General features: G+C 33.4%; 7 protein-coding genes and 1 long non-coding RNA gene across 13 annotated transcripts; 4 read left to right on the top strand and 4 right to left on the bottom strand.

Moving 5' to 3' along the window:
- Nucleotides 1-1,185: 1,185 nt before the first annotated feature.
- Nucleotides 1,186-4,270, bottom strand: LOC108192685 (isovalerate--CoA ligase AAE2). Its single transcript, XM_017373198.2, has 2 exons — nucleotides 3,824-4,270; nucleotides 1,186-2,668 (listed from the first exon to the last, which is right to left on the bottom strand). Exons 1-2 carry the CDS (start codon nucleotides 4,130-4,132, stop codon nucleotides 1,244-1,246), a joined length of 1,734 nt encoding a protein of 577 aa, XP_017228687.1. The 5' UTR covers nucleotides 4,133-4,270; the 3' UTR covers nucleotides 1,186-1,243.
- Nucleotides 4,271-7,212: 2,942 nt separating this feature from the next.
- On the top strand, nucleotides 7,213-29,354 carry LOC108205671 (S-adenosylmethionine carrier 1, chloroplastic/mitochondrial). 5 transcript variants are annotated; one of them, XM_064092467.1, is made up of 12 exons: nucleotides 7,213-7,353; nucleotides 8,554-8,660; nucleotides 18,319-18,405; nucleotides 18,945-19,017; nucleotides 19,429-19,519; nucleotides 19,604-19,657; nucleotides 19,723-19,818; nucleotides 20,029-20,118; nucleotides 20,747-20,798; nucleotides 24,885-24,946; nucleotides 25,016-25,089; nucleotides 28,721-28,828. In XM_064092467.1, exons 2-11 carry the CDS (start codon nucleotides 8,570-8,572, stop codon nucleotides 25,046-25,048), a joined length of 729 nt encoding a protein of 242 aa, XP_063948537.1. In that variant the 5' UTR covers nucleotides 7,213-7,353; nucleotides 8,554-8,569; the 3' UTR covers nucleotides 25,049-25,089; nucleotides 28,721-28,828. The 5 variants fall into 5 exon arrangements, with proteins under 5 accessions (XP_063948537.1, XP_017231169.1, XP_063948540.1 ...); XM_017375680.2 differs by having other exon boundaries at nucleotides 7,214-7,353; nucleotides 25,009-25,089; nucleotides 28,721-29,354; XM_064092470.1 differs by having other exon boundaries at nucleotides 7,214-7,353; nucleotides 25,049-25,089; nucleotides 28,721-28,803.
- Nucleotides 29,355-34,503: 5,149 nt separating this feature from the next.
- Nucleotides 34,504-37,597, top strand: LOC108213603 (tryptophan aminotransferase-related protein 3). The gene is made up of 5 exons (XM_017385413.2): nucleotides 34,504-34,836; nucleotides 35,618-35,912; nucleotides 36,011-36,303; nucleotides 36,473-36,753; nucleotides 37,277-37,597. The coding sequence occupies exons 1-5, from the start codon at nucleotides 34,550-34,552 to the stop codon at nucleotides 37,492-37,494; spliced, it is 1,374 nt and encodes a 457-aa protein (XP_017240902.1). The 5' UTR covers nucleotides 34,504-34,549; the 3' UTR covers nucleotides 37,495-37,597.
- A 2,620-nt stretch (nucleotides 37,598-40,217) lies between these two features.
- Nucleotides 40,218-43,473, top strand: LOC108196162 (tryptophan aminotransferase-related protein 3-like). Its single transcript, XM_017363354.2, has 5 exons — nucleotides 40,218-40,693; nucleotides 41,620-41,914; nucleotides 42,003-42,295; nucleotides 42,416-42,696; nucleotides 43,039-43,473. The coding sequence occupies exons 1-5, from the start codon at nucleotides 40,389-40,391 to the stop codon at nucleotides 43,254-43,256; spliced, it is 1,392 nt and encodes a 463-aa protein (XP_017218843.1). The 5' UTR covers nucleotides 40,218-40,388; the 3' UTR covers nucleotides 43,257-43,473.
- A 5,418-nt stretch (nucleotides 43,474-48,891) lies between these two features.
- On the top strand, nucleotides 48,892-52,247 carry LOC108212857 (tryptophan aminotransferase-related protein 4-like). The gene is made up of 5 exons (XM_017384580.2): nucleotides 48,892-49,387; nucleotides 50,308-50,602; nucleotides 50,687-50,979; nucleotides 51,340-51,620; nucleotides 51,835-52,247. Exons 1-5 carry the CDS (start codon nucleotides 49,083-49,085, stop codon nucleotides 52,050-52,052), a joined length of 1,392 nt encoding a protein of 463 aa, XP_017240069.1. The 5' UTR covers nucleotides 48,892-49,082; the 3' UTR covers nucleotides 52,053-52,247.
- A 2,431-nt stretch (nucleotides 52,248-54,678) lies between these two features.
- On the bottom strand, nucleotides 54,679-57,109 carry LOC108208312 (uncharacterized). Of its 2 annotated transcripts, none has more exons than XR_001804290.2 (4): nucleotides 56,771-57,109; nucleotides 55,989-56,362; nucleotides 55,588-55,862; nucleotides 54,679-55,131 (listed from the first exon to the last, which is right to left on the bottom strand). It is a non-coding gene; the product is annotated as an uncharacterized LOC108208312 (long non-coding RNA). The 2 variants fall into 2 exon arrangements; XR_001804291.2 differs by having other exon boundaries at nucleotides 55,640-55,862.
- Nucleotides 57,110-59,726: 2,617 nt separating this feature from the next.
- On the bottom strand, nucleotides 59,727-72,471 carry LOC108218697 (carboxypeptidase SOL1). Its single transcript, XM_064092451.1, has 15 exons — nucleotides 72,290-72,471; nucleotides 71,557-71,623; nucleotides 71,353-71,448; nucleotides 70,815-70,845; nucleotides 70,655-70,711; nucleotides 69,774-69,869; nucleotides 69,162-69,284; nucleotides 67,626-67,730; nucleotides 67,277-67,323; nucleotides 65,264-65,389; nucleotides 65,020-65,122; nucleotides 64,250-64,312; nucleotides 61,772-61,855; nucleotides 60,886-60,949; nucleotides 59,727-60,164 (listed from the first exon to the last, which is right to left on the bottom strand). Exons 1-15 carry the CDS (start codon nucleotides 72,405-72,407, stop codon nucleotides 59,842-59,844), a joined length of 1,503 nt encoding a protein of 500 aa, XP_063948521.1. The 5' UTR covers nucleotides 72,408-72,471; the 3' UTR covers nucleotides 59,727-59,841.
- Nucleotides 72,472-88,386: 15,915 nt separating this feature from the next.
- Nucleotides 88,387-90,909, bottom strand: LOC108218691 (replication protein A 70 kDa DNA-binding subunit D). Its single transcript, XM_017391760.1, has 11 exons — nucleotides 90,754-90,909; nucleotides 90,351-90,642; nucleotides 90,165-90,264; nucleotides 89,907-90,028; nucleotides 89,731-89,812; nucleotides 89,531-89,639; nucleotides 89,289-89,443; nucleotides 89,056-89,176; nucleotides 88,763-88,963; nucleotides 88,476-88,673; nucleotides 88,387-88,392 (listed from the first exon to the last, which is right to left on the bottom strand). Exons 1-11 carry the CDS (start codon nucleotides 90,907-90,909, stop codon nucleotides 88,387-88,389), a joined length of 1,542 nt encoding a protein of 513 aa, XP_017247249.1.
- Between the last annotated feature and the right edge of the window lie 19,331 nt (nucleotides 90,910-110,240).

The raw sequence follows: 110,240 nt of genomic DNA, 5'->3' as shown, positions 1-110,240 counted from the left end.
GATAAATAGGGACAAATTTTTACTTCTAAAGTGGACAGATAAATAGGGACGGAGGGAGTAACATATACTCCCTCCGTCCCCAGAGTAATATATAATGGGGGATGGGGACGCGGCATGGGCTTTAATATTCCGGTAAAGTATAGTTTTATAATTTATTTTTGAGATTTTTTTTTTATAAAAGTTTGAATGTTATATTTTTATTTAGAAAAATAAAATTTGAAAAATAAGTTACAGAACTATATTGTATAAGATGATTGAAATGTGTGTCGAACAGTGAAAAAAAATGTATAAAATTAAATAAGACATAAAATTAAATGGGATAGAAGGAGTATCATCTTTATGTGATAACTTTATAATAATAATATGAGACCCGGCACTGCGCTCGCAAGTTAAATTAGACATCAGTCAATGTAATATTATTTGAAAAAGTCTAACTTTTTTTAATTATAATTTATAAGAAATGTTAGTAGAATATAAAACAAATGAATGTATGTCACGGCAAGGTGGAACGTACATAAAAGTCCTTATCGATATTTAAAAAAAGGGTCCTTATCGATGACTCGGCAAAGAAAAAGTCATTTCTAACGAAGCTTAGAAAATAAATTGTAACCGTAATATTTAAATTTTTAATTAGGAAAATATGAATAACTTTTTTATTTGTGCCGTCAAAATAGAAATAATTGTTTAGATAAGAATATTTTGTTAGACGCAAATATCTGGGAGAAATTATGGTGGTGTAATTTTGAAAAGTTTAATGTAATGGGAGCCATAATTGTAGCAAATTAAATAAAATTGTACGTAAATAACTCAAAATGACTGAGATTTGGTACTCAGAGTTGGATTTGGTATTTAAAGTTGGAATCTCGTCAAAGAAGTTTTTTATTTTTATTTTTTAAAATGGTGTCCAGGCCAGCTTGCGCGCGCCTCGACTAATCGGGTTAGGCATACTAGCACACTCGTACCCTGGTACGAGCATGGTGTGAGAAGACTTGACTGATATATGATGGTGCAGAAGTGCGTTTAGTCATTGAAAAAATACTCAATATGATTAGCAGCAGTGACTGAATGATGTTTTTTGTTGGATTTTAGAGGCCAAACAAAGAGTTAGCTTATCTATGGCATTCTGAGCACATTCTTTAGTGTTTTATACTAAGCATAGAGTTGTAAATTGTTTTCTACAGCAAGTCAAGTATTGGATTGTCGTGTAAATATAAAAAGTATTCAACATGGAACTCTTTCATGGTCATGAAAGACTACCCATAACCTTTGCCTTATCCCTTAGCACAAACTTCTGAACTTTCCCAGTTGAGGTTCTTGGCAGGTCTTCGAAAACAACTGTCCTAGGTGCCATGTAATGAGGTAGTTTATCTCTACAGAATTTGATGATACTCTCCGCGTCAATCTCATATCCCTCCTTAAGTTTCACAAATGCGCAAGGCGTCTGACCCCAGTGATTATCCGGTCTTGCAACCACTGCAGCCTCAAGGATTGCAGGATGGCTGTACAACACGGTTTCTAACTCCACAGAGCTGATATTCTCACCACCTGAAATGATAACATCCTTTAATCGATCCTTGACTTCAAGATAGCCATCCGCGTGCTTTACAGCAAGATCACCACTTCTAAACCAGCCACCTCTGAAAGCTTCTTGTGTTGCACTTTCATCTTTAAAATATCCACTCATCACAGTGTTACCTCTAAACATGATCTCTCCAAAAGTTTTTCCATCTTCTGGAACACTCTTCATTGTATTAGGATCTTTGACGTCGATGTCTTCCAAACAGAAGTGATGCATCCCCTGTCTTGCTTTGAGCTTAACTTGCTCTTCTTTAGGCAGAGAATCCCATTCAGGCCGCCATATGCAATATGTTCCTGGACCATAAGTCTCCGTGAGTCCATACAAATGGGACACGCGAAATCCAAGCTCCTCCATCTTGAAAAGGATATTTTGAGGTGGTGGTGAGCCACCTGTCATTATGTCAACCTTGTGAGGAAGTGTTTTTCTGTCACAAGATGGGGAATTCACAATCATATTTAAGACAGTTGGTGCACCACTCATGTGCGTAACCTTGTGTTGATCAATACTTTCGTAGATGTCCTTTGGACAGACTCGTCTAAGACACACATTTGTGCCTCCCAATGCCGCTAACCCCCAAGTCAGGCACCAGCCATTACAGTGAAACATTGGGACAGTCCAAAGATAAACGGGCATCGGTCCCATTCCATGAAGGAAAGTTGTGGCAAGCGAATTAAGATATGCACCTCTGTGACTATAAACAACTCCTTTAGGCCGTGATGTTGTGCCTGACGTATAGTTTATGCTGATAGGGTCCCATTCTGATTTTGGTCGTCTTATGGCCTCTGTTCTTCCATCCTGCACAAGACTCTCATAGTCATAGATACCAGAATTACCATTAAGAGAGGAAGAGTCATCTTGTTCGCGGAATAAAACCAAAGTAGGTGGTTTCTCAAGAAGATTAAGTGCTCCTTCAGCAACATTAAGTAATTCTTGATCCACGAACAAGATCTTTGCTTCTGAATGCCTAAGTATGACCGATATCATATTCGAATCAAGGCGGGTATTGAGTGTACAAAGCACAGCACCTGCCATTGGAACTGCGAAATGCAGCTCATTCATTGCTGGAACATTAGGCATCAAAGTAGCAACCTGCTCAAACATTGAGGCTCCAAAATATCACTATACAGACTTTCGACTCAATACAGGTGGTAATCTGTCTTACACTTAACAGTTCACATGTAGGAAACACCAACTTTTCCTTTTCATATGATGATTGTTCCTAGGACCTTCACAGAAGAATATAACTTTCGAGTATATTTTAATTTTCACCATATAGTTTTAATTTTCCATTGATAACAAGACTGCTAGACATCAAATTCAAGATTTACATAGTATTCCTGTAACCAACAGCGCTGAATGGCGTAGTTCCACCATTTAAGCTAATTTTTTCTAGTTAACTTCCCATTTCTCAGGATTCAGAGTGTGAAGATATTTCAGTCATAAGAACCCAAAAGTAAACAATCACACAGGATCCAGTAAGTTCACTGGTTCAATCAACATGGCCTACTCCAGGGCCATGCTTCTTGCTAATTGTTATACATTTGTTTTATTTTTGCTAAACTCATATACTCCGTCGTAAGGTTTTATAATCAGAATTCAGACCGAAGAAATTAAAAAATGAAGAAAATCTGGAAAAACTTCTGAATTAAACAAACAATGTGAGTCTACTTACTCATCTGAACCGAGTATTCCCATTATGACCCAAAAATTGATCTGGATACTAAGGTTGAATATGAAGGGCGCCTACAGCCTCTGACCATAAAAAAGGGCTTTCTATCAAGGAAACTGTTAATAAAACATATATCATCCAATCAAACAGCTCAACTATCATCTTAATACTTTGCCATATTCATCACCCTGGAAACCCTTTAAACTGTTTATTAGAATCACAACATAAAACACTGGTCTAATCAGAACGCCACACAATCACAGTGCTAACAGAAAGTCAACTCATCGAACTCCTAGATGAAACATATATATGCAAGACAAGCTTGTAAAATTCGTTGACCACATAGTTATAAGGGTTTGTGTAGGGTGTGCCCAAAACACTAAAATCTGTGAATTTGGATGGTTTTGATTGGTATGATTATTGTAAATGCAGGGGTCCATTATTATTAAAGAGCGTAAGCTAGTCAAAACAAGATAAATTTATCAAATTTTGTGCTTATACAGAAAAACCGTAATTATAATTATCAAACGACTTATATTACAATACAGAGAGAAAGCAGGAAGAAAGAGACGTACAACATCTTGATGGGAAATACCCAGTTGGGTAAGAGCAGAAGCAAGTTTAAGACACCTAACATAAGTATGTTCCCAGGTATAACTAACTGAACCATAAACAATCGATGTTCTGTCTCTGAAAACCTTAGCTGATCTCTCCAAGAAACTGATAGGTGTCAGAGCCACATCATTTGCATCACATTTGACTAGACCCCTCCATTTGTTTCCGTGTGATTCCCCTTGTTCACTAAACATTCTTTGATTGTATGTTGTGATGCTACTGATCCAGCTCAACCCTTTAAGTCTGCAACTCTTAATTAGCCTGTTCATGATGTATCTGTTGTTATTAGAGAAAGGTGAGCAAGTGAAGAGATATGGGGTGGTGTGGTATGAAATATGATATGGAGCTATTAGTGTATCGGCTGTGTTTGGGTGAGCTCGTAAAAATTAGTTAAAAAATGACATACATCCTAGGATTATAAAACTACTTATAAGCCTGCTTAAGTGGACACCTAGCTTAAAAAAATTCCTTTTTGAAAAAATTATATATATTTTAAAGTGAAAAATACAAACTAAAATAAAATAAAATTTTCATATCGAAATATAGTATATGCTATATAAATTGGTGATTTGAGATGATGAAAAATACTCTTAATCTATGATCAAAAAGAAAAAAAATAATCTTAGTCAGATTAAAAATGAAAATACCCGCAGATTGATGAAAAAATCTAATTAAAAATGGAGGTAATCTTGTCGAATCATATGTGACTATTTTAATTGTGACTGACGTCTAAAAATTTACCAGATTAAATTCGTCCGATAACTTAGACTAGTTTATAATTTCCATTCTAATTTTAATTTTTATTTGGGTTGATTATCAAACTCTTCATCGAAGTCGTTTAATTATACCAAGTACGTCACTAATCTGGTCACACTCGACTCACATCATGAATGATATCAAGTAGTTCATAATCATTAAATTCATTCAAATATTTGATAGAAAACATAAGGTATTGGTCATCACATTGACATGGTTGTGCGATGCGGTGCTGAGGGAGATAAAATTAGTACACAAGATTTTTTTAAATATATACAAACGACAAACACATTAATTAAATGACTTTTTATCATAACGTTTTTATTTTTACTAACAGAGTATTTTTATTTTATGTATTTATTTATTTAATATCTAACTCAGCACTATGTCAACATCGTGACTCATCCGTTACATTGTTTATAAAAAATTTGGATAAAATTAATGATGATGACCTACTTGATATCATTAATTCACTACAGTGAAGATTGATGACTCACCAAACGACTTCAATGATGAGTTGATGATTAACTCGTTTCTATTCAATTACTTGATACTCCCTCCGTCCCACCAGGTTCTTTACAGTTACCTCTTTTGGACGTCCCATCCATTTCTTTACATTACAAAACTTTCCCAAAATAGTTAATGGGTCCCACCACTTTATCACTTTTCCTTCCTTTTCACACTACTTTTACTCCACTATCTCTCTTTTATATATTAAAAATCGATGGATCCCACCACTTCACCCACTTTTCTTCCTCTTTTTCACTACTTTATACATATTTCTTAACCTCCGTGCCCAAACCCAATGTAAACAATTGGGTGGGACGGAGGGAGTATGTGATACGAATTAAATACAAATCATTACAAATAAAGAGGATAGAAAGGGTTGTGTCGTCCAAGAATGAATCTCAAGGTGGTCTTAGATGTATCTTGGTGCGTTTCAGTAGGGTTAGGTGGTATTTAATGGGATCGGGGATGGGGTTCTAGTTGGAGCTTGTCCAAAGCTCTAGTAGTTTTTAGTTGGATTGAGTGGGAGAAGAGTGATGTAGGGATGTGCATTAATCCCGACCCACCCGATCCCGACCCGATCCCCGCACCGAATGGTGCGGAGATTCGGGGATTTTTTCGGGTACGGGCCGGGGAACGGGGATGACTTTGAAAAAAAATCGGGGATCGGGTCGGGTACGGTTTTTCACATTCCCCCGGCCCGATCCCCGAACCCGACCCGATTTTCCCCGATTGTCGACCCGGTTATTATATTATATATTATATATTATATAAATATAAATATATACATATATATTATAATCATTTATTAACATGTTTATATACCTCTTTAGGTCAACTTCAGTCATGGATTTTCACATGTTTATAATCATTTATTAACATGTTTATATATCTCTTTAATATAATTAAATTTATTAAAATAAATTTTAATATTTATTTCTATTAATATAAGTCTTAAAACTAAAAAGGTCATAATTAAATCATTGAAGATATGTTTATTAAAATGATTAGGTATTAATTAGACATATTAGAAACTAATCGTAATTATAAATTTAAATATTTAAATAGAAATTTTAACTTAAATTAAAAACCCCGAATCACCGCGGGCAACCCCGAATCCCGATCGGGCCGGGGATGGGGATCGGGGCCGGGTATAGCAATCCCCGACCCGAAAGGGCCCGATGCCCATCCCTAGAGTGATGATCTCTACAAGGGATGAGTTATAGGGGGTGGGTTATGGGTGATATTATCTAGAGATGGTCTCTCCATGTTTGTATTTGAGGAATTGCCCATGTATATATACGGTATGTTTGGTGTGTGTCTGTCTGAATGACCGTGGACTATTCTCGATAGTCATTATAATTTTCATATAAACACGAACTAATGATCAACCGATAGTCTTACTCTGCTACGAACTCTAAAACCTATTTTTACTCTATGTCTGGCACTTGAGATATTGTAACGGGCTGTACTTCTTACTTACGTCTTTGACTTGATCACTTATCCCGGTAAATATATGTGGACATCTCATAAGAACAATTTAGTTTCGACACCCGAGACCAATCAGGAGTACAAAATTCGCCTCTCGTTTTATTGAAATGTTTGAAATAGAAAATTTTATTTTATTTATATAATATTATAATTTCCAAATTTTTTTTAATACAGTAATATAATTTTAAGACATGTCATAAAACGTGGTTTACCTATAGTCATCAGTGTTACAGAAATCGGAAATTGGACCTAATTGGCCGAGTTACCGATTCAGGATTAACTAAAAATCAGGAATTAATCTGAGTGAAAATCGGATGTATTTTAATAATAAAAAATTATTTAATATTTATTTATTATTATATTACTTATTTATTAACAAATATATATTTACTATATCACAAGTTCTTTAATTGTTCATAATTAAAATAATATAGTATTTTAATTATAATAAATTATTATATAAACTTTAATAAAAAATATTATAAAAATTAATCGGATTTCAAAAATCAAATCGGCCGTTCACATTATTAGGGATTAATCAGAGAAATTAATTGATTAAAACGGAGATTTTTGGAACACCGAGACTTATTATTTTAAAAAATTGTTAATAAACTTGTTCCACCGAAGCAAGAAAAATATAATAACATAAATAAAAGGTAAAAAAAATAAAACCCTTGAAAACCCTTTTCCCCTCTTCAAACTTTTCGGTCCCTGTTGGAAGAGTACCAACCCTCAGGTATTACTTTGCTGGCTTACTGTGCTTCTCTCTGTATAGTGTACACCTATGTCTGTATCTATATATGCATATGTATGTATATATAATTTTGTGTGACACCCAGTTTTGGCTGAAGTTAAATCTTTATGAAAATGTACTCACTCAATAATATACTGACTGTGAATTTGCTCCTGCTTGTAATATTATAAAAATTGCTAATTTACATGAAAATAATGTTAGTAATAAATTGTGTTTGTCATAAGATAGAATATATGGGTCTAATTTAAACCCATGTTACCATGTATGCCTTTCTTTTGTTATTGAACTGGGTTTATGTGGTTTTGTAAAAATTGTGATATATGAGGGAGCGTCGAGAAGGTTTGTACAAATTATTGAGTTGAAACCCTGATTGTGTTTGATTGAGTTTCGGGTATGACCCGTGTCTTATTGGATAAATGTAGATTTTTCCGGGTTATTGCACCTTGATTTTACAGGGAAAAGGGGAAGTGCTTGTACCATATGTTATTATTACAGGATTGATACTTGATATTTAAGTTTTCTATAATAGAAAACACATACTCCTTCTGTCCCCTTTTACACGTCCTTTTTGGGAAATAAATTTGTTTTAAAATATTTGTCCATTTCTCTTTTCAAAACAACTTTTTGTATGTTTTTCCAAAGAATAGCCTTGGAAAACAATTTCCAATATTTGACTGATATATATATACAAACAACTCAGTTTAATTCATTGCAATTATCAGCAGTAGACAAGTAAACAAAAAACTCAACTAATTTTCTTAAAATGTGTAATTTTTTCGAAAGGGTCACACAACTCAGTTTAATTCATTGCAATTCTTAGGAGTAAACAAGTAAACAAAAAACTTAACTAATTTTTTTAAAATGCGTAATTTTTTTAAAAAGGACATGTAAAAGGGGACGGAGGGATTATATTTATTTGTGTAGGATGAGTGCATTATCGAGAACTTGTCTTTGTCTTCTTGGTATGCGCTGGCTGTGACGCCTTAGAGTTCTATATATAAGACTTGAGCCATGATTTTACTTATCACAAAGAAAAATAAGGAAGAAGGAAAAAAGCAGGAGAAATCTGATAGTTTGCTAATGCCACTCCTGGCTGACTATTTTATATCCTTGTTTATACTTCTGCCCCAGATTATTACATGTTTCCGGTACTCTGTTAACTAGTGAATGGAATCATGACAGATAACTGAAGATTAAGATGTCAACTTCCATAGATGAACGGAGGAAGATTTCTGCTTTAGTTAGTATAAAACAAGAGCATCCATTGGATTTTCTTCGTATAATATACGGTATGTTTTATATGTATTTAGTTCAAAGAGAATTAAAATAATTTGTCTGTAGTCTGATAGCCAAATTATCATACTACAGGCACCAACTTATAAAAGTACCACTAGATACCCAAAATTTCTAGTTTTTTTATAAGTTGGTGCCTGTAGTCTGATAGCATCACAACCTGTCCCCAAGGAGCATTAAGTGGTTGGATTATATCGAGTTTATCCTTCCATAATATTTTGCACCTCCTTTGTCAGTTTTTGGAGTATTTTGCACCTCAGGCGTTATTTAAGGAAAACAGAAAATTTTATTTTTCTTCGTTCCAGTTCAGTCTTTTATGGTTCTTCCTATCTACAAAACTTGTGGTCTAGTTAACAAGTGGAGAATGATGAGGAACGGAAGTGCAGAATTGTTATATTTTGTATTGGTTAGTTTATATGTATTTAGTTTAAAGAGAATTAAAATTATATGTCTATATGTTTTATATGTAGGATACTAAATATGTAGTCGGTTATAGAATAAGCCCAATTGTTAGTAAGCCTTAGTCCATCAGGTTGATTATTTAGGTTTTCCTGATATAAGCATCATAATTCATAATATAATCCCATGGTCAGATTTGATGTTTGAGCATTAAATTGGATCTGCTTGTGCGGGTTGCGATCCATATTTATGATCCATAGCTTTTTCTGAGGAACTCTGTGGTAGTGGGTGGTGTTCAACAGACCAAAGTTTTTGTTTTTGTTATCATTTTAAGTCGATACATCCATTGTTTTATATCTTGTCATGGAGATGTAGGATCTTATTATTGGAAGATTTTGATTGATGATTGAATTGATAACTATCTGTTTCTTGTTATGGGTTGTGATCCTAACAAATTATCCCTTTTGAGACATCCCAAAGGTAGTGGGGTAGTAATTCCGCTGCAGTTGGATCACCTAAGTCTACTGAAAATTTTGCAATTAAATAGTATAGTATCTACCTTTTCCTTGTTTTAATTCTTGTCTTGCATCAATTAAGATATAGAGCTTACATTATTTTCTTAATTGTCGGAAGATATAGGATCTCGCCAAGAAAACCATTCATCCTCGTAATTTTAGAGTCAATTGACATCATTCACAATTATGCTCATATTTAAAAACCAAGTTACCCAGACTCGGGTACGAGTGTCAGACACGGGCGCGGATTCGAGGGTCGGGGGCTTCATTTTCAAAATTTTGAGATCATTGGATGTGGATCTGAATTTGGACACGGGTGCGGGGCTTCGTCCTTATTTGGACATGGGTATGGGGACTCGATATATAAAACATAGTAAATACTACAATATATCATATATTTACCCAAAAAAATGTCTACCATGTTAATAAATCACCAGTAAGATCAAATGTTAAATTGAATAAACCAAACTTAAAAACAGAAAAATCCTTCAAATCAAATTTCAGAACTTGGAATTATAGTTCTCAAAATTTACAACTTAAACGTAATAGTTCTCTGGCCGTAAATAACTTGAACATATTTGTTGCTAATAAGAAGAAAACTAACAAGAGACAACTCATTGGCTTAGTCTTCAAATTAACTAGATATTTCCCTCCTCGTCCTCGTGTATCATTACTTCAAACTCCGGTTCATCTTGCGAGAGTTGAGCAAATTCACAAACATGTCCATCAGGATCAAAGTTATCTCCACCTACAAACAGTGTTGTAAAAAGCGGGAATCGGAATTAATCGGTGAAGTCACGGAACCAGGATTAATCGGGGATTAATTGAATTGATCGGAGATTAATCGGATTGATCGGTGATTAATCAGAGAATTAATCAGTTCGGTGAGCTATGGAATAAGGATTAATCGGTGACTAATCGTGATTAATCACATCACATACTTTTAGAACAGATCCTACAAATAATAATAACAAAATAAATAATAAATTCTAAAGATAAGACACAAGAGTTTATATTATATAATTATATTTTAGTTTGAAAGAAACTTACAAGCGTCCCAGAATTTTGAAGGGCCCTTGACATATTCCTCATCCTTGCGTGATATAACACGGAGATTGTTATGCACAAATACTAAATCTTCAGTCCTTGAAGTTGTCAATCCGTTTCTCTTCATTGTCTTAATAAGTGAATATTTGCTCTAGTTTCGCTCAGTACATGATGAAGAAGCTGGTTGTTCGAGTAATTTAAAAGCTAAACCTTGTAACAATGGTGTGCTTGTTCCATAATTAGCCCACCAAGAAACAGATCTTTATGTCATCCTCCCTTCAATGACATGGGCTTGGTTAAAGTACCCACTTCCTGTTGAGAAAGCTCTAAACTCAGCAAAAACTTTCTGCAAATCAGTTGGGTTTGTGAACAGCCTTCTAAAACATTCATCCCTGTTAACAGATACTTCTTCATCCTCGTGCGTAGATATTCGCATGATACCATTGTTTCCCCCTCGAAGCTATGTTAACAGATACTTCTTCATCCTCGTGCGGAGATATTCGCATGATACCATTGTTTCCCCCTCGAAGCTAAGCTTCGAAGTAATATTTTGGTACCAAGGAATGGGCTAGGCAATGTGAAGCTGTGTTGCTCTTATTCCACCTACTCACAAGTATATCGTGAATAACTTCAAAAAAAATCAGAACTTCCAGTTAGCAGATCCTTTCCTTCATGTGCATAAATAACCTTTTTTACATCCTCAATCATGGTATACCACATGTCATATATAAGATGTAAAACAACAGTGTCTTTATCACCTTTGCTCAGCATTCCCACAACTGGTTCAGTAAAAGCCAAAATGTAATCCAACTGATCCCCCCAAAAGTCATCCACAATGCATCTTTTTACTTCTCTCGCTTTGTTGGCAATGACATTATTTCTTTCTTCTCTATAAACCTGCCGTTTATCATCCATAACCTTTTTTTTTTACAGTGCGTACCTTTCTAAGTCGACCAACCATAATAAGGTGTGATGCAAAATGTGTTTCGGCAACTCTCAAGAGTGTTAAATCAGAATGGCTACTGAATATGCTTAATGCCATGTTGTGATTAACAACAAAATTTCTAATATCTTGAACGTCGTTAAGAATATCTAGTATCCACTTACAGTGCTCGTAGTGGCTTGATCTCTCTGATGGCTCGCAAATGCTCTTTAACGCCAAATTGATGCTGTGAACCACACAAGGAGTCCAAAAGATGTGTGGATGTTTGCTTTCAATAATCTCTCCAGCAGCCTTATAATTAGCAGCATTGTCAGTAACATCTGAACCAAATTCACCACCCCAATTTCTTCCATTGCATCCAAGAAAATTGATGCAACAAATTCTGCTTCTTTTCGGATACCATTTGTATCTATTGATTTAAAAAACATAGCACTTCTAGAAGAAGTAGCCATGATATTGATCAGAGTTTTTTTTTGAAGGTCAGTCCAACCATCCGAACAAATAGAAACAACTTTTTTCCTCAACGTGTCTTTAATAGGTTGTAGGAGTTGAGAGATGTGATTTTTTTCTTGTGCTAATAATGTGGTGCGCAATCTATCATATCTCGAAAGGATATATCCGGGGACATTACTATTAGAAAACATCAACAAAGCCTTTTTTAAAACAAGGACATCTACTCAAATTAAATGATAAAGCACTTGCATAAAATGCTCGAGCAAAAGCGTTGTCTAGTGCATCCCTTTCAACTTCAGCAATAGGATCACCTTTCCGTTTTTTATGGTGTGCCAAATCTGATCCTTGAGAAAGAGATAAATATGCATTTTTTTGCTTCATTTGTACCGCCTCTTGTTGTCTCCTAGTTTCCGCAGCTTCGTCTTCTCGCTTGATTGCAGCATGCATATCTGGTGTTATGTTAGGACAAGCTTTAACACCACAATTTGGAAGTTTCAACAGATAAGCTTTAACCTTTGAATAGCTTCCAACAACACCTTTCTTTGACAATAATTGCAAGTCCAGGTCCAGTTGCCTCCACCTCCAGGTGTTTTTTGAAGTACAGTAACATGGTTACACAAAGGTCTTTCATTATAGGTTGAAGATTTTTGATTTCCCGGTCTCTGTGAATTATTCTGTGAAGCCATGAGAAAGACTGTAAAAAGTTGTGTTCAACTATAAGATGCACTCTGTTTGTATATATAAGACTAATTCTTGAAGAAGCAAAGAGTGACTTTTCAATTTCGCTACAACTTTTTGAGAAGTGCAGCTATTTTAATTTTTGATAAATGAAAAGTACAATTGTTGCTATTTACTGTTGAGTATTTTTCTTGCTTGTCGTTTCACTTGATCATATTATATGTACTTTGAAAAGTAATGAATATATAAGCTAATTTATATTTAATTAATTATAAAAACTCAAATTGTATAAAATAAGTAATGTATATAATATAATAGTTATTTAATAGTTATTGCTCTTATAGTAATGATGAATTTTTTTGATTATAATGGTTAGATGATATGACCTTTTAATGACTAATCGATATTTTTGTTTTTGAATAATGTTATAAATTGTAATATGAAAAAACATATTATAATGAGCTTGCCTGAATTTTTTATTGATGAACTAATTTTTAAGCACGACTTACATGTGTTATTTTGGCACAGAAAAATTCATGTAGGATACAAAATATATATAATATGATATTATATTAATATTTATTGCTCTTATCACTATGATGAAATTTTGTGATTGCAATTGTTAAATGATATGACCTTTTAAGGACTAATCGATATTTTTGTTTCTGAACAGAGTTATAAATTGTAATATGGAAAAACATATTATGAGCATGTGTGAATTTTAATAGTTACTGCTCCATGATGAAAATTGGTAATTATAATTGTTAGGTTATACAACCTTTTAACGACTAATCGATATTTTATTTTGCTAAGTATAATTTATATTTTTATTTTGCTAAGTATAATCAATATTTTTATTTTGCTAAGCATAATTGATATTTTTTCCCGCTCAATATAATCAATACTTTTTTTCTTAATAGTGTCATAAATTATAAATTGTGATATAGAAAAACATATTCGAATGGGCTTGTCTCAATTCTTTTAGATTAAATAACTATATTTGTACGATTGACATGTATTATTTCTGATAAAGAAAAATAAAATTCTTATTGAACCAAGAATGTATACAATATAATATTGCAATTAAGAGTTACCGATCTTCATTACCATGATATAAATCGTTAACTATAATTGTTATATGATATGATCTTTTAACGACTAATGGATATGGACAAAATTTTATAATAAGATAAATATATTAAATTTATAAAATTTATTAACTTTCTTTAAAGAAAATGTTAGGTGAATTTTAGAATAGAATAAAGTTCATGAGGAAATTTTATTTTAGATCTATTTTGTATTAGGAAATTTAGGTTAGATAATTTTAGAAACATTACTAATACCCTCATGTATTTATATGAGTTTCTTTTACCTCATAAAATTTAGGTGATGTAATCTCAAAAATATTATTAACACCCTCATGTATTTTTTATGAGATATATATTTTTTTTAAACCTCAGAAAACTTAGGTGGGATAATCTTAAAAATATTATTCTCATTTTAAAATTCGAATTCCAAATTATTTTTTTATTTGATTGATTTTCATATTTACTTAACTAAAAAAATGTGATTTTATATTATTTGTATTGCATAATAAAATATTTCAAAAGTATTTTTCATTCGATAATAATTAATAAATATTTTGCATATGAAAATGTGAAAAGTTCAAATGAAAATACAATTCTAATTTTCAAATAACTCGAAACTTTATATATCCCATCTTTTCTTGTAAATTGTACCGTCTCCTCTCTTTATTCATCTGCTTCCTTGTAATCTTGGATCGACTTTCCTCCTTTTTGCACTTCACCATCATCGTTGTTGCTTAGCACATATATCATCAAAAACTTCTGCAAAGCGATTTGTTTTAAACAAGTCAGAGACCATCAAGCAAACAAACAAGATGACGTGCAGGTATATCGACCATCCCCTCATCTGATCCATCATCTTCCTTCCCTCAAGCTCTTATTTGGTTTTTGATTTTGGTTAAATTGGGCTTTGCCGGACTAAGTTGGGCTGGGCTTGATTTTGGTTCTGGGCTAAAGTGTCCGCTTTCAAATCAGCGGATCAGACACAGATCCTGTACGAGCGTCGGTGTCATGTGACTCATGTCGTGTCGAACACTGGTATATGACAAAATATGAAAGGTCCGGGTAACTTAAGTCTAAAACACTTCCATGGCTAGAATTATCAAGCTTAAATTTCTGTATGATATGACGGTAACTGACGCCAACATTAACGAGGATTATAAGAGTATACTTGGTATGGTTGATGGTTTGGTAGTAAAATGAAGAGGAGAAAAATTGCGAAGCTAACTTTTTAGGCACTATGAGGAAAATAAAGCAAATATTAAGCATATTTTGATTGTTGAAGAAAATGAAATTGTTAAAGTTTCTAAATTCCAGTGTATTAATATCGAAGAAGAAGAAACATATGAGGCGTGTAAGATTAAAGTTGTGACGAAGCAGGCCGATATTATCATGGTTGAGCATTTAGACTTTTTAGGCTTTGACAGCATGTTAGAAACTTTTACAACGTCAAAGTAATTAAATCCTTCCATATTGCTTCCAGAGATCTTGTTTATGAGTTTGAGTTGAGATCGTCAAGTTCTGCGACAAATCATCTTCTTGCATGCTATTAAGTTTTATAACACTTGTGGAAGAGGTTTTATGAAAGGGGAACCAACCTAGACTAGAAAATGGTGTAAATAGGGTGAGTGATATCATAAAGAGGGTGTGTGACGTCATGATGATGTGGGTCCGGGGGTGGGGCCCGTGTGGGAGATGTATGATGATGACATGGTGATGTCATATAGGAATAATGTTACTGTGATGTCATGGAGAGTGAGAATGTGTGAAATAGAGGGTGGTGATAGTGGTTTCCAGTTTCAGTTTCTAGGCTAAAGGTTTTTATTTGATCAATTGCCTATGCATATAACATATATACATATATAGATGTATAGGGGATAGTTCAACGAGGAACTCAGTTGTACGGGTAACTTAGTAACTTTTTATCTCAGCCGTGCATCTGCATGTGTTGAATCCTAGTTTAACTGCTTAGACAAACCTAGTCACGTGGGTGTAAACTGCTCAGACACCTGATCACATGTGTTGGCACATATAGTCTTCTTTTTTTGATTTTATATTTTATATTATAATATTATTTATTTTTTCATATTTAAGAAAATATAGAGCATAAATTTTTTTTAAGAAAAAGAATATACAATAAAAAATAAACTATATAATAAATAAACTACAAAACATGCGGAGAAAATATAAAATCCAATATAGACAAGAAAATGCAGAACATAAAAAATGTTATAAAGAAAAAAAAGATACAACATCGTGAGAAAAAAATATATATAATAAAAAAATTATATTATATAACCAAAATTACAGAACATGTGGAGAAAATATAAAATTCAATATAGACAAAAAGTACAGAACATAGAAAATGTTATGATAAAATAGGTACAACAATGTGACAATATATAACATATAACAAAAAAAGTAAATAATATAATAAATAAACTACAGAACATGTGGAGAAAAAATAAATTCAATATAGACAACAAAATACAGAACATAAAAAATTTTATGGAAAAAAAAGGTACAACACAAAAAAAACATGCAACAAAAAATTAAATTACATAACAAATAAACTACAGAACATGTGGAAAAAGAATAAAATTTAATATAGACAAGAAAATACAGAACATAAAAAATGTTATATAAAAAAAGGACAACAATGTGATTAAAAAACATACAACAAATAATTAAATTATATTACAAAGAAAATACAGAACATGTGAAGAAAATATTAAATTCAATATAGACAAGAAAATATATCTCATAAAGAAATTATATAAATAAAAAAGGATATAACAATTTGACGACAAAAAGAACAATTACAGAACGTACAGTACTTAGGGTTGCACGTGTCTTCTAGGTGTATCTCTGTTGTTGCGCCGTGTCGGTTTTTTAGGTTAAATAGTTCCTAAGTTACTAGATTAGTGGTTCCTCATAGAGAAGGCCCCTAGATGTGTATATATATATATATATATGTATGTATATATATGCAAATGATCGAATAGAAACAACTTAAATAGAAACTAAGAGAAATCCCCTATATTACATCACCTATCTGGGGTCTACCCCACCCCCCCTCAATCCACCTCAGGCCCACTAGAGCCTCATCGAGGCTCTAAACAAGCCACAAGCATGATCACCTTAGGCCTTGTGGGTTCTTATTTTCCGTGGTTAATACTTAATCCACATAATCCTTTCTTTTCCTTAATCTTGTCCTGCATCAAGCTTGACAATAATTTTAGCTTTCACCAAGAAATGTTAAATTTTTATAGGATTCTGATATTTTAATTATACTTATTCTTTTGATTCATCTTCCAATGTCTGTAATTTTGCTTTGACATGGGAATTCATCATTATAATTCGTTCATGATTGTATAAACATTTACTAAAGAACATATTTGTAGTTCATTGTACTAAAAGTAAAAACTTTAACTAATAGAATGTGGTCTGGTTATATCTGGTGGTTCCCAGTGTGTTACAAAAACTAACAACTAATAAGCAGCTAAAAGAAGAGGAAGTTCTTAACTTTTTTTTTTTGGTTAGAGACAAGAAGATAACTAAAAATCGTGAAAGCAGTCGATACTTTACTACCACTAGTTATCTTAATGGCAATTATCACTGATGCATGGTAATAGGAGCAGGTACCCGGAAACTTGATCCTAAATACATGTTCGATAAGTAATTTAAGGTTGGAACGGCAAATATTCTGACTAGTAATTTCACAATGAGTCGAAATACGTTTTTTTTCCCCTAAATGTTCTTGCATTCGTATTAAAGCACTGGAAAAAATATATGATATAGGTGTCTAATTTTTAACTTGTAATTCCTAATCATTGAAGTTTCATGCATAGACAAAGCCTTTTGCATGTATCTTTCTGTCTTTCTAGTTCATAATCAGTTTGCTGCATGGACAAAACTACTTGCATGTATCTTATTGTGTACAATCAGCTGATAAACCTTGAATCACATTTGGGTTAGCTTAAAATATTGATTTATGACTTAATGTGATACGTTGGAAATGAAAATTATAAGTTGGCAATTTGGCATCTATTTGGGTAATTTTATATTATGAGTAATTTATGATTTATTAAAAACGTAATAATAAATGAATTTAATAGGTCGTCCATTTGAATGATGATATAAACTTCTATCATTCAAAATCAGTAAAATAAAATAAGTTCTTCAAAAAAGTACCTCTAATTTTTTGACTTTTAAGTCACTTTTTGGCTTATGACACAAACATACATTTTTCAACTCTTAAGTCATAATAATTTTAAGCCCGTGGCTTAGAGTCTTCCCAAACATGCTTAAATATCGAAAGTCATTTGAAGATAAGAATAAATTTTCGAATTGCAAATTGGGAAAAAGGTTATCTTCACCGGAGATAGACATCTATAAAATAACTTCTGCAGACTTCTTTTTTTTAAAGAAATAATATACTTTGGCAGCCACATCTAGTTAGCTGTGGCAAAAAAACCAAATGATGATTATAAAGAGGATATATCTGTTTGACTTCTCTTAATGGACTTTGCAGAGGGTGCTGTTGCTGGAGCTGCTGCTGGCGTTGTGGTTGAAACAGCTCTTTACCCAATTGATACTATAAAAACTCGTCTACAAGCAGGTCTTAACTGTGAAAGATACTTGTATTGCACGTAAATATTATTTACTGTATACTTTATGTTGTTTCCAAAATCTTGTTCTTTTCATATGTTGTAGACTTTAGGTGGTAAATATTTTGTTTATCATTTTATCTTCTTAGATTTCAGTATTACATCAGTTACGTTATTACGCATTTCAACTATTACTAAACGATTTATTTAATTGAAAAGCCTTTACCGGGTTTGGTGGGGAAGCATAGCTCTTGTCTGTGCAAGATTGAAAATTTCCTTCGTGTATATATACTTGGCATCATCTTCATTTTTATGTAACTATTTGATCTGGCAAGAGGTCAAAGACATAAGACTGGAGGTTACATCATACACTTTACAAGTTTAAATGTCAAGTTGAAAGTTTTTCGTTGTATTCCTTTATACCACAGTGCAGCATAGTATGTTGTCTTGTTTGCATGATATAGACACAGCATGACACTAAAATAATTCTCCTGCTTCCGCATTATGGATATATGAAAAACAATTCCAACTATTTGATGGTTACATGTAGTTCGAGGTGGGGGAAAAATCATTCTGAAGGGCCTGTACTCGGGGTTAGCTGGAAATATTGCTGGTGTCTTACCGTAAGTTATATGAAAGGGCTTGTTATAACTTTTTGTTACTGCTGGAGATAGCTGACTATTGCTTTGAAACTATATGAAGGGATGGTTGATAACTATTTTTTTTTTGGTGATCTGAACAACATAATGGTATGAGATGACACTCGACAAGTATTAAATCACTAATCAGTAATATGATAGTGACTAATGATGTTTATAGTCGATCTGTTCTAGGCCTCTGTACTCTGAGTTAGCTAGGCTAGTGTAGAGATACCAGCTATCTATAAGCTGTAGTTCCTTTACCTCATAAGTTTTCATTTGTCCTGAAGTTCTTTTACTAGGAATATTTTCTGTAATAGAAAATATTTTGATAGATATTATCCATGTTATTTGTGGAATTGTTGGATCTATACTGGTGGATTTTGTTGTTTCCAGGGCATCTGCCATATTTGTTGGAGTGTATGAACCAGCAAAGCAAAAACTGCTCAAGAGTTTACCTGAAAATCTTAGTGCCCTGGCACATCTAGTAAGTTTCCAGCCTGTTGAACTGCTTTATGCTTTAGGATTGTTAGAAGCCAGAAGGTATTTCTTTCATCCGGGCTGCGTTTAGACTGCAGGTGCTCTTGGAGGAGCTGCTTCTTCTATAGTTCGTGTGCCAACAGAGGTAGTGTATTACATGTGTCCAATCACTGTATATTAAAACCCAGGCTTACACTTGCCAGTTTCTAGGTTGTAAAGCAAAGGATGCAAACCGGTCAATTTATTTCAGCTCCCAACGCTGTGCGTGCTATTGTTGCTAAGGAGGGCTTCAGAGGCTTGTATGCGGTGTGTGATGATTTTGTTCTGCTTTTGCGATGCAATGGTAGCTTTATTTTGAGTTGCAAGTAAAACCATTATTTTCACGGTGGCGGTATTCTTTTGCAAGACTAAATTATGGTGTTTCTGCACCAAAAATATAAGTTCCCTGTTTTCCTCTTTAGCTTTCTAAACGACCACTTTAGTTTTAAGTGTTTACCTTTGTCTAAATTATTGCAGGGGTATGGGTCCTTTTTGTTGCGAGATTTGCCCTTTGATGCGATCCAGTTTTGCATATATGAGCAGCTTCGTATGGGATACAAGATTGCAGTAAGTCGTCTCATGTTCTTTAATTCCATGAAGATTTATTTTGCATTCATATTATATTCTATTAATAAGGATTGTTCATATATATTTCCTTGCAACTGTATAAATATTTCATATATATATATATATATATGTGTGTGTGTGTGTGTGTGTGTGTGTGTGTATTAATAGTCACGATGAAGTACATTCATGCTCTTCTGTATAATATTTCAAATTGTAAATACTCAGTGCTTAAAAGATATAATGAATTCTCTTTGTTTGGTTTGTCTTGTTATTACAAATCCAGCAAATGGACCTTGGGGTTGGGTGACTTTTCGGTGACTGTAGATTCGTAAAACAAGACATGCTTTCAAGAAGATTGTAATTATCTGTCACAAAAGTAATATTTTTATAAAACTTCATTATGTATTGAGTGTTAAAGTCCTTGCACATAATTGATGTTCTTTCTTCCTGTTTCACTTCCAATTTGTGAATTGATATGCAGTTTACTTGTGATGTTATTGCTATATACTACTCATGCATAGGAAATATCTGTGTATATATAATGTTATAGCATAAGAAGTGTAGCATTTTTTTATCAGTGTTGCATTTGAAATAGTAAGGCGGTGATTATGATTTACCATTCCTACAGGCAAAGAGGGAACTTAATGATCCTGAGAATGCTATCATTGGTGCTTTTGCAGGTAACATTGTAGTGAAAATAATTTCCAAACCAAGTTATTTATGGTTTACTTCTATAGCAATTTGTTAAATAGGAGCTAGGAAGGGATGTAAGCAAGATGATGTCAGTATAAATGACATCATAATTACGGTAGATGAGTAGCCACCTTGTAAACTTTAGGAGAAAGCTGAGTGTTTCTATATAAAGAGGCTTAGTCTTCCTTCTTATAAAAACACAACATAACAAAAAACAGCAGCAGTAGTAGTATAATAAATATACACACAGTTCACTGCACCAGTCTCTTGTGTTCAAACATATTAATCTTGACCCAATTTTATTGGTATAATATTAATAATTGCAAGACATATTATTACTCGAAATATTTTTCCCCGTTACTAGCTTTATATTGGTTTGATCCAAATAACTGATGAACATTTATAGTTTTCATTGTTACTATATTAGTAAGGACTAATATATGGAATTATGGTGGTAAAGGAAATATCTAGATATAATTATCATGCCCCATGCATTATAAAAAGTTCATAATAACACCCCAACCTATGGATACTTCAATTATAACTACATTCCTAATTTATATTAATGCAAGCAGCCAAATTTATGTCAAACTAATATAATCAATCATTTATGATAAGTAATCAATCATTTTTATTACCGTCTGTAAGAAGATTGAATCAAAGCTTGTTTGTATAACTAACATTACAGTTCATACATTTCCATATATCAGTTATCTTATTATCATTTCTTGTTTATTACGTTGCATTTGAAATGATTTGATTGATTTTTAAACCATAACACACAGTTCTAGTTTTACAAACTAAACATTATTCTAATCATATTTCAGAAAACATGTAAAGATGTTGAATACAGAATCATGTTATAAGTATTAGGATGTTCTATGTATTATATTTTTATGCAATTTGGTTATACATTTTTTATTTTTGACATCTTGTGTTGTTTTGGGAGTGAGATACTCTGTAAATTGTTCAGTGTTTAATGTAACGTTTAACAAATTCTCATGTATGTACTATGTGTAAATACTGTTGTGTTCTCCAAGCAATACTAGTTGCTAGTCTCTGTTATGTTCTTGAAATATATACTTCAATGTCTTATTCAATATACATATGTAACGTGTTGTATTTTTGTGTTTTAATAACACGACTATTTTTCAAGCTTTTTTGATGTTTTTCAAACAATTTATAAGTTATTACACAGTTACAAATATTTCACAGTGGTTATTCATTATATACATTATCTTGTTGCAGCTTTAGTTACCAATATTATTGCTGAAACTTATGATTCTTAGATATTGATGGTTCAAATGCTGGCGCAGATGTCCTACCTTTGACGTCTGACGGTAAGATTGGAATCCTGAATATCACCTGTATAAATTGCCATATTTTAAGCAAAGTTTTGCTTAGATTCTGGTTTTCATTCTATGAAAAATATGGCCGCATACGTGGTTTTGATATTCGTCGGTCATCAGAGAGAATACTAATAAAGTTGGTGTTTTAATTACAAAATAGTTCGTGTGCTCGAGAATTGGTCCCAAGTATTACAAAAGTCATAATTACAGTGGTAAGAATTTTCAAAGATGGAGAATTGTTTGGAAAGAAGGTTATTTTGATGAAACACCACCAACCAATTTTGCATGATAATTACATTTTGATGAAACAATTTCCAATTTTCCATCTTTTAAAGTTCTTACCAGTAGTCATGACCGTTATATCATTGGTACCATACAAAGTATTCTGTAATTAAAACACAGACTTTATTAGTCTTTTCAGATGATTGACGAATATCAAAACCCCATGTGCGACCATATTCTTTATATAATGAAATTGTAGAATCTAAGCAATGCTTAAAATATGGCCTTTTATACGAGTGACATTCAAGATTCCAATCCTCCCCTGTAATGCAGGTAGAACATTTGTGCCAAGATTTAAATCATAAGTGTCTAACCTTTCGATTAAAATCAGAAGTTTCAGCTACAATATTGGTAGCTATAGCTGCAACAAACCAATATGCATAGTGAAATCACGTGAAATATTTATAACTGTGATGATAACTTACACTCCCCTCTGTCCCCCTTGGTTCCTTACATTTGGGACAGAGGGCTGGACACATTTTAAGGCTCATGTAAAGTATAGTTTCTAAAATTATTTTAATTTTTTCCTTCTGAATAAATATATAATGTTTAAATTTTTATTCAAAAAATAAAATTTTGAAATAAGTTATGAAACCATACTTTATACACCTTAAAATCCGTGCCAAGTAGTGAAAAAAACCTGCGAAGAAATGAGTGGAACGGATGTTGCCTGTTTGGCAACTGGAAGTTGAGGCTTCTTTTCCTTAGAATTTGGCTTTTGCTTTTCTTGACTAGTATGTCTAAAGAAGTAGAAACACTTTAAGAAGCTTCGGGGAGAGAAGTAGGAAGTTGAAATAACTAGCTTTTTTCCTCATAACTTTTACTTCTATTCTATCTTCTTTTATAATAAAACTCTATTTTCTTTAAATTACCAAACCCTTTAAGTAAAATTATCCAAACACGTAAATAACTTATAATTCACATTATCCAAACACTTTAATAACTTAAAAATCCTAACCTACTTATTACTTATAATTCACTTCCTTATTTTAAGCAATAAGTAACATTTCTTAAGCTTAGCCAATCGGTCCCTAAATAGTTACATCCAAAAAGCTTGAAAATAAGTTAATGTAATCAAAACGCAAAATTACAATAGGTTATATCTGTTTAGAACATTAAAGTGAATTTCTCAAGAACATAACAGAGACTAGCAATTAGTATTGTGTACTCTATTAGAACACAACACTATACACATTACTACTAATGTGATAATTTGTTTAATGTTCGTGGTAAACACTAAACGCAACCTATTTACCGAGGATCTTACTGGCTCTTTTAACTAAAAAATTGCACATGATCTTAATAATAAATAGTGTACAACCAGAGTAATATGGTTGTATTTGATATAGAGAACATCATATTAGTTATAACCAGAGTCTGTATTCTCCAAATTTATGTCCTTGTATTGTATTCAGAATATGATTGGAATAATGTTTGGTTTGTTAATTAAACTATATGTGAGGGTTTAAAAGAATCAATCTAATAAACAATTTCTTTTTAAAGATACCTGACACAATGAAATGTATAAACTGTGATTTTAATTATGCAGACAAATTTTAATTCAATCTTACTACAAATGGTAATACAATTGATTGAAAACTTATCAAACACGTATATTAAAATTGTATTTTTCTTTTACAAGTACTAATACGATTGTATTTGTTGATAATACCAAAAATGAATGGTTAAGATTGGAAGTCTCAAGTTCTCTCACATAACTAGGATGTCTCTGACGCTCAATCATATATATAATGCACATTTTTCAATATATGTATTTTGTTAAAAAATTTCACCCCTGAGAGTTTACCATCCTGGCTCCATTTCTTTTCTTTTTACTTTTATCAGGATCAACTTTCACATAAATATATTGTACCGATAAACAATACCCGGAATATCCCGGAAAAATAGGTTTAATTTCTTTCACACAAGAAAGTTTATCGTCTAATCAAAAAGCATGCAGAGCCTGAAATTTCAAAAATAAAACACAATTAGAAAAAGGGAAAGCATGTTACAAAAGATTTGAAAATAAATTAGCCATTGATATTAACTCTAAGATTATTCATGGTGTCCTTTCAGACGCAAGTTGACAGCTCACAATATATTGCCTACAATATGGTATTTCTAGCTCCATTCTGGAGCTGCTTTTAGTTTAGTTTCTAACATTTCTGCTGTTAAGTACATCAAGTGTATTTTGTGTTTTTTGTGTCATTTATATCATTATGTACTCAGGTATGCACTTTTGTTTGATTTACTATGAAAAATAAAGTAACTAAGAGATCGAGTCTGTATAAAATTGAGTATAACTCTTACAAGACTTAGTAATCAAGTGTGTGCTTGTGGTATCTCTTTAGTTTAACCAAGCCACACTATGTAAGTTGAAATGTTGCACCTTATCAGAGTCTGAACCATAACCTTATTCCATTAAACCATGTCTTCTTACAGGTGCATTTACGGGAGCTATAACAACTCCACTCGATGTGATAAAGACTAGATTGATGGTTCAGGTAAATTTGATGCAGTGTAGCCAATTGTTGCTTAATCCCTTTTCTCACCATAAATTTTGCAGGGACCAGCTAACCAATACAAAGGTATCTATGACTGCGTAGGGACTATAATGAAAGAAGAGGGACCTTCTGCATTTTTGAAGGTGTGACCTCTAGTTGAAACCTTATTTGTGTGTGTGTGTGTTTGCAGAATGTCTATCAGAAGAAATTAATATACTTGAGCACACATTTGTTATAGTAAGACTTGAATCCTCAACCTCTTGTTACCAAGGGCGAAGGATAACCACTATCTACAATTTTTGTGATTTTAGCTTAATGTTGAGATCTGTGTAAATGTACTTCAGTTAAATAAAGTATTAATATAATCCTTCCTATTCTCCTGATTTCTTTTAATTCGTTGTAAGGTGTTTTGATAACTCGTTTTATATTTGTCTAGTTCTCATGGTTTCCACATCTATGAAAAATGGTTATATTTCATCAGAATAAATATCCTTCTTGAAATTTGCTTTGTCAGTTGTTGCATTGTGTCAATTAACTCGTTGTTTTAGGCTCATCTTTCTTACAAACAGTTATACCAACGCATGCAAAATTGACATAAAATGGCCGTGGACATCTTTTCCCAAATTTACATATACACTTGTATAACAAATTTATATCTGACTAATAAAATATACATATTGTTAGTGCCATGCCGAGGCTTGATTGCCAGCATTGTATTCTTCCATTAAACATGCATAAGGAGAGATTCTAATTAGAATGTTGAAAAGATCTATTGCATAATTTTTACAAGCTATATACAACATAAATTTTGTTTATTGCTTAATCATTGCTTAACAAACCATGAGATTTAAACTGTGGCTTGCTGCTAGCTTCCTCAAGGGCTACATCTGGCCTGAAGTATATTGTTTATTGCTTAATCATTGCTTAACAAACCATAAGATTTAAACTGTGGCTTGCTGCTAGCTTCCCCAAGGGCTACATCTGGCCTGAAGTATTCGGAAAAGGTAAAAGATTATGTATCTGTAAATCAGGGCCGTCTCATGAAATTCAGAGGCACTGTTCTAAACAAAAAAAATGTTGCCCTGATTTCTGTTTGATATACCCTGGCTAATTCTTCAGAATAAGTTGGTAAATTCTATGTTTTTACTATATAATTTGTGAAATAATAGTAACATTCCTAGTTAGAATACATATCCCATAAATATTTAATAACTAGAATAATAAAATTAAGTGATATTCTCGACAGTATCCTTCTACTCTTGACTTTTTTGAAAGGTGTCTTTTTTATTTGTGACTTATGAGTGGTACCCTTGTATTCTAAGTTTCACGTATAGCATGCCATTTCCGTTGACTAAATGTTAAAATTTAAGCAACTTAGCCATTTAAATCTCAATTTTTTCGTACTTTCAACTCCCATAACAATCTACCATGTTTAAAAATATAATCATTAAATTATATAAACTAAACGTAGTTTAAAATTTTAGAAAGTGTTTTAGAGAATATTCTTTATTATACTCTTGTGCTATCAACTCTTCCAACAAATACCATTATTTTTTTGACTTCTACATGTGGTACCCTTATAATCAAATGTTTGACTAACTTTTGGGAACCGAAGGTGTATTATATGTACGAAACTTAAAATATAAGGATACCACGTTTAAGTCGGAAATATGAAATGACACCACTTGAGAATTCAAAAGCAGAAGGGTATCATTGAGAATTTCCCTAAAATTAAAAAAAATTCAAAATATTTATAATCATAAAGCTGATAATTGTTAAGATTAAGTTATATTTATATGCTTATATGTATTTCTTATATACATTCTTATATGATTTGATCTGCTTTATGCTGGTAATTTCTTGACAACTGTTAATGTAAAATGCAAATAAAAATAGAAATAATGTAGATGCAATAAAAAATGTTAAGATTAAAAACAGTAGCATCTTTTAAAAATTATAAAGATCATTTAAAAAAATGTAGCGTGATAATAAAAATGTTAGGACTAGAATAATGGGAATACAATATAATTTACATAACACGCTAAAATTATACATAAATAAATGTACATATTTATTGTTATTTTGGGCCCTTGGGAAAGTGAGGCCTTGCGCAAGTGCTCACTTTGCACATGCTAATTGCCGGCCGTAAATTGGCATTTTACCAGAACATGGATCTATTGCTATACCACAGATAGTATAAGGTACTAAACTGGGGAGAAGTTTACAACACGTATAAATGTTTCAAATTGTCATAGTATTGACGACAGTAATTCAAGTGACCAAAGCCCCCGGTTTTTGCATGTCAATATCTCAGGAAAGGATCTTCATAGCTATTCACTGAAGAGTATCTTGTAATAGAAGCTTTACATATTTCAAGTAGTTCTTCAGTAAAATCAAAAATGTTCCTAGAGCTTATGAAAGATTCTTATGGTCCCGTACCATAGGACTCTATAGGTTTTTACTCATCTCGAGTACAGTAGAGACTCAAAAGCAAGTAGGATCGTGTCATAGCATCCCATAACAGCTAAAACCTAAGTGCTGTTAAAATTTAAACACTGTTGGAGTGATGGTGTCCTACAATATTATTATCTCTGAGAAGTCATAAATTGGAAGAAACATGGTAATGAATATGTATTATAGTTTAATATATGTATTAAATTATAAATAGATGCACTGGCCACTGGCATCACTAGAAAGTTTCGCTGTCACATCTCCTTCCTCGGATGCCACCTACAGTCAATTACCATTTCAGGAGTAAAGAGTTGTCCAACACTTTTACTTGGTGATTTCTTCTCCATTCATTGTAGTGACTGGCGATCATTAAATGAAAGAGGCATATTAAAGAAAGCAACTAGTTTTTTGAAGTCCTTTACAAAATCATATAATTTGAGTTTATTGTTAATTCTGGTATGAATATATACCATACTTGTTTTAATTAACAAATTATGCCATGTCCATGTACTTGTATTCCAAATTAGGACATGGCTCCGTGATACCGAACTTGAAACGTTTCGAGTTAGACAGCCGGATATGTGTTGTGTGTGACACTCTGTGCTCGCGTTAAGAGTATCATAGTTCTATCATGAAGAATAAAGTATTTTTTTGTGAACATTTAGACTTCTAAATTTGACTGGCCCAACAAATGAGGTATCCAACAAAGTTGTTTTTCCAAGGTTCTTCCTAGTTTATTTTTTTCTGCTGATGTAACAATGTGATTATGCCTGTTCCCCTATTGCTAACAAATTATGCTTGTGCTCATAATACACACAAGTAAACTAGTTAAAGATATGTGCAAAATTTCATTTTGTAATTTATTTGGCAGTTTACAGCTTTACATGTTTTGTAAGTATAAGGGGATGGGGAGTGAGGTCATGGGTGGAAGGGATGGAGAATGAGGCTTTGTGAGAGGCTATCCCTGAACTGTCACCACTTGTTTCTTTAAATGCTACTTGGTTGATTATATTAACTATTCATTCACCTCCATTTGTACTTGGTCAATAATTTGGCAGGGATTGATACATCCATCTTTGGTTACATATCTAAATATGATGTATGCAACTTTGCATTCAAGTATGGCATGCATTGGAGCGGTCATTTTATGCATTTTGTACCGTATCATAGCTATAGAACTAAAGGTAGAATTGCATCGGAGTTGCTCGTATAATGAAGCTGTTAGTGAAGAAATTTTGTGCTTTATTCTGATTAAGTAGTCAGGTAGTCACTATTGATCCCAGTTAGTAAGGTGACATATGAATGTGTGCTATTGTATTGCAGGGCATTGGGCCAAGAGTACTGTGGATAAGCGTTGGAGGTTCCATTTTCTTTGGTGTGCTTGAGAAGACAAAACAGCTGCTAGCACAGAGACGCCTTCCTCATCAAAACTCAAATTCTGTAAAGTCGGACTAGCAGCATATGTAGTTATCTTATTCTTCCCCGTGCTCACGTCATTTTTCTTCAATAAACAGGAAATGAAATTTTTAACAGAAGTACTGTCAAATGTGTGTTGTATATTTCAGCCTTAGTTAACATTATATAACATGAAAGCGTCAGAGAAAAATATTCTTCTGTAGAATGTAGATTTTGAACAAATGCTTACGTTAGAAGGCGGCAGTATGAAGCATGATGGTATTTAGTACTCTTAACAAATCAAGATCCAAATTGTAACTGCTGGTGTTTTATGTCTTTACTCTTTACGTTAGCTGTCAAGTTCAGGAACAATCGGAATATAAGGTTGTTATGTTGTAGTGGTAGTGGTACAAGGTCATGACTGGATTAGTTGATGTAGTCGGGGTTGCAAACGGATTGAATGTTTGGCTTCTAGTTGCAGAAGTTTGTTATAGTACGAGGAGCAGGTATGATAATGGGGTATGCGTTCTAATTGGAATGAATGTTAAAGCAAGTCGAGTTATATCTTGTTCTGTAACTATATTACATGGAAAAAACTGATAATTATAACTATAATGATGTTGATGATCTATATTTTGTGTTAAAATAGAACAAAGATATAATATTTTGTGTTAAAATAGAACGATGATTAGATAATATGGTTTTTGGTGTAAAATTAGGGTGAAAAGTTGAATTTATAATTGAAAAAAAGTGTGATTACTAAAAAGTAAGTTAAAATTAAAACATGATAAAACATCGATAGGAGTCATGTTATTTTAATATCAAAAATTACCTTCTGATATTAAATTATAGCAATAATTTCATCTATTTTAACATAACATTATGTTTGCTCTTTTAGATAGCATGGTATATAGGACTGTACCTAATTGTGTAGTGGGGTGACTAAAGTAATATGTAAAAGTAAAAAATTATTCTAAAGTATATCATAAGAAACATGAAAGTAGAATCACCTAAATTAGTAGATCTAAGTATTTCTTATATAATCGAATGTTAATCTCTTGTCAACATATGCTATAAAATTGAAAGGGTTGAGGGACATGTGAGTCGAAAATAGCATGGGGGTCAAAATTGTTCAAAGTCCTAAGTACAACACATGCACATGCTAGTTTTTTGTGTTCCATACTGGTGAATTTATTCTTGTCATACCATCTCTTTGTGAGTAAGAACTGGAGTTTGAGTTGGAGTAGAAATGCAGAAGCAGAAGCTGTGGCATCGATTTCGTGTTCGGGCCACGGAAGAGCTTACTTGGATGGCAGTCCAGTTTGTGAGTGTAATAGTTGTTATGCTGGCCCTGATTGCTCCACTTTCATCCCTGATTGTTTTTGGAACCATTTTAGATGCAAAATGCAGCTAGTAGTGCACTAGTAGTGACAGGCTGACCCAAAAGATTTGGGTGCACTAGACGAATTTTAAAAATGGTATCTCTACTTTTCAAAATCGTAAAAAAAATTACATACAAATCAATATACAATGACATAATCAAAAACATTGTTTTAAGTTTAACAACACAATCAATTCAAATGCCTGTAAATATATAAATGCATAAATTTATCATTATATACCACACATGCATAGGTTTTTTGGTGCCCTGGAATAATGATGCCCTAGGCGTTGGTCTTGGTCGCCTTATCCAAGGGTTGGCCCTGAGTAGTAACAGGATGGAATAGAATGAGCTATAAATTCGATGACCTCACGACTCTACAGCTGGAAATGCTGTTACAGAAAGAAGATATATTGTTTTTGGGACCGGCTCTACCCAAGTCCCAACTCCTCAATGCAGCAGTCCATGCCATCCTTGTAAAGAAACATCCCTAAAAATTCTTAGAAAAGAAACATGAAGTTGAAAAATTAGTTTTTTTTTCTTGTAACTTCTACTTATATTTAAACTTTTTTTTTTTGGTCGGATCTACATACTCGTAGATGAGTTGTATCATAGATGCAATAGCCGTATCAGGGATTACCTTCATCCGATAAAGTTTATCATCTAACCGAAAGATTCGCAAGGAAATCTTCGGAAAAAGTCTGATAAGAAAAGCCGTAAGATCTCGTTCCATGATCCTGAAAATCAAAGCAAACAAAAAGAAACATAAAAATAATAAATTGAGAAGAAAATGTATATGAGGGGAAATTAAATCAATTATGACATAATTCCTGACAAAAATATAATAACATAACATCTTATTCAATAATAAGAATATTAAAGCTTATAAAAATACGACACAATTATATAAAGTTAGAGCATCTCCAACGGTGTTGGCTATAATCGTTGGCTAAATTAGACCTGCAAGACATTATATAAAATTTGCTGAACCTGTAAGACATTTTGCTTCAATGGTATTGGCTATATTGGTTGGCTATAATTTAAAAATAGTATGTTATTAATATTTTAAATTGTTAAAATAGAATATATCAGTTCAATATGGTAATAAATGATGTACAATCTTCCTACAGATTTTCTTACAGACCTGTAGAGGTTCGACAAATTTAGCCATCCATAGGAGGTTGGCTAAATTTATAGACAACATCTGAGTATGGTTGGAGTTGAGTTTTTGGAACTGTTGGCTAAATTTTTTTATTTTAAGTATGCCAACTCACCTTTTACCCAAGGGTTTTAGATGGTTGGAGATGCTCTTATAATGTCTAACGAAAGTAAGAACTTTGGTTAGACACACAATACTAGAAAAATCGTAACACATACTAATTTTTTCTTATGAGAACAAATATACATAAATAAAAAAATTAAAATATTTTCTTGTTAGGAAAAGAATTAATCCTTCTCTTTAAGAATTATTTATTAAAATATTAAATAATATTTATATCACAATCAACATAGTTTATTTTAAATAATCCAATTAATTAACAAAAAGTTATCTTAGCATCATAAAATATAAGATATTTAAACTTTCTTTATAATAATACTTTACTTCTTTAAATTACCAAATATTCCAACTAATAATACAAACACTTAAATAATTTATAAATTACATTATACAAATGTTATAATAATATATAAATACTAACATATTTATCACGCGTAATTTTTACTTTGCAATAGAAAACTTTTTGTCCTTGGTCAAACTGCATGCTCTCGTTGGAAGAGAGCTGTCCTGACAGACGAGTTTAAACTTTAAAGTAAGCCAAAAGAATTTTCAATACGAACTTAATTAAGTCGTATTCATTTAATGGAGGGAGGTATAATTTTATTCTTTCTATCATTTCATTATTATATGCTCATTTCAAGTCTATTTCAGGCTTTTTTACGATTTTCATGAATAACAAATTTAGACCAATTCATATTTAGTCATTATAGTCTCATAATTTCTTCTTGCTGCATTCTCCTCTCGTTCCATTTTCATGGGAGTGAACACAATTTTAAACTTTAAATTAAGCCTGTTTTGAATAGTCAGACAGCAGCCTCCTTAATTCAATCAGAAGGTTACAATTTTCTCCGGCGTGCTCCAGAACTTCGTGCACGACAGCACGACATTACCTTGCTGGTCAAATCTTTACCGTTTGCAAGAGGCTCTTTCATAATATTTTTTTAATTATTTTTTTAAGAAATTTAAATATCAAATTTTATTTACGGAAAATAAATTAAAAAATATTATGAAACAATATTTTATAGGAATCTAAAAATACGTGTAAAAAAAAATAATGCAAAGAACCTGTTAGGACAAAAAGAGTATTTCACAATTTTTGATTAGCACCCTATTTTTGTATCATAATCATTTATTATTATCCGGCAGTGTTGTAAAAAGCGGGAATCAGAGTTAATCGGTGAAGTTACGGAACAAGGATTGATCGGGGATTAATCGGATTGATCGGTGATTAATCGGAGATTTAATCAGTTCGGCGAGTTACGGAACAGGGATTAATCGGTGATTAATCACCGATTTTTAGAACAGAGTTATCCGATAATAAAGTCAATTTTCTAAAAACGTGAGGGAGTGGTAGTACTAAATAATACTAGTATAAACTATGGAGAAAATTATGCCTTCTTCAAAACTGGCCTCTTCATTTCTGTTTGAGGCTTAGAGCTGTATTTTAAGTTTGAGCTTCCTTTCGTTTAGAATTTCTAGAAGCGATAATCGTATTTTTGAAATTATTATTAACTTTTTTGGTGATAAAAAATCAATTTTTATTACTAGTATAGGATGCAATTTTTTCCTTTTTCATCTTTTTATAAAAAAAAATTGTGCGCGTATATATTATTACCGGAATACTTCTTTTATCGAACTAGTTCAGAAGACCCGCCAGACAAAAAAAGGTTAAAAGGATTATAGCCAGCTCAGGCCTTAATATTCTATGTCGGTCGCAATCTGACGTGTGGTAGAAACATTGAGAACGTGGGAATATATAAAGATATTTTTCATTTCACACACTTGGATATCCTCTTGTATTTCGCTAAATTCAAAATTTTAACTTTCTTTCAATATATATAAAATTAAAAATATTAATTTATATCTTTCATATTTATATTTTAAAATTTTACAGAAAAATAAAAAAATATAATAAAACTATCTTAGAGACGCCAGCTTTGATAAATTGGTATTAATACTATGTCGGGAGTTCTTTTATACTATACAAAACGTGTCTTCTTCTTGCATACCCACTTAGGGGTCGTTTGGTTCGAGATTTCTTGGTATCAGGTATGGGTTTTGTTCATTCCAAACCCATACTTTATGTTTGGTTAAAAAAATTCTTTCATTAAACCCATTCCTCAAACCCACAAGGCATGAAATTTTCATACCCAAGGGGGGAGGTGGGTATGAAACATGGGTTTTAGGAATCAAATTTTTTTCTTTTATTTTCATTACTATTTATATCATTTCATGTAAATCATTAATACAAAATGAAATCAATGACTCAAAGATATATATAAATATTAATTTAATGATATTTTTAATTAATTACAATTAATAACTCATAAATATTATAATTCAATCATATTTATTCCACCACTCAACCAAACACCTGATATCAGAAATGATACCTCAAACCCATACCACCTTAACCCGATTCCTCATTTCAACCCCATACTCCCTCTCCAACCAAACGACCCCTTAGTGTTTATAATATTCAAACTCTGACTTTCTATTTTCAAAGGCAAGACGTGTTTTATACTCAAAATATAGTTTCATGAGGGTTTTTTTATAAAAAAAAATTCTGATTAAAAATTTGATATTTGAATTTTTATTCAGATTCAAAATAAATTAAAAAAACATTATAGAACTATACTTTATAAGAGTAATGATTTGTTAAAATAGATATCTGATTAAATTTTATAAAAATATTTTATTAATCATGAATTGCACTTAATTTTTTTTTGACAGAATCATCAATTGCACCTAAGTTTAACTAGAAACTCTTGATTTATTTGAAAAAATTCAATAAACCATGATACCAAAGCCAAATATATAATTCCAATTGCCAATTTCTATCATTACACATATACAATCCAAAAACGTGCATAGATATTTAAGTATTATTTTGGAGACTTGCAGAAATAGAGAAAAATGAGCAGCCCACCATGCAGTCCATACATTACAAAGAAAAATCAAAACGAAAATTAAACAAGCATGCCAAATTGACAATGACCTGTGTCATCTAAACTCTTTCCATTGTCCAATCAATACCTTGTAATTGCTTTAAATATTAAAGGGTGAGTTCCGTCATCATATTTTACTATGTTTAGACATGGGTGTAAAAAATAACTACTTTGCATATGCCTGTTTTTGGTGTTCTCTACTTGTGAATATATTCTTGTCATACAATCTTCTTGTGGGTAATAAATGGAGCTTGAGTTGGAGCACTAATGCTGCAGCAGAAGCAGAAGCCGTGGCCTCGATTTCGTGTTCGGGCCACGGAAGAGCTTACTTGGATGGTGTAGTTGTTGATGGTAAACAAATCTGCGAGTGCAATACTTGTTATGATGGCCCTGATTGCTCCAATCATGTTCTTGACTGTCCTGCCGATGTTAACAGGTAATTTCTAGTTGATCATGCTTTCTGTTTCCTGGTATATTATGTTATGTTGAGATATTATTATACCCAGTGGAAAGCAAGCGAGCAACAAGCTGCGTCGTTAGCCTTGTCCATTGAAATGATTGTGTATCAGCAAAGGCCTTGGCTTTTCGTATTTGATGCTCAAATTATGAATACACAAAGTTTGAGGAGACCCGGAGGAGATTAAAAGAATCATGAATTATCTTCTCAGCTTCCTTTAGAGCTGTAATTCGAGTCGGGCGGTTCGTGAGCTTGCCCGGCTCGAACTCATTTGACTGGGCTCGGTTCGGCTCGACTCGTTAAACGAGTCAAGTTCGGGCAAAAGTCCGGCTCGTCTAATTAAACGAGTCGGCTCGACTCGATTCGTGAAATTAAACGAGCGGAGTTCGGGTAGAGATTTAGGCTCGATTAAGTGTAAAATTATACGAGCTGGCCCGCTCGACTTATTAAAACTGACTAGTTTAGCTAAACGAGCCGGCTCTACTCGACTCGTGAAATTAAACGAGTCAAGTTCGGACAGACTCGATTAGCTAAACGAACCGGCTTGAAACTCGACTTGCTCGACTCGAATTACAGCCTAGCTTCCTTTTTTGTATCTGAAGCTCAAATTCACCAATTTTAGTTTAATAAAAAGAGCAGCTTAATTCAAAGAGCGGCTAGAGTATTTTCAAGTTTTTTGTTTCTAATTGAGGTCTGACAAAGTTGTTCGAAATTCACAAATTTTACTATAAGAAAACATAATATCAGTATTATCTTGCAGTGGGGATCCCTTGTTTTTGGAGCCGTTTTGGATGCAAAATGCAGCTAGTAGTGCACTAGTGGTGTCAGGATGGCATCGAATGAGCTATTCATTTGGTGACCAGACAGCTACCTCTAAAGAACTCGAGAAAAGCATCCGTAAACTACATTCTGTAATTGGAAATGCTGTCACAGAAGGCAGATATATTGTTTTTGGTACCGGTTCTACCCAACTACTCAATGCAGCAGTCCATGCCCTCTCCCAAGATAACTCATCTACGCCTTCAAAAGTCGTCGTTTCAGTCCCTTTCTACCCGGTATTCATCCGTTCAGATCGCTGAAATTAACTTCTTTATATATTCTGTAATGTTTTGTAATTTTTTTTATAGTATTAAATGATTACCCGTTTTTTTAGGCTTATGAAGAGCAGACTGAATTCTTTGCCACTGAGGATTATGAATTTTATGGAGATACATCACTGTACAGAAACAATTCTGATGACACTATGGATATGATTGAGTTTGTAACTTCACCTAACAATCCTGATGGAAAGTTAAAACGAGCTGTTCTTAATGGTCCATCTGCCAAGGCAATTCATGATCATGCCTACAACTGGCCACATTATACTGCGATAACATCTCCCTCAGACGAAGATCTTATGATCTTTACACTTTCCAAGCTTACTGGTCATGCGGGTGTTCGATTTGGGTAAGAAATGATCACTCTATTGTGGAAATAATTGACATTTTTTTTCCATGTATATGATTTTAGGAGTCTTCCGTAAATTTTGATGCAGCTAATTGTCACTATTAATGAATACTAATTGTGAATTTGGAATGAACAGTTTGTAACATTGCTAGTGATTGAATATTTTCAGGTGGGCTTTGGTTAAAGATAAGACTGTGTATGAGAAAATGCTAATCTATACAGGCGAAAATACTTTTGGAGTCTCCAAGGACACTCAGCTGAGAGCCTTAAAGCTATTAAATGTAGTTCTTGAGGGAGATGGGAGATCTATATTTAATTATGCCTATGAAAAGATGAGAACCCGATGGGAAAGCTTGAGCCAAACTGTATCGTTGTCCAAACGCTTCACTCTCCAAGAAATTCCACCCCGCTTCTGTACTTTCTTTAAGAATGTCAGAGGACCTTCTCCAGGTGATCCATCACTATGCTTATGTAATTATATGTTCAGTTCTTGAAACAAAATGATATGTCCTTGCATTCCTCCATGTTAATTTATTAATTCTTCTTAAACCTTATGCACCCAAAACGAACTAGAAAGCTGCTATAAACTAGCTCGTTCATGGGGTTAAATATAATATTTTTTTTGGCATAAATCATGAATAGCAAAGAGGTTGTAGTCATTGCAAACAAACACAGTGTTCGAGGAGTGCTTAATATGTACTCCTTTATATTTTGCTTAAGTTAAAATACTGGGATTCCGAGGATTTGAACTAGAGTTGTCAAACGAACTTTTATAACATCATCTTAAGTTAGCAAATCTTCTGGAATCCTCAATTGTTCTGCTAAAGGGCTTAATATTTACATTATCCTCATGTTAATACTTCATAAGCATGCTATGCTATCTTCGTCTTTTATACATTTATTTCACATTTGTTGCAATAAAAAAGCTTTACATGATCAAATTAATTGTTAATTAATAAACTTGCTACAACAGCTTACGGATGGCTGAAATGTGAGAGGGAAGAAGATGAACTATGTTACAAAGTCCTCGAAGATGGTGGCATACTTGGTCGTGTTGGTACTAGATTTGGTGCCAGCAGTCGATATGTTCGCCTTAGTCTCATCAAATCACAAGATGATTTTGATCAATTGCTGCAGCATTTAAAAGTATTAGTTCTCCAAGAAGCTGGTGGTACCAGGGCAGACATCTAACCATTTTTCCATATGTAAGGAGATCTGTATTCTCATTTTTTATTTATACATGTATGTAAAAATGTATCAAAGGGAGAGAGAATCAAAAAAAAAAGTTACATTACTTGCAACTGTTCTTTACAAGGATCTGAAATTCGATAAGCACAATAAACTTAACTGTTTAATAAATGAGTCTGTCTCAATTACTAATGAGTCTGTCTTTTTTGTATACCGTGCTGTCTCAATTAACTTGCATTGTAGAAATAACATAAAAGTAAAGACATAATGTAAATGCAAGAACACGGGGAATTTTTCACTTGGTTCGGCCTCTATTCCTAATCTATGACCTACATTCAAGTCCCTATGCCAACTAGAACAGAGATTATATTATTATCAATGTAATAGATTTACAATTTCACCGATCACAGGTGTAAACCTCTGAAAGTTTGCTTTCCTCGACACAAATGTCACCTAGCAACTCACTACCTAGCCCATTGACTACCTTGACTTATACTTTTGTAATCCTAACTATCGCCACAATCCGACATAAGCAATTATAAAATATGACTTAAAACTTGAAGAGTGCATCTTCTATACTTGAACATATATGATCTTTGTAAAGCTGTCTGAAGAAGATGTACTTGTGTGTGATTGCCAAGTTGTTTGAAATACTGAATCAGATTATATACGACCTGTAAAATATAGTTGTTGCAGATTTAAACACAATGGTTAGAATAAAACTACTACTCCCTCCGTCCCAAAAAGAGTGAGTTGGTTTGACTTTCACGGAGATTAAGAAAAATGTAGTAAGTTTAGTTGAAAAGTGGGTAAAGTGGTGGGACCTACCAATATTTAATAATAGATTTGGGATAGTGGAGGAAGATAGTGGGTGTAATAGTGTTTATATTATTATAGAATGGAGATAGTGGAAGAAAGTAGTGGGTGTAATAGTGAAAAGTAGTGTTCAAAAATAGTAAGTATTGTAAGTTCATTCTTTCTGGGACGTCCCAAAAAGGAATAAGGGTCACATAAAATGGGACGGAGGGAGTATTATTTGAATTTGTTTAACAGACTTAGAAATAAAAGTTAAACATAAGAAGTCTGTTACAAGAATAAGTCATAAACGAGATCTTGTTAGAAAATAATGAATAGTTAAGTGTGTGAATACTCTATAACGTTAAGATAATAACACCGAAAATGAGGTTGAGAAATATCCCTTGCATTCTTTTTTCTTAGGTTTGAGATTGCTCAATATTTTCTCCGTTAGAGCATCTCCAACCATCTAAAACCCTTTGACTAAAAAGTGAGTTGGCATACTTAAAATAAAAAAATTTAGCCAACAGCTCCAAAAACACAACTCCAACCATGTTCAGCTGTTGTCTATAAATTTAGCCAACCTCCTATGGATGGCTAAATTTGTCGAACCTCTACAGGTCTGTAAGAAAATCTGTAGGAAGATTGTACATCATTTATTACCATATTGAAATGATATATTCTATTTTAACAATTTAAAATATTAATAACATACTATTTTTAAATTATAGCCAACCAATATAGCCAATACCATTGAAACAAAATGTCTTACAGGTTCAACAAATTTTACATAATGTCTTACAGGTCCAATTTAGCCAACGATTATACCCAACGCCGTTGGAGATGCTCTTAGCAGAGGGCGCAAATTTATTCTAAGAAAAACGCGTTATGTGTCTTAACTTTCTCCGTCAATAATGTTAATAAATATATCAATATTTTGTTATTTAATTATATTAAAATTAATTATTAGTTGTCCGTCTTCTTTATGCTAGGCCACAAACAATCACATCAAGCCTCGGGATGACTCCGTTAAACTTATATTAATATTTTTCAGAAATAAGTTATTTATTTAAACATTATATAGACATATTATAAATAGAAAATGTTAAAACACTTATAAAATATTTACGTAAATAAATACACGAAAAAGAAATTTATAAGAGGCTGAAGCAGCTTTTGTTCTAGCGTGTTTCAAAAAAAAAAAAAAGAACTTTTGTTGTAGCGAGTTAACCATAAAAGTTTGTATGAGGTGTTTTTATGTCACTGCTTACTGCAGAAAGCATCTTTGGATCTGTGAGGGCTGGACAGATCGTATTTCTATTGACTTTCAGCAATCAAGATGGAGTAGAGTATGATTTACAACCACAAACACTAGTATTAATTACATTGACTAATACAAGTCTTTGTCTTTCATTAGGATTTAATCTACTTGCTTACACAGGTGTATCAGACTTTTCTAATCTAAAACGTAATTAGTATCTTTTATCTTTGCATATATTTGTGGTAAAGAATAATTTGGTACTATTAAATGGATCTTTCTGGCTAACAACCACTTTTTATCAAGTTGGGATGTTTTGATTGATGTAAATTTTTATGCACGTAGGGGTCAATCATTTATTAGTGGGAAGTGGTTGTTAAAATCCGCTATTAAATTAATTCTCAAGAAAAAAGGGAAATATGATACGGAATCTTCGATACTTGTAGGTCCAAAATTTAGTGCATGATATCGACATGCCACTAGTAGTACTGTTTCTGTGGTGCAGGCCAGGCTGAAGAATGGCTCTAATCAAAAGAACGAGAAGGACAATTAAATAATTCAGACAGTGACGTAAAACAATGAACATTTTGGAATCCAGGAGCATCTCGACCTCATGTCGCAAAAATCCTTAGCTAAAATTTAATAAAAATATCGTAATTGTTAAATATAACCCACCGTCATTATAGTTATTTTCATCGAAACACAGAGACCCGTAGGTACAACAAATTTTAACACAGAGATGCTATAATTAACTTGTCACTTTCAAGTTTTCAGATGCGTGGTGCATTGTGTTTTACATATTTAAATAAAGATCAAGTCTTCAGACAAGGTTACAAGTTTAGACATGGGTGCAAAGACTGATCAAAGTTCAAGATACAACAAATATGCATATGCTTGTCTCTTGTGTTCTATCCTGGTGAACATATTCTTTTCTTATGATCACTTGGTGAGTAACAAGTGGAGTTTGAGTTGGAGCACAAGTGCAGCAGCAGAAGCAGAAGCTGTGGCATCGATTTCGTGTTCGGGCCACGGGAGAGCTTACTTGGATGGTTTAGTGGTTGATGGTAGGCCAATTTGTGAGTGTAATACTTGTTATGATGGCCCTGACTGCTCAAATTATATCCCTGATTGTCCTGCTGATGTAAACAGGTAATTCTTTTCTATTGCTTCTTGAGAAAAGTTTGTTTTTGTTGTTGTAATATTATATGCTAATATTCTGAATCTCCAAAGTTTTGGGGAACAGAGGAAATGAGACTGTAAACAATGTTTTTGGAGCTAATTTCATTGTATTGTCCAGAAGAAAACAAAATTTCTTGTTTTGGCATCTCCTTATACATGTAGACAGGTAGCAGGGATTGATCGGGGATTTAAAATAACACGGGACTGAACTAATTTTAAATCCAGGTTCAAAATAATAAGCAGTTCTGAAATTTCAAAAGATTAAAATGTTAATCTTTACTATTTTTCTGGGGCTGCACGTCAGCCCTGGCCTGGTTCTGCTATAAATAAGAAACGATCCGCTTTTGCCCTTACTTCAGGAGTTGTTTTACTTAGACCATATTTCCGAGTGAGATATACTGGTTTTGTTCTCTTCTTCTGCTCTTGTAGCAAGAGTTGGAGTGTATCATTGGATTGGTATAGTGAAATATGTAGATTCTAGATTCAAAGGCACATTAGTATTGGAGTTTGACCCCGGAAAGGTTTTAAAGAGCAAGTGTTTAACTTGGATAATTTATGCTGGTTAAATACTTACTTTGAATTTGAGAAACTGTCCTCTGTAAAAGAAACTCTATAACTAGTTTCTTTCTAAAAGAAACTAGTGAAATTGCAAGATATTTCCATTTTATCCAAAAATTACCATCCCATGAGTCGTTCAAGACTCCCAGATATTTAAATTCTACAATGATAATGGGATCTAAAATTGGTTGATGCACCCAATATAAAGAGATTATTCCACATAATAAAAATAAATCCTGTGATTGAGAAGTGTGGTCTACTTGCCTTTGTGATCTAACAAATATGTCATATACATCATGTTTACTACAGATCTGAGTATCAATTTATTTCCTTCGCAGTGGGGATCCCTTGTTTTTGGAGCCATTTTGGATGCAAAATGCAGCTAGTAGTGCACTAGTAGTGGCAGGGTGGCATCGAATGAGCTATTCATTCGGTGACCATACATTTACCTCGCAAGAACTGGAGAAAAGCATCCGTAAATTACATTCTATAGCTGGAAATGCAGTTGCAGAAGGAAAATATATTGTTTTTGGAACAGGCTCTACCCAATTACTCAATGCAGCAGTCCATGCCCTCTCCTTGGATAACTCATCTACACCTTCAAAAGTTGTAGTTTCCATCCCATTCTACCCGGTACTAATCTGATTTATAGATGAAATTTCATATACTAATTTGATTAGTAATGTTATAAGTGGTGTTCTTTATATACATTTTTTTTCAGGCTTATGAATTGCAGACTGAATTTTTTGCAACTGAGGACTATGAATTCTATGGCGATACATCGTTGTGCAAAAACAGTTCTGAAGACTCTCTGAATGTGATTGAGTTTGTAACTTCACCTAACAATCCTGATGGAAAATTGAGGAAAGCGGTTCTTAATGGTCCATATGCCAAGTCAATCAATGACCATGCCTATAATTGGCCACATTTCACTGCAATTCCATCTCCATCAGATGAAGACCTTATGATCTTTACACTTTCCAAGCTCACGGGTCATGCAGGCGTTCGATTTGGGTAACAATTACTACATAACTCCCATCTTAAACTAACTTGTACTATGGTGCAGCTAACCATTAGTTTTTTAAAAAAAATTATAAAATTTTATCAAACATTGTTGCTAAATGATACCTTCAGGTGGGCATTGATAAAAGACAAGGATGTATATGAGAGAATGTCAACATATACGGATGACAATACTTTTGGAGTCTCCAGGGACAGTCAGTTACGAGCTTTGAAGCTATTAAAGGTAGTTCTTGAAGGCGATGGAAGATCAATCTTTAAATACGCTTATGAAACCATGAGAAAACGTTGGGAAGGCTTGAGCCAAGCAGTATCATTGTCCACACGCTTCACCATCCAAGAAATCGCGCCCCGCTTCTGTACTTTCTTTCAACATGTCAGAGGACCTTCTCCAGGTGATTCATCAATTGGCTCCTATGCCCTCAAAAACAAAATGCACAACATTTTGATGTTGCATTCTATCATTATGCACAGGGCAATGCTAGGCACCCCAAATTAGTTTTCCAAAATGTTCCCAAACAGTTGATGAGTTAATTTGGGATGATTATATTGGTGAGGTTGGTGTAACTCGGTCCACATCTATTTGATGGCTTGATATCCAATAGAAAGATGACACGTGAAATTTGGGAAATTTTGGGAAAATATTTTGGGGTACCTAGCATTTTCCTTATGGATATTATATTTATTTCCGCAACATATATTTCACACGTGTTGCTTAACAAGAATTGCTGCAACAGCTTATGCATGGCTGAAATGTGAGAGGGAAGAAGATGAACTATGTTACCAAGTCCTCCAAGCTGGTGGCATACTTGGTCGTGATGGCACTCTATTCGGTGCTAGCAGTCGATATGTTCGCCTCAGCCTCATCAAGTCTCAAGATGATTTTGATCAGTTGCTACAACATTTAAACAAATTAGTTCTCCAGGAAGCTGGCAGTACTAAAGCAGATATCTGAAATTCTTTTGCATATCAAGGAGAAATACATATTTAATGATGTACATTTACGCAAGTTTACGAGTCTGCTTATTGGCTCGGTCTATTAGTTCATGTAAATACAATAATAATACATTGTTGCTTCCTTTGCAACTTGTATAAGTGTTTGTGTAGCTGTGTCTGTAATGTCAACTTGAAGTTGACATGTATTTATACATCGATGATGCATTTTCCAGAGAGATCGACTTGAAGGCTATGATTTATATTTAGACTTATCCCCAATCACTTGGAAGTCCAAGAAACAACCCACAGTATCATGATTTTCATCTGAAGCTGAGTATAGGGTCATGGCATCAGCTGCCTTAGAAGTTACTTGGGCAGTTCGGTTTAGAGCTGTAATTTGAGCCGAGCCGGGCGAGTTTCGAGCCAAACTTAATTCGAGCCAAGTTTAATCGAGTCGAGCCGAGCCGGCTCAATTAACTAATCGAGCCTAAATCTTTGTCCGAACTCAACTCAATTAATTTCACTAGTCGAGTCGAGCCGGCTCGTTTAACTAAACGAGCCGGTTTTAACGAGTCGAGCGAGCCAACTCGTATAATTTTATACTTAATCGAGCCCAAACTTCTACCCGAACTCGGGTCGTATAATTTTACAAGTCGAGTCGAGCCGGCTCGTTTAATTAAAATGAGCTGAAACCTTTGCCCAAACTTGGCTCGTTAAATGGGTCGAGTCGAGCCGAGCCCACTTAAACGAGTTCGAGCCCTGCGAGCTCGCGAACCGCCCGACTCGAATTACAGCTCTAGTTCGGGTTTTAGTAAATATAGATGTTACCGATCTTACTCTGGTTACTTTGTATTGTGATAATCAATCAGCTTTATACATTGCAAAGAATTCTATTTTTCACGAAAGAACTAACATATTGAGCTGTCACTTAACATGTGATAAAGTATTGGAAGGGTTCATTAAGATGGGTCATTCACCTCAATTCAATGATTTGTTATCCAAGCTGGGATTGGTTCAACATACTGTCACCACATCAGCGTCTACAAGTTGACAACACAGGCTGACCCATTTGGCGACACCATTTAGGTCAAACATGGACGAAGTTGGGGGCCAAAGGCCCATAGCCCGAGCCCCGCGTTTCCATAATATTATTATTTATATTATATAATTTTTTAAAAAATTATTTTATCTATATATTCATGTAAATATAATATTTGGTTCTTCTAAAAAATATTTAACATTGTAAAATAAACTTTTAATACTTAGATTTTTCTAATTTATATATTAGACCAAATTTAAACAAAATAAATAAAAATATGCATATATAAATTATACTATTTTTAAAGAAAATGTGGAATTTCATATGTGATAAAGGTAAACATTAATATGGTTTTTTTTTAAAAAAAATAAAAATGTCTGGGAAAGGTCTTTCTTATCCCAGAAACTTATCCCTCACTTCTTCATTTTTGTAGAGTAGAGTTAGTCCTCGTACATTATCAGTTTTTTACTCCCTCCGTCCTATTTTAGTTGTCTCATTTCTATTTTTGTTGGTCAAATTAACTAATTTTTGACCAAAAATTATAAATCACTTTGTCATTACTTTAAAAAACTGAAAATTACATCTTAGAGTAGATTAAAAGTTAATTCCGGTGACATATTTTTTTATTTTTTCACTTGATAAAATATTAATAAATTTCAGTCAAACTTTGGTCAATTTGACCGGCACAAACTCAAAGTGACAACTAAAATGGAACGGAGGGAGTGATTAATATTGATCTACCTAACCTTAGTTCAATTTTCATTATTTAGGTAATATTTTTACTTGTTTAAACTATAACTTGTCATCTTCTTAATAAACACAATATTTAGTTTTAAGAGACTTTTGAAATTTTACTTACTCATATTCAAAATACAATTTCATTTAATGGGTGTTACTTGCTGATTAAATATTAAAAGTTAGAATTATTATGATGAGTTTTTTTTAGATAAACAGAGATTTCATTAATATAATAAACCCAGGATCTTTACAAAACCATTAGATCACTATTATTATAATGAGTTTCGTGATCATTATATGCGTATATATATTGAAAACATTTAAGTTGACAAGATTATCTATTTGATTTCGTGATTTAAAAGAATGCAGAGTTCTAGTATAATTTTTTATTAATATTTTTGTATTTATTTTATATTGAATATTTTACTGTGCTAAGGAAATTTTTTTGGGCCCCTATAAATATTTGTTGGCTTTGTCTCTGATGTCAAAATTAGTATTTTATGATAATAAAGCCTTCTCTGATCATCTTTACTCTATGTTTATTGTATCAAACACTTTCCATTGTTATCAAGCTAAGTTTACTGTAAAAGCTTCCTATTATGCTTTTTCATTCTTAATTCCACATGATTTCTGATTCCTAATTTTCTTTATAAATATTTTTTATATTCGTTAATAATTTATTTTCGAATTTTCAATGGTGTGCCCATAGGCACACTAATCACCAACTTCTATGAAAATACTAACTTTCTTATGAGAATACTAACTTTTGATTGATGGATGGATAATAGATGTTAATAACCCCTGCATTCATATCAATTCCACCAAGAAGACAAAATTAGTGTTTATTGTGTGCTCTTGGGCACACATCAGAAGAACCGATTTATTTTCCTAGGAGACTATGGCTTTGCACAAAAACCAATTTGTACTACAAATGATTCTTAACTGCTTTGACGTATATAACCCGTCTTTCATAGTAACTTTTAGATTAATTAATTAAATACAAACTACAGTACTAGTATTTACAAGGGAAAATCAATCTTTTTGTCACTCAACTATTTTTTTCTTTAAAAACCTACCACTGAACTAATGTTTTAATTTTTTTTATCACTAACGTTACTTTTGTATTGGATTGTACCACATTCCGTCAAGTTTGACCTCTGACCGTTAAATAAAGCGCCTACGTGGACTGTCTCGCTGATGTGTTATGCTGATGTGTCATATACATATATTAATAAGGGAAAATCATTTTTTTGTCACTCAACTATTTTTTCTTTAAAAATCTACCATTGAACTAATGTTTTAATTTTTTTATCGCTAGCGTTACTTTATATAGTCGGCAAGTATCTGTGCTATTTCATTGCTCCTGGCCGAGGTACTGATAAGAAACTGAAAGTAAAAGAGACAAATGAACTTCATAATATAACACCAAAAACAATTATAGCAAATGAAATTATATAGTCTCATACTTTCATTTGCAATTTGATAACACAAGTCTCGTACCAAAAGAAATTACATAGTCTCACAGTAAATGAAATTACATAGTCTCACAATAAATGGCTAGTACTTAAAAGGTGCAATCATCATATATTTCGCCACGCAAAATCAGTTCTGTTGAGATGGTTGACTTGAATTCGCTTGTCTTTGTACCTCCTCTGTACCCTGATTTGGAGTGCATGGCTTTGAGCTAGTCAATCTAATTGTAGTTGTTGATGAGGACAAGTATGTATGTCCATCATCTCCAATTAGCACTCCCATACCAGCTGGTCTTCCACTAGTCTGAAGTTGAGTACTTGAGGCCTTCGGAGGTCTTCCCTTCCTTTTCTTTTGAGTTGAATCCTTAGGGGGTTGTTCATTTGATTGTGTGTGATCACCCGCCTTATTTTGAACTGGCCTGCTCCTCTTTTTTGGTTGCGCTTGCTCTGATGAGGATGCTGTTACAGTCTACAAACAAATACTAGAATTAGTTAATCACAAATGACAAATGACAAATGACAAATACATGTAACTTAGCTATCATACCTGTGATTTTTTCTGTTTTCTCAGATTTTGTTTATTTCTTAAGGAATGCCCTGTAGTTCTCTCTGTCTCCTGCCTCTCTTGTCTCTCCTGTTGTTCTTCCACCACTTGCTCCACTGTAACATTGTTAGTACCATTGCTAATATGCATTTCAGTTAGATTACCATCCCTTAAAGGATCAATATTTCCTTCCCTTAACATTCTTTTCTTTTCTCTAATTTCCTCTAATTCTTCATCATAATCTGATTCTACATCATTATCATCACTCGATAAAAGTTCATCATCAGTACTATACTCACTGTCAACATCTTTTTCATGATCAAGATCATCTAATTCATTAACATCACCTACCTCATTCGGATCATGATGAGCACTAACATTGACATCTTTTTTCTTCTCTTCGGCACAATGATCAACATATAGTGAAACAATACCATATTTAATTGCATCTCTTTAATCGATTCAAAATCCCACAACAATCTATAAGCTTCTTGACTAATGGTCAGAGGTTTCTTATAATAAACTTTAAGACCAGTTCCATATCCAACATCATATAAATAACCTAAGAAACGCTCTAACGACAAGTCACTAACATCAACCCCATAGATAGTAGCAGATTTACCTCCTTTGTAGTAATATATTCCTTCTTTAGTTTTGAACTCACCCCCGTGATGTATCTCGAGCTTGACTGTATCCATTCGACCTACATAAAAATTAGTCAGCAATAATTAGAACAAGTGAATATGATTCGATTACATGACATAGTAACGAGATAGTGCAAGTTTTTGTCTTAATCATACCTTGAATGCAAAGTTTAAAATAACCCTGTGATGTATCGTGATGATGGAAACCTCAGAAGCTTTCAGAAGAGGAAGGGTTTTGTTTGATCGGGGATATACGTTTTTGTATTTGTTATGTGTTTTTGGTTTTTCTTCTTACTTAATTACTCAGATTATAAACATAAAACTTACATGTAAGCAGCCACGTGTCAAGAGAATGTCCAGCTGGGATGACTCTTAACGTCCGTTAATTATTTTTAACGGAGTACTTAGTTACTAATTAAATAATTAGTATAGTTCTAATTTTACGCGGTTTTATTGTTCGGTGGTAGGTTTCTAAAGAAAAAAATAGTTGAGTGACAAAAAAATTGATTTTCCCTATTTACAAAACCTTTTCCCAAGATTACTATTAAATAAATCGACAAAAGAGATACTCCCAATAACATTGAGTAACTAGGAGTGAATAAAGTATAAAGTAGTTCACTCTAAGACAAATTATGGCAAGAATTTTTCTTTTTCATCTGTGTTTGAAGCAAAAGCTTATTTTCTTGGAATAAACTTTATGAATTCATCCCCGTTCAAAAGTGAATCTATCACTTACAAGAGATGCTTTAGAGCATTTGTGAGGGACCATGTTTCTTATATGAAAATGTAAAACCACTCAGACAATTCAAGTGTTTTGTATCTCAAATATTCGCATATATAAGGCAAAGAAGTTTTTTATCTGGAGATGGATTTCCGAAAATAGGAAAAGATGAGCCTGTAGAATTTAATTTGCATACACCAAGAACAGTATTCTTTGTTTACATGTTCATTTCGATTTTTGACCGATCAAATTGACTATACTTTAATTGAAATTTACATATATCATGTAATTGAAAAAAAAAAATTATTATATCATTAAAAATATATTTAGTCTATTTTAATATGCAACTTTATATTTTTAATGAATAGATAATTTGTAATATATAGTTGAAAATTGGTCAATTTTTAAGAAACGGTATACATTTTTCAAAAATAAATATTTATTACTCGAACTAAATAAGATGAGTCAAATAGGGTGGATAATGAAAGATTCCATCATTGATAGGTGTCATAGATGTTTCATAGTACTCCCATTATGGTGGCGCAGGGGACTAGTGGAAAAATGAAGGTACAATTATTAGTATCTTGTCACCAAATTTCATCGTTTGATACCTATCACTCCTCTATAAGAATGGAAGGGTGAACCATATGATCATGAGTCATAACCAGGTCTAAGTTATTAATTACCATGAAGGTTAAAAGTGATCAGAGTTGTGAATATAAGAGATATGCATTTGCTTGTCTCTTGTGTTCTTTAGTTGTGAACATAGTCTTGTCATATTTTGTGATTGTTGGTAAGAAATGTAGTTTGAGTTGGAGCCAAAGTGCAGCAGCAGAAGCAGAAGCTGTGGCATTGATTTCGTGTTCCGGGCACGGGAGAGCTTACTTGGATGGTGTGGTTGTTGATGGTAAACAAGTTTGCGAGTGTAATACTTGTTATCATGGTCCTCATTGCTCCACTTATATCCCTCATTGTCCTGCTGATGTTAACAGGTAATTCTCAGCATGCTAATTGTTCGTTGCTTTACTTGTATTTTTACAGTTCAATGTCTTTTGGCTTGAATGTTGTTTGTGTTTTTGTACTTTTATTCCACTTCCTTCCTGCTGTATGCTGTCAGAGCTAACATCTGTGTACATTAGCTTTGCATACTATAATATATTTTAACACTGTTTAGGGTTATAAAATCATAAAAACAGTTTAAATTTATTATTTTTTTATTTTTTTCAATTATATAATATATAGAAATTGCAGTCAAAGTATAGTTAACTTGACTAGTAAAAAATTAAAAGCGACATGTATTATGTGACAGAGGAAGTATCAGTTAAAATTTAGAACGGAGGGAGTACTAATGTAGAAGCTAAAATCCTGCTATACCAGAAAAAAGGACTTGTGCCTTCAAAATCTGCTTATACATGCTATGCTATGCTGGTAGATGCTAGTTTTAATCGTTTAGCTGTTTTCTTTTACCATCTATTTACATACAGAAGTAGCCTTCATTGATAGTTATATATTTATTGTTGTACATTACCACTAGAAATGTGGTATACTGACATTACGAACTAAGTATTGTGTTCGGTTGAGGAGAATGTAATGGAACGGAATAAAACGAAATAATTAAAAATAAATGAAAATAATAGAGGTAGGAGGGAAATTTTGAAAAAGAATGAGGTGCCAAGTTGTTAGGATGAAATTTGAGAAAAATCGAGTATAGAAGAGAATGAAGCAATTCCTCGATTTAGAGGGCGTAATTTCTAGTATATAGTGTGATGAAGGGAACGAAGAAAGCAATGAAATTTATGACAAACTGTCTCTAACGCATAACATATTCAAATTTCATTCCATTCCTTCCAAATGCATTCACTCCAGCCTAACAGAACATAATTTGTCCTTAACATTGCTATAATTTTTGCAGTGGGGATCCCACGTTTTTAGAGCCATATTGGATGAAAAATGCAGCTAGTAGTGCAGTGGTTGTAGCAGGATGGCATCGAATGAGTTATATATTCAGTGACCACTCCTATACCTCACAAGAACTCGAGAAAAGCATCCACAGGCTACATTCTATAGCTGGAAATGCAGTCACGGAAGGAAAGTATGTTGTTTTCGGGACTGGTTCTACCCAACTCCTCAATGCAGCAGTCCATGCCCTCTCCCTGGATAACTCATCCACGCCTTCAAAAGTCGTCGTTTCAATCCCATTCTACCCGGTATGAATATATTCAATGGCCCAAATTTGAATGATTCATTTATTTTGGCAATGATGTAAAAGGCCTTTTTATATACTTTTTTAGGCCTACAAAGTACAGACTGAATTCTTTGCAACAGAGGAATATGAATTTGATGGAGATGTGTCGTCGTACACGAACAATTCTGGTGACTCTGTGAATGCGATAGAGTTTGTAACTTCACCTAACAATCCTGATGGAAAGTTAAAGAAAGCGGTTCTTAAAGGTCCATCTGCCAAGGCAATCCATGATCATGCCTATAATTGGCCACATTATACTGCTATTTCATCTCCCTCCGACGAAGATCTCATGATCTTTACACTTTCCAAGCTTACTGGTCATGCGGGGGTTCGATTTGGGTAACAACCTCTCCATCACTCTAATTTTCTGTGACTTGCACTTTAAATGGTACTCACTCCGTCCCTTTTCAGTTGTCACATTTGGTATTGTGCCAGTCAAATTGACCAAAGTTTGACTGAAATTTATTAATATTTTATCAATTGATAAAATAAAATAAAAATGTGTTACCAGAAATAACTTTTAATCTACTTTAAGATGTAATTTTCAGTTTTTTAAAATAATAGGAGAGTGACTTATAATCTTTGTTCAAAAATTAGTCAATCTGACCAACAAAAAGAAAAATGGGACAACTAAAAAGGGACAGAGGGAGTAACCTCTAATAAATTATTTGTGCGTTGCTAATACTTGAAAAATCTCAGGTGGGCTTTTGTTAAAGATAAGGTTGTGTACGAGCGAATGTCAACATATACAGATGACAATACTTTCGGGGTGTCCAGGGACATTCAGTTGAGGGCATTGAAGCTATTAAACGTGGTTCTTGACGGAGATGGAAGATCTCTGTTTAAATATGCTTATGAAATAATGAAAAATCGGTGGGAGAGCTTGAGCCGGACTGTAGCATTGTCCACACGCTTCACTATCCAGGATATTGCACCCAGCTTCTGTACATTCTTTCAGAATGTCAGAGGACCTTCTCCAGGTGATTCAGTGCTTTTTTCGGTTACTCATATGTGTTGATTAAATGTGGTCCTCTCGTTATAATACCTTAAAGTTTTAGATGGATTTATCAGTTGGTTCCAAACCAAGTATATCTTAATTTGCATATTTGTTTTTTTTTCAAGTTATCCGACATTTGTTGCTTCATGCAAATTTTATATGTTGGTGTTACTTGATTACGAAACTTGCTGCAACAGCTTATGCATGGCTGAAATGTGAGAGGGAAGAAGATGAACAATGTTACCAAGTCCTCCAAGCTGGTGGCATACTTGGTCGTGATGGGACTCTATTTGGTGCTAGTAGTCGATATGTGCGCCTCAGCCTCATCAAGTATCAAGATGATTTTGATCAACTGCTACAGCATTTAAACAAATTAGTTCTCCAGGAAGAGGGTGCTACCAGAGATAATATTTAATAATTCATCCTCTTACAGAAAGATTTGCAAGCAGACTTTGATTATCCATTCTCATTTACTAGTTATTGTTCTTAAATACTACTGGTCTACGCACTCCGTCCCGGTCAATAGTATACATCAGGGATGGAGACGCGTCACGGATTTTAGTTCTTCAATAAAGTATAGTTCTGCAACTAACTGGCCCTTTGCCATCTATTCTGCTAGTTGTTGCTCCGTCAGTCATTTTTGTCATCTGTAGTGCCAGCTATCATTCCGTCTATGATTTCGTTAGCTAAGTTAACGACAGTGATGTTTTTGATACCGTCAAATCAGTTTGGTGAGTCAAGTGATACCGCGTGGAGATCAGTGATGAAGTTGATATCTTTTGTCGACTTGAGTGATGAGTTTAGTAATTAACCCCAAATACAAGTACTCGCTTCATGCATTCTTGATGAATTAATGATATCCTCTTCATGTCCCGATGGGGACATTGTTAGGGATGGGCATTCATCACGCCTCGGACACCGATCCGATCCCCGCCTGATTTGGATGAGGGATTCGGGGAATTTTTCGGGGACGGAGCCGGGAATTTTTCGGGGACGGAGCGGGGAGCGGGGAATTGTATATATGAATAATAATATATTTATATATATATATATATATTGTGCTAAATAAATTATTAAAAATAGATATATTTTATAATATTATTAGAATTAAAAAATAATATTTATTTTTATTAGTCGATTACATTAATATTGTAGTATATTAGATTTTAAAATTTTAAAATTCTCGTTTATTGATATTATAAATCAATTTTAATATGATTTGTTGTTGAAAATATGAGATAATGTCATTTTATTAGTATATTAGAAGTTTGTAGTTTGTTTTTTTATTAAAGAGTATATTATATATTATAAAGTTATTATTTTTTATTAAAAATAAAATTACTCGAATTCCGCGGAATCCCATTCCCTGTTCGAGACAGGGATCGGGGATCGGGGAGGAAAGAAATTTCTGTTTGGAGTTCGAGACGGGGTTGGGTATGGGTATTGAATTTGGGGATCGGGATCGAGGATAGCACTCCCCGATCGGAATTTACCCGCGCCCATCCCTGGACATCGTTTGAGCTATCGACCAGAACTGCGATTCCATACAAAATTTTATCGGTAAATGAAGACTCCCGCTTATGATCAAGAAGTGAAAAACAAACATTCAACAAAGGAAGAGAAAACAACCTGAAAATACAAGCCAAAAACCGAAGTAAAACCTTTATATTTGATAGTCGAAGCCACAAGAAACACGATTAACTCTCGAATCCGATAAGCTACGCTTGAATTGAAGAAAATAGTAAACTGCAATCTCGAATGATTTAGATTAAAAAAACAAATCAAAAGGATAAAAATCCTTCCAAAAGAAGAAGATTATTGAAGAAAACAAATTAACTGAAACATCATGAGATAATAGGCGGCTCCTTCAAGAACAGACAAAATTTTCGTAATTCTTTTTATACTTATTCTAAAAAAATTCAAAAATTAGCAATTTTGTAAAAATGAACAATTGTTTTTAAATAATTATTTAATTTTGAACCTTATTGTTCTAAAAAGATCTTTTTATTCTCTACAACTTTCGTTCTTTAAGTTTTTCCGAAAAATATCGTTTAGATGGTCAGAAAATTTAAATAAAGGTCTGATTTTAATTAAATATAATTAAATTTCCCAAAATGCCCCTGCAAAAGTTAACGGCAACGACAAAAATTAACGGAAAGGGTGCAAAGTGTCTACGGGTTAAAAGTCTGGGGCTGCAAAGTGTATTTTCCAAAACTATTAGGTGCAATGTGCAATATGCTGAAACCAAAAGAGTGTCAATTGTAATTAACTCTTTATATTACCCTACCTTTCTTTCGTCCACCTCTTTCTTTTCTTGCTTGGTAGCTGGGGGGCTTCCACCGGATCTCAACCGGTGGAAAACCCCAAGATCTTTTATTTTTTTTTGTTTGTTCTTCTTTCTTTCAATAAAATTCGTTTCAAAGTTTTTTTTCTTAAATTTTGTTATTAGTTTGTGTTTTCGGATCTAAGGATTCTAAAAGCCTTTTCCGATTTGACCTTCTTTCTCTTAGATCTCAATTCCACGGAGCTACGGATATTTCCCGATGAATTTGTTCTCGACAGTGGTCGGAGTTATCTTGTTTTTGTAGGCTTCACTACACCATATATGGCCTTTCCTAACACCTAATTTTCGTTGCTAAAACCGTCATTTATGTTGCTATTGTGTTTAAGGCGACATTTTTTCCAATTTTGAAGATGTTACGAAAATCCATGTGGGCATAGAGGTTTTGCTAACACTTTTTTCATTTTTTGGTAACATAGTAAATAACGTTGCCTTAGAGATCTATGGCAACATCAATTTGGTTAACAACAACATGTATTTAATTGTTGCTTTAAAGGTTATGGCAACACCTCTTTTAAATAGCAACACCACTTGTATGTTACCATAAAATATAACTAAAGTCGAATTATATGCTTATGCCAACATTTTTGTAAGCTATGACAACAGGTTCAAATAAAATTTTTGCAAGCTTCTGTTTGAATAATAGATCATCCCTTTCATTAATAACAGTATCAATTCTCCAAGAAAATAAACAAGCAAATTCTCAAAAACTAACAATTAATTCCACAACTCCAAACTATATCAGTTTCTTCAAAACACAACTAGATGCTCCAAATTCTCCAAAATACAAATTCATCATAATATGCAACCTAAATAAAAGTTAAGCAATTACAACCTAAATAAAAGTTAATCAGTGACAACAGGAGATCCCCCTCTAGTAGAATATCCATGCATCTCCTGTTGAATGTTGCTTCCGATGATGTATTGATCTTCTTGTTGGCATTTCATGTTCTGCATTGTGAGATTGCTTATGAACATTTCTTGACCTCATTTGTTTTACCCCAGGTTCATTGTCTTCATTTTTATCCCTCATTGAGAAAACTGATACAAGGTTTTGTAGATCCTCCGTTTTAGCTAACCTGGAATCCACCTGTTGTTCTAGCCAGTATCTCCATCTTCCATCTATTTTGTTCTGCTCTAGTTCTGCCGACCTCTGGTTTTTTTTACCATAGGGTTAGACAGTTGATATGATGACTTCAAAATAGAACAACCTTTTTGCATAGCATCTTACTAAAAAAAAATATTATACAGGTATATATGATTATAAGAAAACCGACTATAAGTGTCTGAGAAACTACTCAAAGGTGGAAGTGGTTACTGAAGCTTTCTAAAATGTTGTTATCATCTTAGACACAAAAAATCTGTAGTACTAGATAGTAAGGGAACAAAATGACACTGAGGTTCTTGTATAGTTTTAGAACAGTATCTAATATGCAGTCAGTTGCAAACTATCATGTTATAACAAGAAAATTTGTAAGTTCTTATCATTATCTATAAGTCACCTTTAGTTTTAGAAAATAGAAAGTCCATATTTTATTTCAGAAGTATCAATTAGCAGGAACAATAAACCATCTGGATGAAACGCTTGAGTTAAGAAGTAGAACCATACTCTATTGCTGAAAGTGTACTCTTTGATTCTTTTTCTCTTGAAAACAAGATACCTTAATGTCCTTGCCTTTAAATTCTACTGGCTCTTTGTTTCCTTGAGAATAAGAATTGCTATCTGCCATTAATTTGGCCACGTTTTGCACGTTCCTGTGACTCAATATTTACAACTGATTGCAACTGATTCAGCGTGGTGATAGCCTGGCGCCGAACAAGTACACATCTGATAATAGCTTGAAGCCTAATAATTCCCTTCAATGCCCATAAAGCTTTTCTTTCCTGGATCAACCATAAAAAAAAATTGAGACTAATGATTCCTATGATACATTAATACTTACATCCTAAAATGAGTCCCACTTTTCAAATTTTTTTATTCTAAAAGAACCTCAAAATAGAAAGACTTACAAGACAAACCCAAAAGGCTAACTGGATTTTGGTGGCTGCAAGTTCTTGGATCTCCCTTCCCCACTGAGGTGTTGATGGAGGAGCATTGTATTGAAAATTTATACTTGATAATTCTCGGGTTTCATCTTCACTGTGATAGGTATATCGAGGGGTACTAGAGGGCTGGTCAAAAACATCTTCTGCAGTATTATCAGGTGTGGCATCTGTCAAACTGGCTACATTACAATCTTGCTTGCTCTGCGCTACCTCTGCTTCACCGACCTTTGTTTCTCTTGATGGCGAGGCTGCTGATATAGAGAGTTAATCACTTGATCTTATATTTTTCCAAGAATCCATCTCCTTCTCCTTTGCTTTTGTTAGTGTAGATATATTAGCTATGAGAATATGCAGAAATTAGGTTAGATTAGAAAATCATAATGTACAGCATACACCTTGTATAAGTATCTGAAACGAAGAATTTCTTCACGAGGCTGAACCAGCTCTGTTTTGCCATAGAACCGTCACTTGGCATTAAACTAATGACAATCTCGAAATTATATACACCATTTGTGAAAACAAGTAAACAATAAACGAGTGTTAAGAATGTAGAAATGCATATACAAACATGAAAAATGCAGATAAGCAAATACACACGAAGAAACCCCCAATTAACATGCAAATTGAACCCTAATCGACACCCAATTAAACCCCCAATCAACCCCCAATTAAAGAAAAGCCGAATTAACAATTTAAAATTAGGGTTTTAAAACCCCCAAATTAACAAGATGAATTTAGACAGATACCTCATAATGTTATAGTCAGACCAAATTCAGGCTATGCGGAGAAAGCTACTGAGCCTTGAGACAAGAACTAAAACTCCGAGACAAGCTCCTGCTATAAAATCGTCGGACCCTTTCCTTGTATAAGCACCAAGATAAGCTCCGAGACAAGTTTTGAGAGATGAAAGAGTGAGATGGGAGAGATGAAAGGAATGAAAGAATGAGACGGGAGAGATGAATGAGAGATCTGAAATTTGAGAGATGGGAGATAGAGAGTGAGAGAGAGATGCGAGATAGAGTGAGTGTAGTGAGCCGAGAGAATTAGTTTTAGTTTTAATTTAATTGTTCTGTTTTAATCTCTGTGAGTGATGGAAAGGGCGGTTACCTAATTTATTTTTAAAAAATTTAGAGTTGAAAAGGCGTGTTTTTTCCCTCCTATTCATTTTAACACATCTTTAAGGTAACATCGCACAAGATGTTAGCATTGAGGGTTTGTTTTAGTTATGGCAACATTTTATATTGTTAATGGCAACACCTAAATGTGATGTTGGCATAAACCTGCTTCAATCAAATTTTAAGCTCTAAGGCAACATTTTAGGTGGCAACATCAGTTTGTGATGTTAGGACAGACCAAATATGGTGTAGTGCTTGTTCCTCAGATTTATGGATTGTTTTGGTTTAGCTAGTATTTCATTTACGCATTTGCAAATTTAAGGTTGCTAGGTTGTGTTTTTTATTTTTGTTGTCTCACCGTTTGTGTGAGTTTTGTCATTTTCTCACCATTTGTGTGAAGATGATGTTTAATTTAGTAATAAAAGTTGTTCGGGGATTGCATTCTCAGTCGATAGCTCAAACTAGTTATGGCGGAAGCGAAAGTGACGAAGCATGTGTATATATCATCTTCAACAAATCACGTGAATTTATCTCCAAGAAGAATGGATTGATCGATGATTGTTTCTGCATTTTGTTTGTTCGACGCGACTGTTTATGTAGATGCCGTACGACCTTTTATTATTGAATGAACTCATTTATTCAAAAAACTTATCATTTATATTTAATTATTATTATTATATTTAGATTTTTTATTTCACAATAATTGAAAAAAGTAAAATATTGATGAAGTGAATATATATTCTGTATTGCGCATATAAAATTAAGTAAAATGTTAATATTCATACATATTTCAATATATATACTTTACATTTAACATATAACATATAACATATAACATATATATATATACTATATTATAATAAGCCAACATGAGTATAATTTGTAGTCCTAAATTTTGTTCATGATTTTTGGTTTGCTAATGTTTTTTTTAGTCATTCTTATATTATTATCTTGCTAAAAACAAAAAGAATCACACTAGAAATCTATCTCTTAATAGGTACAAGTCTTGAACAATTATAAGACTAAAAATCTATCCCTTATAAGTACAAGTTTTAAATAAATTATAAGACCGAAAATCTATCTCATAATAAATACAAGTCTTAAACCGATCCAAAACACATATAACTTTCGAGCCTTCTGCTTACGTTATTATTTCATTAAAAAAATTATATGACGTTAAAATAAAATTATAAATATATCATTTTGAATATTATTTTTTTAACAAAAACCTTCATATAACTTTTTTGAATTCTAACATGTCTATTTCAATACAAACACGAATAATTACATAATTTTTTCTAACTCTAATCTGTTACACGATAAATATCTTTTTCTCATACATATGAAGATATACGAAATATGAAAAATATGATTTAAAATTAATTGAATAATAAATTATCCCATATTAATAACAAAAAAATATTTTAAATAGATAATAAATTGTAAAAACTAAATTTTCGTGAGAAAATATAATCCGTTGGTTAATATAATTTAATTAAATTTCAATTCATTAATATTAAAATACTAATAAAATGATGTTAAATTTAAATTATAAAAAATGAACTATGAATTATATAACCGCCCGTATTTCGCCCGGGTTAAAAGCTATATATATAATATTTTGTATCGGGTTTCGGGTTCAGATCGGGTTTAAATCGGGTTTTAAGTTTCGAGTCGAGTCTCGGTTCAGAAGACCTGAAATCCAGATCCAAATCCAAACTTTCTCGAGTCTAAAAATAAGATCCAGATCCAAAAAATCGGGTTCGGGTAGATTTAATCGGGTCGGAATGGGTCGGGTATCCATCGGTTCGGGTAAAACTGCCATCCATAGTCTGACGCTTGGCTCCTGCACACAACATTGCTATGTCAGGCTTAAACTACATGATATAAATTAGGCACGCTCAAAAGAAATCATAAACTACCCATAACTAGTAACTAGGCACGCTCAAAAGAAACCATAAACTACCTATAACTAGGCACTCATAACTAGTAACTAGGCACGCTCAAAAGAAACCATAAACTACCTATAACTAGGCACGCTCAAAAGATTCTTGTATTCAGCTTTGATAAAAAGAATTAAGGGTGTATTCGATTGCGATTTTAATGGATTGTTTTTAGTCTGTGATTTCAATTTTGTGCGGATTTTTGATAAAATGTCGCAGAGTTAATATAAATTCTTTAGGATTTAAGAACAATGTTTCAAAATCTCATAAATTTTGGTGAGATTTTAAAAAACTTAAAATACACCAAAAAAATGTTACAAAATCCTATCATTTTATGAAATCCAAAAAGATCCATCAGCATTTGAATAACATCAAATTTTAATGGATTTTAAACAATCTCAATTGAATACCATCAGATTTTAAAGCATAATTTAAAATCCTAATTGAATACCACCACCTTTTGTAGCATAATTTAAAATCTCAATTGAATGCCCCAAAATTTTAATGGATTTCAAACAATCTCAATCGAATACCCTCGGATTTTATGAATGAAAAAAAATACTTTAAAATCCCAATCGAATACACCCCAGTTAGGCACTCAGGTCTCAGAATGAAAGCGGCGATGATGGTGCAAAAAAAAACAGTTGCAGAAAAGAGTGAAACTGGTCATTTTTCATATACTAGATTCATTTGCATATAGAACAAATACAGAACTGGATACAACAGATAATTCTTGAAAGTTAACACATGAGAACGACATTATGCTATATTAGACCGCTGAGGCAATACTGGTTGTCTATATTTTGGCTGTCTGGACATAACTTTTCTCATAATCAACAAGAAAAGAAAAACCAAACAAATAAATGAAGTTACATATAAAATCTGCAGCTGAGACCCTGGCACAAAATCTAGTAGTGGGAAACCACCCATGCCATCACCATCAGTGGGATAATAACAGCTACTTTTGAATGAACTCCCTTGCCGTAAGATTGTTGGATCGAGTACAAAATCCAATGACATGGCTTCTTCTCCCAACAAAATTTGTGTGCTTTTCTTTTTGTAACCGTGCATTGTTGCCATGACTACAAATAAATTACGCCATTTCAGTTACATGTGGCAATCTCTACACACCCACATTGAACTTAAACCACCAACAACCATATTTCTTAGAAGGAGAAGGGACACTTGGCATTCATGAAAGCATTTCAGCACCAAAAAAAAATTATTTCATGTATTTCCACTAGCACTTATCTTATCAGGGTCTAATGTATAGTGTTTTTTGTAAAGTCCTGCACCTCTCCTTTTCTCTTTCTAAAGTTTTATTTTTGCAGTTATCTTCCTAAAAGTGTTTTTCTCATAAATAGAAGGCTGGCGTGAGAGCTGAAGGGATTAACTACATCAAAAATATGGCAAGTACATTTCGACAGGAAATGCACTTTTAAGGTGACATTATTAGTACATGTTCAGATGACCCTCACACTTGACTGTAAGTGCATCTATTGTGTCAAGAAAAAGATATTAATTTTACAAGACCTCAAAAAAAAAAAGACAGCACTAATTTTACAAACTTCAACTCCTATGAGAATGATAAATTCCTGGAGTAACTATACACACACTCAAGTATTTTTGACTAAAAAACAATTCATAAATATTAAAGAAATGTAGACATCTTATGCTATGTTATTAATTACTCGTGAAACTAGGAACAGCACACATATTTTTTAATATGAAAAGAAACCTCCTGGCAACAATTAGAAGTGTGTTCACTGACACCGTATAAGATTAAACATCAACATATCTTACCTTCATATACCTCTCCAGGAACAAGCAACCGGTGGTAATCAGCTAATGTTTCACTAGCTTTTATCTGCAGTCAACGCAAGAGAATATATCACATACAGCATAGATATATAATAAAAACAGCACCAAGGTCACTCTCCTTGTTCTCAAGTGTGTTCCAAAATATCACTCAATACTCAGAACAGGAACTTCTTCTCAGAGGAACAAAGGCTTGTGTAGACTCAGTTTAGCAGCAACACCAAAATGCCACACCAAAGTCTGTACCTGACGTCCTTTCAGATACTATTAAGCTCAGGTTGACAATGAGCATTAGCATGCAAACCATTCATATATAAATCGTTGAATTAGCTCAAACAAAATTGGGTGGTATTAGGAGTGGTTTGGTTGTTATTTGACCAATCGAAACATCAATGGTGGTTAAACTTCGTTTCACTAATTTATGAAAGCAAAACCAGCTAATTTTACATTGAAAATCATTTCTGATTACATTTGGTTATATAAATTATTCTATTTTACAAATTATATATTTGTATAATATAACATATAACTAAGGATAGTATTCTCCTATTTTCAAAAAAAAAAAAAAAAAAAAAAAGGATAGTATTCTCCTAGATGGCCAACTTTATGATGACTAAACTTTTCGGCAGTGTCCGTAATTAGTCGATTTGTAACTTGCGCTGTAACCGCCAAACCAATTAAACCGCTAAAAATAAGTTTAGTTTGAAACCTCCAAGTCTAAAAACCCAAACCAATTAATATTCTTTTATAACCATACTACAGAGACCAAGGAGCTTGAAACTGTCACCAGACATCACTACAGTAAAACAAATTCTAGCACACCTAACTCACTATTATTGTTTGGACAACTACAGACAGTAAGCCAACATACCGTAGAGTTTATCCCCTTGATCGAAAGAGAGGCAGACAAAGGCCTGCCATAATCAGAAGATAGGACCCTTCCATGCACTCCTGTCTGCAAAGTCAATAATTTACGCTCCTTAAATTACCCTCCAATTAAAACCATATGGCATTCATATAACCAATATATTCACACATAACATGAGAAGCTTATATACTAACCTATATGATAAATTATAGGAAACAATAGTTTATCCTTTTCATGGTTCTGTTGATGTTATATTAAATTACATGTGGCTACTACTAGTAACAACTTGGCTATTATCACTTTAAACAAACTGTCGATGTAGACAGACTTATCAGGAAAGACCTGTGCACTTACCATATACATTAAGTTGCACATTAGAAATGTCATATATGCCGTTTAATTACTGGGTTAAAGATACAGTACTAAGCTCTCAATATTCATTTACCAAATTATACTTTCTGACACTAATTTTTTTACTTCACAATTTAAATACTCAGGTATCGCTTGTTCTAGAAAAGCTTGTTATAGTAAACAGTTTGAAGGCTACACCAAAAGACTGAAAATTATCAGCTTTAAAGTCATGTTGGTGAAGCAGGGTTTGTCAATGAAGCTTAATATAAGAAAATCCCTAGTTTAGTGTAACAAAAAGTTTTCTAGTCTCTGGGAAAAAAAGGTTCTTCTCAATACCATCAGGTTTGACAAAAGAAGACAGACACGAAAAGTTAATTGCCAACTGAAAAGCCTAAACAGCAGGCTTTCTGCAAAAAGATCTTTTTTTATATGAAATTAAATTGCCTACTCAACTGGGAGAACAGAACTCAAAAAATAGAACGTGTCCTGTATATCCAGATAACTGCTGGACTATCTTTCCGCATCAACTAAAAAAATGAATCAAAACCAGCAGTGTTGGACTTGGAAGATGTAATCAGAGGTAGCTGAAAGCTAAACCTGTTTTGACGAGTACTGTATTCAGTAAAATTGTTCAGGACATGAAAAGTAAAGTTTCACAAGATCATTACATAAAATAACAGTTTTTGGATATTGACAAGCAGCACATGGTTTGGATTTACTTTTAGTGAAGCAAGACAAAGATGTAGAAGATGTAAAAACAAATAAAACGATAAATGTGGTGGGTTAACCACTTTGGCAGCTTAAGGGGATCTAAGTGCAGAAGAACAACTACCCCTAGGAATTTTAAACAGCCAAAGTGAAGAATTTGCTGGGATTGCAACATAACAAGAGAGACGATCTTAATTTCAGATAATCCATTCAAGTCTTCCAATAATAAAGATTACAAATCTTTCTCCTCATAAACGGATCCTTTTCTTACTCTCTATCATAATCTAGAATATTCCTAATGAACTATTTAAACGATATAATTAAAACTTTCACTGGATTAAAATTAAATAAATTCCTAAATAATGACAATTTATATATGGGTCGCGCTCAAGAGAGAACCAATGCTTAAAATAGAACCATGGAACCACAAAGGTTCTGCTATATATATATATAGATAGATAGATATATATAAACACACACACAAACACACAAATTCAGACTTATACTTTTCTTTCCGCATCATTTGGCTATCCCTGTTGATGGACTACGACACACACACATCACCTGTGGAATTATTTCCATTTAATGAGGTGTATCAAGGTTGCCACAAAACGTGCTTGGACACATCTGGGTGTCTGAGGAGCATGCAGTTCAATGTATGGAGCTCCCAAGGTTCAAAGTACAGGCTTGGTTTTGCACACCAATGGTTGGTATTTTGTTGGTCGATGGGAAACCATGCATGTGTGGATCTTAGAGGCGGTGTCCTCACTTTTGTTCTTGGAGACCAGGTTTATGACTGTGGGGCACGGCTGGTAGGTGACTAAAAATGAAAAAGCATGCATCGATATCAACACACTTTCGCACGGTTTCATAGCATTGGCATTGGACACTTCTGGTTTTACCAGAGATTGTGGAGCTTCTCGTAGAGTCCAAAACGTCTTGCATAGTAATGTTATGACCCTCAAGTTATGAAGGTAGTATTTACGCGGATTGGTTTTGCTACAAAAGAAAGCCTCCCATCTCGACGTCATCTTTCAATGTTTATCTTAATGACAATTAACCAGTGTCTTACAAAAAAGTAAATATCAAAACTAGTAAATTGCATTTGTCTATTGTACCAACATTTTCCCACAGTATCATTTATACACCAGGCTTCAGAGCAAGTTTATCATGTTATTACAGGAGGCCACTCATCAACCCAGCTTTTTTTTAACTTAAAAACAAAGGTACTAATATGAAACTTGAACAAAATTAAATGCATGTGGTAGCATACAGCCATATGAAGTGCAGAGCATTCTATGTGATACGACTTCGCATACTGCAACAGATAGAACTATCAACAGATGAAGATATACTGCTTGTCAAGATTTTAGTACGTTTTGTGTGTGCAACGAACTAAAAAACAATTAGGCAAGGTTTTACCTTCACAAGGCTTGCAACAAGATTGAGCATACCCATTTTGTTATACTCCCATATTGTAGAAAGCTGCAATATACCAAACACATGTGAAGACAATTGATGAGAAAACCTCCCAGCCTTGAAAACAAACAGACAAACTGAATAGGAAGGACTATAATATGCATATATTTTTTAATGAAAACTCTATAGACCTAAGAGCATCTGCAAGAGAATCTTCATTTAGGCTCTTAACTAGAAATTTGAGGAGGGAGAAGAAAAAATTTGCTCCAAGAGACTCTTAGTGGCTCTTTAAATCACTAAGAGTCTCTTCTCTCTCCTCTCTTATGAAGAGCTCTTAAACACTCTTAACTAATATTATATAATATATTCTTCTTCTCTCACTACTTTGCTTTTGTACTTTCGTGAATATAAATTACTTTTAATAATAAACAAATAAATGAAGAGTGAATATGAGGAGCATTGTTGGAGATGATCACACATTAAACTACTACGAGCCAATATTTTATAATATATATAAGAGTGTGCAAAGAGTCTCTTGGAGATGCTCTAAATACTGTAGTTCAAACTGAAAATTTCTGGTAATACACTAGAAAACTTTCATTTAGGTACAAGACAGGAACAGGGGTGCTACATATCAATATGCAGCAAATCCACATTACATATCACACATTTAATCCGAGAAAATATTCATTAGTCACACAAGTGAGACTTTTTGTGCCCGTTACCAGTACAAACATAAAAAAGTCTGCGTATAGAGCTAGAGGGATTCTCACCTCATTAGCAGGAGGCCATTTATCATCACTAATCTCCAGTGTCAATTCAAAACAGCCAGCGTGTATGTAGTTCCAATCTTGCATGCCACCATATATGGGGTACCTGCAGAGTAATAGAGTAGTATTTAACAAATACAAATTCAGAGAAAATCATTCTACCTCATTAGCGTAGAAACTTGTACAGCACAAAATTATTCTCTATTACATACATATGTACTATAGGAAATCTACCTACATTGCTTACCACTTGGCTCCATTTGTTATCCCTCCTTCAAATTCCGTGCTCCGAGACATATTAGAGTGCGATCGACTGTATAAGCTTGCCATATACCTAAATGTTTTGTCATCAGGACATGCATTGTAGTTTGTCCTAAGATGGGTGAAAGTCAAAAAAAATAACGGAAGGCATTAGTTCAGCTAACCATATTGAGGTAGTGAGGTAGAAAAATCAAACAACAGTTACACATGTAAGCACAACAATTGTCAGTTCCAAGGGAGTTCAAAAAATTAAGAACTGCACTTTTCTACAGAGATTTTACACTTCTTATTATAATTCTACTCTCGTGTCGCTTGCAAGCCATTGGCTGCGACGCCCTACCCCGTGTCCACATGAACATGAGTTCAAAATGTGACAACCTTGCATTTATGACATCGACATATACACTCAAGCAAATGACTTCTACATATAATTTATAGCAGCCCGCAATAACTGCTGTACCAAAAGTTACAAATTATTACAGTATAACCAACAGGTTTTCCCAGCTAAACCCTGATATAAGAGATCTTAAAGCTCGGTTTTACAGACTAGATAGTAGATGCGCAGTGTCTAGCAGAAGGTTATTTACAGAAAAAAGAGTCCATTAGACATCTTTTTAGCAAGACCTAATTTAGAATTGATATCACACAGGTATACCAATAAACACACCGAGAACCCGATATTAAAATAAATACTTCAACTACAGTATAAAGTGCTTAAGAGAGTAATTAATTCATAAAGAATTTAGTGGACATCAAATGCCAAACTTATAAGCATGCAATGTATGAAGCCCTGATTTATTTCCACGCCAGCAATAAAATTCACTCTTCCTTATTGCCCGGTAAAAAATTGCCAACACTGACTAGGAAAACTAGTACCGTCACTCAGTCGATCAGGAGAACACATTAATCATATACAGAGTTTTACAAATATAAGTAACTATAGACAGTTTCAAGGACTTGCCGAAAACATCATCAAGTTGTTTACTCATATGCAGTGACATATACCTACAAGTCCTTATATGTTTCAAAATAAAACAATGCTCAAATTCGATCATGCTTTCGTCTCCTATCGAATACAGCAATGTAAGCTTTGTGAAGTGCTGCTTAAATGTCACTCTTAAGTCACACAGTAAGCGTGATACGAAATACTTATACAACAAATAGTTAAAAAGAATTTTGAAAATAACTGTTGCCAATACTTTTTAGAGGAGTTTTAATGTACAATAGGGTTAACTATCAATTAAGCCACTTGTTTCGCTTCAGTATATCCAGTGGATCACCGAAGAATTTTTTGTCTCATTTGCACCATTCATTTCAAATTAAATTACATCTTGATAATTTTTTGTGAAATTAGGTCCAAATAAACGTTTTTTGTTAAATTATATGACATGAATTTGTTTGGTATTTGACGTGAACTTCTACACAAGGCAATGTGATGATAAATTAAATAAAAAATAGAAAATTTTATCAAAGAAATTTACACAAATAGAGTTTGAATTCAATTGAAAAAGGAATACGAGTACATGTTTGGTTAAAAAAAGTGAAGTAGTAAGAAAGATGTGATATAATTATTCAAAAAAACTTCAAAAATCGACTTTTTACATTTATAAATTTTCTAAAATTAATAGAATGTACCTTCATTTTAAATTAGTGATACAAACGAGACCAAAGGTTTGTCAATGATGCACTTGATATATTCGAATGAAGCAAATGACCTAATTGATAATTAACCCATGTGCAGTATATGCCTACTAAATATAGATAATCACTTGTTAACATTTTCTGAAATCATAATAGATAATATTGGCTGCAAGATATAATTGCATATTTTTAAAGAGATCCAGTTCATTACCAAGCATAATCAGTAGAAGATAAGCTAATTAACTATAAACTTAGGAAGAAGTAGACCTATTATACATATAAGATCTTGACATCGTCTTAATTTGCATATCTCGCTTGCGAGTAGGAAAAATTGCACCAGTAGTTGAAGCTAACTTACTTTTTATCGGCAGTGCCATCCCATGGATAATTTGCAACAAGTGCTCCCTGTAAAACAAAAACAATAATAATAAATAAATAAATAAAAGATACATGTGAAACATGTTAATATCAAACTTATTTACCCTTGTAATGTAGAAGGCATTAAATAAAAGTATATAGTATATACACTGCACAGACAAAAACAGTAGCGGCACCAAGTTTTGTCACCTTAAACAAACCGAAAATAATATCAGAAAGAATGTAATGTGATGCATGTTTCCTTTTACTTCCATATATCAACAACCCAACTTATGAGAAGCACAAAAAGCTCAGATATATAAGGAACAAGAAACAGAGATAAGAGTTACCCCGTGGAGACTGGCAGATGCAGTAAACTGTTGGTCTTTCAGCCAACTCATAATTGCTTTTGATTCAGGTTGTCGTGCATCCATTTCATCATTTATAGAAAAGAACTGCGCCATTTCAATTAAGTAATTGATTTCACCACAAGAAGATTATACATGTGCAAGGATGTAAATTATCATGTTTCATCGCTAATGTATAGGTTCATAAATCAATAAAAGGAAATTGTATATTATGGAGATTTATTTACCAAAATTGAAACAATTTTTATATGTTATTATATACAACACCACCCAAAGTTAGGCAATCACAATCCAAAAGTTGAAGTTTATGTTACCTATATAACCTTGCCCTGTTATATGCATGAAAAAACATCCAGAAAATATTACCTTCACTAAAAATTTAATGTAAAATGTAAACATAATCTGAAAACCAGTACTATCTTAAATAATCAACATTCCAAATTCGTGTACCACTCAAGAGAAAAAATACTGAATTATTTTAGAGCAGTTGAGTTGGAAAGCACACAACTTATTGTTGACATCTATCCTATAATACTAAAGCCGAAACATTAAAAGTTTCGGTTGTAAGTTGGTTGGTCGATCAGTATTTGAGCCGATTGACAGGCCTCTTTATTTTAAATATAGTTTAACAGCCTACTTATTCGAATTAAAACACATTTGAACATTGTAATTTAAACACATCTGTTGGGCCCAATAATTTTAAACTTATTTTAACAGGCATTATTTATTTTTAACTTATTTTAACGGGCTTATTAGAAACATATCGATCCAAACACATCAATATACCTACTTATTTAGATCTATTTCAAAGAGTCACCTCTAAAACAAAATTAAATATTAAAATCCATAGTGTATCGTTAAATTTGAAATATAAAATTTTTAAATAATGATTAGAAGTCACGTGTGCCGCACGGGACATAAGCAAGCGTTATTATAAATGGATTGTCTCAAAAAGAAATTTACTGTAAATGAATTTGGTAGTTGCAACAGTTTGGTCACTTGTGACTTGTGAGTCAATTTAAGCCGATCCAAGTTTGCAGGTATCGACTTTCAAACCTCATTTCTGTAAGAAGCAGAAGAGCTCCTCAGAATCCTTCATGCATATGCAGCACAAAAAGGCATTTTGGTGCAAGGCCTAGCCTAGTGGATATCCTTGTCCTTAGCATTCAAAGGTACAAAGTTCGAGCCTCGAAGGAGGCAAATGTTTACGTGAGTATTTATATATCTTTTAATGGAACTTAACCAAAAAAAGATATGAAGAATACTTGCCAATCATGTAGAAGAAAGTCAACAAACTTTATATCTTGTAATGGACCTTATCCAAAAAAAAAAAAAAAAAATTGGTATTATGAAGAATACTAGATAATTATGTAAGACAAAGTCAACAAACTTGAGCGGTCTCACAAACAAAGGGGCAACTTCAGGACAAGAGACAAAATTTAGGCAGATATACACAATCAAGATGTATAGTTTAGAACTAGAGTATATAATACAGCAGAACAGCACCAGAAGGGATACCTGGTCCGGAAAATCACGATTCAAATCAATTTTGTTTGCATTACCACGCGTCCTTAGTGAATACCCATCAGGATTCATCGATGGGAGTATATGAAGGTGAACATTATCGATAATTAAGGTTGCCTGTAGTGACCAATGCCTGGTTCAGGTTCAGTACAAGTTACACATTTATATGACATAAACATGAATTTATGAAGCATAGCATCTCTGAGATAATAATGCAACTAAAATTTTTGCAGTATCTAATAGATATGCATCTATTACTTCCTAGCTGAGATCAGTTTTGCACAAAGGAGACGAGTTCCACAGATCATGAGAAAAGATTACTATGAATATAAGTATATAACTATGGAAATCTATATAGTATCTACAAGGAAGCTTCAGGCTAAATGCACACTAAAATCACAATCAAGACCGTTAATTGAGTTAAACCATTAGGAATATAGATTTGATGGTAAATGGAAACCACAGTAGATGTAATAACTCTATAAACACTTTGCTAACAAATAACGCCAAAAATAAAAAATGAATGCATAATATTCTACAAGTATAAATAGGATATGTAATTAGGAACAACGGATATGTTAGTGCAAAGCCATAGTTCACGATTACCAAAGGGTCCTTCTTATAATTATCACATAGCCAATTCGCTAGGAGCAAAAGAATTTCTCTGCCTACAGGTTCGTCTCCATGCACGTTCCCAACAAACTGTAACAAATCAAATTCAGAAAATAATCAATAGAAAAATGAAACCATCCGTGAGTCAATCTTGAAACGATTCATCCATGTAGAATTAGAAAGAAACTACATATACTTGCAAGCAGTGGTAGACGCAGAAAGAGAGAGTACAATTGAACTCTTTGCTTGTGAATTTTCTAAAAATGTCCCAAATCTTGATATGATAAAAGTAAATCGCAATATTTCACCAGAAATCAGTACAACCAATTTGCTTCAAAAAGGTATAGTTTCATGGATGCTTAAAGATAAACAAGAACAATCAGATACATGGGAAAATATATGAAGGGAATACGGATTGACAAATATAAAGTACATATAACATTTTTACAAAATTTGTTTAGAAAACAGTCAGATTTTGGAAACATTCACAGTTCTTTGCCTCTTTTTATTGTTGGCATCAATTTTGATTGTTATGGCTTCAGCTTGCTTTTCATAGTTGCCAAATATAATAATAATTATCTATACATACTATGTTAATAAGACACTGAGGGAGCTGTTGAATTATAAATGTATAATCAAAGAGTGAAAATATAATATTCGGTAATATCTCCCAGTAGACATGCAATTTTACAATTTTAGTACCATGATTTTTTGCCTGTACAGCTAATTCCCTAATTAAGAAAAACTCTTGCCTCCAAGATTAATTTCAAAACTAAATCTACGTAATGTGAGCAGCGTCTTATGCTGAACATTTACATTTCGTGTATGAACATATAACAAGGATTCAAGTACAGTTTCGCATGAAAAATAATTACCTTAAAAGCAGGTTCAGCCTCTTCTTCACCTGGCTTGTCAGTAATTTCCATCACCCACTACAATGAATATACCATAAGAATTTATCATAAAATCTTGGTACTATGCTCTGACAACAAAAGATGAAACAGTTGAAGTGAATCAAAACAGCACAAGCATTACCAGCGGAACTCCTAAGACACTCTTTCCGATACTGTTAAAACATTCCAAAATCATTCAAAGAATGAAAAAAAATGTCAGATATTGAATTTGGACGAACACATTTAATTAGTAATATTGGTAAAACTGTGAAGACATAGATTATTAATGCTTGCAAGTCACTTTTTGTATCCTTGTCCAAAGTCGTAGTCGTTTGCCTTATATGGCTACAAGTGCCTGCTTGCCCCTGCTTAGAATCAATCACTCTTACCTTTCTTTTTAATATACATGATGGGAAACAAATGAAAGTACAACCTCAAGCTTCACAGTTTTAAAAGTCTAAGGCTTAAGCTTCATATGTTGTCCAAGAAATGGTCAATTTCATAATAAATTCAAAGGACACTATATTATGAATGAAGGAGTACTATTTATAGTTGCACATAAGATACTTAGACGAGATTAAACATGAAGTCAAAAGGTATTCTCCTAAAAATATGGTTAAAATTGTGTTTCCATAACATTGTTCAAATTCTAAACAATTATGATATTCAGTTTAACTTACGTGTACATCCTGGTTATGCTACTACATCTTTTATTCAGTGTCTTCATGGCATTCTTGAGATCAGTATTCGTCATGTATCCATGAGCTAATTTATCACTGTAACACCAACAAATTAGTCTTGCTAACTCCAAACATAACATAACCATCATCCAGTATCTCTATAATGACAGATATCAAAACAAATAAAACTAAAAGTCAACATACAGCTTTAGAAACCGTTCTTCCTTCAATAAGTTTCGTTTCAAACCTCTGTAACTTGTACCAACAAAACCTATTAAACATTTAGGGGGGGAAAAATTAAAAATCAACAAATCAGAAAATCATTACATGAAACTAATAAATCAGAACTTGAAACATCACTGGTATATGAATAAATTATCATCAGCCTACAGATACTTATCAACCTAAGACTAGTGAATTGAACAAAACCTGATATATTGTTTTCTTTAATCCTCTATATGTTAATTTTGCTTCTAAACACTTACCGTATATACCAAATAAGTTATCAATATATCGCAAAAGAATGCAAATTTATCTGTGGAAAGTGAATCAAATCATTTACCTTCAGAATTGGAAAAAACATTCTCAATCTTCTTTTATGCTAATTTCGATTCTTAAAGGTTACTATTACTATCCGCATTTCACGATACAAATATATACGCAAAATTATTAGCACAATGTGAACCATTTCACTTATCTCTAGATTGCGGTGTATCTACTAGCTCAAATTTCAAAAATGATCATCATTGTTTCGTAATCAATTCATATAGTTACATTTCTATAGAGTAATATAGCTGATCATGGAGTGAGAGGGAGAGAGAGAGAGAGAGAGAGAGAGAGGGGGGGGAGGGAGGGAGGGAGGGAGGGAGAGGGAGAGGGAGAGGGAGAGAGAGAGAGAGAGAGAGAGAGAGAGAGAGAGAGAGAGAGAGAGAGAGACCTGAAGTGTTAGTGGAGGAGCGAGCGCCGCCTCTGGCAGTGATAGGATGTGGAAAGTGAGAAAAGAATTGTAGAGAGAGAAAGAGGAGAGAAAGAGTGAGTTTCTTCTTCTTCGTCATGGACCTATGTGTACAGAAATGGAGATCAGAAGAGAAAGAAGTAGTTTCAGAGTGTATTGTAGCTAACAGGCATTTTCAACGTTGAAGCCGGAGTGAAAAGCGTGATTTGCACGTGACGTGTTTCGATGGGTTGGGCTGGGCCGGGGCACATCATATTTGCCGCGATTCCAAATGCAACCAATATCAGTCTCATTGGATTTGCAATATGATTTCTGTATAACTAGTCTTTTTTGCCCGCGCTCCGCGAGCGGGCTTTACAAATTTTTTTGTTTGACATATAGTATTTTTACATGTGTAAATATAATTAGTACATACTATTAAAAGTAATCATGAACTTTTGAATCATCAAAGCACTTTATTTATATTCAAAAAGGTATAATATTGTCCGCCAAAAATTAATCATTTCTATGAAGTAATTTGAATAAATCTGTAAAGAAAATACAATAACCAGAAAATTGATAAAAATCTTGACAATCAGGAAAAAAAGCATATGATAATATAAGATTAACAAAACTATCAAGCGCATTTTGATTTTACAAATAATGCTTGAATTATTTGTGATTGGCAGAAAAAACAAAACAATTTTTTCAGATGCGTTCTGGCCAAAAACGTCTTTGACCTTATTTTTAGAAAAGACATGCACATAGTCTGTATTACAAAAGCGTTACTCTTACATCCAAAAATATCATCATAAAATATTAATTAAGTAAAAAATAGTTGTAACGGAATATCGTCATACTTGGCACAATTTTGACCAAAGATTATAAGTCAATCAATCTTTCTTTATAAAAATTGTAAACAATAGTTTCAGGTAGAATAAAAGTTATTTCCGTAAACATTTGTTTTTCAGCAAGAGTGATGCGTCTGCTTTGGTAATTTTTAATTACATTAATCTTTTGTAAATCTTACAGATTCTATATTCTATTTAGGAGTAACGGTCTTCCTTCAAACTTTTTGTAAATATAAACTTATTTTTCCTGTCTTATTTTTACTAACATATTTTTAATATAAAGTACATAATCATATTCATTATAATTAAATAAAAATTATATAATCCAAATATAACATACTTACAAAACTACAATTTAGTTTTCACTTAAACCGTCACTACTTTTGAGGATTAATATTATTTACTCGACTATAACAAAAATTTGAAAAAAAAGGTTGCAAAGACAGATTATTCTTAATATCTAACCGTCAAGCCTATATTGAAAAAATGGTTACAAAGGCAGATTATCAAAATTTAGATTAGAATAATTTTAATATAATATTAACAACTTTTTGTGAATAAATGATAAATGTTGAAAGATGTCACATACGTACGAACGATTTTATTGATCATTATTAGGTATTGATATGTATGATGAATTTTTTTTTTAAAAGAAAAAAATTATACGCCCGCTCGCGGAGCGCGGGCAAGAAAAGCTAGTTAATTGATAAAATATTGATAAATTTTATTAAAAATTTAGTCTATTTGACAGGTACAAAATCTAGTGTAATTTTTTGTTTTTGGTGACCAAGAGAGTATATAGTAAATCTATTAGCTCCAGGACAAATATCCCTAATGTTATAAAAACACTGTTTCAATCAAATTCGTTCGTCTGCATAACTCTGAAGTCGTAGCTGATCACGGAGGAGGAATCAAAAAGCATCAAATCCCATCGTTGCTGAGATCGACATCCATCAATGTCTGCCACATCAAAACTTCTTCAAGAATCGAGGGTATGAATTCTCAATTGCTATACTATTTTCCGTCGATGTGTTGATTTGCGAATTGATATTGTGTCTGAATACATGTGGATTGCTTTTGTATATCGTGTTTGATTATGCACTTGTTCTACCATCTACTTGATTGGAGCCTAACTTTGTTTTATCCTGTACAGTATATCAGGGGATTTTAACAATAAAAGTTGTGGTTTTTGGGGCTAAATAGCATTTTGGTTATTCTATTGTGTTTAAGTAATTGATTCATATTTTTAATGCTTCAGAATCAAAGGTTTAATATCGTGTAATACAGTTTGAATTAGACATGTTCTAAACATAATGGTTTATGTTTCTGAGTTATTGATTATGCACCGTATGAATAAATGTCTTGCATTGTACATTATAAGTTGAATATAACCCCAAATTTGAATAGCTTGGATCTTACTTCTCCTAACTATGATTTTATTGGTCCAGTGTTCTTACAAAATAACCACAGGTCTCCCACGCTTCCTGGTAAACCTGTATGGTTCTGGTAGTATGATGACGCTTATAGTAAGGACAGAACATTACTTTGAACTTAGTCAATACATTTATAAATGGAACCAAACGAATACAGCATAACAAACTTTCATCTAATTTCTGCAGAAATTGCCTGATCAGTTTGTTCAGGCAGCAGGCTCTGATATCCCATGTAACGTAATACTTCAGATCCCAAATGGCAGAGAGGTACATGTACACTACAAAAAGCAGATGCAATGTTTGACTTCTTTATATCCGCTGTATACAGAGTTTGGAGTGGAGGAGGATCTTCTCCTCATCTTCACTTATAAGGGAATGGGAGTGTTTCGGGTTGAGGTTATTGATTCGGAACATGCCGAGATTGAATACCGAATAAATTTTAGAATTGCTCGCTCTCCATTGATATTTCAAGGTTTATTACTGCTAAAACTTATTTACTGAGTAATGTGCAATCATGTTTTCTGATACAATTTGGGTATTTCTTTTCAAAATCAGATAAGACCTGGGGTAAAAGGTGGAAATTTATGAGTTATGCTAATGGTTCCATCTTTGATGATGGTTCTCTAGTAAGTATCAAAGTACTTAATCAGTATATTTATAACGTATTGTGGAAATGATGTGTTAATGAATCAAGGCTTAATGACTGCAGCTGATTCCACATGCATTCATGGGTAGATTCAGGGCAGTAATCCCAGGTTCTATCAAGATCAGGCTTGTCAATGGTGAACATTTTGACTGTCAGTTCGACAGGAAAGACCGAAAGCTTTCTGGTCTTCTTCCCATAGTTGAGAAGAAATACATAGAAAACTGGGACATCTTGATCTTTACCTATCGGGGTAATGGTGAGTTTGATTTGTCCTTATATGACAACTCGCGAATGGAAAAACTCCTTCAAATCAATGTTGTTGATATTGGTGAGCCACATCACATTTACCAGTACTGATCACAGTAGTTCTAAGACTGACAAATGTATGCCTAATAATCAAAAATATGTTTCAACAGATTCGGATTCGGACAATGATTCGGTTATTGAGGATGCTGCACACGTCGGTCAGTGAATGCAACAAAATTCACAATTTGTTCTTCTTCTGCACATGTAAAATGCACATTGTGTGTTAATATTTACAACTTGTAGGGCAAAATGAAGAAGTTCAGTTGAACAATAATAACGTATTAATCCCAGATGCAGCCGGTCATGGTGGAATCCAGTTTAGCAAATGTTTGGCTTTGTCAAATGTTGATGGAACGTCTCATGGAGTGGTATTATGATATAATCTGGGTTGAATTTCTATTCATGTATTTCTTATACTTTATCTAATTGATGCTGATCATGTTTCAGCACATTCCGGTACATGTGAAGCCAACAAACCGAGCCTGGATAGCAGGCGAGAAGGTGTCTATACGGTCTGCTGCCGGTGCCTGGAACGTTGGGATTGTACTGAGTGGGAAAAAAGCTAGGTTTTCCAGCGGATGGAATAAATTCAGCTCAGATAACAAATTGGTCGAAAGCCAGACAATTAATTTCAGTCTTATTGAGGGAAATGATGGAATCTTTTTTAATGTTGAGTAGATTAACAAAATTTGAGATGCTTATGATGTATTTTGAGGTTTTGGATAATTTATTTGTTTTACACTTGTTGGTACAACAATCTTGAATGTTTTGTTAACGGCATATCGACTTTGTACTTGTAAATTATTGCTTCTTGGTTTATTTTGGTCTTGTTATTTCATTCAGGTTTGTGGTTTATATATATATATATATATATATATATATATATATATATATATATATATATATATGTGGTAAACAAATAAACAAATTGGCATAATACTGGTTATTAAAATAATTTAATGTCGGACTTATTAATACATAGCTGTTAAAAAAAATTTGGAGTTAAAGTTTGATGAACATAATAAAAACCAAAGAACACATATTCGCTTGACCGCAAGATAAAATACCAACATAATAGCATGAAAGAAGTTGAATATATTAACTTGTGGTTAAAAATAAATCATGAAATTTAGGACAAATTCATATAACTGTAGGACAAAGTAGTACAATTATGGTCTTCCTTTGATGTATTAAATGTCAATATTTTTTTTAAAAAAAGTAGTAATACTAATTTTCTAAACTATTAATACACAGTAATTCTCTGAAATTAGATTAATTATTATAATATTCTGTTTAAATTTAAAATATAATTGTAAACGGTTATACCAATCTATAACAGTCTTTATTAAATTTAATGTTTCCAAAGATCAAAATCAGGCATGAGAAAAAACCAGAATAATTACAGAAGAGTAATAAAGAGTGTGGTTAATTTCTTTTGTGTAGAAAATAAGACTTGACATCTTATAAAAAAGTATTTTATAGGAAATATATATAATACCGGAATATATTTTTATTTAAATTTCCACAAACTCATGAGTATAGTAAAAATGCAATGGTGTTTATCAACATCACTTTGTATTGAATAAGAAACTACCGATGCCTTTTTAACATTAAAAGTTTAATAGATATTGATATTAATACAGACTATGTGACGTTTAGACTTCTTCCAAGTATTTTCTAGGCATTGTGTACTACTGGTTGTCTCCGTTCTAGTACAACTGTTGTCTGACCTAAAGACTAAAACCCTTCTAATTTTGCGATTGGCTGCAAGATGAAGGTATGTGGTGTTTTTTCACGATCCTAACTTTGAGATTAACTTTAAAAATTCTTACATTTGCTTTTTTTCCCGTTTGCAGCGAACACATTGTTCCCGAACATCCGCTGGTTCTTCAGGTGCAGATGACACCTCCCGCTGCATAGGTAATTGTATATTGTATACAATTTTCTGTTATACGGACTTGTCTTTTGATTTATAACTGGGGTATGCAGATAATCTTAGCACATTATTTTGTTCCTAATAATGTCAGGGAGAAGCACTGAAGTAACATCAGTCTTGATTTCAAACCACTTTCTTAAAGGATCAATAGTAAGATATATATGTGCTTTACTTATTGCAGATAACAAACTTCATATTATATTTATGTTTATTTCAATTTAAGTTATAAATTATACTCTCAATTATCAGAGACTTCCCCTGGCTTTTCGCAATAGTTACCCAAAGCAGAACATGGGAAATAGTTGGATATTGACAGTAGATGGTGTCTCAGACTACAACGTACGCTATAATCCAATCAATGGCAGGATAGAACAAACAGAGTTCGTAATGGATGATCTCAATATCAAATGGTTTAATCCAATTATTCTGACTCTTGATAGCATACACCGATATAAGATGATGGTGTTTAGTCCATCTGGAATCGAAGTAACTAACCAAAGCAGGTCTAAAGGTATGAAGACTCACAAAAGTGATAACTTATCTTTTGAAGAAAAACTATGCATAAATAACAGAGCTATTGCACTGTCCAACCTAACCTATGTCAAGGATGGGCAGAAGCCAGTGTTCATTCATATCCGGTCTTCACATTTGTCTGAGGAAGTTGTTGAACTGGTATGTATCACATGACGCATATAGACATCATACTTCCATTTTTTTTAAATAATTTTCGACATTGTTAATTAGGTAAATGGATTGTTTCAGGATCTTGGTACTGTATTGTATGAAAGATTTAAGGCGGGAACCATGTGTAACCGACTGATTCTTGAGCTGGGACAGATGCAATTTGATTTGTCTGTTGTGTACCTAGATAGTATTCTAATGGTGGTTAATGGATGGAAGAAGTTTCTCAATTTGGCTGATGTTAAAGAGGGTGAGATTCTCGCGGTTAAATATGTACCAAAACATATGAAACTCATGGTATGTGTTGTTTCAAATGAAGAAATTAATGTATTGAGACATGAGAAAGGTATACTATCATCGATCGACAACAATTATAATTACTACTTTATCGTACTGGTAACTTGATTACATCTAACATTATTTCACCCTTATCTTAACAGAATTTGTGAACAACTTTACTTTTTTGTCGGTGATTAGTAATTATGCAAAGGAACATGGATTCATTGTGAGTAAAATTTCTGGTTAATAGTATATGTAAACAATAAAATCTTTATGTGCACCTGTAAATAGTAAATTTTTCAACTTATTGAGCAATTTAACTTGACAGGCAGTTCCTTTTTTGGTCTCATTGACACCTGGAATAAAAGTGGAGATCAATTTGAGATGTGCATTACCTACGGGATCTTCAATAATTGTTCATTTTGACCCAATTTCAAACAATATTTATGGTTTTCAAGATTTCTTCACACAGATTGAAATATGTGTAGAGGATGTAACAGTTGTGAGAATAAGTGAAGGGTCACGTATGGAAGTGCAGGTCTTCCGAAAGAATGGTATAGGTTTGGATTGTGCTGGCAATACTTGTCATACTCTTCATGATGACATGTGTGCTGAATTTTCTGATTTTGAAGCACAAGTTCCTGATTGTACACAGGTTCGGGGAACCTCAAACGTGCAAGGTATGATGATATGTGTAATGTAGTGAAATGTAATTACATCTGCGGTACTTCATTCTAATAAAGCGTGGCCAAAAATTGTATACAGGAGACATAGGACCAACTCGGTCACACCGAGGCCCTGAGATTGTCCAAACAGCAGACAGAGCAGTAGAACCTCATAGCAGCACATACTCACGTAGTGCAACAGGTAACAAATGGAACTATTTCTTCTGGGATAGATGAATTCAAGTGCCTGTTATTAGATTATAAACATTTGACTTCTTTCACTTCATCTAAATCTAATAACTGCTGTTATATTTTAAATATTACAGAGACTGGGAATACGTTTGAAGTATTGTTGAAGCCATCTCACCTAGATGAAAGATCACATGGAGCAGTAAGCATTAATCTTTTATATTTATATCAGTGCATATAAAATAATTCGAACCTATAGCTCGATAAACACTTCTTCGTGTTTATTCGCAGTATGTCAGCAGAGAACTTGCGTCATTCTACAAAAAATGGGGCAAGCATCCTACGGCGACAGTGTCTACTGTTGCTGGCACATGGAGGATTCGAATGAATATAGACAAAAAAAAGTGTAGGTTTGGCAAGGGCTGGAACGAATTCGTCTCTGGAGCCAAACTCAAATTGGGCGAAAAACTAAAATTTTCTCTTGTTGAACCAGAAGAGAAGAAATTTACAGTTGAAATTGAAGACTAATTTTCAGAGTTTTTAATGCACCATGAATAATATTGTATAAGTGACCATATTTTTGTAATTCGAAGTACTTTGAAACACACTTATAACAATCCATCTACTTGTGTTAATATATTTCTCCTGATTATCTTCTTTATATGATTTGTTGGGATGTGAAAAATGCTGTGTTAATTGTTAGAAATAAATTCACATATTTCAGATTAAGAGAATGATACATTGAGCAGCATCCAATACCATTAGAAGTAGAATTTTGCAGAATTGATTAAAATTACAATGTATTTTTATAGATTGATACTATTTTTTTATATCCTTGCCACCATGGTAACCAATATACGTGCCATATCTGATTCTTCACTACGTATACTTGAAACCAGCAGAATGGAGCTTTTGTTGCTTATCGTGGGTTACACAATAAAGCAACAATGTGTCTGCACAGAAGCATATGAGTTTCAAATCTTTTGATTTGATCGATTTCTAAACATTAAGCAGCTCATAACAGGTGAAGTAGAAAGTTAAAAGCTGACGAATAAGAAGTATGGGTAAGAAGTAAACGATACGCGTGTTATTTAGATAAGACATTTGCTGAAAATTTAAAGAATACGCACGTGCAACACATTTAGAACTGAAGAACAATCAGTTTTCTTAATCAAAGTCACAAAACAAATTACAAACTCATGGCAGTCTTCAAGCATATAATATAGATAGATAAAGAGCAAAGTGCGTCGGAGAATGGAAGCACTGCTAGTTTATGGAAGCTGATTCTCATCTTCGAGAAGCCTAAAAAAAATTTAATAAGACAATAAAGCATAAGGGATATGTTTTTTGTAGAAGGTATAAACAAATTAAATTGGTTTAAAGAGTAGACCTTTGTCGCAATTCAAAGACTTCGGGATATGCCAGATTGATGTAAACTTTAGTACCGGCCAAATTGCTTATCCAAATTTTTCCTGTGTGTGTAGCAATGTTAGTGTAAATAATTTTATATTCCCCTAAAGAGTAGTTTATAAAGTAATGGAAATCTAGACTTCAGTTACATTAAACATACCCCTGTGCTTACTAATTCTGACACATGCAAGTATGACTATCACTTCAGTGTCGTGAGCATGGTCATAAAGAGAAGCGGTATTCTGATTCATTGGCCCAAAAAACCGAACCGGATGCGAGATCCTACACAAAAAAAATCAAGCTATCTTATTACATACATGAATCGCAAATTTTGTCAACAGTCATCCAACAACATAAAATAGCGCGGGAAAAATTGTGACAAAAATAGACAATAAAGCAACCTCCCATCAGTGGTAGAAAACCGAACAACTTGCTTATTGATCCCACCAGTAGTGATTGTGGTTTGAAAAGGTTGCAACGAATCCAAAACTCCCACAACATCTGTAATAAGAGTAAGAGGATGTCACTCCAAACGTGCATTGTCTGTGCTTGTAAAGTTAAAGCAAACACTTACCGGTAGCATAGAGTGGTTTAAAATCTGCATCCTCTGAAACAATAATGTCAGCAAGATTATCCAAAGGAACAATTTCAAATTTATGTAGACGTATGTTGAGGTCTTCTCCAGGTATTTGATACATAATGGTTTGGTCGAGGAAGGAAATGCATTTTGAAGTCCTCACGGGCCTCAAACGACCTTGTGGTGGAAGCACGCGAAAATTCCTTACAATGTAGACATGTCCTTCTTGAACATGATGTCCAATCTGGTTCCATCTGGCAGGTGTTACAATAGCGTGGATGTGTGAAAACTGCAAATATATGTTTAATTATGAAATCCACATTAAACGTATACGAATAAAAATCAAAGTGTCATTTGTATGCATACCAGGCAATCTAGCAGAATCATGTTTTGCCTAACAAAAGTACCATCAGCGTCCAGTGTAGGCCACATTCTAGTCACCCTGACTTTGAGGATCCAGTTCATTCTGCTTGGTTCAATCGCAACGATGTGGTGGTGGAAATCCATTGCCATACACCTTAAAAGATACATGGATTAAATTATGATTGTAAATGGCACACGTTTAACAAAACATAAGGAAGAGATCGAACCTGGTTTATGCCTATACTCTGTATAGGTGTTGATAACACTGATAATAACTTAAATTGTAGTTGTATGTGAATATATAGTGCGTGCAACTTTAATGAGTAAATATTTTGAGAATCGTTGTTTGAAGAAAACGAATCATGTTGGAATATTTTTCTAATGTTAGCAGTTAGTATATACAGCTATAAAAGCGGAGACTAAATCAATCTAATGAACATTTTCCTTAGAAATTCTATCCTTTCTAACAATAAGGAAAGTAAGTCAATCAATTCAAATTGGTTGTGTATTATTATGTTTATCCATAAACCAGTAAACTCTATCAATCAAGCAGTTAACTGTCCCGCAACGTAAGGGATATTGCTATCTTTATTCTAGGTAGTATATCAAAATTAGAATATTTATGTATATAAGATATTTCAACTCTCCTTCAATAAATAGGCTATTCTTTGAATTATGTGTTCTGATTTTCGAATTATGTTCTCCTCTTTCCTTATTGGATGCAAACGTTTTGATGTATAATATGTGAATTAAGATAAAATAACCAAGAATTAGACCAAAATGGCTTATGTTAGAATAATAACAATTATATAGAGTGCATATAAAAATAAAAAAATAGCAAATATATGTATACTTCAAATTTTTTATATCAGCTCTTATAAACTTTGTAAAAATATTGATTTAAAATACACAGTGTTGTCATGTTTTTCCTATATAACATAAAGCTAATTGCAATTCGTTGTATTCGGCAATAGCTAATCTACACTATATTTGAAATTATTTAAATTCACAACTTACCACTAAACTTTTTGGTCGGAATGTAAGTATTCGAAAAGATTTTTTTAAATGTATATTTGTTTCTTGACTAAGACCGATTATTTTTGGCTTGTACTTGACTCATAACCCACTATATAATTTGCTTTAAAAAGTTTTTCATAACTACTTGTCATCCATAAGAAAGTAAACCAAAAAAGAACAATGCGAAAAAGGAAAATATATCAAACCAGTCTATTACAATTCAAAAATTCAATTCAGGCCTTTAGTTCTCCTAAATAAAAACATGCAATACTTGTAGTTATCCTTTAAGAAAATGTACTCGAATTCTTTTAAAAAGACAAAATGACTTGAATTACATTCACGCTTTCTTCATCTCTACCACTGGTCAAGCAACCTGCAAGAACAAAATTTAAATTACAATTGACATCAAACTGGATCAAAAGATTATTTTAATCTTTCGTAGTATTAATTACCTAAGTCGTACACGTCTCATTTCTTCATAATCTGGGTTAACGTATATACATGTGGAACCTGTAGATATTAATTCAAGTCTTCCTGTGGAATATTTGATCAGATTAAAGAATGTACATGGATGAAATGTTTGAATTAAACGTAGCACAATTTTGATGTTACCTTGGATAAAGATGGATCTCATAGAAGCTAATATCAGAATAGGCTCAACTGAAAAATTATTTTGAAACAAAGGTTCCATATCTTGTATCTTATCATCAAACACGATCACCTTAGCATAATTTCTAATTAAGGCCAAAACATCAGAATATTAATTTGATACCATAAGGATTAAGCATTACAATTACACAGACAAAAGTATTTCACACAACCTTCCATCATATAGTGTAAATCGCATGTGAAAATTGGAACCAAATCTTGATTCAGAGCATCTAACATATTCAACGTCCATGGCTACTCCAATAACATCTGGATGTGCGCAGGAAAATGAGCATTTTATGGACTGTGTTTACATAGAAACTTAACAACATTGTCTGATAAGAACAATTACCTATTGCATGGGATGGAATGACGTCGAGAGGATAAGATCTGGTGAGGCTATACAGCTGGCTCAGTTCAGTTATCTCGAACTTGTGCCTTGGAATGGTAGACACCTCATTCGGAGCAGGAAGTACAACGGTTTGGGACGTCAACACAATTGATATGTTTGATGACACAGGCCTCAACTTCCCAGTAGAATCACAGCAAACGAAAGAATAAATATCATACACTTGGCCTTCAAACATCATATCTTGCAAAACATCCCAGGCTTCAGATACAACAAATGCCTCAAGATGAGAATCCTGGGAATTAGACAAAGAAATCATATACATAAATTCACCAATACACTACTGGTATACTGTTTGCTGACATTATATACATTCTTGTTGATCGAACCTCACGGTCAAGAAGAATTAGATTCTTGCTGAATGGATTGTTTGTAGCTTCTTTTGGCGTCCACATTCTAGTTACACGCACACGTATTTTCCAGTCTGATCTGGTATGGTCGAGATCTCGAAGAAGGTTAAACATTATAAATCTGTTGTTTCTTCTATACCCTCTGTTTTGTCTTAGACGCATGAGTTTTTTTTACAATAAAAAGAACCTAATAAATAGAATGAAATGATCACGATTGAGTGCAATTACCATAAAATCAGGATGATGATAACTATGCATATGAATTATGGAGGAAAAAACTGCAATGAAAGCAAATCAAATGGGAATACCTGCAGTCATGTTTCCATAAACCTACCAAATTTAAATTTAAAGTCAACCAAGATTAATCTTAAAAGGAATTAAATCTTATGTATAAAATAACAGGAGACAATAACAAACTTAACCAAGAATAACTACAAAGTGCAAATTTAAACTTAACCAAGAATAATCGTAAATAGAATAAAAAAAATTTCCCAAGAATAACGGAAGACAATAACCTGAATATATTGGTATAGAAATAAATTGTGGTCATGGTTCCATGAAAATATAAAATGAAAATTTAAACTCAACCAATATACATCTTTAATGGAACCTAATCTTAGGAAAAAAATAATGGGAGACAATAACCTGAATATATTGTTATAAAAATAAATTGTGGTCATGGTTGCATAAAAATATAAACTTAACAGGTAGATGAAATATAAATGGAATCAAATATTGGAAAAAATATAATCGGAGACAATTAGCTGAAAATATTTTTTTTTAATTTATTTTTAAAAACACACTAAATTCTAATAAAATGTATTATTACCATACAGTTTAATTCATATAACAAAATTCCTACAGTTTAATTCATAATAAAAGTTATTTTAAAATATTCTTTGATATTCGTTAACTACGACAAATCTCCTCGGTTGAAATATTATATATTTAGAAAGCAAACTTTTCTCCCAAGAAAAATTATTAAATTTTCAAGAGATATAACAGATTATATATATTATAGTTAACTTACCAATGTTAGACATCTACACTCGGAAAGAGTAAAAATTTAATATCTCACGTGCATTGATAAAAAAAATTCATATTTAATGTTTGCTGACTGTTACAAATACTAATCGTCAAATAAATATTATCATTTTTTAATAATTACATTTATTAACATGAATCGTAATTATGTATAAAGATATATATTTACATTATATATATTACACTTACCAGTCAAATAATCACATAGAAAAAGATTTAAATTAGGCTAACACTAAACTGAAATAATTAACACATAGATATACCGAAACAAATCCATAAAATATACAATTTATTTAATATATAATTCAAGTATGAAGAAATGACAATAAACAACCTTTACACTCTAATTTGTATGTCTTAATAAAAACAACGACCGATAAGAAAACAATGGTCTTTGTAAATATTATTTTTTAATATCAACTTTCAATACAATTGACATTACAAATAAATAATAAAAAATAATTTTCCTGCTTCCAAATGTATGTATTACTTAAAAAGATTATTGAGGAAAGCTTCATATGACAATACTAAAAAGTAAAGAGAATTACTTTTTCATATTGGAAATAAAATTTAAAAATTAAATATAAAAATAGTATTAAAAATATAATATGAATTATTTTTGAAAAAATAATTGAGGAGTCAAATTAAAAATTGTTTTGTTCGACAAAAATAATGGGAAAATTTGGTGTTTATCAAAGCTCGAAGAACATCACGGCAATGCTCAGAGCATTCGGCTTCATTTGATATTTGTAATTGCATTTTGTCTATATTGAAAAAAATACTGTTAACTGGACATTACATAGATTTTTTTTTTAAAAAACCTCGAAGTTTAATAAAGCACGTAGAAATTTTTTTATGAGACCACAGTAATTGCAAAAGTTTTGGAGAATACTAAATATAAGATATTCACTATTTCAGAAGTATATTTATTTACATCTTTGGGCCATTAACAAATTGTGGTTAATTAAGGTATGCTACTAAATAATATGGTATCTAAACAAACATCAGTAACATAAAAGAACTAACATTAAACATTGCCAGATATGAAAATTGTAAACGCATCAACTTATTACGTGTCTGTAGATAACCAAACGTCTACAATAGCAGATCTCCCACGATCCACTTAGTGGCCCATGAGTCTTGTGTATTGGGAGATCGTGCGTCTTGGGCAGTACAACTCACTGCTATATAACCTATGAGAAATATAATTTCCTATATACATCATCTGACAAAAGTTCTCAAAATTGCATTTCACTGCAAAAATGGAATCCAGGAGCTTGAAGAGGAAGCACTATGAGGTCATGAAGAATGATCTTAGTGTTGAATTAACAAAACTTAGAGCAGACTCGGCAAAATTGAACAGCGACATCAAAGCTGCCAAGGAAGATTTCGAACAGATGTGCAGAACCCTGTCAGATAGGCAGGCTGATTTTTTGACTCGTAGCTTGTTTCTGGAGGAGCAACACAGGTATTGCAAAAAATTCATTTATTTATAGTAGCTGAAATATGAACAGGTTACAGCACTGAGTACATGTTTCACTGCAATATTGTTATCATTTTATAAATTTTTGTTTAGGAGAGTGATTGATGTCCTAGATGGAAGACACCATGATGATGAAGGAGAAGCTACAGGAGAGAATGAGATTCTACCAGTCTCGTATGGAGAAGACATGAAGAGATTTGTAAGAGACTCGGAAGATGCGCTGAGAAATCACAGGATCTTGAGGGATGTTGAGATACAGGAGATGGAAAAGGTTTTTACAAAATACGAAGGGATCCTGAAACAGAACATGGTAGAAATGAGAGAGAAAGCACGTGCGATTGAAAGACAGAGATGGGAGCTGTCACCAAAGTTATTCCAGTTCACGCGATACGTGGTAGACGATTCTGGATCGGCATGATGGACTACCTTGGATTGTTTTTGTTAAATATGGTAGCTTGCATCTATCTTTGTTTTAGTTCATATCATGTAGGGCTTTTGTATTCAGTGTCTGTTGCTATTCCTGTCAGTTTCATTTCTTAGAATTAAGAATCTATTATTTGTGTTATGACTATTTAAGACTTTATGTCTGCGTTTATGCACATTGAATCTCACAAAACATGTTTATACCAATCCTAGAAAACCGAATGAATTACAGGAATTTTGATGCAATGGTAACAACTAAAACAACGGTTATATGTAATACAACACATTAGGCAACTGAAAGTAACTGCAAGGGAAGACTATATTACTGGAACTCAATTAATCTGTCCTTGAGTTTCTATGACTGATACATACAAAAATGCCATCCCATTCTTGACAATGCAGGGAATTGTTAAGTCTGCAAAAGTGCTAACATTTTCTTGAGTATGCACCAACTAACTCTTTGCTTTTTAGTATTTCTTTTCCTGTTGCAAAGAAATAGCAGTTAAGGTAGTACATTTACATCTACTTGCCATATAATCTAATCATAATGTAGCCAGTGTATAGATGCACTTTGCAACTGCAGAAAGTTTTAGTCTTCTTGATTGCATTTCATAATTTGTATAATTTAGACAACAAACATGTTCAACTTATCATAATACTGTTTCAGCATACATCATGTATTGTAGAACACAGTTACTGTATTCCAACATCAATTATAAATACTTCAAGTGGTTTTTTTTCCAATAATGATTTATATCTACCCGTTTTTGGAATAAAATCCACACAACCAAAACACTAACATAGTGTTATACTGTTTTAGTCGGATATTTGACTTAAACATCTAAATGTTATTTCAAAGAAATTTTGAAACCATCAGAGAATTAGATTTGCTTACGACCTAAACTTGACAGAAAAGTGAGATTTAGATTTATATTCTGCAACATCTTGATTATCAGTGCACATGTATAAATTTGTAGTACATAATTCGGGATCATGTGTCAACAGGACTGATGTTGCTTCCTCAGTTCATTAAAACACTGAATAAATTACTTTGTAAGAAATGCATAGCACAGTATGAACAACACACGTAGCGAGGATTAAAGAGTCAAATAGTTTATAATATACAATATCATCAACACACAATATCATTAACAAAAACAGAACATCCAAATAGTTTTTAACACACATAGCAATAATCAAATATTGACTGAAACCAAGTTCTAATGAGACAACTGAATAAGCCGCATAACAATGGACCAGTTCTAACATTTGCAACAGAAGAAAGCTATAAACAGAAAAACAGAACAATGAAACAAATGCAAATCTAATTCCATGTGACAATGTAGCAGCTTTCTTTTTTAGAAGTTGAACAGCAAGCTGGAAAAAGGTCTTAAACCTGTGGAGGAAAATTTACGGCAACAACTTAGTAAATACAACAAATCTGTATAAAAAAATAATAACAATCATGAGAATACTAACCTTCTCCTTTTTGACATGTTTGACGGTAAGAGATTCTTTCTCCTTCACACCTCCAGCAGCAAGATCGTTGTCGTCAGACAGGCTTGCAATTAACACAACATCATCACCACTGAGTCGTTTCAGACGGTTGGTGTTGGTCGATTTCTCCGTGTCCGGGGTCTTAAAATCAGCGATTGATATGGAAGCAGAATCAGAAAACTGTAAAAATCACGGAGGAGACAACATACATAAGCGTACAAAATTTTGGTGCTTTAAAATTTATATTTCAATTACAAATAAAATCTTACTTGCACATTCATTGGACCTGTACTAAAAGAGTCTTCGTCTGCAACATTGTTGTCCATTATTTCATGACCTTTGGAAATATCAGTAACAAAATAGGTGTTGGATGCCCTATCCAAGTTATCACCGTTGAGTCGAATTGTAAAGGTATACTGATTCCCTTCAAACAACTTGAGAACAGATGGAAATCCAGATCCTTGTTTCTCCTGTAAAACATAATTATAGAGAATTTAAAAAAAATATACAAAAACAATAATTAGATACCAAAAATACCAAAAAGAAGTCGTTAGCGCTCTACCTGGGACTGATCAATAAGAACATCGAACACAGACTTTTCAATAATGTTTTCAACCTCTGGATCAACGACCACAAAAGCAGCTGCTCCTGATAAATCTTCAGCAATCACATAAATTCTAAACCTGTTTAAAACACCAAAAAAACACGTTGCCAAGGTTAATAAATTTGGACATCGTTTGAGCAAACATCCGAAGACATTGAAGGGGTTTGAAGAGCATCTGAGATAGTGCTAACCTTTTTTCCGGAAATGGGATATTTCTTTTACATTCTTCGCACCTGTATTTCCCATTCACCACCTCAATTTCCTTACCGCAGCTGCTGCAGGCATCAAAGTACCAAATTTTTGATTCTTCAACACTCTTGACAGTAACTTGACACATGACCAAGTTCTGTAAACACAGATAATTATTAGCTAAACATAATTAGCTGGACCACCCTGAAATGTCTTATACAAAGCACTTGTGTCTTCAACATACCATGTTGAATTTAGAATCGAGTTTACGAAGTTGAGCAACTGTCATTATCTGGGTTTTAGGGGTCTCAGCACGAGTTGGTGGCGTATAGGTGAAATCTGGCATACTTGCTCTTTTGAAACAAAAAATAAACAACAAAACAAATTAAAATACATGTAGAGAATATAAATCATAAAATAGAAGGCATAATAATTATATCTTGCCGTTGCTTCATCTGAAGCACACTACGATGGTTGTGGTTGATGTAAAACCGAGTGGCAGCAACATTGGAGACGTAAGGCTCCTCTGAAACAAATAAAAGAACAGAAAGCCATAAAGCCCTGTAGTATGCTACATTCATGAATTAAGTCGATTTTTTTAGTTATTAAAATTTTCACACCTTTGTATTCATTATGCTTACAACTTGCAATTATGACAATCAATGGTGTCTCATTTTCATTCTCTATAGCAGCTGAGAACTTTTCAGCCATGTCATCCCAAAAGCAACATTTAATGCTTGCGCTGCATATATAAGAAGGAGACAACACATTGATTTATAACATGTGTATGGTACTCGTTTGTTTAAAATAACACCCATGCATCATAAGGCACCAAGGATCTCACTAACTACTTAATATTCTATAATTTAAACAATTACCTTCCATCAGTTATAGTGAACCTAAAAGAACATTGTTCAACTTCTCTCTGATTCTTGAATCTTCTGAGTACCTCCTTGTCCATCAAAATTCCTATGACATCTATAGGTAAAAACAAAAAAATATGTCCGCTGGTTAAAAAAACAACGACAACGAATTTGTTGAATTATTTGTGAATACAAACATACCAATGAGGAAGTTATTATCTGACTGCTTGACTAATTCTCCAATATCAGCGATATCAAAGAAATCAAATTCAACAGGCCGTATAGCTCTTTCCATCTTCTGTTCATCTTCCACAGGAAACACTTTGGTATAGTTTGAAAGCCATATTTGTTTGTCATATCTAGTGCAACGCAGGGACTCTTTGCGATAAGTCTTGACTGAGAAATTTCTTATAGAGTATACGTTTCCCTCCACAAACATGTTTTTAAATTCATCCAGGTAATTTGGCCATATGAATGCATGCATTCTTTGATGCTACAAATACATTTAATAACCATGTAAGAGCATGGTAAATATACACCTAAACTTTATGTTGAACAAAGATATTGGGGAATTCAGATAACTCTACAATGAATCTATAAGTACCTTGTCATCAAGGAGAAGCATATTACGCCCCTTGAATTCTTTCTGACCCTTGTTGCTGTAGCTATCCCAAATACGTATAACTCTCACCCTAATCTTCCATTCATACTTGCTATCATCTAGAGAGTCGAGCGAATCATACTTCCCTGGGCCAGACATCTTCTGAATCTGAGCAACAAATTAAAACAAACTATATCGTCAACAACAAAATATTAAAGGGCCAGTTATGTGATGTTGCAACAAAAAATGAATATCATGTAAGGACATGCCTTTGTGGTATGTTCGTGGCTTTAGCGAAAACAGAGCATGAGGATTGGCACATATGCTGGACCAATATGTAGCTCTCTGTCAAGATTTGCACGCGTCAATCACGGCACGTTATAATGCACGCACGAAATCAAATCTTAACAGATGCAGTTAAGATAGACATGGATACATGTCTATCAACAAATTTATTCCTTGTTAACTGTTTGTCACATATTTGTGTGAGTTTAAAATAAAACATTTACTTACAGTAGATACATAATTAATATGTGTGGGGAAGTCAATTATAATCAAATTTACTTTTATTTTGGGGAATGTCCGGGAATAGAGGATTTACTATATGACAAACATAACTTTATGCACGTAATAATCTATCTTATTCAAATTTTATACAGTAGATATCTCGTCCAGGTAATTAATCAAATATTAACTTTCTTATTATTTGCCAAACATGACTGAACTAATTGCCTCCGTCTAAGTTTCTATTTGTGAATGTGTACTGATGTCTGTCAACTAATGCCGATTAAATGTCGAGATTGAATATCAAATAAACTTTTATTGGTTTATTAGTAGCTAGGTGTTTTTTGAAATTCAATTCAATCAATTTGTCTCTGAAAAAGTTATCCACAATTTACAATTATTTCACTTCTCAACATTATACATTAAGTGAATATGCAATATTGGACTTGGAAAAACTTGAGTGAAGCATTTATCCTGTACTTGATTATGATATTTACTTAAAATATTGAATATGTTCATTAATATAATTTAAACAAAAGGTGCTTAAACATGAAATCTTATTATCTATTTCCCTGTATTTACATTTTTATATTTGATAACTAATATGAAAATAACTATTCTCCGATTTTCTTTTCCTTACGACGCATTTAGACACAGGAGAACACTAAAACCAATGAAATGTATTGCATATAGTAATATATATATGTTTTTTAAGTTATAAATTTCTAATGTAGTGTATTTTATCTTAATAAATTTATTGGGTTAATAGCTGCTAGATTTAGAGTAAAAAAAAAATCCCAGCAATTTGTCTTGCAAAAGTTATGATACTTTCCAATTACTTATACTTTTCACCGTTTCAAATATTAGCACTATGAAACAGTGGACATGGCTTAGTTTAAAATTTTCAATTATTTTGGACTTGATTATGATACTATATTATAATTTTTAATATAAATGTAGATTATATAATTTATTTTTTTATATTTAATAATTAATATGAATGCAACTATTCTCCGCTTTTCTTTTCCTGACGACGCTTTTAGATAGAGGAGAACACTAAAACAAATGAAATGTATTGGTAATAGTAATATATATGTTTTTTAAGTTTACAATTGCGTATGTATTGTATTTTATCCTGATGAATTTATTGGGTTAATAGCTGGTACATTTAGAGTAAAAAAAAATCCAACCCATTTGTCTTGTAAAAATTATGATACTTTTCAATTACTTATTATTTTCACCGTTTCAAATATTAGCACTATGGAACAATGGACATGGCCTAGTTTCAAATTTTCAATTATTTTGGACTTGATTATGATATTTTCGGTAAATTTTAAATTTACATTTAAATTACTCCTCTATTAAATTTTTATATTTTATATTTGATAATTAATATTAAAATAACTATTCTGCGATTTTCTTTTCCTGACGACGCTTTAAAATAGAGGAGAACACTAAAACAAATGAAATGTGTCGCTAATAGTAATATATATGTTTTTTAAGTTACTCATTTTGGACTTGATAGTGGAGAACAGTAAAACAAATGAAACGTGTCGCTGATAGTAATATATATGTTTTTTAAGTTACTCGTTTTGGACTTGATAGTGGAGAACACTAAAATAAATGAAATGTGTCGCTAATAGAAATTTAATAGTAATATTTTGGACTTGATTACCATTTTTTCTGTGGATTTTTAATCTAATACTCAATATATATTTAACTAAAGGTGCTTATTTTATTTTCACACAAACAAATGCACCTCTATTTGCTTAGGTACATTGTAATTATATTTTTGGAACAGTTTTGATATGATACATGTAGAAATCTATTTTACAACCAATATAATTTTAATATTCTTTCTCAAATATGGCCTTTGAAACAAAACAGAAGTTCCATCCAACTGGCCCCTAATTCTGTCGACCAATTAAATCGTGAAACTTGATAGTTTATATAAAAATAATTGTTTTTCGATTTCGTATTGTGATTGATGCTTCTAAATAAAGGAGAACACTATTAAAAATTTAATTAATCGTTTAATCAACAAAATTCCGATATTAAGTTTTGATTTTTCAATGTACATTATTTTAAATGAAAAAAACCAAGACATGAATTTAGTGCACAAATGTTTTAATAATATCCACGCATATAAATTTGAAAGCACATAGGGAAAAAACTGATAATATGAAGAATTCAAATTTGTCCTCTACCAACAGCATGGCATACTTCTCAACATTGTAAAATAACCAAGGCATAATAAGGAGTTTGACCAAAACAAAAGAGCTTGTTTTCTACAAATCTTTAAGATAGGCGTCATAGATATAGTATGTCGATATGCAAACACCGGGACTTCTAAACATCGAGCATGTCCTCATATCCATCACGCTCCAACCTGCAATTCCAGACATACTTTAATTGTTCATAAAATAAGTTTCTTACTTTATAAGCACGTAGACAATATTAAAAGTTATGAAATACCTCTCTCTCATGTTAAATACGGCCTGAACTCCAAGATTTATATAGACACGCGTGGCAGGAATATTCGTGAGTACAACATTCCCTGCAACCATACAAATTTTTTCATAACAAAGTGTCCATCAAAAACGTTGAGAAACACATTCAGCCGTCAAAAATTTGACGGAGCATTCTCTAACCTGAGTGATTCCGAACGATAACACTTGACAGGATCAATACGACTGGTCGTTCAAGAACATCGTGGTATATAGGAATCAAATCATTCGTTATATCTCCCCAAAGATGAATACTTATTGATCGACTTGTAAACACATACAGCAAATAATTTACGCTGTTAGATTGAGCTACTTCTGTAAGAGTACAAAGCATATGCTACAAAGTAAACATGAACAGGGTAAGAATACATACAACCCATCGCCAACGATCATTTTAATCAAGCGAACAGTTCCACGTGGTGTGTTGACGATCTGCAGAGGTTGAATATTCTCGACCACTCCTATAACATCTGCAATTATATTGATCAGAGTTTAGACATTAAGTCATGGCATATGTAAAGTTGTCAGGGTACAATATTATCACCAATTGCAAACGTTTGTTCACTATTGTACTCCTCAGCACGCTGGCTTATCTCGTCCATCTGCGCAAACACAAATTTGTACTTTGGTATATCACAATACGCCTCGCTAGACCGGCTGACAGTAGTCTGCATACAGAAGACGACGGAGACCGTGGATCGAGTTGGCCTGAATCTACCAAATGCAGGCCTAACATAAAAAGTTGAAACTTCATATATGTTTCCTACACCGATTTTATTGGGGAGATGGTTCCATATCTCAGACTTCACATATGCATGGACATCAGTACTCTGATGCGCAAAACAAACATAGTTAGTGTACTCTAATCTACGACAGGTGTTCAGCAAATAGAAGAAATATGAATAATGTAATGTATAAAATTTAGAATACAACCTGGTTGTCGATCATTATTAAGTTATAACCTGATACATTCCCTTCAGTTGATATCCTAGGCCAGATCCTTCCTACTCGAACTCGGATCCTCCAATCAGTTCTGGTGGTGTTAAGGGTTGATAGCGGGTTGAACATTTCCATAGGATGCAAATCCCTAACGATCTTTATGCTGAATTGAGATTTGTGTCAAATGTATGTTCCAGAAGTCAGTTTGTTATGTTATACATGATGATGAGGTTAATATAAGAGAATTTATTGGGTAATTAAGTAAACTTGCATATTCAAATGCCTGTATTGACTCCTGTATAACCATGCTATCAAATCGTTCTCTTCTTTAACTAAAATGCACGATTTTCTCCTGAAGATTGATATTAATCCTAACAATCCTTTAAATATGCTAAGAATACATGAGCTGTGCATATCTTACAATATATATATCTTGCTCAATCAGTGACATTAGGAAAAACAAAAAATAACATCTCCTTGACAACTGTACACACCTCATCCTAATTCTTAGACACGATTACTTAGCTGCAGAATTTGCATCCCAAAATCCAAATTCACGTGGTAAAACTACATTTATCCGATCAATAGAATAACAGTAGAAAAACATAAGGTCATTAATAAAACGTTTTATTCCAAAAATGAATCCGTCTATGTTTGCGCTATGACCAAAATACAACTATTTAATTACATATCATTAAACATCATGAACCAGGTCATAAAAAATCTCTTCATAAACAATATTACTTGTGAGACTGCCTGTTCCTCCTTCCGGCTTTTCAATGAAACAGATAAGACCTTCAGGGGATGTAACACGACTCACCGCAACATACAGCTGACCGTGACAGAAGACGGGCTCTGGTAAATACAAACCGACGCGATCCAAAGATTGGCCCTGAGCCTTGTTAATGGTCATGGCAAAACACACTTGGATTGGATACTGCAAACGCACCAAGTTGAACGGCAGACTTGTATCAGAAGGACATATCTCAATTCGGGGAATAAGATGCCTGTCTCCGGCATGACTACCACCAATTATATCACAAATTACCGTATGTTTTAAACATTTTCTTACAATCAGACGTGTACCATTGCAAAGGCCAACGGTTTGATTAAGGTTTCTCAATAACATCACAACAACACCTTCTTTGAGGATGAGCTTGTGCGGTGGCATACCGGGAAGCTTGAATGAATTGAGGTATTCAACAGGAAAGGCAGAAGTCAAATTCTCATGACATCCAACTGGGCATTGAACTGAATCAGCACTCTGATACAGGTGTGATTCCCCTCCTATCTTATCAAAAATAAGATTGTTAAGATGATCCACAACTTTATTCGTCGGAGTGAGAATGGCTCGTTCGCGCAAATAATCAACATCAGTAAAACGCTCATGCAAATCAGGAAACACCATATCAATCAGGACATTGACATCAGACGACTCAGATTGAATACAGTACTCGGATGGAATCTGTACATTCCCGGTGTTGTCTTCACTAAATCCTCCATCCAGGTGTGGAATTATGCCATCTCCTACATCAAGTACCCAGTTGGTGAATTCCTTTATTCGGCGTTGCTCGGCAGCATTCTTTCCTCTGCGTAATCTCATGTTCTCCTGAAGAACGAATAAACGACACTCAGACCATAGGTAGGATCTAGATATAGATGCTGCTACTATCTCTGCTCTTGAGCCTTTGCGTATAACAGGCAAAATCTGGCGGAAATCACCACCAAGCAAGACAGTCACGCCACCAAAGAGTTTGTTATATCTATCAGGACTGACAGATTTCATTATATCTCGCAGAGTACGGTCTAAACATTCAAAAGCAAGCTTGTTCTGCATTGGAGCCTCATCCCAAATAATAAGACTTGTTTTCTTAATGAGTTCTGCAATATCATAATTATGAGGAATCGAGCACGATGATTCTTCATCCAGTTTTAATGGTATCTTGAACCTTGAGTGAGCAGTGCGACCACCAGGCAACAATGTAGCTGCAATTCCCGATGATGCAACGGGCAAAACAATTTTCCTTTCAGATCGAAGCTTGGTTATTATGGTTTTCCATAAAAATGTTTTCCCACATCCTCCACTACCATAAACAAAGAAGAAGCCTCCAACATCCTTATTCACACTATCAATCACTGTATCATACACCTTTTTCTGTTCATTGTTTAGTTTACTGACATATTCTTCATGCTGTTTGATCATTTCATCTACATTATAGCTTGTTTCTTCCAACACCAACTTGTTTTCAGACCTGTCCAGGTACTTTTCAGCTGGCATACGAATGGTTGGATAATTCCTCAATGACCTCCCAATAGAATTTAACAAAAATTCAATCTCTGAGAAGGTGGAAAAATTGTAAAATCAAGTCAGAAGCATATAAAAACTATGAGTACTTTTACTCTGCAAACACAATATTGAGATTCCTGAAAAGTATAATGGTACATACCAGCAAGTGTGTAATTTTCCAATTCATCATCAGTCAGTATAAGATTTTTTCTGCGAGTTTTGTTTCTGCGCTTGGCAAGAATATCATCCGACATTGGTCTCCAGTGGCTGTTCCAAAGCCTCAAAACATCACTAACCTGGCAATTGACTATAATATGAACAAACAGGGCTCGTAACTGATGTGGCATAGCACTATCAACATTTTCGAGTATTGCTTCATGCCACTCATTATCATTCGTCAGTAAACCCATGGCTCCACAAGCTTCTTGGAATGTCCCATAAGTTATACCTTCAAAAGTTCTTAGTTCTTCAAACGACCTTGGACCAGCAACACGACACAGTAACATACGAAGATACCATAATTCTCCGGCAGTATAGTGAGATGAATTCAGTCTTCCGACTTTTAGGCCCTTTTTCCTTAATCTCCAAACACTCTGTTGTGAGTCCCACACAAAATGCTCTGGTATTTCTTGATAACTGTACTGTCTAGCAAATGCATTTTCACGACATAGTCTAAAAAACCCTTCAAGCTTGCTGTCTTTGTAAGACGCCCTTTTACAGACATTTTCCAAATTATCATTGTTTTTAAAAGTCACATACTTCTCATTCGGCAAGTGAAATGACAGACGTTCAACAGATATACTACGATGGTGTATATCAAATCCAAATATACGGTGAGCCGCCTCTGCTCCGCATACATACTTGCGAATGGATTTTATTTGGAATTACAAATACATAAATAAATTTACTTGTACAGCTGTAAGATCATATCCATACCTTCCATCTAGATACATCTTTATCTCATTCCTGGCATTGTCAGATTGATCACCAGCATTATTCTTCCCTTGTACCATGACCGTGGCACGATCAGGACCTTTCAAACAATACTTGAAAAGATATTTTATACAACGGCCATGGTTGCAGATTTCAAGATTTATATGACATTGGTACTGGACAATCAAATTTCTGTTAAAAGGAACAACCCAACAGTTATCAAGGTCGGCTTTTCTAACATGAACAGTATGCATTGTCTTACGGCGTTTATAAATGGGAAAGCCAAACTCGTCAAACATTGTATTAGAACAGTACCTGGACCAATTCAAAAAATAACCAAGCATAATATCATCGTTCATACTAAATTATAAAACACTAAATATATATACAAAAGGAGATATACTATGTTATATTAAAATCTTACGCCTTTGGAAATCCACGTGTACATTTGCCTTCCTTCATACACGGAGAATTTTGATTATCAGCACCACAGGGTCCGTGCATCATATACTGTTTCACAGCAGCATAACCATGTGGATCAAGGGCCTCATCAGGTATCTCAGCAGAAACAAAGGAATCAATGTTTTTGTTAAGATTCATCTTGGCATTGCTTTCGAGCCATATCAACATGTGAGCGTGTGGCAAACCACGCTTCTGATATTCTACCACGTACATCACTAAAGAAAAATTGTAAATGATTGTGACATCCTCAAAGAAGTGTAAATATATTTACTAAATTCACTACAAACACTCAGTCATTTATAACAATTAACTTAATTGAAAGTATCAGCATACTTTACCTGACAGGCACTTCCCGAAACGGTTTTTATTTTTTATGTCATCATATAGTTGATCAAGTTTTAGCTTGAATACCCTAGAAATTATATCTGGGCAGTCCTCTGGTCTACAGGATGGTAAGAGAGACATCATTTGCATTATTTCATCCCAATAAGGATTACATGTCATAGTAAGAAATAAATCAGGATAACCAATCTTCCTGCACACAGCCAGTGAATCTTGAAAATTTTGCTGCATGTATCTGGCGGATCCAACAAAGGAGGATGGTAGAATAAATCCTTGGCCAACGTTAGATGCATCAGGAGCATCAGTGCTATATACCACATCACACAGATTGCGGTACAATTCTGCCCTCAATTTTTTTTGATTTTTCCGAATATACCACAACCTTGATTGTTCAACAGCGGAGAATGCATCAACAATGAACTGATGATACAATCTGCCACCAAGACGAAGTGTTTGACCTATCATTCATTGCAAAAAGAACACAGCGTTAAGGACAGATTAACACAAAGAAAGTTACATAATTACAGATAATTATATTACCTTGTTCTAATCGCACCATGAGCGTATGAGAATAATACTCTCTCATCGTGACCTTTTCACGTTTTTTTTTACGACTGTCTGGGGTATCAACATACTTCAGTTCTTTGTGAAAACCATCCTCACCACGGGGAAATAACAATGGATATTGTAAAGCCATGAGTAATGGGTGCAACGTGGTAATGCGCTTAAGGCCATCAGATTTACTCGAAACTACAATGTCCCGATCCTCACATTTAGGATCATCATCACCAACCATTATTACTGCAATCTCATCAGATGGCATCAAATGATTCTCACGTCCAGACGTTGCTCTGGACACTTTCATCACAATCTTTAAATCAACAATATTGTCATTCCTGAAACGATCACGTGCCATTCTAAACTTTTTAACCAAGTGGTTGTTTTCATCCAGCATTTTTATCAATGCTTCGAGAATAGATGGATCTATCTTATCAGAATCCTGTACGTTAATCGACCCCAATCTATTCTTGATTTCATTTTCAGTATCGTAAATATACAACTGACAAAATTTTGGTACATCGCCATGCTTAGGTAGAAGACTACCCATTTTGTGATGATTGATCCCAGTCATTCTGAAGACCTTTGGACCTCTACCTCTGTTGATTGAGTTATCTATCTTGCCACCTATTGAGGAAAAGTTTAGCATGGCATTATACGTTCTAATACAGCTCTTAAGTCTAGGCCCTTTAACTTTGTCTTCATATAGATCCAGCAAACTTCTTGGTGTTGCTGACACAGGTGGCAGTGAAACCTGACCTCGACCACAGCATAAGGAAAATATAGGAGCTTGCTTCTTGGACCCCTTGTTCACGCGTTCCTGGCTCCACATCTGAGCATGGCAGTAATTGCACTTGGAGGTTGGACCACCAAGACTTCTGTATTCAGCACAAACAGGCAAGTGCCTGTTTCCAATCAAAACATTTGATCTACGGCTGCTGCTTTCCGGGATCTCATCATGAATTGTAACCTCATGATGCGCGCCACGTCGCGGAATTTCAGATTGAACTTCCTCATCAGACTGAGATTCACTGTCAGAACCGCAAGAATAAAACGAACCAGCGTAACCATCACTGCTGAAACCATCAAATTCAGAAGAGTACTTGTCATCAGCGGGGTCCATTTCACCTGTAAATATGACACTTGTGCACTCATTACCACAATAACAGAATCTGTTCCTGACATAATGTGTAATTTAGAGAATAATTTACCATCTGATTCAATGCCTGACATGTCCATTTCCATCTCTGTGCTTTGGGAAAGAATGTGATCTTTGGTAAAATTTGTATGTATAAATTCAGATGTGTCGGAATCATAGGAGGATTCAACATCGGAAGGTTTTTCAAGTATATAATGGAAATCGTCATCGAAGTCAGTATCAACCATTGGATTGTCCGGGATGAGTGCATCTATGACATAAAATCACAAAGAGGGGTGAGAGTTAACAACATACTATTTTCCCTCTTTGAAATATTCTTTACCATTGACAGATAGAAATAAACAATTACCGTACCGTTGTTTTCAAACTCAGCATCACTATAACAGTATGAAAGTGGGTCTGCATCGAGGAACGATGCTCCAAGATTTTTACAAAGACCAGTAGATGCTTCAAATGGTTTTCGACCTGACAAAATAATTACATTGGCCAAGTTAATGAATCAAGATCCGTAAATATGAAAATACCAGAAAACTATATCAAATCATTCTAAATGTCAGGAATTAACCTTTAATTCCTGGCACTGATGGTGTGCAATGAACTCCAACTTTTTCTTTCCCAAGATTAGAACGTCGCAACAGTGCACCTTGCATTAAGTAAGATTAAAACAAATCACCAAGACATATCAGGCAAACAAACTTTTTAAGGATCTGGTGTATTTTGTTGAATACACGTTTGAGCACAGAGCCGATTAGATGCCTCACCGTTGTTAATGCTCTGTGCTGTTTGTATAATGTTCTCTTTGCCAAAATTAGACTGTCGCGACAATGACACTGTAGACATATATATCAATATCAAAACTATACGTTCAACAAATCAGGAGTACATTTTACAAACCAGGTGATCAAACTTTAGTAGTAAGTATTACATTTCTGATTAGTCATCACAGACAACGGAATCCTGGCAAACTGTGACAATTCAGCTGCTGCATCCTTTGCATTTGCATGACGCATATCGCTTCCTGGTATATTTCCTGTTCCATTGTTGTGATGATCTACAGTATATAATGACCAGCACGTAGAACAATTGCAAAGTATTAGATGCAGCAACTATTATGGAAAGACCATCACAGCAGACATCTTAATATTTAATTAATATAAGGATTATCATACAATTCAAATTTGTTATATCTGAAAAAGGGGTCCTGGGATATGACGGACACTGCTCCTGTTCACCAGACAAAATTGAATGATTCGTCTGTTCTTTAGACGATGAGTTCGGTGGTCTACCAGCCTTACGCAATGTAGTGTCACCTAATTCAAGGAACACCAAAACAAAATTCCATACTCTGAGCAAGTAAGTTCATACATATCAATTCAAAGCTCTGTCTACATATATGAGTGTTTAAAAGCAACACCAGTGATTGGTTGATCATGTCGTGGTCGACCTCTCTTCCTCACATCCATCAAGACAACAACATCGGATCCAGAACCTAGACAAAAAGACAGACAAAGGTGTCATGAATTATCTACACCGTAGTCAGACTAATGCATACGCACCTTCTAATAAATTAGCTATTTGATTGTCTTTAACTAAAACATGATAGAAATTTAGAGTGTTAATAAGACTGACTACGGTGGCAACCAGACAAACATAGATATCATCGAAGAACAGAGACAAACTAACACAAAAGTAATAAGATACAAAGTAATCCTACCTGAATTGTCAAGATTTCCCTTTGGACGGCCTCTCTTGCGCTTCATGATAGAACTATCATGTGTTTGACCAGCACTGCTGCTGATCGAAGCAGGATGTTTCAATGGCCTACCTCTTTTTCTCGCCGTGACAACCGACGTGTCTTCTACAACAAAAACGAACCAAATTAGGATAAATACTGCGCAGATAGCACACGAAGACAGGCAGATTATGGTACAAAATATTGGTTGAACCTCATGGAATACCTTTGTTATTCATTGATTCCTCATATTTTTCCGTAACATCACGTGCTCGTCCTCGTGGTCTACCACGTCGTCGGCGTTCGACGTCTGAAACCACGGACGTCATTGATCCAAATACTATATCATTTCGATCCGTTTTAGTTTGATTTGCAACTCTCATCGCTGTATCAACGCTGTCGATGCGCTCCGAATTACTGCTGTCCATGTTAGAGTAGCAACCCTAACCTAAAATCACAATTCTAGAATCACATATACCATAGATGATCAACAGGATTACGATACCATATTCGTACGTCGGGAGATGAGGCGTGATCAGCGGCTGATCGCAGAGATCGAATAAGATCTAAGGCTAACCATGATCAGTGATGAGGATGTTTGAAAATTTGAATTGATAGTTAAGATGAGTTGGAATATTTTGTGATTATTTGGCATTGAGGTGGCATTACGTGGCATTGCTGACGTGGACACATTCAGGAATTATAATATACATAGATATGGAAATCACCGAGATATAATTTTCTTATGATAAAAAATTTATTTTTCACACATAAATTTGATAATTTGTTCCGATATACAAAATCTCAGTATTTTAATTTGAATTTTAATGAATAACATATGAAAGTATGAAAATTTTACTCTCGTGTTCGCATGGACATGAATTTAAGTTTTTATTTGAGTATTTGAGAAATAGAGAACACTGTTATAAATCTAAACTCGTAGGTTGGATATAATGAATATTTATACAAACACCATAACCCCTAGCCTCTAAAAACATATCTATTTGGTATGAAGCTAAGGGGTTGTGTGGGAGAGAGTTTGCACAATATGTGTCAAGAGGTGTGTTACAATTGTGAGAACACACATGGGGTATTTATAGACTTTCAGAAACTAACCATGATTAAGCAAATGATCCGAATTTTCCAATGAGTGTTATGAGTAAAATCTTGACTTGGAGTATTTTCCAAACATTAGCATCCATATTAGTTATTTCCACCCATATAGAATGTCCAGGGCACCACTTGGGTGTCTAAAACGCCACTTGTGTTCAACTGGCGCCAGGACGTCTAACTGGCGCATCACAACAACTAGGGTTAAGTAGGTGTCCAAGCGTCACTAATAGAGGCACCACTCACCAGGCCCAGCTCCACTAAAAAGCCCGCCACCTTTGTAATTGATGAGGCACCACTCAACAACACTACTCCACCCAGTAATAGTAATAGTAGAGCGCTCAAGATGCCACAAGGACTTAACTAGCGCTTGGGGCGCCACTGCCCCGCGAAACAGCCACAGAAAGAGTTGAAGGCACCATTGTTGTCTCAGCGTCCACAACAACGATATGAGTATCAAGGGAAATTAGGAGCGTCACAGGAATTTTGTTGAAGCCCAGCGCCACTCCAAGGCCAATCACCCTTGCGCTAGGGTTAAGTGTTGCACATATGTTTTCAAAGCGCCACTAGCAAGGAATTGCGCCATAAAGCAGCAGAGAACACCATGTGAATGAAGGCGCCAGTCAGCTTGCGCTACAAGTTCCTTGATGAGCCTCCACTCACCAAACCTATGTTGGACTCAACAATTCATACATCAACTAGCGCCACAGGTAACCAAGGTAGTAGTACAGCAATACTGAAGCGCCACACACACCAAACCCTCGCCATAGACACATGACATCATCCTTGCCATGCCTCAATCAGCTAAGAGAAGCTTGCCTATATATGAAGCTATAAAACAAGCTGCAAAGTCAATTTCTTTTGTATGGAATGAAGCTTGCGAGGGTAGCCTAGCAAACATTTAGAAGTTCCTCACACGACCACCAGTCCTTGCCAAGGTAAAGCCATGTGAGCCACTCAAAGTCTATTTGTCAACATCTGATTGCACCATTGTGGCTAGTACTCGTCAAAGATGTGGGAAACGAACAGTTTTATTATATCAGCCACATTTTGAAAGAAGGTGACGTACGTTACGCTAAAATAGGAAAGGTCATCTTCGCCCTAGTAGTGGCAAGCAAGTAATTGAGACAGTATTTTCCAGGAAGACAGATCATGGTGATGACAAACCAAATAATACCGAAACTAAAATCGAAACCGCTAAAAACCGAACCGTATAAAACCGAACCGAAACCGATTGTGCGGTTCCGGTTATAGCTAGGAACCGATCCTAAAAAAACCGAACCGATCCGATTTTTAAATAAATAATATGTGTGTGTGTGTGTGTGTGTGTATTTGTTGCGTAAAATACTAATGTGCAAGTGTACACAATCGCAAGCAAGTAATATAGTAATAAATACCAGATATCGTTCCTCAAGGACTATTTAAAAGTATCAATCACAAATAAAATCTAACAGTCTAGCTATCGAACACACAATAAATTGGTGATGGTTTTTATACTAAAACTAAATTTAACCAACTAAAATTATACTAAAGAGCTTAAAGAATTTCAAATATGAGAAGATAAGTCAGGATAATTACTTCCCCCTAACACAAGAATATCGGTAAAAGAGTCGCGAAATATTGCAGCAATCACAATTTACTAGCTAGAATTCAATGGTCACAGGTTTCTCTCGAAATCACTATGATATAATTCCTACAAATAAACTAACATATGTCTATGCCAATTTAATATTCGGAATCCAATTAAGCATCAATTCACAAAGCTATGCATGGTCACAATATATGTCTATACCGTAACTAAATTATAATCAAAAGATATAATCATGCACTATTCAAGTCTTGTGTCAATTAATCATAACCCTCTCAGTATTATGATTAACTCGATAACCCACTAGAGTTGATCAGACAATAGCAAGTATTAACATGAAAAACACTTGAATGAGTAAACCATGAAATTGCATACAATATTCTTAACAAAACACCAAAATCCTTATGCTAGGGTTCCATAAAAATCCCAACTTTATACAATTAGTTCATACTCAAAATCTCAAAATCAACCAAGAATAAAAAACACATGTTCATGATAACAAGAGTTAAGGAAAGAATTCTAAACAAAGAGATGAAGAAACAAATCCACTGAATGTCTTCAATGGCTGAAATCTCTTCCGTCTCGCTTCTTCTTTCTCTCTGTGCTTGTGCCTCCCTTCTCTATCTCGTACCGTGTCTCTCTCTCTAATTAGGTCTGAATACCAAACCCTCCTCTCTCCATTAAAAGTTATTTTTAATGAATTAATGAAAATACAAGCAGATTTCCGAATCAGAATAGAATTCCCAAAAGAGGAAATTCGCAGTTGACTTTTTGACTCTGATTCTGGGCTGATTAGACTGGGATAAAAATGCAAGTCCACCTCTGAATTAAAGGCCTTGTTCTAAGCTTCGCGTGGGCTCTTGAATCACCTGATTTGGACTTCTAGAACTCCAGATATGGCCCAAACAGTGAATGCTGCACAGCTAGCTTCAAAATCCGAATTTTATTCAAATTAATCACCAATTCTTGCCATTTAAACTCCAATCCATATTTGATTAGAATTCCTTGCATCCTACAATAAAACATTAATATTTATTAAATAAAAATCCAATTAAATACAAAATAACTAAAATACAGGGACAATATTAAGATAAAATGCACGCTTATCACATCCCCACACTTAGCATTTTGCACGTCCTCGGGCAAAGAGAAAAAACAAAAAAAAAAACTATGCCTAAACTAACTAGTACCACTTCCGTAGGTGATCACGGTTGCATTTGGCATATGCAACAAGCCCTTTAAACCCCTAGACAGCTCTAGTGGACGAGTAAGGTCTCGTGAGGGTTTGTAGTGAATATACCCACAAAATCCATTTTTTTGTGTGCCAAGTCCCAAATATGCAAAATACATGAATGCAAACTAAATGAATATCACAATTCCAATCATGCAAGTATCAACCTTGTTAACATATAATCCTCAGAAAATGCAACAGTCAAGGTATTCATCTATCTCACATATTAGTCATGCTACTCTTTCATTGTAAGTGCGGAGTGCATCATGTGTGTTCAAAATGCTCTCTAGTGAAACAAAATAGAGACCAACAAACTTCAACAGAGTCTTAACCATGAGTCGTTAATCAGAATAATGCTTAAACACTCCGTTACATTAGAGTCAACTCTCGCTTAGGGTCACCAAGGAACTTCCATGCCTCTCCTATTTTTTTTTTCACTGCCTATTATTTGGTGTGTATGTGCTCGGTCTAAGGTCGGGACGCTTCTCAGGGTAAGTGAGTTACGACCACCATAAGACTTCACCAACCAAATTGTTCACACATGCAATTTAGGTGGCTTATTTGACCGTGCAATGGTTGAGATCCCTAAAGATTTATGCAATAATACCCATTTAGCGAGTGTTGGGTCAGCAATCCCAAACTATAAAAGGCTTTAGGTTACTAGGCACAAAGTCCCCTCAGACTTAATTACTCGAGTATTAATGAGCTCAACCTAGTCAATTATACCACCATTTTTTTTCGTGAACTTTATTGCTACTATAATCTTTTTTTTTTCAATTTTTTTCTGTATATTTTTTTTTTGAAAGGCATGTATATCCCAAAGTTCCCCTTTACTTAAGAATTATAGGCTCTAAGCTCAAAAGAGAATAATCAAAATTCTACGCCCGGCTCATAGCTAACACTCAAGAAATAAGCTGGTCTAAAATCTTGTCTCTAGAGCATTATATAGTGTAATTAAAATTCCGCACAAACAACTTCTAAGCATGCACAACATCACATATAATCAAGATTACTAACCACGACATTATGCACAATAAATCATCATAGGATGTCAACATGATATAACAAACTATCATGGAATTATGAAAATGCACCTAAAAATTAAAATAAAAAAATAAAAAAAATAAGTTCTACTAAAAAAAATATGCATCTATATGCTCTACAATTAATACAACTAACTTGAGACAAGGCAAAACAATTTTAATATTTAAAAAAAATTCTAACTAAAGAAAATATATTTTTTTGTTGAAAACCCCTCCCCACACTTAAGTGGTTCATTGTCCTCAATGAAATAAAATAATATAATAATATTCATATTAACTATAATATTGCAAAAGAAATATATTTGAGAAGAAAACTCCCCTGATTAGCCAATTGATTTGTGTGTGTAGTCAACCAGCTCTATTCGTTCAATTAATAGTGATGGAGCATCCTGTAACAAGTGCGAGGCTTGGCGTAGTGGTTGACAGTAGACTCAAAAAGCTCTTTCTTGCTGTGTAGTAGCTGGGTTCGATTCCTTGGAACTATGCAATTTTTTCGTTTCCATGTCACTCGGCTTAAATGGGCTGTACAAATGAGTCCATGAAGTTGGACCACTGCTAGCATTGCATATGAAGAAATTGATGAAGCGGCTTTGATAAAGCGGCTTGGATTTGATGGGCCTCCAAATGGTTAATCTCCTTGGGCCTGGACTGGATCAGAGCAAGTGGAATGGGCTGCAAATGGAATGGGCTTAGAGCAACTACATAGTAGCGCCTAGAATATTAGGCGGAAGCAGTAATGTGAGAAACTAGTGAAAACTATGGACGCAGGTTTAGCTGCTAAATAGGCTTAAGGCCCAGCCCAGCCGAAGAGGGAAACGCTTTAATGCGAGCAGGTCAGCAACGTGAAGACAGAAGGCTAATACGCCAGTTTAATAAAAACTAGTTAAAAAAGCCGCGCTTCGCGGCGGCGTGATAAATTTTGATATGAATCCGTATTATAATAGCATAAAAATTATTTTGAGTCATCTTCCCGTTAAACATATCACAAATAAAAAATATTATAATTGGCATAAAAATTTTTTAAGTGGTCATTCTGTCAAACACAATATTAATAATAAAATTAGTTCGAACATCCTCACGTCAAAAACAATATTAATCCATAATTATTATTTTTATGATAAAATTAAATATTATAATTTAGATCGAAATTAGTTTGAGCCGCTACCTTGTCAAACACAATATTAATAAGAACATAATAATTAATATAGATGTTAGTTTGAGTCGCTCTACTGTCAAACACAATACTAATAAAAAAATATTATAATTATGATAAAGTTAAATATTATAATTGGATAAAATTTATTTTAACCTGTGGTCCCATTTTAATAAAAAAAAGTATATTATAATTTAGATAAAAAGTTATTTTAGCCGCTTTCCCTTCAAACATAATACTAATAGAAAATTTATTATTATTTAGATAAAAATTAATTTGGGCCGCCCTCCCCTAAAACAAAATACTAATCAAGAATCATTTACATTATGATAGAATTATAATTATAATTTAATAAATATATTCAATTTCATAGATTTTAGCTATTATATTTTTCTTTAAAATTTCTAATTCTTAATTGTTTAGAATTATCTCTCTTTTATTTTAGTATTCCTATATCTTAACTATTTAGAATTTCATAGATTTTAACTATTATATTTTTGTTAAAATTCTTATTTCTTACTCCCCGTCCCACTTATTTCTATGCAGTTTTCTTTTTGGATGTCCCATCATTTCTATACATTACCAAAATAGCAACTTTTTATTATATAAAATACTATTACACCCACTACTTTCTCTCACTATCTCCCTTCTATAATAATAAAAACACTATTACACCCACTGCGTCCTTACACTATCTCAAATCTATTACTATTAAAAATAAATCTATTACTATTAGTATTATGTTCGACGGGAAAGCGGCTAAAATAAAAATTATCTCTCTTTTCTTTTAAGATTCCTATTTGTTAACTACTTAGAATTTCACAAATTTTAACTATTATATTTTGTTAAGATTCCTATTTCTTATATACTTAGAATTATATCTCTTTTACGATTACTATGTTTTAGCTATTTTATCTATTTTCTCTCAAAAAATTAGAAAAATTAAACGAACGATTTCTATAGGCGCCTACGATCCTTTATTTTCTATTCGAAATTCAAAAATAATTGTAAGACTAAATCAAAATTAAGAATTATATTACTTTACAAATCTTAAATAAAAATTGTATTTAATCTATGATTAATAAATATAATCATATTCTTTTTAAGATTCCTAAATAAGAAAATCTGATTTCTTGAATTATAAGTATATTTTTTATCCGAAATTTTAAAGAAAAAATATAAGATTGAATCGAACAATTATTATTTCATGACATCAGTCCAAGCCTGAAGGATGTTGCTCAAGTACTGGTGGAATGGGATCAATTTGTCTCGGGCAGTATCTAATAGTCCAGTTTAGTTCTTGCTTCTAGGAATTCTAGGTTCCAGTGTCGTGGGTATTATTATTTGATGGGTATTATTTTATTGGCCAACTTTTGTTATATGTCAGGGGTCTGTATTTCATCAATTATCTCTTGTTATACCGCTTCCTTCCGGTGGAATTCTAAAATTGCATCTTTTGCTTCTCTCCACAATTTCAAGAATGAGATGCGGGAGTTTTAAATTTATATAAAATCAGATAGGATCGAATATAAAATCCTTTTTTTTTAACTTATTATGAAGAGTAATTCAGGTAATTTTTAATTATTTTAAAAAAAATTAGAGAACTCATTCTTAAAATAGAATCATGAAATAATTAAGAGTTCTATATTAATATGTAATTAAAAATAAGAATTGTATTACCTTATGATTCCCAAATAAGAAAAAGAATTGTATTACTTTAAGGATTCTTTTTCTAGATTCTAGAGTATTACCTTTTAGAATCCGATAAGAAAAGAATTGTATTACCTTTAGAATTTTTGAACATGATTTTTTGAATTATAGTTATATTTTCTATCCGAAATTTAAGAAAAATCAGAAGACTGAATCGAGCGATTCTAGAGACGCACGCATCCTTCTTTATATATATATATTGATGATTAATTGGCGGTATTAACAGTCTGAC

Source organism: Daucus carota, chromosome 1 (genome assembly GCF_001625215.2).
Source record: "Daucus carota subsp. sativus chromosome 1, DH1 v3.0, whole genome shotgun sequence".
NCBI classification, from domain to species: Eukaryota; Viridiplantae; Streptophyta; class Magnoliopsida; order Apiales; family Apiaceae; genus Daucus; species Daucus carota.
The sequence above is the reverse complement of the archived record's forward strand: the minus strand, read 5'-3'. Positions and strand labels throughout refer to the sequence as shown.

Coding starts and splice junctions, on each gene's coding strand:
- LOC108212857 (XM_017384580.2), top strand. CDS start 49,083: ATGAAGGTTAAAAGTGATCAGAGTTGTGAATATAAGAGATATGCATTT. Junction 50,603..50,686: donor TTTCAATCCCATTCTACCCG/GTATGAATATAT, acceptor ATACTTTTTTAG/GCCTACAAAGTACAGACTGA. Junction 50,980..51,339: donor CATGCGGGGGTTCGATTTGG/GTAACAACCTCT, acceptor GAAAAATCTCAG/GTGGGCTTTTGTTAAAGATA.
- LOC108218697 (XM_064092451.1), bottom strand. CDS start 72,407: ATGACGAAGAAGAAGAAACTCACTCTTTCTCTCCTCTTTCTCTCTCTA. Junction 71,449..71,556: donor GAAGAACGGTTTCTAAAGCT/GTATGTTGACTT, acceptor TTGGTGTTACAG/TGATAAATTAGCTCATGGAT. Junction 67,731..69,161: donor ATCGTGATTTTCCGGACCAG/GTATCCCTTCTG, acceptor GAAATGGCGCAG/TTCTTTTCTATAAATGATGA.
- LOC108196162 (XM_017363354.2), top strand. CDS start 40,389: ATGGGTGCAAAGACTGATCAAAGTTCAAGATACAACAAATATGCATAT. Junction 42,296..42,415: donor CATGCAGGCGTTCGATTTGG/GTAACAATTACT, acceptor TGATACCTTCAG/GTGGGCATTGATAAAAGACA. Junction 42,697..43,038: donor TGTCAGAGGACCTTCTCCAG/GTGATTCATCAA, acceptor TTGCTGCAACAG/CTTATGCATGGCTGAAATGT.
- LOC108213603 (XM_017385413.2), top strand. CDS start 34,550: ATGGGTGTAAAAAATAACTACTTTGCATATGCCTGTTTTTGGTGTTCT. Junction 34,837..35,617: donor TGTCCTGCCGATGTTAACAG/GTAATTTCTAGT, acceptor ATTATCTTGCAG/TGGGGATCCCTTGTTTTTGG. Junction 36,304..36,472: donor CATGCGGGTGTTCGATTTGG/GTAAGAAATGAT, acceptor GAATATTTTCAG/GTGGGCTTTGGTTAAAGATA.
- LOC108205671 (XM_017375680.2), top strand. CDS start 8,570: ATGTCAACTTCCATAGATGAACGGAGGAAGATTTCTGCTTTAGTTAGT. Junction 18,406..18,944: donor AAAAACTCGTCTACAAGCAG/GTCTTAACTGTG, acceptor GGTTACATGTAG/TTCGAGGTGGGGGAAAAATC. Junction 19,520..19,603: donor TTAGTGCCCTGGCACATCTA/GTAAGTTTCCAG, acceptor GGCTGCGTTTAG/ACTGCAGGTGCTCTTGGAGG.
- LOC108192685 (XM_017373198.2), bottom strand. CDS start 4,132: ATGAACAGGCTAATTAAGAGTTGCAGACTTAAAGGGTTGAGCTGGATC. Junction 2,669..3,823: donor GTATTTCCCATCAAGATGTT/GTACGTCTCTTT, acceptor ATGTTTGAGCAG/GTTGCTACTTTGATGCCTAA.
- LOC108218691 (XM_017391760.1), bottom strand. CDS start 90,909: ATGTCTGGCCCAGGGAAGTATGATTCGCTCGACTCTCTAGATGATAGC. Junction 89,444..89,530: donor TCGATTCTAAATTCAACATG/GTATGTTGAAGA, acceptor CTGTGTTTACAG/AACTTGGTCATGTGTCAAGT. Junction 88,674..88,762: donor CAGGTCCAATGAATGTGCAA/GTAAGATTTTAT, acceptor TGATTTTTACAG/TTTTCTGATTCTGCTTCCAT.